Raw genomic sequence first — 144179 nt, 5'->3', positions numbered from 1 at the left:
ATTAATTTAATCTATACTGAGAAATGGATTATATGACGAAAAACCAACAATCAGGAAAGCAGCAGTGGTCTAGACAACATAAACGGGACCCTCCACAACTTAATTAAAATGGACTTTGATGAGCTTAACCTTATTATGATGGTGTTCCCTCATCATTAATGTGATTCATGCATGCTTGAGTAATCCTGTATTGTCTTGCAGGCTTGAGCGCTCATAAAATTTTCGTTTTCATCTTTCCCCGATCTCTGTCCTCTTCCAATTATCCAAAACCCTCAGACTCAACAACAATCAGAAATTAAAGCGGCACTATGTAACTTTTCTGATAGGGTTGTCAGACAAATGCTTATCTACATAGAGATGTTATTGCTTTGCCTGGAATGTTCCACAGTATGGTATTAAACATATCTTTCTCCATGAAGAAAAGCAGCTGGTGCCATCAGGTCATGTAACAGGTGAGGTTTGTGGAGAGGTGACCCAACTAGCAGTAAGAAATCATGTTTTTCAAAGATTTTTTTTAGAGAAAGACAACACTAGATACTGTAGAATATTCTGGGTAAAGCCTGTAGCGGACCCTCTGCCAGAAAAGTTACATAGTGTCCCTTTAAAACACACATGTTATAGTGAAATGCCACAAAGAGATGGGTCCATTCAGCAGTTTTAAACAGGAATCATAGATCAATATTGTGGTTTACATGAACAAAAAGTATGTATGTTACATTTGATTTAATACATTAGATGTTTAAGAATTCCCTTTATAGCATAACACATTTGTCATGTCCATTTTCTGCTCAAAGCCTGTAGAGAAAAGTGCATAATATGAGTTCAAAGGTGATATCACACACTGTATGTACAAATGAAGCCAGCGCAATGATTAAATATTGCACAATGACACACTGTATGTAGCGCTTGTCAACAACCTGGCATCTGTATTTTATTATGACAATTATGTTATGTTATGTTATTGTTATGTCAGAAGTACACGCTGGCAGTATGAATTCACAAACCTATTATTGCCGGCGTGAAAAGAAGTGTCAAAACTTGAGGAAGACTTGGCGCCACATATAACAAAAGGCCTGGCGCACAATTCTTCACACCCACAATGTTTCCTTGTTTATTTACAGCATGGGCTATAATTACATTTGGTCCAAAATTAGAATTATTTTTTTAAAATAACCTGCCAAAATTAAAATTAATTTAGCCAAGATGCCTCCTTCTCACTTTAACTGAGGTGGCAGTGTGATTTATTCAGGGCTATTTGTAGTAGGAGCACAGGAAATATACTCAAATTGGCTTAAAATAAAATCAATGAATCACTTTGGCAATTGATTATCATTAATTCAATTATGTATATGACTTGACATAAGGTGATACAAGAATATAGCTCCCATTAACTGAAGCATGAGTCATTTTCTTATGCATAGTGGTACGCTAAAAATGCAGTAAGTGTAAATCTATAAGTCCATTTTAGTTTGTATATTATCTTGCTTTTTGATATCTGGACTATTCTGGGTTGTTTTAGACTGTGGCCTTGTTTGAGTTCAGATTCAAGCTACATTTAAACCTGGTTTAGTCTGGATATATTTTGTTCAACCCTGGGTGTATCTGGGAAGCCAACTTAACAAGAAAAAGTAACTTGGTGTGAAATGAACCATTGTATGTGCAAAGACAAGTACAAGTACATCCACAAGTACTGTTAGGTCTGTCAAAGTAAAAAATGTCCATGTACTATTACTGCTGCTATAACATTATTACTTCTACTAATACCTACATATACCAATACAGCTATGGCTATGTTTACAACTATAAGTACTACTACTACTATACTTTTTGATAACTACAACTTTATTAGTCTTAATTAGTTTAATTCACAATGAACAAATACATTTATTAAGAATGATTCAGGCTTAGTAGTTTCATAGTGATGGAGTTAGGGTTAGGAGTTCTGGTTAGGGTTACTAAGTCTGAATCATTCCTAATAATTTAATTCATAATGAACAAATTAAAGCAGATCTTTTGTGCTTGTGTCTGTTATAATCTATAACACCTGTGGATCATTCAGTTATAATTTGCACATTTTAAATTGCAATATTCATCGAAAATGACTTAATGAAGGAAACAACTTTACTGACTTTGTGTTAACTGTGGTACCCAATGGTAGATGACATCGCCGTAAACACCATAACAACAAAGAGCTATGGAGCTGTCGGCCCTTCCTATGGATAACTGCACATCACTCTAGCGAGTAATGGATTTTTAAAAAATTGTACCAAAATGACACGACGCTGCCAAATCCTATGCGTATCATTGATTAAGAAAATAAAATTGAAGAACAAAGTACATCACAGTGGGCTTATGCCGATGGCAGTGAAAGTGGGGAATGATCGGCAAAGTGGCTTCTTGAAAATAAGCGACTAAAGATTGCTGGGACATGCACAAATCACTTCAAAAACAACTTTGAGAGGCTAAATGAGAAGCGGAAACAAATATAACATGGTTAAAAGCTCTGAAAAAGTGATTTTGCATGATAGGTTTGCTTTAAGGCTATTAAAAAGGCTTAGTAACTACTTAATTAAGGAGTTGGGGTTATAGAGAAAAAACAGTACAGAGAAACTTTGTTGGTGTTAGTTTTAGATCCATGTGTAGACCTGGGAGTCACAGCAATATTATACATAAACCAGGTGTAAGCAATTACATTTTAACAGTTAAAGATACATTTCAGTGTAGAATACTGTCCTGCCCTAAAGCTCAATGTAAGAAATGCAGCAGTTCAGAAAGAAATACTTAGAATTGTTACAGAATACACAGTAATACAGCCAACACAATGTTCTGTAAGTTTAATACAGTTGAACCACAAACGTACTGCGAGCGGAAACAGATCTTTGATGCTTCTGTTGAGCTCAGTTTGGGTCATTTGGTGAATATCTCATGTGTCATATATTATCAAAGTCAAGGGAGTATTCTGGCAAACCGTGAACCTGCTCACCTGGCAATGACGCAATCTTTTCTTCACAAGTCTGAGATCTCCGTCACACTCCCACATGCACAGGGCTGAGTGGATGACTAAACCAGCCTTTGACAATGTAAAGACTGCAGTTAAAGATGACTAACGTGCTAAAGACGAGCTAGAGTCTGTGAGAGCTGTGCTGGTATGAGGAGATTAGTGTTACAGTCTAGTCTTATAGTTTTAAAAGTTCCTGTACACTCAAATATAACCATGAGTGCAGTAGTACTAAACATATATAGTCAGTTATATCCCATGTTTCCAGATAAGTTAAATAAGTTACATTGATTACAGAATTATAAAAAGGAGAATCAATGTGGAAAGACTACGCAAAACATGAAACAATACATTAGAGACATTACAAATAGTTCAAATGGAAATAAATCACTGCTACTTTACAGCTAAGTACTGACACAGCCAACTCCCAATACAATTGAATGTTATAGATACATGTCATTTCTGAACCTTTTTTGTTGTATTTGGTTGAAAAGGAAGGACAGGCCAGATCAGACAGATTCTAGATACACAGGGGCCAGAGGTGAGTAACAACAGAGGAAACAACCAACACTTTGATTTAACATGAAGAATAGTTTGTATTGAACTTATATTAGTATATTATATTATATTATTAATAATTTTCTGACAGGGGTGGGATTTAATACGTTTTCTTCTTCCCACTCCTTTTTTAACTTAAAAGAGAAAAAAAGTGAAATGTACATTAAGTTTACGCAATATATGTAGGCGCATTTCTTGTGTTCATTAATCTGCTTGAAATAAATACATTTAATGCAGTATGCAGTAATGGTAAGATGATCCTTTCTCCTGTACATGTCTGCAGTTCTCACCTCCGAGATATGGCGGCTCATATGCTTATACTTCAGTGCAATATTGAACCTTAGAAGTTAAACCTGATGTATAATACCTAATAATGATGAGACCGTCTCCTCATCCAATGAAAACTATGAATATAGGAGCAGGCTGTACACTTCATGCAGTGTCAGTGTGTCACATATGATCACTAGTCTGAACTTTCACACCTTGAGAAGGGGCAGGGACAGATGGAAGGCTGCAAAAACTTACTCACCACCATTAGCAGCAGATTGACCAAGATGGAGACGTGAAAGAGAGAGTGGGAGAAAAACTACTCAGATGAGAATAACATATGAAATTTTGGTCAACTTATTTGGAGATATTAGATAGAACTACGTGTACCAGTGCACCTGTTTAAAATACATGTTTCCCAAATGGTGGGTCAGAGTTGGAGATGTAAAAAACTGCAGAAGGCATTATTGTTCCAAAAGACATAGACATGGAGTAGCAAAGGGTTAGTAGATAACAGTAACAGTAATAATAGTAAACTAGTAGTAATTGTAGTAGCTGTCACTAGGCCTTACGTGATAATTATTGTATCGACTTATCGTTCAATGCAAGATAGAAGGAACAATCATTTTTCGGGGTCAGTATCTGTAGAACTTTTCTTTGTATTAGTGAGAACATTTTGGTATTTTTTCTGTATAACAATGAGCTTTGTGCTGTAGAAGGTTGAACTTCTATGACTCATTACAGACACACTTCTTAAGTGTTTCATTTTGTGATTTATTTCTTGCAGTTCATTTTTAATTTATAATACTTTTTGGGGATAATTCTACTTTATAGTTTGTTTTCAAAATTATTGTTCATCGTCTATATAAGTTGCTGGTTGCAGATGGAGCGTAACACCTATTGTTTTGTTGTTTGGATTATTTTGTCAGATGATAGAAAGTTAAACACAACTGTATCACAACTCTTTTGACCTACTACATCTTGTGCTAATCCTTCACGTATGAAGTTATGTTCAAGTTACTATTTTAAAACAGAAATGAACAGTGCTAACCCGCTGTCTCTCATTTTTTATCAAGGTATTGTGAATTGGCCTCTTTTGTGGAAGTACCATGGGAAACCACTGGCTCCACCGGAAACCTTTCAGTGAATAGTCTGAGTAACTGTGTTCATTCATAATTCACAAGTGGATGCTGTGAATTAATTTTCATTTCAGGATGTAAGAAATGTAAAAGACAAGCTTAATAGAAGCCAAAGGAAAATGTTTCACTGTTAAAATAAGCTCAGTTAAAGATTGTCCTGGTTTTGGAAAATGTTACAAAAGAAAACCAGAAATAACAATGTAGATAATAAAAATGTGCCCATAACCAGTTCAGATGATGGACAGGCCGAATGTAAGAATACAATAGTGTCATAAAAAAACAACACAAAAGTGGTAAATAGTGGGTGACAGCAGGGGTGGAAGAAGTACTCAATTTTGTTACTTAAATAAAAGTACAGATACCAGAGCAAAAATATACTAAGTAAAAGTGTCACATGAAAAAATCTGCTTAAGTAAAAGTATTAAAGTATCTGTTTAAAAATGTACTTAAAATCTTGTGCTGATTTTGAGGTAATGATTGATTTTCATAAAGATTTATGCTGATTTTTCTCAACAAAAACAGCTGAATCAATAGTTGTTGTTTTTTTCTAGCTGTTTTTATTTGTATATTTTTGTTTGCTCAAACAAAAAATAAACCCCTCAGTCTTAGCAGCACATTTCAGACAATAATAACAAATACTTTTACTTTTCAGTCCAGTTAAAAAATGTAATGGAGTAAAAAGTACAGATACCTGCTCTCAAATGTAATGAAGTAAAACTAAAAAGTATCTACTTAAAAATGTGAAGTACAGATGCCTAAAATTTGTACTTAAGTATAGTACTTAAATTCTGCTTTGTTATATTCCACCAGTGAGTAACAGTGAAAGTTACATCAACCTCAGAAAGTGTAAAATAGCTGCACATACTTTAACAAAATAACATTGAGCAATAGGTTGTGTTCACAAGATTCATCCCTACAGTTTAAGACTGAGCTAGAGGATAGGTTAGAACTGTATGCTGGATTTGATGTTTAACTGTCAGATCACAGATTTGTTGACCTGGTTTATGGGTAATGGGCACATCCACATAAAACAATAACTGGCATAAATAAACAAAAGTGATATTTTGTTTTCACAATAGCGTCAAAATGTGGTGCCATTATTCAGCCCAAATGATTTGGGTTGGTTGGTGACAAGTTTGTGGAGCCAGTGTCAAACAAATAATGATAAGGTTCAACATGTGTGGATCATAAGTTGGGTATTTCTTTCAAAAACACTGAATCTCCCATAAAATTTGGTCGCAGATGTCCATCTGAAATGTTGACACCATCAGACTCTAGAACATGAACACAACCTAGATTTGATTTAGTCAGTCAATACTTACTTAAACTTGGAAGTTTTCTGAGGCAGATACTTGCATTATCATCAATGGACAATGTTTCTTACTGATTCTCCAAAGCCTCTAATGCAAATTAATGAACCCCTAATCCCACCGATGCTACCCTGAGGTCGATTTAGATTATGCTTTAGTAAGAGTCATTCAATGCAAATCCTCTGTATTATAAACTAATACAACTATTTCCTTTTCGTATTGTTTATTTCCAAAACACGAGACTGCTGAAGTTGCCTTTCAGCTGTGCTAAAATGCTAAATCACTGTTTTGTAGTCGTTTCCAGATGGGTTTTAGAGTAGCTAATCCTTATAAACTCTGAGAGACACACTCTGCCAACAGGACAAACAGTCTGCAGCTTGTCTCTGTCTGAAGCCTGTGAAGTTTGAAGTTTGTGTTGATTTGACCCATAGTACCCTCAGCACAACAACGGCACCAGAATATAGGGCAAAATCTGCTCAAAACATTGATTGTTGCGTAGGTAATGGTGAATTAGCACACAATGTTTAAGATATAACATACATAGATCATTAATTTACATATTGTACATCGTAAACCACAGAGAAAATTGGACTATGTGGCTTTTTTAACGTACATATAAGTCAGATTTTTAAAAAGTATCTCAAGAAAGTGCAGAGAAGTGTGTAGAGAGGGGTATCAACAGTCCATTACAGCTCCTACTACGACTGCTACTAACATGCTACAACCATACGACTATACTTTTGTTTTGTGCCACCTACACCACACCAGAATACACATATACGCATACATACTTTTCATACAAAACATCCTTCTCACGTAATTGCTTTGAACAAATTTCTAGCTTTACATTTTTCTTTCAAATTGCAGTTTCCCATTGACGTAAACACATTTTCGCACTATCGTAACATACATTCAGGTTTTTCTCATGTTATTTCAGTATCCATGACAATGCGATACACCGGCATGATCCCTACTCAGAAACCAATGCATATTTATGAGGCTCTATAATCCCATTAACTGTAGCGGCAGCTGTGCTTAGCCAAACATTGCAGTAAAGCAGCTTTCACACACATAATCAGGCCTTGCGTTGAGAGCTGGATTACAGGTTGAGGTAAACACGGCACGCTCACTGTAATGGACAGATATTATCTAATGAAGTGAATGGTTACGAGAAATCATTTTGTTAATGTCACAGCAACCCATTAAACTCCAGAGCAATTCTCATCATTTATACTCCTCTGAACTTAAAGGTGTGCTATGTAATATTTTTGGTCCCCAAGGATATGTTATTGTTTTGCCTGGAATTAAATGTATCTATCACCATGGAAACAAGCAGGCGACACTGCTAGACTAGTTAGAGGTCAGTTCTGTGGAAACGTGCTCTGATAACAATATTGTTTTTCTATATTTTAAAACCAACCAAACTAATAAAATTCCAGGCAATGAATTGAAATAAATGAAATATTACTAACTCTTTAGTAACTGTACAGAAATAAAGAAGCAAGAGCACGTTTCTATGGCTGAGGTAAGGCTCCATGTGCTATATTGTCATAATGCATTCATCCAGGGAGAGTGTATGGGGTTTGGTGGGTTCAGTGCACTCATTTTAAGTGAAGAATGGGTAAAAGTAAATTTATAATTTAATTAATATAATTTAATTTATAATTTAAGTATTTATGTATGTATGTATGTATGTATGTATGTATGTATGTATGTATGTATGCAGTCCGATCTCTAAGAGAGGGTTTTGAGGATAATGTGTCAGTATTTGCAGCTTTTTATCATCTAAAAAACATTGTGAAAATCAAAGGTCTACTCTCACAACCAGACTCTGACTTATCCATGTATTTGTCTCCTGTAGATTAGACTACTGTGACGCCCTGCTCACTGGCTTTTCCAAATGAGCATTAAGACAACTGCAGAACATCCAGTACGCTGCTACTCGGATCCTGAGTAGAACCAGGAAGTACGAGCACATAAGTCCTGTGCTCAGGCCTCTGTACTGGCTCCTGTGGCTTAGAGAATAGACTTTAAACTAGCTCTGGTTGTGTACAAGTCTCTCTATGGCCTAGCACCAAAGTACATCTTCAAAATGTTAGTGTCATATGAACCATCTCACACTCTGAAGACTTCAGGGACCGGCCTCCTGCTAGTGCCAGAGTCAGGACTAAACATGGAGAATCAGCATTTCAATTTGATGCAGCTAAAACATGGAACAGTCTTCCTGAAGATGTGAGACAGGCCTCTACTTTGACAGTGTTTAAATCCAGGCACAAAACGGTTCTGTTTAGCTGTGCATATGACTGAAAGATTTTTATTATGACTGAAAGATTTTTATTCTGCACTCTCCTCTATTAATGTTAATTTTATTATGATTATTTATGTTTTAATTTGTTGTATTGTAATTTTACTGTCAATGTAAACCACTTTTAATTACTTTGTGTACGATGTATTGTGCTATATAAATAAACCTGCCTTGCCAGTATCAGTCTGGGCCAAAAGTGAATATGTGTAAGAAATTAATAGATTTTTAGCTTTATAAAATTTGGCAGTTCATGTGCTGGATCAAAATCAAATGAATGAAACAATATCCCAGGGAAGATAGTTTAAAAGATTATGATTTCGTCTCTAGGGATAAATGTATCAGCAGACAGAATATTTTGTTTGAGTGGTTGGCAAAGTGGTTATCTCCCTCAGTGCATCCTCACTCTTTGTAGGACAAATAGTTGTTAGCTAAAAGCTTGCCAGTGTCGCTTTGTGACGCAGAGACGCGGTGGGGGGCTGAAGCTTCCTCGACTGGAAATGGTAGGATGGGTTTTAATTTTGACACAAGCTATTTCCAGATTCCCAACCAGACATTGTGCGTATGTGCGAAGATCAAAATAAGATGGATGATGCAAAAATGTGGGCAAAGATATGCTGTGTTCTTGGCTATGGCATACATATCCTTTTGGCTGCTATTGGAAAGCACAGCGATTATGAGAAATGCTTCAAAATATCTTTTTAATGGTTGTTTACAAATCATAACACTAACCTATAATCTTCTGACAAGTTGGGGGACATTAGGAATAAAAAGATGACATAAAAGTCATGACGGTGGCATAATGGCATTCAATATTATCATTTATATTTTCTTAGACGCTCCTAGGGCAAGTTACAAGTCAGATCTGTGAAGAGGTACCCCACTCTCAGAAAAGCTAAGAGTGTATAATTTTCTGGCTGATAGATTTTAGATTGCACAACAAGTTTCAAGTCGGGTCAAATTTCCAATTTCTCCCATGCATCTATGTCTTGCAGAATAAAGGGGGTTACAAAGTGCACAAAACAAACACACAATTGCCCACTGCTGATCGTGCAGTTACAAGGATTTCTGACGTGTTTGACTTCTGTGAGTCACTGGGTCATAGCGCTGCTGAAGCCAGGTGAAAGCGGGGTGTCAGTGGAAAAATACAGCTGCAACAGACAGCACAAAGACCTAGACCCTGAGAATTGGCGAGGATGAATAAACTGTATGCAACACAGTTTATGTACTCAACTGTGCACACAAAGTCACTAAAAAGCTGCCAATATTGGCTGATAGTCCAGATTTGGTAAATTGTGTGATATAAAATTAAGCTTTTTATCTTCTCCCCAAGATTTTTCACAACAGATATAGATTTAACAGTAGATTTGATTTTTTTTTTTTTTTTATCAGTGGATGGCAGATGTGAAACAACAGCGGCGGGTTGGCCAATCTAATTACAACTGGTAGCTTTAAAAATAGTATATTATTTAATATACACTCGACAATAGCTCAGTTGATAGAGCGTTTGTCCACTGATTCCAGCTCCCACAGATGAATGCTGTTGTTATGTCCTTTGGCAAGACACTTAACCCACCTCACCCTCGGTATCTGCATATAAATGGATGTGTGAATGGGTGAGTGGTTCCTTGATGTAAAGCGCTTTGAGTACCTTGAAGATGGCCTATGAGTTTCAGATTCCTGTTTATAAGTGACATTTTGAGGACTGTTTAAAATATATAATATTTCATTTTGGAATGTTAATTGCCATGACAACTATGCTCATGGTTTATCATTCTGAAACCCATACATTTTCTGGGTCCCTGCAGCAAACTCCAGTGATTAAGATGCACAGGATTTTGGAAATGTCACATAGAAACCCCCAGCTTTATTAAACTCACCAACATTACATAAACCAGCTAATACAGTGTGTCCCAGGTGCTTGGTGACATTTCGCTCTAATTCTCTAAAACAAATAAATGCCACGCACTCAGAAGGCACCCATCCAGTCCGTAATTCTAGTAAACATTGACTTGCGAAAACAAAACAAAGATGACCAATAACCTGACGTCACGGTTCAAGCACTTCCTGTCACTTCCTGTACGAGAGTTGGTGATTACAAACCGCAGATACAGCCTTCTGGTTGGTTGTTCAGCCTCTCGCTTTGAACTTGTATTGTCTTTGGCTCTTACAGTTCTGGTACTCCCTCCCTCTCTCTCCTCCGCACTGCACCCACATGGAGAGCTCCCTGTGTCTGACTCACTGTTTGGGCCTGATGAGTTTGCATTTGATGAGTGGCAGAGAGCACATGGCTGACCACTCCAGATCCCACTCACTAATTGGATCCACTATAAGAGTCTTTGATGCAATAAAACTACGCAGCACATGGTTGATGGAGATATTTGGATGGGGATGACAATAGGCCTCACTGACCTATTATCATGAGTAAAAAAAAAGTTCAAAAGGTTATTATTGTTGATATTTTGTTGCCATATTGATTTTTCAAGACAATATATTGCGACTATATTAACAACTATGTGCATATTTGGAATGTTAATTGCTATGATAACAATGCTCATGGTTCATCATCCTGAAACCCATGCATTTTCTGGGATCTGCGTGGAAATGTTATGGCACAATAATGTATCGAAACCATGAACTATGAATCTAATCTACAATTGACTCGTCCGGCAACCTCACGGCAACCTCACTGTTAGCATCACTTACTTACTTACTGTCCAACCTATTATTACCGTGACACTGCAAAAACCTCATAATAGGTTTTTGCAGTGTTATGCTAAAATTTATAAATATTTAAAGATCAGACAGTTGACAGGGAGCTGCTACAGTATGGCTTAATATTTTCTTCATTGCATCTATTCAATTGGCAATTACAGGAGACTTCATTGCTTAAAAATTACCTTGAAAAATATGCATCCTCACTGTGAGCGGGGTAGTCTCTCCACAGATCTCTTTACTTGGCCTTACAGTGCAAATTCACATACATAAACAAAGTTGGGGAGTGTTATGGCATTGCTTAGTTGTTGCCTAAAAGTTTGGCCTGTCTCAAATTTTAATTAAAGTATTAATAAAAGTATTAAATTCTGCTCATATGAGATGGGTGACCTTTACCAGAACAGACTGTATGATCCTTTGAGCTACATCTTAAATGAAGCCTCCTCATGGGAATTGATAGGAAGCACAGGGCAGTGAAGGTGTTAGTCACAGTGCCCTTATTACTAAACATAATGAATATAAATGACAGTGGAATACATTAGAGCAGCCTATCCACCCCACACACTGCATTAACCACACATACAACGGACAGAGATGTAGTGGTCTAGTGCCAAAGGACGAGAGGGGCGTGGGAGTGTTGCGATCATAGGCTTTTATCCATTTGAGAGGACAGTGCTGTTGCAAACTCATTTCAATAACAGCTAATGTGCCCAACTCCTGAGACCCAAAGCTTTGAGTCCAGAAATTTGCATATGTTTTTACTTCTAGGATGATTTTATGTGTTAAACTGAGACAACTGAAGAAAACTCATGCAGTGTAGCTCTTGTTGGGATATGGAAAATATTTGCAATTTTGTGCTATATTGCGTTGTAGGATGCATTTATTTCTCATTATAGAATTTAAATATGTAATGTAACTTTACTACTGGGTGGCAGGAAGCTTCAGGAACCTTCAAAGCTTCACCTTCCAAAGATGTTTATGTCGAGAGGGGGATCTGAACCACCAACCTTTGGATTAGCCTCAAATAGCATTTTGTTCCCTGGCACACTGGTTGAAAATCAAGGCAGTAGGCAACACCTGAAAAGGGGAGATAAATGTCTGAGTATGAAAATGGGCATTTCCCAAACACCTGAGCTCAGATTGCAGTGGTTTCTAGGGCTGCTAAATTCATTTTCTCTAATTGCAATAAGCTGAATTTGAATGGTTAAAAAAAAAAAAAAAAAAAAAAAAAAAAGCACATTTATTCAGTTATAATTCCCCCTGCAAATAAATCTTAGCCCTTTGAAATAGTATACTTTAGTCCTTGGCTATGGTTACAAGCTTGGTTGAATGGCAGAAGGAGAACAGAAAGTGACATAACATGGTTTCCGGGACAGGTAACATGTGTCCTTAAAGTGGGGCAGAGGAGGCTGGGGCTTACAACAGTGCAGTGCACACTTTATTATTGGGGCTGCAGTAGAGTGGAAAGTCACCGAAATCAAAGAAATGTTTCGAGCTATTTGTGACCTTTACAGTAACTTCAATGTCTTGTTAGAATCTAGGTCAAGATGACAGCACTCAAAAAGGAAAAGGTTTGTTTCTCCATGGTTTTGTCACAGTTACTGAAACATTTTGCACTAGAATTAAACTAAATAATAACAATAATTAAATAGGTCAAACATTAATTTGACATAGTAATTTATTAGACTTGCTAAAGGTTGATATGGCGACCTTTTACTGACCCATTGTCATGAAAATTGCCTTTCTTTCTCGTTTGCCCTACTTTTCTACTTCTTTGAAAGTAAACAACCATTATCACACATATCAGTCATTAATTCTTAGTGGGACACTTCTTCTCGTGTGAGCAAATTGTAGGAACAATTTGAGATACAATGTCTTAATGCATGAATTTGACAAATAAATAATACACATTTTAACTTGGTCAGGCCACATACTGAAGTCATACGCACTATATTCAAAAGTAGTAGCAGCAGCAGTAGTTCATAACTTTGTCCTAAACACTTTGTATTTCATAATCTGCTTTCATTGTCCCTCTCTTTACCCTTTCAAAATGATGAGTATAGGCTTGTGCTATAGAAAATGCTTTCAGAACGTGCAAACTGCAGATACATATGTTGTAACAAATAGAATTTAATCTGAGGTTAATTGAGGGCCTGGAGCTTCCTCAAGAAGATTAAAAGAAAAGTTTTTAGTCTTGGTTAAATTTATGTTACAAAACTAGGCCACTATGTAACTTCCTGGCAGAGGCTCCTCCACCTGATTTTTTTTCCATGATACACTATTGCTTTACTTAGAATATTCCACATTACTAAAGCATATTTTTTTATGAAGTATAATTATATTAGCATATAAGCAGGTGACACCACCAGATCAAGATACAGGCCTGATCAGTGGAAAGGTGACCCCAAGAATGCAGGATGTTTTTTTAAATACTGTACATGAAGATAGTTTAATGCCATTCTGTGAAGCAATCCAGGCAAAGCAATAACATCTCCATGGAGACAAGCAGGTGGCAGATGAACACTTACCAGAAAAGTTGCATTTTTAAAGTGGTTGAATGCAACCCTTATGTCGTAACAGCTAGTGCAGGTGCGGACCAAGGAGTGCAGACTCTGGGCAAGTTTACAGTGTTTATTTACAATTTGTGCAAAAGACAGTTCAGACAGTTCATTTATCACACACAGGACGTAGGTAGCGGGAGGCAGACCAGACGGGCGTAGGGCAGGAGCAGGAGAACCAGGACCGGAGTGGGAGCGGAGACTGCCAGGACCGGAGCACGACGAGACCAGGGACAGGACCAGGGAAGACTGAGCAGAGGTAATCCAGAGGGCGGGAGCCAGAGCAGGAGACGAGAAGCAAGCTGGAGACCAAGACAGGACAGGAGACAAGCAGAGGGTCGACTGTACCAGAGCTGGGGCACAGAGGCAGGAGTGGGAACACACAAGAGCAGGAATGCTGACACGCGGACAGTCTGGCCCCGAGGATCTTCTGCCGAGCCCTCATATACTCGGCAACAGGTGCAGGTAATTGCACTGATGCGCTCCAGGTGCGCGCGGGAGGAGTCAGGGACTCCGCCCATCTCCAGGCAGACAGGTAGGGGAGGGGGAGAGAACACAGGAGGACAGGAAAAACAGGCATCATGACACCTTAATTGTTATCTCTTTTTGTTCATTGGCACTAAACATCCTCTAGTGCTATGGCAGATACTTACTGTACCATTAGTTTGCATGTTGATGTTTACCACTTTATCCATTGTACACGCAGAGAAACTCCATGCCATCTGCAGGTCTGCTAGTGCCACATTTCACAAAAAACCCTGGCAATCTGAGCCATTTCTTTCTCATTTCCTTTCATTTATCTCTGTTTGTACAGGGAGAGCCCAATGAGAGTACCAGGCTCTCTTTTTCATGATTGCCCTATTAAAATACAGTACCAAAAAAAGCTAAAACAAAAAACAAATAACTGCACAGGTCAATTTAAAACATTAAAAACAGATGCAGATGTGATTATGATTTTATATCACCAGATTATAAAAGTGCATTAGTGACATCAATGTATCCAGTTTTGTTTTGACATGTTTTCCATTTTTGGAAAGCAAAATAACTGAAAGCTTTTTTCCCCAATTCAGTTCTAGTGCGGCCAGTTTGTAGACGTAAACAACCATGAGATCTTGTGTTAAAAGGCGTATCAAAGTTCAACAAACAAGTGAGATATTCAGGCGGTCTATCAAGTAGTTCTTTATAAATACATTGTATACAGTGTTGTTCTCGTCTGACAGATTTTGATGGCCAACTGTCTGTTTCATAGAGTGAACAGTGATGTTTTTTTTAATTCATCACCTGTCATGAAACGAAGGGCTGAGTGAAAGTGTATCTAAAGATTTCAAAGTAGAGGCTGAAGTCTGCTTGTGTATTATATCTCCATAACCTAGTACAGAAAGAAAGGTTGCTTGAACAATTTCTTGCTCAAGCAACCTGATCTCTTCCCTGAACTGTTACATAATTCTTAGATATGTGTTTTAACAATAAAGTTTTCGTCAAGCCCGAACCTAAAATATTTATAGGCGGTGACTCTTTGAATCAATCAATGTGTGTTTAGTCTATAAAGAGTTGTAGCATGCACATAACTTAAATTAAATCTTTTTAGGAAATCAGGTATGTTTTATTTGCATTCAGTGATAATTTAAGATTTTTGAGAGGATCTTGCTGCAGTTTTAAAATTGCCTGATCAGTAGAGGCAGTACTTGCATACAAAACAGCATCTTCTTCATATAAATGTATGAGGCTTTCTCGTAAATTGCCATAAATTTGAATTAATAAATACAGTAAAAAGTAGCAGTCCCAAAATTTCCTTGGGGCACTCCTTTGCTTAAAGTTAAAAAATGTGATTCAAACCCATCAACTACTACTGTCTGGGTTCTGTTTGAAAGATCATTTTGAAACCAATTACATGTAATTGTCAAATCCAACATGTTTTAAGAGGATTTTATGATCTACAGAATCAAAAGTTTTAGTTAAATCAATAAACAGTGCTACACAATTTTGTTTGTCATCAAGGGCTGTAAAAATATAATTTAAAACTTATGCGGTTGCAGTAAAATGTAATTTTCTGAAAGAATTAAAAATGGAGCATTCATTTAAATAAATTGTAACTTCATCTGCAACTAACTTTTTCTAAAACTTTTGCAAGACAAGGTAATTTAGATATTGGCCAGAAATGATTTACATTTTTAGTTGTAAAATCTATAACTTCTTTTTGAATTGACAAATTAAAAATATGTAATATAGGTTGAATTAAATATGGCCCAGCATAGAAGTTTTTGATCAAGGTCATCAGCTCCTGTGGACTTCTTTGGGTCTATGGAGCGGAGAGCATTTAAGACCTCCATGTAAGTGAAGGGTCTTAACGACAAAATCTAACTGCTATCTAACAGAGGTTAAGATTCAGCATAATCAAGGTCAGAAGGATCTCTTTTATTATCCAAAACTTCACATGCAGAGATAAAGCATCACATATTTCCTCTTTAGAATTTACATTATCGATTGGTAATGTATGAATATTAGGCTCTAGGATTTTATTGTCCTCCAGAACTTTGCTGGATTTCTGTGACTCTGTCAGTGCAGACGTAAAGAAAGAAGTTTTTTGCCTTTCTTACTGCTGACAAAGATTTTATTTATTTTTTTAAACGAAAAAACGCCCAATCCAAATAATATTTTAAGTACACCCAGTTGGACAGTGGTTGCTAAAATCAAGTGGAAAAAGACCATTTGCCTCATAATTACAGGATTTGTTTGTTAAGATTATATCAGCGAGTGTGCCTGTATTTAAATTTCTAGGGTCAGGTCTGGTCGAAATAGAAATTAGTCGTGAGATTCTTGTATAGGTTTCCCCACCCAGTGAATATTGATATTGTCATTATTAGGACATCATAATTTTCCAGTTCAGAAAGCACAGATCATTAAGTGCGTTTTTCGGTGCACGATAATAATAATGGCTTACACTTGTAATGCGCTTTACAGGCTTGTCAAAGCGCTACACTATAGTCATTATTCATTCATTTCCACACTTGGTGATGGTAAGCTACTATTGTAGCCACAGCTGCCCTGGGGCAGACCGACGGAAGTGAGGATGCCAACCTGCGCCATCGGCCCCTCTGACCTATTGACAATCATTTGGTTCCTGTATATGAGATATTCTAGATATTGTAAAGGAAGTTAAAAGTAAAAAGATCAGATTTAAAGAACTGTTTTATGAACTTTAAACGGCTGTAATCACACCAGTTTTAAAACTTCAAAACAAACACACAGGGGCCCTGAAAAGGAGCCCACTGTGTTGAGATGACCTGAGACAGATCAACACACTCCACACTCCACCAGGAGGCATGTATTCGTTATTATATTAAATCCTCATTTAATATTGCAGTAGCATCATAGTATAAGAATATTTACACCAGCTCTATATTTCTTAAGTTTGTAACTTTGATTTACACTCTGATTGGAGTATTCTGAGTACTGGATTTTTAGGTAAAATGCATTATAGTGTAAAGAGATTTTCATCACTGTACACCATGCAGAGAACACAGAAGCTGAAGGTTTCCCTAAGATTCTGAAGATTACGTTAGGTTTTGAAGCCAGTAAGTGTTATTTAACCAAAAGCACATCTAGTGGGAAAGGTTTGAATATAAAAATTGCAACGTAACCTTTAACATGCCATTTCCAGAGAGGTACTAATGGCTTTCTGGAGAGTTCTGAATGGGAGGGGTGCACCGGGTCTGGTTGTGGGTCAGTGAATGTTTTGGTAGATGGGAAGGTCTTTATATTACTGTGAAAATTTCAGGACAGACCCAGATGCTACATGACAGTTGGGACATGTGTGGCATTTGAAAAGTTGTTAACTCGTAGGCAAGCCATGTGAAGAGCCTTCTCAAATACATTTCTTTTGCACTTGGTGGTTCCAGACAGAGGATCTGCATTACACCAGTAACATAATAGCCTGTATTAGTTTTTGTTCCATTATTGTATGCTATATTGGTCAATTCAATGAGTTATTGTAGGCTACATGTCTGGCACATATGCATACATATCTAAGAAAATCAGTTAGACAATAGTTCTTGATTAGCAAAAGGAAGACATCTATTGGTGACAATTAGAAACATTATAGTCACATTGTAAAGGTACAAGAGAGTTTTTCTTTGGCCACTGACGTAAGCTACTTTAAGTATCTTAATAGGGCTGTTGTAATCAGCCAGTATAAAGTTAATTCGACTGTTTTATTTTAGTTCATGTTACAGACAGGATGCATTAAATTCATCGTATAACATTATTATGGCAGCACATTATTATATCATCGGGATCTGCTGCAACAAAATGGCAATGTTTAATAGTAAAAAGTCAAAGGTACAACAGCAAATTGTAGCAAATTTTGATTAAAAATATACAAAGAAGCAGAAGAAGAACAAGAACAAGAACAGAGCAACTGTGACAGATTTTTGTAATGTGCACGTACTTTTCTGCAGCTATTTAAAAATCACCACTACATTTTACATTGTTGGGTGCCACATTGGAAAAGTTCTCAATAAATTACAAATTTTAGTACAAACTTCTGTCTGAGGAGCCATGAGTCATGTCTCAATGCAATGGCTGCAGACTTTGTCAGCTGCATTTGAAAGGCACTTATGTCAACAAATATGGCCGACGAATGTGCCCTGGGTTTCCATGGAAACCATGGAAACCCAGGGCAAAGGGTACATCCGAGCAGACGTCGTGCCCTTCTATATCCTGTGATGCAGTGCGCGTTACTTCTTCTACAGGAGAAAATGGAGTCAGCAGCCATCACAGTTGCTAGGTGACATAACGTAAGCGACGTAACATAAGCACACAGACAACGGTTGACATACGCTCCATGGCATATGCCTGTCCCATTTCGGCATGGCCTTTGCAGTCTACGGTAGACTACAGAGAAGAGCACCCTTCATCGGCAGGGCCCTTCAAAGGGGTCTCCAAAGTGTGCATCCGTTGAATTGGGATTAGTTTAACACCAGCTACAGCCTGTCAGAACTCACCTGTGGTTTGTCATCAATTAACATATACCTCGCTCTACCACCACTCTCTGCCAGTTTGACCATATACCTTGAGGGGTAAGTACTCTTCATGGCACTTTTGAACTTACACTTTTTGAAACCTCTTCACCTTTGGACTTTTCACTGTTCCCAGTTTCCTGTTCAGCCATCTCCAGCACCTACCTGCACCAGTGAACCCCACTCCTCCAGCGCCTAACAGCCCTGCTGTTAAACCATTTCAAACTGTTTTGTGTTTGGGTTCTGCTGTTGGATCCCACAATCTGCTCCTAAAACAACTTTACCAACTTATTAATTTGATATGTAACAACAGCACAGCTAAAATATTTAAATATGCACAATTTATGCACATTTAATCGGTTAAAGCATAATGCCAAAGTATCACATCCCATTCCTTACAATTTGCATCTTACCTAATTTTTCTACATAACAATAAGGCTTCATGAGTGTACAATTAACAGTCTCTGGAGGTGGTTATTACTCACCACGTTTTTGTGCAAGGATCAAATAAGAAAAGATCTTACAGCTGTATCTTAGAGCAAGTAGAGTTCACTGTTGTCTGTTTGTATGAATCTAATTAAGATATAAATGACTAAAGCATCCAAGGCTATTGAAAAGACTGTTGTCCACCTGTACGCTGCAATTGTCCAAAGCACAACTCATTTCATTTTGTGATTACATTTTGTTATTAAAGCAAGACCCTGCAGAGACAGTGAGAGTGGAGAAGAGACTGTTTGATCTGGGCTTAAGGGCCCATTTGCACTGAGGTACTAAATGTTAAAAGACTAGAGTAAGAGCGAAGCAGGGCAAACATGATGGATGATGATTTATAACTGATGGTCAAAGTACAGAAAAGACACAACCGCACATTATATATGATGCAATGTGTTTTGCCAAAGTTTGCTGCATGCATAAAAAGTTATCCCATGAGGCTTAGATTCATGCTGACTCCATTACAATTCCCTCATTCAGTTTGTGCAGTTGGCCTGTTTTTCCTGTTGCTGTTCCTGATAAGAATAATATTTAAGTTTTTCTATTGTTTTTGACACATAAATCATGAATGCAGGCAATGAACACATTCAACGAAACACATTACTGAAATAGTAAAAACGTGCCATGCGTGTTTTTTTTTTCTAGTGAAGGGTCAGCCAAAGCAATGTCATTTTTATGGGGACAAGTTGGTAACAGTCAGTTAATCAGTTTTGTCAAGAGGCAATCCCATTCACAGTAAGAATGCATGTTTTTTTGTTTTTTGTTTTTTTTAACAGCGTAATAAACACCCATAATGAAAGTAAATACCAGATAAAAGAGTTTAAATTTTATACTGTAGCACATTTCAAGCAATTACATCTACATAGACAGAAGCAGAGGGCAGAAAAGTTACATAGTACATCTTTAACAACAACAACTCTTTTGTAAGAACCTATTTAATCTGTCTTCTATCAGCTGCCAACACTATCCTTTATTTACTCCAGAGAAGATTTCACCATAAAGTACAGAATGTGTCCAGACCTGACAGTAGTGTGAAAACATTACAATACTATATCCTCTTCCTATATAAGTGTCCATAGAAAGCCCCAGTTACAGTGTCTCGGGGCGCTCGATGTGTCACATCCTGTTGTGGACACAGAGCTCATGCAGCTCTCCAGGCCAAGGTGAGCTAACTTTTCATTTTCAGAAGTGGAATACGTTTTTTCCTCTTTATTTTTTATTGCACTGCGGCTCAGGGACGGGACTGACGCCATGACGACGCAGGTGCTTTACGTTACCATGACGACAAAAAGGTGGGATTTTCTTGCAAAGTTTTTTTTTTTCTTTTCTTTTCTCTCTCTCTCTTTTGACACAGCATAGCACATTATGTGTGAACATGGAGTGATTGGCAGAACTGCAGGTGATCCCCAGAAAAGCCTGTTCTATAGAGAAAGCACTTTGCACCGTGACAGTTGCCATAGAGCTAAAACATGACTTCCTCCTTCTGCAGACTGAGTAAAAGCTATTAATTAAATCTGGTGTCATCAATGCTGAAGTGACTCTCCTGTACTCTTTAGTGCATCAAGGTGGGATGCACAGGAAACCCTTTCAATTTAGTAAAGTAATAAAAAAAGCATTATGAATAATAGATTGAGTAAAAGGGTAGAAATTCTGAAGGTGGAAGTCGCTTTCTACAGTTACTTTAAGTAGTGTTATATAGACCTGTTATGATTAATACAATATCAACTTATCCTTCAATACATGACAGACAGAATTATTATGTTTAGGGTCAATATTTATCTTTTCTTTGTACTAGTAGTAAACTTTTTGTTATTTTTTTAGTACTACAGTAAAGTTTGAGCTGCACAGGGTTGAATAAATAACTTCTATGGCTCATTAAGTGTTTCATTTTTTTATTGCAGCTCATGTTCTTTGACAAAACTGTACTTATAGATTCATTTTTTGATGATAATTCTGCTTTAGGGTTTTTGTGTCATTCCAAAATGTGTTATTGTGACAGGCCTAATGTTACATTGATTAGGGCATGCAAAATCGGGAAATTATGCATAAAGGAATTTCAAATAATGCTTGCAATTGTATAACTTTTATAATTTAACAATAGATCATTGTTTTAATACAAATTCAGAAATTATACAGGAACATTTTAGAGGTGCACTGCGCAAGTTAAAATGCTCAAAATTACAATATTTCACTCCTATACTTGCTTAAGCACCTGCCTGATGCCTGTTTCCTCTGTGGCTGACTCTATAAGCTCACACAGTCAAACACATGAGAGCAATTCAGGTTTGAAAAACCTGCACTATCTCAGCAGAAGTGATGTAGCGGGGTCTTTCGTTCACTGGATGATCACTGGACTTTCTAATACGCCGCCATAACTAAATAGAGCAGGGGTTTTTGATGAGCATAACAGAGTTGGAGGATGAATTGTGTATTGTCAAAAAAGAGACCGGCCTCCAGCGGTTCCAAAACACCATCAGAAACTCCATGTAAAATCAAGAAAAGAAAGGTTTTATCTAGTGCGACCAAAGGGCAAAATTATAGTCTGAGCAGCACCGGAGTCGGACAAGAGTCAACTTTGGAGCAGCATTTGAGAAATAGAGAGCTCAGATCTATGCTGGGTATAAGAAGGGGCCACAATTGCCTAACCTTTTTCTTCTGATGATCAGATGAGAAGGAAGGATATTAGTTATGAAATGAGGAAAACTGTGTCTGACTTATATTTATCATGCTAATCTAGATGGAGCCAGTCATTGAATGATTTGTGTAGCTACATATGGTCTTTTGGTTTGGTTTGGTTTGGTTTGGGGGATGCATTGCACATTATGCATTTAGATTATTTGCACCACCTGAATACCAAGCTCGTTGTGAATTGGTCACTCCTGTGTCTTTGCAACATCACCACAAATATAGTTATGATTATGAAGCAATGTCTGACTCATTCACAAGTTGCATTTACGTGAGCCATGATGCCATAGGAAAGCTAATGATTATTAGCAATTCATAAGTTTATCAGCATAATGTAATCAAAATAGAATCAAAGTTAATCAAGTTGCTTCTGGAGAGGAGGACCGAAGATGCGTCTTTGAGAGTGATTTGGTTCATGTTCATAAAAGCCTGCACACAGTGAACGCACACAACACTGCAGTTGCAGTTGCACTTCACACTAGATGTGGCAAACTAGTCCAAAAACTGTGCAATGCTCCTTTAAGGTTGGGTAAAATGTCTTTCCCAACAACAATAATTTCTTTTGTCAGTAGTGAGAAGGTTGTTGTATGAACAATGTTTTTTAGTACATGTGCTATATTTCATATGTAGTGGGCATTAGTATTTATATGAATAAGTGTTCAAATATGTTTGGAATAAGGTTAAGGTACATTGCTTGTGTAATCCCTCAGTTGGCCAGGTTCTATAACAAAATGAAATTGAATTTGAACCTTCTTTTGCTAGGTCAAGATAGACTTTGCAGTATTGTAGCTGTTTGGTCAAGACAAGAACATTTTCCTATTGTGAATGTTTCAGTTAGAAAATACACTATACACAATACAATGGTTATATTGTGTATCAGCAACCACACAGGTTGGTCCCTGTGTCGGTGCTGATTGCTCGGTGCTGGGATTTTTGGTAATTACCTACACACTTTTGCTAATTTCCTTGTCTTTGTTGAGATGACCAATATTGCATAACTCCTGCTGTCAGTAGTTAAGCCAATTCAACATGGCGGCATATTTCAAATTCCCAAAAGACACTACTCCACAGGTTACTGTTGTATAAATGTTACAAAACAGAGAATTTTAAAATGTTTCTCTGCACTCAGGCACTAAACTCCTTTTATTGCACTCATGCAGGGTTTCCTGTCTTCTTCACAGGTTATGTAGCCTATGACTTACTTTCTTCACTCCCTTTGTAGAACATAGGATTCATTTACGCAATCAGCCAGACCTCATTATTATAAAACTCGTCAACATTCAAGTTCTTTATTCAAATCCATCTGTGCTGGACGTTTGACATTTGGTCTTGTTTAAAAGTCCTGGAAATGCAGTCTAAAATCTGTTTCATTATGGCCTTGTGAATATGGCAACACTTTCTATAACATTACGTAAATGCCTGGTCCTCTGTCTGTTTGGCTGGAAACTAAACCAGGACTAAACCAGGACTAAACCAGGCCTAAACCAGCACTAAACCAGCACTAAACCAGGACTAAACCAGGCCTAAACCAGCACTAAACCAGCACTAAACCAGGACTAAACCAGGCCTAAACCAGCACTAAACCAGCACTAAACCAGCACTAAACCAGCACTAAACCAGCACTAAACCAGGACTAAACCAGCACTAAACCAGCACTAAACCAGGACTAAACCAGGACTAAACCAGGACTAAACCAGCACTAAACCAGCACTAAACCAGGACTAAACAAGGATTAAACAAGGACTAAACCAGCACTAAACCAGCACTAAACCAGGACTAAACCAGCACTAAACCAGCACTAAACCAGGACTAAACCAGGACTAAACCAGCACTAAACCAGCACTAAACCAGCACTAAACCAGGACTAAACCAGGACTAAACCAGGACTAAACCAGGACTAAACCAGGAAACCAGGACTAAACAAGCACTAAACCAGCACTAAACCAGCAGTAAATCAGGACTAAATCAGGACTAAACCAGAATGTCTTATCCGGATTGACACAAACTGTAAATTCCACATTGAACCATAAATAATTTGCCCTGAGTAGTTGGCTCGTTAAAAAGTGCTTTTGGCACCTTTTAATCTTGGAATATTCAAGTTCTTTATTCATTTCACAATTCAAAATGGAACTCAAAAGTACCGCCCACTTCAATGACTGCTCTGGTTCCAGAAGTTAAATTTCCATAGATTTTTCCCATAGACTTCTCGAAAATTTAAAATATAAAGCGTTTAAAGGATAACCGGCTATGTGGTAAGTAATTTCCATAATGTGGTTGTTTTAAGCCCAAAAAACATAAATAAAATCTGCAAAGTTTTTTGTAAATGCCTCGAGTGCTCTAATGACCATGGGGAGCACTAATGCCTTCATCTTCCAGGCATTACCCAGCTCTTCTTTGATTCTCTCTCTATATATATATATATATCTAGTTTCTCTTGTTCCATTCTTCTTCCCATCACTTGGTACTGCAGTGTCCACCACGACAGCTCTGCTCCAGCTCCATGATGTCCAGTTAGTTCATCACCATTCTGTCTGTCTGTATCTGGAAATCCCACAGGATCTTCGCTTGGTCATTCTCCACCACCTTTGGAGGGGTTTCCCATCTTGACCTTGGGGTCTCCAGTCTATACTCTGCACTATGCCTGCCACTTGTTTATGCTGCTCCATGTATGCTCTCCCTGGAAAATTTACTTCTGGAGCCATCGAGTGGGCAGTCACTGTGGAGCTCCATAGATAAAGTGACATAAAGTCTAGCTGAACACAGGCGTTAAAAGCTTGCAGAACGACAAGGCTTGTAACAGCAGAGAGTAGTAGACAATTTGGTACAAGGTTAAAAAGCTGTGAAAAAGTTCTGATGATTAAACTGAAACGCTCATCCCATGTCAAAAATTAAAGACTTTTTACTTTAATCTTTTGACTCTTTTGACTCCTTGTGTGTCTACATTACAAGCATAGCATAGTCATTTTCACAGTTTGCAATATTTAGCACATGGACACAGTTTAAAGGCAGGGAGCATGTTCAGAATCAGGGCATTATGAGGGTCTTTATGTGACTGCGAAGGAATGACGACGGGCCCAGACGCTGCATGACAGTTGAGACATGTGTGGCATTTGAAAAGTTGTTAACTCGTAGGCAGAATTTACAGTTACATGCATGAAACTTTGGTCACATGTTTTAGCTATAGTTTTCAGTGGAATAACTTAACACATTTATGTATGGGTGGGTTTTTAGACAAATATTCTCAATTAACAACTGGAGGTTGGAAAGGCAAAATCCTATAGCCTTTAGCGCAAAAATGAAATGTTGAAATATATATCATGTTACCTTCATGCAACAATCTAAAATAGATCATCTAAATTTTAATCAAATTTTAATAATTTGCTTTAGATCAACCATAATTAATTGCATAGAAACAGTCAAAGTAACATGGCAGCCTGTTTCCAATTGGTGGTCTTCATATTCTAGGATGCGATGATGTCATTGTCCTGGATGAGGGGCAAGCGGCAAGGCGAGTTTACTTATATAGCAGAATTCATATACAAAGTAATTCAAAGCGTTTTGAAAAAAAAAAATCTCAATACAAACAAATCAAAACATAAATAATCATTATAAAATTAGCAATAAAAGAGAAGAGTGCAGAATAAAAGCCTTTCAGTCATATGCACAGCTAAAGAGAACCATTTAGAGCCTGGATTTAAACATTGTCAAAGTAGAGGCCTGTCTCACATCTTCAGGAAGACTGTTCCAAGTTTTAGCTGCATAAAACTGAAACACTGATTCTCCATGTTTAGTCCTAACTCTGGGCACCAGCAGGAGGCCAGTCCCTGAGGTCCTCAGAGTGTGAAATGGTTCATATGGCACCAACATGTTGGCGATGTGCTTTGGTGCCAGGCCATGGAGAGACTTGTAGAGCCAGATTTCCCTATTGATCACCTTGTTACACATTGTGCTATGAAATATCCAAAATGTAAATTCATAAATGCTTACCCTGATGATTCCTATTAATGACTAGACCCTAGAACTCACTGTATTACAACAAAAATCAGCATTTTTAATTATATTCAATTTAGCTGCCCCCGTCTCTGTTAAATATTATTGTCCTATGGAATGTTATGTTGTCATCTGATACACAGCAAACTTCAGAATCACTGCATTAAAGTCAACTCTCAAACTAAAGCTACTCAAAGTACTTAATACCATAACATAACAATTACCCAGCAGTCAGACATTTTCACGTAAAGTTATTACAAAGAAGTTTATGTGCAAAGTCAGTCCCAGTTGTGCAGTGTTCAAACTTAAAGCCCGAGGCATCACAGTAGTTAGACAAAGCTGAGGAGTAGCAGTGGTAGCAGTGGCAGAGTGTGTCTCTTCATTGTTCAGGGTCATTATTTCAGACGTGTTTGTAGTTGGTCTGTGCCGGTGGGAGGTGAGTTCACACAAGTCTGCAGGCGCCGCTCTGATCTCTCAAAGTCTCTGAGTCGAAAGGCAAAGATCAACAACAAACCTCCCCCAGCACAGACACACAGCCGTTTACACTGTGGAACTGCTGGAGATGCAATTTGTGCAAGGATAGGCTGTCCCTCTATCATATTCTGACATCTCTTTCTCAGCTGTTTTTCCCCTACATTGATAATTTTAATTTAATTTAAAGGTGCATTATGTAACTTTTCTTGTGAAGGTCCGCCACTTGCTTGTTGCCATAGAGATGTTATCAGTTTGCCTCAAATTTTGCACAATATGGCATTCAACTTACCTTTACCTTGCCTTTGTTCAATTACAGGTTTTTATTACTCAACCTTGAAAAACATGCATCCTTGTTATCTCTTATTCACCTTTAAGAGATATCCAAAAAGAAACCCCCCAAATATAATTATATAATAAATAGTTAGCGAAACATTTATTTTGTCTAACCCCATCACTTAAGTTACCAAAATATCTCGTCTCATCTCTATAAGTGCCTAGATTGTTATGTCATCTCCAATGCCTGCAATTCAATTTAAGCTTACAGGGTTTTTAAACATACTTTTCATCTTCTCTCCACTGATGTGTACAAATTGTGTTCTACAAATAAACATGTTTTGTCATAATAATAACATGTAATTTTATGTTTTCTATAAAGGAAGGCTGTGTATGTGCAGTCAGCGCAGTGGTGTAGATGTTACTGCCCCCATGAGCCCAAAGTCGGATTATTGGGAGGAACAAACAGAAGCACTGGAACAGGAACAACACACGTGGAGACTGGAGCCATGCCTGTCACACTGGAAAACAAAACTGTTAAGTCAGGAATTAGCATAATAGGCGAGGTTTGGTGACGGCTAAAGTTAGAAATCTAAAAGTGGTGTCTGGCTGGTTTATGAAAAGGTGCAGGCAAAAATAGAAAATTTAGATTGTTTTGAAAAACATTACGACAGATGCCTCATATTACAGGCCTGACATGATCCAGCGCTGATCCATTGAAAAATATTGTCTAAAAAGATTGCCAATTTTTGACTAAGTGGGACTAACAAATGTACTTACAAAGGTGTTACATTCACAATTTAACGTGGCCTGTGCCTTAAGCTGCACATGGGGGCACATACACGTTTTTCCTGTATATGAACAGGCCATGATTACGTGAAAGCTGAAAACCTCCAGAATTCACTCAATGAGCCACAGAAGCTGCACTAATGATTGGCTGCAGGTGCTGGGCTGTAGATAGTGAGGATTCAGACCAGAGAGAGTCCGTTTAGGTGTAAAAAAATAATGAATTTCAGAATTGAACCTGAGAGACTCATGTGAGCGCACAAAATTCTAACATAAACAACTTGGTCATCATGTCCAATGTTTTTATTTATTTGGTCTTTATTAAGGATACAACTGCAAACACATGAAGTGGTAGTTTTCAAGTTAACAGCTACCTTTTAACTTGTAGTTAGTGTAGATTGGAAATTCCAGGGCTAAAACAAGAGAGTTTTCAGGTTGAGAGAAGAACACAGTCTAAATATGCAGGGTTTTGGTGTTAAACATGTGTGAAAGAAACAAACAAAATTCCAGATATGTTTTGATGAGGAAACAACATTATAACATAGATCAGAAAATAAATATGCACCCTTTAAGAATAAATCAGCACTGCAATTGTCATCAGTAAAATATGTATTTGATTTGGACATGTCTACCCTGTATAAGATTTTGTTAGGATGTTTATGAAATTTAAATCAAATATATACGGCCCCATTAAAAACATGACTTAGAATCCATTGAAATTTATTATGTGTGTCATGGCATATATAGATTTTGAATATAAATTAGGTCCCCGTGAAGCTCATTATTATACCATTGCAAATAGGAGCTTGCATTTAGCTTGAGGTAACTTTCTGGAAACTGTCATTGAGTAGGTTTTTGCCTCCAATCAAAGCCATGAATCACACACTAGCTAGAGAGCACTCAAGGGAAAACATCAAAACAACTGTTTACTAGAGCAAAGCCCAGTGCCACTGTTATCAATAAGACTACTCTACTACTGTTTTATGCTCCCTAAGCTTGCATAGTAAAAAATAAAAGTCTCTCTCCATAGAGTTGGACGTAAAAGCCAGTGGAGAAATACAGTTTATCTTCAGTTCAAAACTAAATTAATTTTTCATTAATTCAACAAAAAATCTGCCTTGTGTAACTTTTCTGGTGGTGGCTCTGATATTTAATATGTTTATCCTCCGCTTGCAATTCTCCACAAGGGCATTAAATGTCTATATCTCCATGGAGACAATCAAGTGAGACCGCTAAGTCACATTTTAATGGCATACTCTGGAACACCTCAAAATAAAATCTATTTAGTGAATTGTCAACAGAGCAAATGGTTGTCCCACTGGTTCTGTGTTATTCTCAGAGGGAAGGGAACAGGAAGGCGCCCTGTTTTTGTGAATCGACAGACTGCACAGCGTCCGTGGGTGGGACAGTGCTGGAGTCCCCAAATGATGTCATAAAAAATTTGGGCTTTCACGACAGGATGAGGGCCTCCTGTTGAGTCATTCACAAAAACAACCTCTCTCTGCCCTTTCACTGCTGTCATTAACTCTACATCTTGTCAGAAGTAGAGGAAGTAAAGGAACTATTTTAATATCGACATGGTGATTTCTGAGATTTTATGTAAGGCCGATTTAGCGGTCAGAGCTGGATGAATAATGTGTGTCCGGTTTGAGGTGGCTGTGGGCGAGAATTCTGCAGAAGGATTCCTGAAATATGCGCCAGTCTCATGAAGTATTTAGGACGGGCTGCTCTCTGAATCACTGTGGAACTGGTTGTATCAGTAAAAAGAATCATACTAAATATTTGTGGGACTTGTTAGGTTATTGTTTTAGCAAAATACTCTCACAACAAGATCTGAAAGAAACAATGGTGAGAAAGATTGGTTTGTATAAAAATTTAAGAGGACTGTGAATCATGATGGTGCTTTAGGGGGCTCAGTTGGTAAAGCATTTGTCCACCGATCTGAAGGTTGGCGGTTCAAATCCCGCTCTTTTCATAAATGTCATTGGGAGAGCGGTCACATCTACTGACCCACAAGTTGGAGGTACGATTCCAGCTCCCACAGATGAATGTTGTTGTTGTGTCCTTGGGCACAAAAGATGTATTTGAATCAATAATATGTGGAAACTATGTCAAATCTCTATAAACTTATCAATATATATTTAAAAGAAAATCCCCTACCAACTAAATTTTCTCTTTTTTCAAATGATTTTCAAGTTGAAGATTTTAATTTATAATAAATCTAAAATACTGGAGAAAAATGATAAATGAATACTTTTTTTTTTAAAAAGGTATGAATTTGAAACTCAAAACTTGAAACTGGGAGTATTAGTAATAGAATTAGGTTAAGCCTTACCATGTTTAACTGGAATAACAAACCTTGAATTTAATTTTAGTAATTTTTAAAGCTCTGGGTTTCATTTTTGGTACAATGGCAACAAGGTACTCACCATCGCTTATCTAATGGGTTTTGCCAAAAGTGGTGTATGTATTTTTTCTGTGCAAACTAAAAAAAAATATTTAAATGGGTTATTTGCGCAAACCAATACTTAAGTAAAAATAAAATGCTGTGTTTCATTAAGATGGTATTTTTCTATTACAAGAAAAGTAGGTTTGGCAGCCTCATTGACCAAAGACAGATCGAACTGAAGCTCTTGAGTTCTCATCTGGTTCACCGATGATTCGACTGGGCTTTTTATAAACCGCTCACTAGGCAACATGATAATACCATAGGAGTAAAAAATAACAACAAGGGTGTTTTTTTCATAATCCAGTTGCTACGCACATAGAGACAAAATGATAAAAAATAAAATATCAGGTGAATCAGCGAGGCTGTTTCTGGGAAAAAGTTAACTTCATCAAACTCCACTGCACGATGAAGCTATGAATAGAGCAAGACACGATGATCTGATTTAACATTATGGACAAATCAGTTTAAAAGAAGTCCACGCTCAGTATGCAAAAATGGGTCAGTCGTATTCAGAATCCCAATGTCGTAAGGCCTTGCGTAATCAACAGTGAATCATAACGTTGGGAAAAAGTAAAAGTGCACTTTTAGTTTATACTTATGGGACACCTCCTTGTCTCCATGGAGATGTTATTGCTTTGTCTGGAATGTTCCGCAGTATGGCATTATACCTAGTTTTTGTCATCTGGACAGCTTTATAATGTCTATAATAATAATTAATAACCATATCGCATTTTCATTAATTCAATTACACAAAGAAGCAGTGAAGAAGCAGTGTGTTTCAGGTGTGTCTTCAAATACATTCACAGGTGTGTCTCTAACTCAAATGTTGCCAATAAACTGATCAGAAGCTTCCAAAGACATGACATCATCATATGGGTTTTCCAAAAAATAATTTTCTCATTATTCTGGCATTTAGCAAATAGAAATCATTTTGGTAATCCTAACTGATCTAAAACAGGAAATGTTTAGTCTGTTTTAATGTCAGACAAATAAGCTTAATGGCCATGAAGACGTGCCAAACCATCTCCTCATAAAGTTACATATAGCATCTTTAAGTTAATAAGGCTATTTCCTGTTTTTGTTGATTTCTGACCTTATCTTTTCTTGGCTGCCTACGCTGCATAGTAAATATCCCACAGAGCGCTCCCACTCAGAGGCCAGGGACATACTGTAGGAATGCGATGACGAATTCCAGTGTTAACTCAGCCACCTCATGTTCAAATGCATGAGGAGGAGTGCACTGCAGAAACAGTTGTATTAGCCGGATATTTCTTTGTTTGGTTCAGGCTCCTACTCACAGTCTGCTGCCCGAGCTGGGATGAGTGTGAGTGTGTGCGGGAGGGATTCCTATCAAATGTCTAATATTAGCTGCTAAAAATTCACATGCATCACGTTTTATTCATGTATTATATAAAAGATCTTATTGCTATAGGTTTCAGATCACATAGCAACATGGGCTTCAGAATATTATATAGTATCTCTTGAATGGTGAAAAGTCCTCAAAATGTCACCTAACAGGAGGCTGAAACCCATGGATAGTAAGTATGATTATATGAATAATGTTTACCGGGCATGAGGGAGCCAGGCTTATTATTGTTTATATGCACATGTTTGTCTTATAATAGCAAGTTCAAGGGTCTAGTCAAATTTTGATTTGAATTGTTAATTGCTATGGCGACTGTCCCAATTTTTCATGTCTCCCAATTGAAACCCTAGGGTAAACAAGCTCTTGCTCCCCATCTGTGTGTATGAGATCATTAAAGTCTAGTATCTGAAAACCACCAACTACTTCTACACTGGACTCTGCTCCCCCGGAATGATGACATGCAGGTGACACGAAAACAAACTAAAATAGTGTCTATCTGGGGGATTTGCACCGTAAAATTATAGTGCCTTTAATATAGCCATTTTAAAGCTATTTTAAAAATCAAATCTGTCATGTTTCTAAATTTAACTTTATAAAACAAAACACTACTTGGGAAATCATTTAACAGCTCAAATTGTTATTGCTGTTGTAGAGGTCTAATTTAGGAGACAGGATAGACTTTAGTGACAATTAAGTTGTTACAGTGAAAATTGCGTGTTTTTGTATTCTTTTCCTGGCTTTTTCCTCCTTAAGTCCACAAAACAAAACAAATTATCTGTATCTTTGATTGCTCTTATTTAGCATTTTTTTCTTCACAATTTAATTATCATAGAGGTACTAAAAGCTAAAAGTTAAATCTGTCAACCGGACATACAGTTTTTAATGTTTAGCTTTTACTATGGAACAGACCTGGAACGGCTGAGGGATTACACAGATATCACAGAGGTATCACATAGGAAAAAATCCTTATATTCAATGTTGTTGTATGTAGTTTTTAGATGTAGCAAATGAATAAAGCTAAAAAAAAAAACAAACCTCAGCAATATATACGGATTTCAGACGATGAATGCAAATGAACACCATTACCATAGCGATTCACAGTACAAAACAAAATGAGCGACAGTAGCTCAGTGTTTGTCTACTGATCCGAAGGTTGGCAATTTGAATCCCACTCTCAACATAAACATCATTGGTTGAATGGTCAGATCCACTGACCCACAGGTTGGTGGTGTGATTCCAGCTCCTTCAGATGAATGCTGTCATTGTGTCCTTGGGCAAGGCAGTTCTCTCACCCTGTGTACACTGGTGTATGAGTACCTTGAAGGTGGAAAAGCTTCATGTAAAAATGTGATCATTATGGTATTTTTTGAATGGTGAAAATACTTAAAATGGCAGATATGAGATAGAGATAACTAAAGCCATTATGGCTAATATAGTTTTGTAACTTACAATGGCAGAATAAGTTAACTTTTACCTTACATCATGTTTTAAAACTCACATTGTTAATTATATAACCTTGTGCTTTATTTTACATAATGCCTTCAGTTAATTACACTGCGCTCACTTCACATCTTCACAGCTCCATCAGTTTCAATTCTAGTCCCTCACTCACTGACCTCCACAGTGTAAGGTGTTAATTCTAAATAGTCACTGTGGTCAAATGCTCATTTGTCTGCAGTGGATCCTAATTAAAAACATGACACATGGTGCATCATAATGCCAGAGTATAGGCTGTACTGATGCTTAAAGACAGTGAATATTGTTAGCATTTAGCTTTAGCACTATGTTCCGTGAGCACACCCACTCAGACACTAGCATTATGTAAAGCTTAGCAAAACCACAAAGGACCAGCGGTGATATAATAGTGAGTAAGAGGTGTATCAGTTACACTTTGTGGTCATTTTGACACTGTATTTTTAATTAAAAGAATTTGTTGCACAGACATGAGATCATAGGTCTGTGTACTCTTTTGTTCTGTTCCAAACCTGGGCATATAAACCAACTGGTTAGATACATTTTCCCAATTTTCTAGATAGATAACCAATACAATATGTTACTAGGTCCCTCTCATAGAAAGACCCCCACCTGGTCTGAGAATTGAGTAGTTCTGGTAGTGTGGTACAAGCACTGGCCACTATGCCACCTGTCCACCAGATATCTGTAAGATTTCTTTTACTACGTCACAACACACAATATTAAACAGTAGATTTGTGTTTTTCAAATAGATACATGGTTTTTATATATTGCTTCAACTGGAGATAATACTTTTTTTGGCATACTTTGGCTTAATTAGCAATAGACCAACAGCAAAACCTCATCAAATCACCTTTTCTTTTTTTTTTGCACAATCATAGACTGCATAAAGAAGTGGGCTAAGTGAGTGTGACATCACCCACAGAGTTCGGCTCCAGTCAAATGAAGCTCATCGAGGCTAGCGCTTATAGGGGCCAATTTGGAGCCAAGTTCCATATTATCACAGCAAAGAGTCAATCTGGAGCGAGACTGTTGAAGGTAACACCCCTTCCCTCCTGCACCGTTGGATTAGCAGGGAGTGGGCACTCAGCAACACTGTCAATCAAACCTGTTGCTAACACTAGTGGGAGCGACTTCGGGGAAAGAAGGCGTCTGATTTGTCTATGATTAATGCTCATATCTCGACACTTTCAGACCAAAATGACGAGTCTGACAGCAGCAGTTACAGAGAAAGGGTACAACAGTTTTTCAATAGAAAGTCAATTGGAGCCAGAGTCGATGGAGCCCGAAGCGCGCCCATGCTCATTTCCTATTTGGGAACGAAGCTGGCAGGTTAGCTATGTCCATTTATATATACAGTCTATGGGTTATATTGCTTATGTTAATATTGAAAAGGTGCTAGAGCGTAGAAGCATGACATTATTAAACCCATAATGAAGTCACTGTTTGGGACGATGTTTATTCAGCTTCCAAAGATTGTGTCAAGTTCCTATTTACTTTAGTACGAAGAGCACGTCAAAGTCAAATGCAGCATATTGGGCAGACAAAGGATATGGGTGACTCAGGACCCGCATTATCATTTTAGCCACCACTGCATTCGCTTTGGTCATTAGCGGAGACAGGACAGCCTTGTTTTGTCCCGATCAATGACACTCGCGGACGTCATACACAGAGATTTTGGCAGACGCTTAGAGGCACTGAACAGCGGGTCGGACCGGATGGGTGCACAGCAGTGGAGCCACAAGGCCTCAGCTCCCCATGAGAGCATCCACCAGTTCAGTCGTCATGGGTGAATGTATATAAATGTGTATAAATAGATTTACATGAAATATGTTGTTAAAGTTTTACAAAATGAACATATGTTTCTGTGGGTTTCATTTTGACCTTGACGTACGGTTTACTGCCACTGTGTCTTTAGGCAACACATCTACTTTGCCTGTTGGAGTAACAGCAACATAATCGAACGTACATCAAACATAGATACTAATACATGCATTATATAACTTGTCTGGTGAAGGGTAAGCCGCTTAAAAGCCTCTATGGAGATGTTACTGCTTTCTCTGCGATGTTCCAGGGTATGGCATTAAACTTGCATTTATTCTTTTACAGATTTTCTTTATTGCTATAACACATGCATTCTGTGAGCAGTGTTGTCTCCCCACAGTCTTCATGGAGATAGATAAGATGAATTAATAACATACTGTGGAACATTCCAGGCAAAGCAATAACATCTTCATGGAGATACGCAGGTGGCTGACCCTCCAATTACAAGATATTTAAACCCAAATATGGGCTTTACATTCCAACCACTGCAGGATAGGACTACTTTGGACAAGTCTTACATGCATTTAAGGCAGTTTTGTGTGTTACTGTCCAATGATGCAGCTTTCTTGTCAAATCATTAATGTCTTTTGTACAGTACTGTGTTTTGCTTAGAGAAAAACAAGGTGGATACACGGGTAAACACATTACTAGATTCCATTTTGGAAGAATTCCCAGAAAGATTGCTTTGTGATTCTACCTCAGATATAAACACCTCGATTACACAAAAAAGTGTGGGTGCCACCATGAAAAGACAGAAGTCACGAGTCCTGGGCTGGAGCTCGGACTTGTTAAAGCCATTATAGGTTTCAATTTGTGAACCACAACCTGTAATTGGACAACACAAAGGTGGCAGCATTAAGTGTAATTTGAGCTAAATTAAATAAATGACCCAAAGATGTTTGGTGCATATTTCACAAAAAGCCATCAGTTTACATAGCCTTATTACCTAAACCCAGTAGGCCTGTAGCCTTTTAGTCATTTAGTTAATTAATTGGTCAATGGAGTCAACAAATTTTTTTTTTTTTAGATTCTAAGGATTTATATGGGACAACAGCAGAAATGAGAAGTTAGTGGGTTAGCTGAGGATTTTGTATTTTTTTGGTATTTATATGCAGACAGATAAAACTCATGCCTTGCAAGTTTAAATACATTGTTTCCTAGTACTTTACAGTATAAATTATTTTTTTGCATGAACTCCTGTGTAGTTGTAGTTTTGTGAGTGCAGCCTTACTCTTTTTTAGTCAATTATTCAATCAGCGGGACATGTCTCCAGCCAAGGATTTTTTTGTCAACTACAACTCTAAAACCCAGTCAGTTCTCTTTACTTGCTTGTAAAATTGCATACAATTCTGGCTACATGGAAAGTGTCTGTTTATTTGTTTATACTGTGTTAATATTTAGTGAGCCAAGCTGCACAAAAGGGTAGCAAGGAAACATAAGACCAAACAAGGACAGCTTGTTGTGAAGAAGCCGATAGCATTAAAGTGATTAGGCGGCTGAGCACTGCCCAACTGCTGCCTCCTGCTGCAAAAACAAATGAATAAAGTCTAAATCTCTCCCAGGGAAGCCTCCGGATCACACTGCACTGTTGCTTTGACTTTGGATGTTGTGGTAAGTTACACAAGGAGAGTGTGAGAACCATGCCACGAGCCTGTTTAGAGGCCTTATCCAGAGAGTTAATTGAATATAAGTTGATTTTAAAAATGCAGCTGTAAGGTGTACTGTGTGGATTTTCTGATCACATGCTTGTCTCTATGTGATTGCTTAGCCTGCCATGTTCCACATTGCTATATGCATTTGCTATAAAAAACAAAAAAAATGCATTCCTACTGTGAGGGGGCTTGCCTCTTCACAGATCTCTGAATTTGCCTGGTAGTTAGAGATTGTTTTTGGAACTGTACTTTTGAACTTTACAGGCAAACCAATAACATCTCTATATGGGGCAAGGAAGTGGCAGACCCTCCACCAGTGAAGTTACATAATGCACTAATTATCTCGTTTTTTGTTTTTTTTACGTGATAATTAGCAGCATTATTCATTCAGGAGGTATTTTACCCAAGGACACAGCAGCGTAGTGCAGGTGGCAGTGATTTAAGTGATCTCCTATTCTGAAATAAATGTATAAGGACATATATGGCATGTACACATTTGAATTGTTAGAGGGATTGTATCAGGATTATGTATGTATGTATGTATGTATGTATGTATGTATGTATGTATGTATGTATGTATGTATGTATGTATGTATGTATGTATGTATGTATGTATGTATGTATGTATGTATGTATGTATGTATGTATGTATGTATGTATGTATGTATGTATGTAAAAACACTTGTGTTTCATTTAACATTTCTCTGCCTCTGTTGTAAGTAGTGACTTAAGGCTTGACAAACTGAATCATCACAATGGTCCCAAACCAGAGCATTGCGTCTCATCTCCCTTGGCAGTCATCACTTGTCTTTTTTATGTCATATACAAAACGTGCGCCACAAACCCAGTGGGAAAGGAAGGTCTTTAGTGACGTTCGTTCCATGTCAAATTTTGCCAGTGTGTGGGAGGGACCATTGGTAACAAAACTCACTCAAATGATTGACTCATCATGGTTCTCAGCATGGACCATATTTGTATCCAAATCTCTTAACAGAGGGCAGCTGTAGTAATAAAAGCATTAGCAGTAGGGTTAAAAGTAATGTAAAATCAGTCACATTCGGCATCATGACCTTTATGGAACCAAATAATAGTCTATTTTGCTGTTGTTGTTTTTTTACTTTATTAAAGCATTAAATATGTTTTAGGTTTGTTTTGGCACATTTTGAGAAAAGTGTTGTCTGTCTAGAAGTACTACAGATAAAATATATCTTGTATCTTAAAATTTACAACACAACTTATACAACAACTTCTAAATGTGTTCTGCTTGATAAAAGATTCACATGTTTTGTTTGTTTGTGAACAAGAATCATGTTGCAAATATAATGTGCATGTAAACTATGAATATGATTTTTGCAGTTTATCCAGGCTAACATTAAAAGTCCTTTTGTTGTGTGTGACCAAACTGCTTGACACAGACTGAATCATAATTATGCAACATTGTTTTTGTTAGCCCCAAAACAGTGAATTGTGTCATAACAGTACTAGTTTTATGTCACTGTCCAAAAATGAAACTTGAATAAGTGGGAGTAAATGTGTAGTCGGTAGATTCTCAGTGACGTCTTCTCTAGAACTGTTCATATTTAAGGCTCTTGACATTGTAATACAACTCGTATGATTCATTCATTGGGATTAGAGCATCCCCACAAACATGTAGACAGTAGTAGAGTGGGAGGGGTGATGTAGATAGTAAAAAGTAAAGTAATGGAATAGAAAAAAATTGTTGTAGTAGTGCTTAGGTAATAGTGGCAGCAGTGTTGCAAGGGTCTGTACTAGCACTAGCATTAGCAGTAGTAATAGTAGCACTCGTTGTAGTAGTAGTAGTAGCAGTACTAGTAGTAGAGGTAGAAGACTATAAGTACTAGTAGTAATAGTAATAGTAGTAGTAGCAGTAGTAATAGAAGTTATCTATTTATAGTTGTAGTAGGACTTGTAGTTTTAGCCATTAGCAAAAGTATTATTAGAAGGTGTTAGTTGTTTGAACACATATTGTAATGACAACAGAACACACCCATAACAAAGAAGACCATTGACGCTGTAACTAAACTCCCAAAAGGTTCAGTCCTCATGGCTCTCAACATGGCAGACCAAGTTGGTGCTGAGTGTCCCCTCTCCATCTTCTGTGTGGTTGTTTTTCTTCTGGGCATTATGCTGAGGTTCAGTCATAAACACGTTATGGAAGAGGTGCAGCTGGGTGCTACGTGACGTGGCGCACATGTAGCCCTTAACTGTGGCTAACACTAGCGCTCAGACACTTGGACAGTGTGGGCTGAGGTGTAAACAAATTTGTCATTAGCTCCCTGCTGAGACGTTCCAACAGCACACATGGTCTACTGAAGGGCAGCCTCGTTCGTCACTGAAAAACACCTCCCAGTATGGACATAGAGTTATTTTCAGACTCATTCACAAAGTGCAGTAAGCAAAACAAATATGGTAAAGAAAAGGCAGAATCGTGTGATGTCAAAAGGACCGCATGGAGACGCCAATGGAGTCCTCCAATTAAATCCAAGGATGATCATTGTGTGGGGCAGAGAACAGTGAGGACCGCAGCAGTTTTTTGTCAAGATGACTCCTGTAAAGATAGTGTCAAAGTGATTTCCCAATGAAGCTAATTGTCTAAGTCAAATCAGATTGTCATTGATGATTAAAAGAAAGTTATAAAAGTTTTGTAAAAATGGGTAAAGACACACACTTGAAAATGTATGAAAATGGAGCATAATAGTAACTGCAACAGGTCCATTTGTTTCAATCTGTCTGAAATGTCTTTTATTTGTTCTACTCTAACTCTAAACACCAGAGGTGGAAGACAATGAAGTACAAGTAGTAAAGTGCTGTACTTAAGTAAATTTTACAGTGGATACTTTTTTCCTTTTTTGCTTTACTACATTTGAGAGCAGGTATCTGTACTTTCTACTCCACTACATTTTTTAACTTATTTGAAAAGTAAAAAGTACTTTTCATATGTACTGAAGAAGCGGCTTGGGTGAGCAGTGAAACGTCTTTACTCCTACAACTTTTTGTCCACTTGACAGATTTCAATTTTTCTTTTACTGTAGATCATACCTGAGTGGCTGGGGCATTACACAGATATCTTTACATGATGAGGAGTTATTTTTACCATGTTCATGGTAAAAACTTTAATCAAGTGAAAGTTTTTGAGTTCAAGTTCTAGCAAACAAAAATAAATACAAAAAAGTCATAAGAACAATTAAGAAATTGATTTGTATTGTTACTGTTGACCAAAATATGTATCTTTTTTACATTTTATCATTATTACTACATTTAACACTTAATTAACAAATTTACAACACTTGTGCTAAAATTTTTACTTTGTACTCTTAAAGTACATTTTTAAACAGATAGTTAAATACCTTTACTTTCATGTCATACTTTTACTTTTGAGTAACTTGTTACCACTGTATCTGTACTTTTACGTAAGAAACAAAATTGAGTACTTCATCCAACACTGTTAAAAACTAGCAAAAGGCTGATGCTACACACTCAACACACTTAAATTGACACAACTGGTAAGTGACCTGGGCAGTACACTGCAATAGCCCAATGCTCCTGATAAACTGCTTTAGGAAAGAAGGGTCTGACGTAGATGATAAAGTTTGTAATAAGAAAAATACCATAACCTTAAATCCACCCACAATGAACAATGAAAGTGGAGCCTTGTACGTCATTACCTCCCAGTATGGACATGCAGTTATTTTCAGAGCAAGTGGTGATTCCCATGCATGAACCATAGCAAACAAATATGGTAAAGAAAGTAGGCGGAACTCGTGATACAAACAGGATAAAATGTAGACGATAGAGGAGGCCCCAGACGGGCAGTGGGACAGAGCACTGGGGACCCTGACGATACCTGATCTGCATAAGCGTCAGTGTGTGGTAGTGTGAATAAGACATCATATATCTATCTGATTGCTTATTGGACAAACATCTTGTTTATATGGTCATTTCCTTTACTGTTGATTATGAGAAGCAGAGGTTCACAGTCAGTCTTCTACTGGGGAATCCCTTTGAATTTGCAGTTGTATCACATTCACATTTGGATGAGCCATAACATTATTACTATAACATTGGTGATTTATTTATTTATTCTTTTTTTCCTTTTGATGAGTGAATATTTTACTTCTACTACTACTTTCTTCAAGTTATGATGACAGTTTTGCTTTGAGTATAATTGCAAAGCTCCTATAAATGGTTAGTTGATTTATTTATTTTTTTGTTAAAAGCTGCACACGTGTTCTCTCTGCTTTCAAGAACAATCATGTGAATGAAAGTTTGAAGTCTGTTCTCAACCATTTGGTATCACCACTCGCTTGCATAGTTAATGTGTCACTTTAATCTGGAATATTCCCAAGATCTTTGAAAACTGGGGTTATCAATCCTCTCCTACAGAAGAGCAGTCTTGAGGCCATAGTACTGAACAGTTACCACCCCATCTCTAATATGCATTTTTCTCTTTGATGTCAATTTTATGATGATTATTTATGATATTATGTGTTTGTATGGGGATGCCTTTCTTAATCTGTAAAGTACTTTGACTTACTTTGTGTACGAATTGTGCTAAACAAATTTGCCTTGCCTGCGTGCATACAGTGTTCCAGTATTCTCTGAGCATAGGCAAGAATAACACGAAGTACATGCAGTCTCAGTCATCACTAAAACAACACCTCTCTGTATGGGCATGTTTTACACTCTACTAGAAGACATCCCCATTCACAAACTGTAGCAAACAGATATGGTAAAGAAAGTAGGCAGACCTCATGATGCAAACAGGACAAAATGTAGACGATATAGGAAATCCCAGATGAACAGTGGGACAGAGCGCAGGTGACTCTGATGATACCTGATCTACATAATAGTCATATGTGTATCTCTCTGTGATTGGACACACAAAATGATTCAACACGCACATTCATAGATATGGTCATTTCCTTTACTGTAACAAACCATTGATGATGTGATTATGAGCAACAGAGGTCAGTTCACAGGTTCATAACCGTCTACTGGAGAATCCCTCTGAGTTGTATTAGATTCACATTTGGATAAACCAAAACATTATTAATCTAACATTAAAAGAGTACATGATGATTTCGTTATTACATTTCTTTTCCCTTTTCATGACTAAGTATTTTAGGTCATTTCTGTTGCACCCAAGAAGTGTTTTTATCAGGTTATGTAAAAAAGGTCATCTGGACAAAATATCTTCATTTCAAAAACAGATGACTACCTCTGAAACCTTTTAAAAATTAGACCCCTACTGGATGAACGGGATTACTCCACCTCATTATGTTGACATTTTTGCATTATTTATGAAGTATGTATTTATTTAAACAAGTTCTTATACTGCATGATTTATTTATTTATTTATTTATTGTCTTTCTCCTTTTTCATGTTTAACTATTTTAGTGAGAAGCTCTCTAACCATGTGTTCTCTCTGGTTTCAAGGACAACAGGAATACTCAAGAAGAACACTAAGTTCTGAATAAAACATGTTCATATATAGCCTCCACCTCCGTCATCGCTGAAACAACACCTCTATGTTTGGGCATGTCACTTTTTTTTTTACTCGGCTATAGATTCCCATTTGCAAACTGTTTCAACATATATGGTAAAGAAAGTAAGCAGGACATACTATTTAATCCAAAAAGGACAAAATACAGACAACATGGGTTCCGGGAAGAGTCGTAGTGACCCTGAAGATACCTGATCCGCAGAAGCGTTATAAGTGTCAGTGTGAATGATAAAGAAGTATCTCTGTCTGCTCATTGGACAGGCATACTAACCCGGCTGTCTCATTCACACATATGGTCTTTTCCTTTAGCAAACCACTGATGACGTGATTACGAGAAGCGGACACCGATTCACAGGTCCACGGTTTTCTGCTGGGGAATCCCTCTGAATTTGGAGTTGCATCATGTTCACATTTAGATAAGCCAAAACATTATTACTGTTATTACACTGACCAATAGGCTTGAGAACATGGTCATTTAATTATTAGATTTTTATTTCCTTTTCATGAATGAATATTTTGGTTGCATTTGTTAATTTTACTGTAACTTCCATTGCGCCCAAGAAGTGTTATTTTTATGTTATTTAAGTTATGTAAAAAAGGTTTCAGAGGTAGTAATCTAGAAACTGTTTTTGCACTCAAGACATCTGGATTTACAAAGTCTCTGAAAACTCTACATTGGATGTCTCCTGGACAAATGAGGGAGTACACAACCTTGTTTTGAAGTTAAGTTGTGAAATGTCTTGAAGTGATTTATTTGATCTTTTTTTTAATCTTTTTATCGTTGCGAGAAGCACTTTGCACTATTTTTAAGAACAGTCAGGTGAATAAAAGTCTAAAATCTGTGCATACAGTGTATTCATGTGACCTATGGCCCATGCCTGCTATAGTCACTGAGCAGGACAAAGCTTTAAAGCCTTTCATTTCTAAAACAACAGCTCTTTCTATGTGTATGTAGCTTTTTTTTTTTTTTTTTTGCTTTTTTTTTCTACAGTTGAAAGGAAAATCTCCTCCTCCAAATATGGTAAAGAAAGTAGGACAAAATGTACACGATATAGGAGGCCCAAGATGGCCAGTTGGGAGAGAGTGCTACTGATCTAAAGACAGCTGATCTGCATAAGTGCTTTATTGGACATACATTAAAACTCAGCAGCCACATTCACAAATATGATCATATCCTGAGAAAACTACTGATGATGCTATTAGCAATCCAAGCGATTCAAAAGTCAATTTCCAACTGGGAAATACCTCTGAATCACATTAGCATTTCGTAATAAACCAGATAACATGATCAACAGATAGCGTTTATCACTATAGAAACTGTATCATTCATTTTTTGTCACAAATAAATACTTTTGCTAGAAGTATTGTGAAGTTTACTTCAATCAATATGACTTTCTTCAAGTTGTGTACACAGTGTCCTTCTTTGAATGAATTGTTAGGCTATGCGTGTTCGCTCTTACTTCAATGCCACATATTCAATGAGTTACTAAAACTGGAAATGAATGTGAAAAAGGATTTCAACCATCAGTCTCCATTCTGACTAAGTAGCCATTGTTCAAAATGTACATGACCTCTAGATGCTATACTTACCAAGCAGAAAGTAAGCGAATAATACTGGGTACGTACTGTTGATGCATTGTCGATCGCAACTAAAGAACATGTCCCTGTATATTTTTACTCTGCAAGAGGAGATACCCATTCATAAACTGCAGAAAACAAATATGGTAAAGAAAGTAGGTGGAAATCGTGATGCAAAATGGACGAAATGTAGACGCTAGAGGAGCCCCCTGACGAAAAACTGAGGGCAGGTCTATGTGGGACTGAAGAAACACAGTTTTCCTCCTGATTGTATTGGCAACGAATAAATCAGTAGTCACATTCACACATTCCATTTACTGTGGGCAGCTAGCAGTGTTCTGATGACGTGGTTTAGAGGCTAAGGGTCAATAATCCATCTGTTACTGGGAAATCCATTTAAATTTGCACTTAAAAGTCTCCTTTGAGCAATCAGCCACAACAATATAACAAGTAAAAGCTCAGTTAAAGCACTACACTTAAAAGAATATTAATACAAAAAGGTTTTGACACAATCCGTTGATGGGCATGAACGTAGAACACGTTTATGGCAAAATTAAATACCGACATCATGACAAAAAAAAATCTTAGATATACTTTTTATAAATGTAATATGTAAATTACATAGATCTAAGCTGCATAGTAGCTTGTATTCAAACACACACACAAATAACGCAAAAAATCCAACCTAACCAATTTTTTAAAAAAGAAAAGAAAAAGAAACAAACATAGACAATACTCAAAATCCTCCAGCTAAGGTAGTCTGGACTTTAAGTTGATAGATCTGAAGATGGGTCCCATTAATCCTGAGTCCTGACAGGCCGCCCCAGCGACGTTGAAGGATGGGTCAAATGCAAAACACCAATTTCACCACAGGGACAAACTACTTTTATATTAATGATAATAATTAATAAGATAGTGCAAGAATAAGAACTTAACACTTTATAATAATAATAAGAAGAAGAACAACAACAACTATACATTAATTAGCCTTAGTGAATTCAAATCTTTTCTTATGCTTTATTAAGACTAATTAAGGTGTAGTCATTATAAAGGGATACCCAACAATACTCAGTTTTTACATCTGATTAATGACTTGTCATATAGACATACAGTAACAATATTAATTGTGTAAGCAAAATAATTCGTCCTTGTTATTTAACAACTGTGTCTCCAGCCGCTCCCTTAAGTCACTTTTTTAAACAGTAAAAGACAATTATCGTCCTCACCGCCCCCACTACAGCTCACAGCCAGATTTGATGAGTTTCTATCACAATCGCCTTGAGATTAATTTATAATAAATTGGCTGAGAATATATTAACAGATCTGTTTTATAAGAGCCTAAAATTATCTCTACTTTAAGAAGCCCATCTATTACCTTTAATTAGTTTTTTTGGATAAAGTAATAGCGACAAATAAGCAGCGGGCAACTACATTATAAAGACCACACCACAGAAAGGAGCATTGACTTTAGCTCAAATTACTTGATTTACTGTTTTGTTTAGTTTTTTTGGTTTGACTAGTTTGGGTGCATATACTGATTACACCATGATCACAATCAGAGGTGGAAGGCTACGAAGTACAAGTATTTTTAAACTACTGTTCTTCAGAAGAATTTTTTGGCATCAGTTTTGAGTTTTTACAGTGCATAGAGCAGGATGAGCCTTATGTGCATATGCATTGGCAGCACATAAAAGAAACACACATCAGAGCTATCATGTGGGATTTGGCTCATTTTAACAACAATACGTCTCCTCGTGAGATAACAGACCATGACAATACATTTAAAAGGCGATGATATTTACTTGTTTATCTAGCGCAGCAGGGTAAACACTTGAAACCATATGTCTCTTGAATGCTACGTCTCCCTCTCCATAGGGCAGGGCAATATGGCCTAAAATCACAATGCAAAAGAGACTTTGCAATAATGATACAGGCTGCTCAACCCTGGCCTTTAAATGTTTGTCCTTACTTGTTGGACTAGTTAAAATGAAGTGCATATCTACTGTCTCACTCATTTCACTAACACACACTTAACATCAATATATTTAAGATTTTACTACAAAGTCTTAGGTGTGTTAGTTTCAGTGTAGCTTTTCCCTTCACATAGATATAAGGCAATGTCCGCCAGAAATCTGACCAGAACTGAAGAAGCAGCTTGGATGAGCAGCAAAATGTCTTCACTCAGTTGACAGATTTGAATTTTTCTTTTACAACAATATAATTAGACTAATAAAAATAGAAATAGAAGTACTCTATTTTAGAACTCACTGCTACTTCCTGTACTTTATTTTTTATTTTTTTCCACAAACTGCCACTAGACTGATGTCAAACTAAATATTCATCACAGGTTCTTACAAAAACATGAAAACCTATCATATACACTTAAATTAAAGCTATCTATATATAGTTTTTAGCCTCTGCAGAGTCTCCACAGTCAGTGTTTAAGTCTCTCTAGGCTTAAGGGTTGTCTATCTGCCTCATTTTGCCACTGAGAGGACATAATCTGTAGTGCACCCACAGTTATATCACAATATTACAAATGTCATATGTCCCCATATACATTATATCACAATACATCATCACTGATAGGATACGGCTCATTTCTACTCTCCAGAGGCCCATGTCATTTTTTAATCACTTGTTACTCATAATCAAAATAATGATATAATGTGCTGGGAGCAGTTCCTGACTCATGTCACTGTGTACCTCGGGAGAGAAAAAGCTGATACCAAAAATACCTGCCCCCTGACTGCGCTGGGGCGAGTTACTCCTTATAGAGCGATGATGGAAGGGAGCAGGTTCCACTGATTGTAAATTGATTGAGCTCAAAAAGACACAGGAAACAGCTGCTGTCCAAATCCCATAAATGGTCAGCAGTGTTGGGAAGTAACTAAATACATGCACTGTATTCTGTACAGTTACTCTTTCATTCAGGATTAATTACTTTCCTAAAATTAACGCAATTGATGGTTACGTTATGTCATGTCACACTCCCACATTGAGGCAAGGGCCAGTTTTTCCTAATGATAACATCTTATTTTCCCATGCAATATCTAAAAGGTAAATTCACAAATGTTGAACTTGGTCATGTATATTAGTGATTAGACCTAAAATCTCAAATAACAGAATTAAAACAAGTGTCATTTGACCCATATTCATTTTATCTGTATCAAATATTATCGGCACGTGGAATGTTGTGATGATACTTCCAACTGCACGGCATTAGGCTCTGAGCACGCACCGGCCCTCACCTGGCTCTTTTAGCTCTTTTAACCCAAACATTCCTATCAATCATTAACACAAGATAAGACAATGATCACAAAATTAAAAACCTTCACTGACACAATCAAACTTTCAGCACTGAGGTACGCATTTAGATTTAAGCACACCTGGTTACATGCACTTGAAAGGTTAATGAAATAAACTGTAAAGCAATTATTTGGCACTTTTATGATGATAATTGTTCTAAAAAGTATCTATTAACATAATTTTGTATGCCAATTACTGAATTATATTGCGTAACTCGACTAAACATAGACTCACTTAACATGGCACCGGTGATACACATAAAATTGGTTGTCAGCACCAAAACTATATTATTTGGGGATAAGTGCAAAGTGTAGAGTTATAGAAAATGTATTATGGTCTTAAATCATTCTTGTTTCTTCACACATCTAACACAAGAGCCATTGCCTTGAGTTGAAGTCTTATTATTATTTGTATTTCTTTCTTGTTGCAAAAGTTCAGAAGGTGCACTGTATCGACCATCAATCTCGTGGCCTTTTAGCGTTAAGAATCCTAGAGTAGTTTTTGTTGATCATATGTTTGGAGCTTTTCAAGTGTCTCAGCAAGAATCAAATGTTGACTGCAGCGATACAAATTGTTTCGTTCTGAAGGTCAACTGGGGAAATGTAAAGGCCAAGTACTGGCTTTAAGCTGCATATTGTGGAGTTGAAAACATATATACATTTATTTCAGTTTGGCTTCGTAAGAATGGCAATATATTGATGCTGATGCCACCAACATTCCCTGGGAGTGGGATGCTAACTGTAGACACTGCTCTATCTGAAGTTTTGTTAGACTCTTATCTGAGCTCTAACACAGTCTACCACGAAGTTTTCAAATGTAAACTCTTTGGCTGTATTTGCAAACGTGGGGATTGTGTAACCATATATACATATATGCAGAATACCCCCAGTGTGATGTATCGATTATTTCATTATTTCCTTTTCAGTACCATTAAAAGTGTGAATTGAGGTTAAAAGTGGGGTCCCCAATGTCCCACAATATGGCTGCAAGATTAATTAACATGGAAGCTATTAGCAAATCACAAAGACTGCAAATTAAAAAGTACCTTAGTTTCCTCCACATAATATCTGGTCTTATTCTGCATAAAAACTGCTAACCCTGTAGTTTAGTTCTGGTAAAACATGTTCGAAACTCCTATTATTAAAAGTCCTATTATTAATTAACTACTTCCAAACAGAGGGAGCAAGACCAAATTTGCAGTGAATTGGGTCCGAGCGGTTCTAATGCCCTCGCACTCGCCAGGTTCCAAGGTCTGGTTTATTACATCTTGTTCTGAGTGGCTCTTCTTCCGCACACTTGGTTAATCCTGGGGGAAGCACTCCTCAGGCCTCCCTGCTCAAATTCATCTGAGCCCGGCCTGAACCAGAACTCCTCTCCGCTGGTTCAGGTGAGGCCATCATATTTGGTTTTGATGTGGAAGATGAATTAATAAGTAGCTCAAATAAAATGTTTATAAATGATTAAATAACAAATGTAGGATATTTTTGGGGTTTGTTTTCTGTAATATCACACATTTTCTGGATTTTACAATGAGCCAAAACAACATATTTCTTCTTTTTTACGTAGGTTGACAAATACCACGTGCCCTCTGCCATGTGCTAAAATATACTCCAAAATAAATACCCTTTTCATCGCAATGTTAGTAAATGAGGGCTATTATCTCCACAAACAGTTTGGTTTTAAAGCTGTGTTTATGCTTTAAGAGAATGATTAAGTCAATACAAACTCCACTCTACACTCCACTGCTTCTGTGTGTTTCCTAGATGCCTCTAAGGCTTTTGACCATGTGAATCATGGAAAATGATTTCACAACCTGTGTCAAGCCAGTGGCCCTCATTTTCTAACACTGCAGTGATTATGGTGTATATTCTGATGTATATTTTCACATTATTTCAGTCAGTGGTATAATTTAATTTAATTTATTAGGTTCAAAAATGAGCATTTAACCTGGCTCACTTTAGATATGATATGTGTGTCACTCTGAATTGAGTCCTACACATTATCACTCTGTGATGGCTCTCACTAAAAGTGATTGGGAAAATGCAGAACGTCATGGCAATTATTTGAATATGACTGGTCACAAATAAAATAATCAATCAATCAATCAATAAATCAATCAACATTTATTTATAGAGCACTTTACAACACTCAAGGTGACCAAAGTGCTTTCCAGTAAAATCAAATTAAAACAAGTTAAAATCATACTAAATAAATAGTAAAAATAGAATAAAATACATTAATACAACAAATTATAAATAATGATAATGTGTCACAACATTACTAAGTGTTGAAAGCCAGTCTGAATAAACATGTTTTAAGCCTGGATTTAAAAAGACCGAAGTCAGTAATGGTGCGCACATCATAATCTGCTAAAATAGGTTGAAGTACGTCTGTCGGCGTCGTCATATTTGTTATGGCACATTTGGGTTTTTGCCTTCTGCACAAACCTCAATGTGCAGAAGGGAAAAAACTATGATTGGTCACCAACCACCTACCAGGCCCTATCGCACCAGAGAGGACACGCCAAGATGGATTCTCATGAGTTTTTGAACTCACAAATATTGCAAGAATCCATTTTACTGTGCAAGGTAGCATTTAGCTTCAACAAACAAAGACGCACCTTTGTAAAAGCGCAAGTGTCCTGAGGAGTGTTAATCACATTGTCAGTGACACACACAGCTCCCTGTCCACTGCCTGATTTGTCAGGATTTATTGATTTTAGTCAAACTATGTAAAAACCTCATAGACATTACATTATGCCAGAAATGGTCAAGCCAAACTAGATGGCTACCTTTGTGCACAGACCCAATAAGATATTTTTCCCATATCGTTCATCCCATTAAATGGAAATCAGTATTATGTGCACTAAATTGCAAATATAAATATATTGTAAAAAGAGAAACTGTATATTTTTACATTTTTACCTTTTTATACATGTTTATCGCTTTTTGTCAGGCAGAAGGATGTTAGGGTCAGCCTATTCACTGGTTGAGGTAAAAAAAATAAAATAAAAATAAAGAAAACCATTGTACTGGAATTTAAATTAAATACAGCACTTTCTGACTGCATTTCCATGTGTGTCTAAGGCTTTTTATTCTACATATACCCAACATTTTGGAAATCCATTAGTGGATTAATGGCATTTGTGTATTTGAAATAGTCAAAAGCCAAAATGCTCTTTTGGGATTGTGATGCCTTGTCTCGTAGAATTTTCAGTGAGCCTTATGTAAAACCAATGGAGATTCCAACAATGCTAAATACTAAAGTTATTATTCATTCTAGCGTTTTTGACACTGTAGAGATAATTGTAGTGACCCATCAGTTACGGGTTACTCCACCACACTTTCATTTATTTGTTTTAACATTGTTTTGACTAATATCTCTGTGAGAGTTTTGCAGTACCACCACAAATAAGGCTGATTTCCATGGCAATGGACATTTTTGATGTTCTTTCCCAAACTCTATATTTCTGATTTCCCACAATTTCCACTGTTTCATAAGAGAATAAAGCACTATTTCCAACAACTTCAGTTACACAACACATTAGCCATAGTGTTGACATACACCACGGAGAAGACCCATATTTCAGTGCATGTGAAGCCCTCTCCTAAAGCCTGCCTTTGGCCAAGCCCAAGTCTAAGTGGCCTATTCAAAAGCTCTCATCCCTCCATCAATAGGTTAGCCCATTGCAGGTGCAGAAAACAGGATTTGATGATGTGATGGGGTTTCTGACGCACATTTACGAGAATCTCTGATCTTTTAAACTCAGAGAAAAAAAGAGTTTTAGAGATTCAAAGAGCAACATGTAAAGCCCTGTGCTGGAGACAGTTACCTGTTATCGCTGTGGGATCAAAGGGTTTAATTGTTATAGCAACTGCCATTAGTCATACTCAAGCAGTATGGTGTCAGGAGTGAAGCGATGACATCAGAGCTGACATTATAGGCTACTTGAGGAAAATAGAGATCAGGATCCAGTGGCAAAAAACAAATGTAATTGGTCAAATCCATCATCTTTGTGGTAAGTGTGCAAACTTGCATTAGCAAAATCGCTATTAAAAGTTAAACAAAAGTGCCACGAAACAACCCTGTAACTGAATGACTGCTAAGTTAAGTATTTAGCATTTTAAAATCTCTATAGGATTATTATTGGGTTTACTGAGATGTCTATTTTGGTAACATGACACAATTTGTAGTGATTAACAAGCCAAGCATAGCCATACAATATAAATGCATTACCAACCTAACTACCTTCCTAACCATGACGAAGAAAATGCATTACAGGACAAAGTAAAGAGCTGAGAGCTGGGGTGGAGTGAATAAAGTACCCAACCACTGCAAATCAGAGACCAAAATGACTAAACTATATCTTAACATGGAAGAGGCCATAGCACCCTGTCAGTACTCAAGGTCACCAGTGTCATCGAGCAAGACATGTCGATGTAGAAATTGCAGAAATAATTGAATTAATTCAGTGGTAATATAACTATTTAGCAATTCACTGCTTGTATAGTGATGTTGTACTTTTGTCCATCCTCCATCATAAAATGTTTTTGTCCCGTTCTGTTGATATTTCCACAATCTAATTTAGATGATTGACATTTAAGGACAACAAATGTAATCTAATTTGCATGTCTGAAGTACTTTTTTGAATTAGAGAGTGAGAGAGAGTGAAGTCACAACTGTAGTTTCATTAGCAGAAGGAGGGCATTTTAACACAAATTAGATCCACTGCAATTATTAGATTTTCAAATTATTCATAAATTAAACTAAAGTGAGGCTGTTTCCTCTGCAAAAAATTGTTGATAACCACTGGTCTATAGTATCTAAAAGTACATTGTTGCCAACCTGTTGTTAAGTGCATTGTAATTCTACACAAAGGAGTTTTCAAAGCACCTGGCCTTGCATACAAGTAAACATTAGTGAAACTGAGAGAAAAGTAAAGTTTTGAATAAAGAAAATGAACACATCAACTGCACAAGAAAAACAGCTGCATTCCTATAATCATAAAAGTGGGTTTAGAATCTTCTAGAATACAGGATTGTATATGTATATATATATGTATATATATATATGTATATATATATATATATATATATATATATATATATATATATATATATATATATATATATATATATATATATATATATATATATATATATATATATATATATATATATATATATATATATATATATATATATATATATATATATATATATATATATATATATATATATATATATATAATGCATTGTGTGGTTTTGAAGTTGTATTTCTTAATATCCAGTTATGAGGTAGCTCATGGGTGTTCAATCAAATATGAAGTGATTTGTGAGACTTGTTAGGATTTCTGGGCTGGTAAGTCAAAATATTACAAACCGGTACAAAAATATTACCTTTTTCATACAACTTATTTTATTCTATAATCCAGTAGCTACATCACTTTTTTTATATATAGTGCTTTCTACCTTCTAGGCACTCAAAGCTCTTTACATCAAGGAACCACTCACCCATTCACACACCAGTGTACACAGACACTAGGGGTAAGGACACAACGACAGCATTCATCTGTGAGACCTAAACAGGACTAAACATGGGGAATCAGCGTTTAAGTTTTATGCAGCTAAAACTTGGAACAGTCTTCCTGAAAATGTGAGACAGGCCTCTACTTTGACAATATTTAAATCCAGGCTCAAAACAGTTCTGTTTAGCTGTGCATATGACTGAAAGGTTTTTATTCTGCACTCTTCTCTTTTAATGTTAATTTTATGATGATTATTTGTGATTATTTATGTTTTGATGTGTCTGATTTTAATGTCTTTCTTATTCTGTAAAGCACTTTGAATTACCTTGTGTACGAATTATGCTATAGAAATAAACTTGCCTTGCCTTGCCTTGGGACCTAGAATTACACAGCCAACAGATCAGTGGATACTTTACCAACTGAGCTACTGTCGCACCTAAAATGCCTTTTTATATGAAAACATTGACAGAAAAAAAAAAAAAAAAAAAAAACGCATTACATTTTTTTCTTACATTGAAGTAACAGAGAAGTATCACATTTAAATCTCTAAATTTAAGATTTTCCGTGTTCACCTGCAGATTTTTTTTGTTTTTGTTTTGATGAAATAAAAGTGCCACTTTAGTTGTTTTGAAGTGAAATGTATGAGATTGTGACAGAATAAATGGTGCCACTTTGAGCTTGTTTGTAGCGCCTCTAAATAGCCTCACTTAAGCGACAGGAACATTAAGGTGTGTTGACAAGTTTGTTGTGACTGGAGTGACCTTAGTCAAATGCAACCAAAACAAATAAGAGCAACCTTACATCTCCATCAACACCAAATAGGATTTCAAATACAACATAAAACATGCTTTTAAGGAGAAAAAGTTGATTTTCAGTTATCACATCAGCAAAGAGGAGTTGCGAAGAATACTTGAGACTGAGCAATGGGACACTGTTTTTAAGTCCAAGTTTTGTCCTTTACATATTTGTTTTTAAACCTCGATGCTTTGTTCTATATTGTAAATTGTATGTTTCTTATGTTTTAAAAGATTTTCATAAATATTACTATTTTTAAAAAGTCTCAATAAGCCTCTTGCATCTTGTCCGTTCTCTCATTTCATATAATTAGTTTAATACACAAAATTTGTGTCATTTATATAATCACACACACAATTATCTCCTATTTATTTTTTATCAACCAAACTTTAACCATGACCATGGGAACAGACTATATTAAATCAATATGATTGTGGCCCATTTGAAGCACACATGTTGTGGTACGGGTGTTGCACAGGCGGAGTGGAGATTAGAGAAAACATTCAATTACAACACACCCCAAAGTCAAAAACAATCATCAGCGAGGCAACGACACACAGGAAAAACAACACTGGAGTAAACAGAGGAGCAGTGACATCCATATAATGCTTTTGGGTACACCTGCTTATCTCCAGGTCAATTCAAAGTTTAATTTGATACATTCCAGGCAAAGCAATAAGATTTCTCTCTAGAAAAGTTGCATAGTGCATCTTTAACTTGTGTATTAGTAAATCTTAACTTGCAGTTGTATTCTCCATAAACATAATGAATATCAAATACAAAAAAACCAAACCAAAACAAAAAAAAAACACTTTGAACCAGTTTTTGCTTAACTCTGCTTCATGGCCCACACTACACATTGGATCCTTTATTGTATATGTGTTAGCATAGAAATTTGGGGGAGCAAGAAGTTATCCTTACCTGAGAGAGCAGAAGACAAAGGCATTTGAGGGTTCAGACATTCAACGGGACAGGAGGAAATTATTGAGGAAAGTATCAAACTAGAGTAATTTTAGCATTTTTGACAACCAGTGTCGACGGATAACACATTCTGGCCTCTCTGTCAAAACTGTGAAAAACCCTGCAGTTGTCCTGTCACAGCCCCGAAAGTGGAGTAGACAGCCAAAGAACAGTGTCAAGTGAAAGCAGCTTCATCCAGTCCAACTGCGTCAGCAACAATATGATCTTTGCAGGAGTGCAATGTCACTTAAGCCAAGACACAGCAGGTAAACAGGAAATAGAACTATATTTAGAGATTTACTGCATAGAAAATAATGTACTGGCAAGAAATACAAAAAATTGCATTAGCTATTACAAAAAAAAAAAAAAAAAAAAAAAAAAAAACACAAAAAAAAAACTTGTAGAATTATTCAGTTCTGTGTTCCTTTAAAGCCCTCCACACTACAGGATTTTTCGGTCTTAAATGATTATTAAACATGTGACAAAAAGAGCAGACCAGAGACACAGGGAGAATTGGATGAGATTTTAAACATCCAAGGAGAAAGGCAGCAGTGGGATATAGCAGCGAAGAGACCACACACCACATGCTAAAAGTTGTGAGTGCACCTAACGTCAGCTGTTTCCTGTCTGGAGTAAAACGAGTTTGTCAGAGGAAACATTCTAGTGGATAATATGCACTTTAACTTTACAACTACAACAAGAGATTAGTAATAAAGTCGTCTTTATATTATTCTTGCTATTTTCTGAGTTTGTATATTGTGTGCCCTCTGCCCCTGACGCTCTGTTGTATTGGCTGTTATCGCTAATGTTTTGTGGTTACGATATGACAGAGCAGCTCAGAATCGCACATACACCACACATGAGGAGCATGACGGATTCAAAATCATATACGAAGATCCAACATCGGGTCAGAAGCAGATCAAGGTCTAAATCAGGCAAATTGTCGTGTATTGTGTGGTGGGCTTTAGGTACCTCTTGCCTTTCCACAAATCTGACCTGTACATTTCACTGATGGTGTTTATTTGTTTATATGGATCCCCATTAGTTTCTACCACTGCAGCAAATAGTCTTCCTGGGGTCCATTACTTAAAAATACAATCAAATATATAAATAAATAAATATAATATATAAATATATATACCAGTAGACAGCAAAAGAGCACTTTAAAAGACATGAAATATCTCTTCCTAACGAGACAAAGTTTTACTGAGCTCCTTTTTAAGACAAATTTTAAAACATACGATATTGTTAGCTTTAATAGCAGAGGGCAACATATTCCAATGAGTAGCAGCCCTGTAAAACACTGTTCTCTGCATTGCACAAAAACTAATTACAGAAAAAATGACATCACTCTGTCTGCTGTCTAGTGGAGCGATGATGTCTATCACTGACGTAAACAATTTTGAATACAACATTTTAGGCTTCTTGTCATTACAAATATGTTTTTTTAAAAAGACAAGCACATTGTTCAAAAGCCTTCTATCCACCAGTAGCCATGATAGAGTTCGATGCATACTATTAATGTTAGTATGCAGTGAACAGTGCAGAGCTACACGTGGAGCTTTGTTCTGCAACATTTGAAGTTTATGAATATGAATATCATCTGCTTGTCTCCAAGGAGATACATAACTTTAATGCCATACTGTGGTAAATTCTAGATAAAGCAATAATACCTCCATGACAAATCCTCTACTAGAAAAGTTAGTTAGTAGCATACCTAAAAAGTTGTGTCTGCAGAGTGTGAAGAAAATGAGATGGACCAAATCCACTAAATAAACTAAGGAAACACGCCAAATTTTTTCTGCTTGTTTATTTTCTGAACACAAGGGCTACCGTTGGCCGTAACCCATGTCAAAACAACAGCAGCTTCAACTCCTACAGCCAGTCTCCAAAACAGACCAGTAACTGACAAATTGAACTTGTCGGCACTCGGCATAGCAACCAGGTGCCACAATACAAAAGCAGTTACATTAACAACAACAACAACACATAAACAGTTGCAAGAACAACAAAAGGTGTCAGCTCTGAACTAAACACAAAATATCACATAATTACAATGCTATTTGTTGTACTTATATCTATACTATCAGTGTGTACTTTCCAAAACTCAAAAGTCTGGAGGAGCTCTGGACACTAGTTACGGAAGTGGAGTGTCGTCAGGGAGGATTTCTATTGCTCTCACGCTCTGCAGCAGACTCCCAGTGGACATTCATTGCAGAGGACTGATGACGCAGACAGTGGTGAGAGGGAAAACAAAAGCAGGGATGACCTTTGGCGATGTTTAAGAAACGACGATAGAAACCCCCCTTTACTTAGAGAGTTACAAAATAAGATCAATTACACAAGCTATCTGCTATCAATTTTTGCTATAAATTAATAACAACAATATACATATGCACAAACTATATTATTGAAGGCAATGCTATGATTAGATTGTGTTTGAATGCATGGCTAAGCAGAAGAGCAGAAAACACATGGCAATGCTACAGGAGGATAAGAGGATTGACGATAGCTCCTGTCCATGTCGGGGCATGAATATGGCCTTATGCATTGGTCAACATGTAGTTAAGCTTTTCTTAGATCTTCATCTGTACTTTTTGTCCAGCATGAACCTCTACATTCTTCCACCCATATTTTCATTATTCAATATTTTTTAAGCAATATTTTCCAGTGTACCCCAAACTCACAACAGCATTCACTGTTTATACCTTAACTTTAATCTTTATTTACTCAGTGAAACTTTATAGTAAGTTTTCATTATTCTATCAAAAGCTGTGCAATCTGAACGACATTGAACAAGAGAGAAAGTTTGTTGACAAACATAATAGTTATAAATAGGCAACGGAGTGCTACTTATAGATAAAATGTTGTTATGAAACCTATAGGTCACTGACCTGTCTGCCATTGTCACCTTTCTCTTCTCACAACAACCATAATGCACTTTGATCATATGAGACACTGTAAGTGTTTTCACACACACACAAACACACACCAAATGCAATCCCAGCACTGGCTTAGAAAGGGTATTTTATTACTTTTTCGAAACCATCAATGCTATATAAAATTAAGTTTCATTTTTAAGATAGAAAACATTCCTCTCTTGGTCTTTCCCTGGCTCTGAGCTTTTGTATTGCACAAAGCAGAGGACTGAGTGGACTCTCTTGACATTTTGATTACAGTATTGCGTGTTTGTAAACAAAAATGATTTAGCACAAAGCCTTCGATCAAGGTGACCTTAGATTCTAGCTTCTTTAGCACTCTCATGCAGTGCAGCTCATAATTGTTCCCCTAGTGTTATGCAAAATTAACTTGAACAATGACCTGGAGGTACTATGAGACCGAGACTTTTCACCAACTCTCAACAGTTACACTTTAGTTGGGTTTCAGAGTCATGAATAAATCATTGCCGTAGTTGTCTTTCAGGAGTGCCCACTGCTGCTGACAGGTTGCCCCAGTGATGTTAAGGGATGGGTCAAATACAGAGGACAAATTTCCCTACAGGAACAATACAGTGTACCTTACCTGCAATTTAAAGCAATATAGTTTGTAATTTGAATGGAAAGTCTTCAAAATGCTGCATGTAAGAGAAATATGAAACCTGTGACTAGCAAACTTCAGTATCATAAAGATTAGGTCACATTTGTCTTATTGCAACATAGTTTCTACAAGTCTCACATGGACCTGCAAAGTTTTTCATCCAAACAGAAAAGTCGACTTTGCAGATAAACACAGTCGCGTTTCTGTTTCCATGGAGACAAATGGATATGTTAAAAAGCAAACCGGGTGCTCTCCCTTACAATGCATGCTCATTATTGATGACGTACTTTCCAGAACATGCTAAAATCATCTTCCAACGCATTTGTTCAGAGGCCACTTGTTTGGTTGGTTAAGTATAAATTATAAGGAGCTTTTATCACAAGATTTAAAAAGCCAACTTGAAGGGTCGTCTTGTGATGCAAAACTTGTGCAGATTATAAAGATTGTTTTCCTTCCAACAAAACTGATTATTTGAACAATTAAATGCTAAATTTCACACATGCAAACTGTCTTTACAACAATAAGACAATGTAACGTCTCAAGTATAGATTAATTTGAATTTGTAGTAGTGATAAGACTCAACAAATATTTGTATTTTTCGTAGTAAGCATTTTATTTTGAAGCCTCAAATTATTTACTGTGAGTACAATGAAGCCAAGGTCACGTTCACTGAAATATGCGCTGACAGGAAACTTGGTTCAACCCTGCAGTGGAATGAAGTATCGGGAAATTTGAACACAAGAGGAGTAAATGAGCAATCCATTCTGTAAGAGGCACAATTTTATTCAAAGCGTTTAATTTTGAAAAGACATCTGATCATATTTTAGACATAAAAAGTGCCACACTGACCCATTGTTATATGAACATTCAAAAGAAAATGAAAGGAAAAACTAGAGGAACTATAAAGTACTCATTCTAAGTAGTGATGTGGCCAACCCATGAATAAGAAAAAAAGGGACTGCCCCAAAAACTGAGAAAATAAAGTAGTAAGTAAGTGTAAGTTGTTCATGCTTTAATACGGCTAATTAAGCTGTAGTTTTTATAAAGTAAACTCAGATGTGACCAGTACCTAGATCACCGTTTTGCTTTGCCTGAGTTGATATAAAAAATGTGAATTGTTAGAAATAGACTATGATAACTTCACTTCAAAAATGCCAATTCATTCTGGATACTTTAGGAGAGGAGAGCTACATATACTCATTATTATTATTTTTAGTGCATTACAGACATTTGAATTTTCATAACTCTATGATTCTGATAACATTGAAGTAAAGTGATCCTGCACTTCTTTGGTCTTTATGAAACTGTTTACTGTGCACATGTTCAGCTCAGAGGCATTGCATTCTCCAGCCTTTTCAGAGGGAATTGCTCAAATCACACAGAAGCTGTCCTCATGATGCAACGTTGAAAGCTCTGCAGGCAGAACACTGAATAGCTTTTTGCAACTTCACTTTGACACTGTGAGATGACCAAGCACTTCTCGTATTTGAGTACACTGTCTGCACAAGGCATAACAACAGCACATGCAAAGTATTACATTGATGCATTGAAAAATATTGCTTGTGATGCATTTCAGAACTACAGCAGACCAAGTTTAATTACCTATTTTGATTGCATCTGTTATCATTTTGCAGGACTGTAAATTGCATGTTACAATAAAGGATTTGGTTAAGCCTTTTCTTTCTCAGAATCTGTTGTATGTGCACAAAAATTCCTAAGCAAGACAATTTGGCCTTGCAGTAATGAAAAACACATTGAAAAGAGAATAAAGTAGCAAAACCATCACCGGCCAATCTCTCTATCTCTCTCTCTTTCTCTGCAGATGGAGTGCTACAGGAACATGGATTTCCGGGAGTGCCCAAATATGGTCATACCAACAATGAGGTGTGCAACAGATGAGTCATCCCAACACCCACTCCGGCGCGGCCTTGTGCATGTGTGCAAGACGAAGAGAAGAGCGAGCTAGTGAGACAGCAAAGCCCATAAAGGACTACAAAGGGAAGGCGTACAAAAACACACACCATGAAGCAAAACAGCCTTCACTATCCAAACTGATAATGTGGCTGTTATGACATTTGCATTTCCACTGCAATGAAAGTGAGACAAGGATCCCTGTGTAGACTAGCCCTGTGCATCCTCTGCTCTGATCAAAACAACACACATGCATATTCATTTACAAAAGCAGCCTTTCAAGAACAAAGAACGGTGTGGTCATGTTGGAAAGCATTTTTGCAGCTTCAACCTGTGCAAAGGCAGTAGCCCTGTGTCACAATCAGGGGTGTGTTTAGGGGATACCCTCACTCACAGTGGCTGGGGCAAGATATATGGGGTTAAGTATAATTTAATTAGATTTTTTCCTTGGGCTGGTAGAAGTGGTGCCTTCTTGGGTCACATGGGGGGAAAAGCCTGGACTTGGCCCTCCTCACACTTGCAGAAATATGTGCTGTATTTGTGCAATTGCAAGACTAAATCATTCTCAAAATCATGAGTAAATACACCTTCTTACTTTGCAAAAACAATTATTGCTCCTGTTATTGCAGAGGGAACCTGTCAATAGTGGGCACAACAGTACTAGGCAAGGCAAGGCAAGGCAAGTTTATTTGTATAGCACAATTCGTACACAAGGTAATTCAAAGTGCTTTACAGAATAAGAAAGACATTAAAATCACACAAATCAAAACATAAATAATCACAAATAATCATCATAAAATTAACATTAAAAGAGAAGAGTGCAGAATAAAAACCTTTCAGTCGTATGCACAGCTAAACAGAACCGTTTTGAGCCTGGATTTAAACATTGTCAAAGTAGAGGCCTGTCTCACATCTTCAGGAAGACTGTTCCAAGTTTTAGCTGCATAAAACTTAAACGCTGATTCCCCATGTTTAGTCCTGACTCTGGGCACCAGCAGGAGGCCGGTCCCTGAAGTCCTCAAATTGCGAGATGGTTCATATGGCACTAACATGTCGGAGATATACTTTGGACCTAGGCCATGGAGAGACTTATACACAAGCAGAGCTGCTTTAAAGTCTATTCTTTGAGCTACAGGAAGCCAGTGCAGAGACCTGAGCACAGGACTTATGTGCTCATACTTCCTGGTTCTAGTCAGGACCCGAGCAGCAGCGTTCTGGATGTACTGCAGGTGTGTTAGGGCTCGTTTGGAGAGACCAGTGAGCAGGCCGTTACAGTAGTCTAACCTACTGAAGACAAATGCATGGATAAGTCTCTCTAAGTCTGGCTTTGACAGTATACCTTTGATTTTTGCAATGTTTTTTAGGTGGTAAAAAGCTGCAGATGTTATTGATTTGATGTGGCTGTTAAAGTTCAAGTCTGAGTCCATTATTACCCCTAGATTTCTAGCCTGATTTGAAGGTTTTAGAGAGAGAGACTGGAGGTGACTGCTGACACTTTCTCTATGTTTCTGTGGGCCAAAGATGATGACTTCAGTCTTGTCTGAGTTTAGCTGGAGAAAGTTGTTTTGCATCCACACACTGATCTGTTGGATGCAGTGGCAGAGTGAATCCACTGGTCCATATTCACCTGCTGCTAGTGAGACATAGATCTGAGTGTCATCTGCATAGTTGTGGTAAGACACATTATTGCTGCGTATTAACTGGCCTAACGATGCCTGAGGACTCATCTGTGGAGCCTGGCTGGGCCTAAGACTCCCACTACTGCACCTCAAAATCATACCTTCGAAAAGCCAAAAAAGGTTTAAGCATCTTATTTATACTTGGCCTATTATTGACCTTTTCAGGAAATGATGTAACACTTTGGGTTTTTTAGGCAAACTCACTTAACTTTGTTCTCATCTCACTGCTTTTTCTCACTACACACAATTATATGTGTAATAGCCTATGCTGTCCCATTTTAAATAATTGCCATTTTACATCTTATAAATGGGTTGGTTTATAAAGTGCAAAGTGAAAATTGCCATCAAAATTGCCCAGACTAATTGTGCATGGACAGGACAGTGATTTAAAGTCTATACAGTTTGTACTGTTAATCTCTACATAATACAGTGTCTGCCCCTTTTATTATTTTGCTAAATGTAAAAGAAAATGACAAATTTTCAAGAAGCACTTAATGAGCAAAGCAATGACAAATGTTTGAATTTATTTTGCAGTGAAAAGTTATTGTTTGAATTATTTGGGAGAAATCTAAAGTTGTTCTCTTTTGGAATGAACACAGCCTGTCATGTTAGACTTAGGTCTGTATCATTAAAAGTCAAACATTCATCACAGCCACATTTCTGATTTTACAATTAGTACAGTTTTATACACAATCATATTTTTCCACATCTGAAGGTATGAAATTTAAACTCTATGTGGATAAATACTTGACAATACTAATACTGCTAAAGTGCTATTCCAAATGCATAACTGATTGTCTTGTTGGCAGTGATGGGCTACCTATTCACCCATCACCAATCACACAGCACTCTCAAGATGTGCGATTAATCAATTCAAAAAAGGGCTATCCGAAAAGCAATAATTAAATTCTCTTTTGAATGATTGTCTGGTCTACAGTGGCTTTTAAAACATCATAACACATTACAAAAATATGCTTATTCCTTGCATAATAATTATGCAAGGAATAGGCATTATGACTCAAATAATCAAGGGTATTATTGTTTTTATTATTAAGTAAATCAGTCTTTTACACAGGCCAGGTAACTGAAGTTTCTTGCCCGAGGACACAACAGTATTCGATGATGCTGGGATTGGAATACCAGCATTTGAGTTTGTGAACAAATGTTATAATCCATGAGCCACTGCCCTCGAGTCATCCTGCTCTTTGTATCTATAGTCACACACTACATTTAGTAGCCTATGCAATACATGTTCTGGTTACCAGCTAAGTGGCAGTCTGTATATAGTCTGTCTTTTACTATACCCAGAAAGCCTTCCAAATAACATATGAGCCCTCAAAACATCCTGTTTTCACCCTGAGCCTAGTCTTTTATGAACATATAAATACATCTATATTTCCTGTTCACTTCATATATCTATATCCAACTTATAAATCACTTCTTTTTCTGACATCCACCTCGCATGAGTCAGAACATTAGCACCTGTAGCTTTCATCGCTCCTCTCCCTCCTCTCAGGAATCACCACAGCTCTTGTAGGTAAATCCTTTTATGTCTTTCCTGCAGCGGTTTCAGGGCCCTCTGCACGGCAAACCAGTTAATGGACAACACCGGCTTTCCTTTGGCAATTGCTCCATGCAAAACTGCTCTGACTAATACAAGCCCACAGCTCTACAGTTTGTTCAAATGGCACCACCTGTCTCTCTTAGAAGAACATTAATAAAGCCCAATGACTAAGGACAGTACAGAAGCATGTCCTGTTAGCTTGTTTTTGTTTCTTGATGGTTGGTGTAATGCAATAAACAGCAGGGCAGCTTCAGCGGGATTACAAAGGACCGCTTATAGTGTTCTTGGCAGGACTACATAAACCACACAGTAATTGCCTTGTCTTTTCTCCATCTGTAAAAGAAGGTAGGACTTCAAAGGTGTAAAATTATATATCTTTATGACCACAGACAGGTTTAATGAATTCAAATTCGTTTCATTATGGTAACAGTTAGTTTGATATACAATGTAGTTAAACGTACAGTGTGTAACTTTGTAGGGTGGATTTTCATGAAGAGTTTTATGTCATATTGTGAAATATTATAACCAAAAGCAGCTGTAGGCTCTCTTCCAGCTTAAATAAGAGTCAGGTCTGTGGAGATGCATGCCTGCTCAATTTTGTTTTGTTTTGTTGCCTTAAAGGTCACATGTACTTATGGTTTTGATGAAGTTGATGTGTTTGAAGAATTATGGTCAAGTTTTAGAATAAAATGTGAAAATTTCAGATGGAGGGATGGCCTAATATAACAGTGAGGAGGAGAAAAATATCTAAAATGAAAATACATAAATGTTGATCCTTGCTATTTTTACAAACGAAAATGTTATTAGCATAGGTAAATACTCTAATATAGTTTCATTCTGTAACTATGGCACAATCACATGCATGGGTTAATATGTGCTGACAGGGAATATCTTGAGCTTTGTGCCAGTTTTCCTTTCAAGTGAATTGACTCAGTAATTAAATGCGCGCTATGTAACTTTTCAGCTGAGGGGTACCCTATCTGCTTGTTTCCATGGAGATGTTTAACCTGTATATCTTGCATTTATTCAATTACCTGTGTTTTTATTGCAAAACATTACTTTGAAAAACATGCATTACTAACTTGGCTTGGTGGCATCACCTGCTTGTCCCTATGGAGATATGTACTTTTAATGCCATACTGTGGAATATTTCAGGCAATAAATAACACCCCCGTCTAGACAAGCAGGTGGTGGTTCCCAGAAAACTTCCATAGTGCACCTTTAAGATATACTGCTGAACCAAGTAAAGACAATTTGAAAGATTAAAAGTGGATTTAATAGGCAGGTGGTCGAAATATATATTTACACCAAATCAATGCCTTGTTTTTACACCACTGGAAATATTTAAGTATTTTCTCTGCTACCACTTTATTGATCTACAAACTATTATGCTGCAGTCACCCGTGCTAATGGTAGGAGCAAAGACCAAGAGAGCCATCAAATAGAAATGTACAGCAGCCCAATACCACTGTTTCAGTGCAGCCAATGAGGCTGCTCAAATATTGATTTAAAAAAGTAACACCTCACACCACATTGTCCATCCTGCGGCAATCAAACAAGCTCTTTAAATGATGTTGGATTACATCAAGATAGAGAGCAGAGTGACTTACATGCTCCAGTGTTCTTGAATAATCGCTGGAGTGACACAGTTGTCTCTACTGTGCAAAAGCCAGGTATCAGAATGGATAATGCATATTAACAGTTTCTTCCCCTCTGCTGTTTGTCTTATGAACACTTTATAATATCTGCACTATACTGGACACTTTATAACACCGGTCACTTTAATAAGCCACTTTGCACTGTTGTTCTGATGCTGCTGTTGTATATATTTTCTCCCTTTAAGTATTTCATTTGATTTTTTAAGCATATCTTTTTAACTTTGTGCATGCCCTTATTTGTATTTGTATTTATTCAGTGTGTTTATGTTGCACTTTTTCACCGAAGCAAGTTCCTAGTTTGTGAACTGTGTTCACAGACTATGGCAATAAAAGTCTTCTGATTCTGATTCTGATATTAACTTAATACAAACTTAAAATGAAAGAGCATTCAGGCCAGACAGCCTCAACCTTATGTTTGGATTGTGTATAAAAATGGTACTCTTAACCTGTAGCCTCAGACAGTATATTCTAAGTAGTGGTTCAAATATATACTTGTATTATATACAAGTCTTAATTATATTAAGAATAATGATATATGAATAATATATATTTTATTTAAATAAAAAATGACATGTCAGTGCACTCACACTGCATTATGAGATAGGAACAATACCAAAAATGTGACCATAGAATCATGAAATTTGATACAGAAGTGGATAATGAAAAGACAAGTAAAAAATATTATGACAATGCTCAACCAGATGTCCGTCATATTGGATTAAAATTTGGTAAGGCTCAAAAAGTGCTCATCAAAGGGTTTTCAAAAGTGTTCCACATTTTTGCCGCAAGTCTTATGGTCTTGCAAAAAATATTTGAAATTTGAAGTTGTTACACTCCCTGCACGTAAGCTACTTAATGTGATAAAATAAACTTTAGCAAAATAAAACTTAATATGGAGAGAAAAAAAAAATGTTTTTCATAAATGTCTGAAATTTTGCAAAAAATTCCATTTTGTCATTCCCATAAAAAAATTAAAAATAAAAAAAAATTACACCCTTGACATATTTTTTAGGGCATAGCCGTAGCGATGACAGAAACCCTCCATATTATTGTAATGGTTAAATCAACATATCTCACAATTGTCACGTTTTAACAAATGATACTTGATGAACTCTTCCTTGGACATTTGTTGGAATAGTCTCAAATTTAGTGAAAATAATCCAAAGGAGTGGGGAATCAAAAGTTTGCTGGGTGCTACTGCAGAATGATGACATTTCCAATTCACAAAATTTGCTCCCATTTGTGCATACAAAGACATTTTTTCATCAAATTTGAATCAGTTTTTAGACTCCATGCCCTGAAACTACTCAAGGTGCAAAAGGATGGAATTGGGTGCGTCATTTCCCCCTAGAGAGTATGGTCATCAAAATCAGTTCATAAAAATGCCCCCATTTGTGTAGCAAAGATGAAGAGGCACAATAGTGTCTCACATTAGTAATATAAAGAGGTAAGTTGAGGGCGCTATAATACAGGGGGTATTATAGCGCCCTTGCAGGGCAGGGTGCGGCGCGGGTGAGGGACGATCATTAACGCTTGCGGGGCCAGGATTGACATATGCTGCTTCTCACATAGAAAAAGAAGCTACATGACATAAAATCAATTTCACAGTTTACAGCAATAATAACGCCACAATATCCACGAGAACAATCAATACAAGCAGAAAAGTTTGATGCGGTTTGTTACATGTGCTGTGTGTGTATCAACTGCACTTCAGGTGAATCTATTTGGTGAAAGGGGAAGCTGAGGCTCAAGCTGAGGTCCAAACCCAAACTGAGGCCCAAACTGAGGCCCAAGCTGAGGACAAAGCTGAGGACAAAGCTGAGGACAAAGCTGAGGCCCAAGCTGAGGACAAAGCTGAGGACAAAGCTGAGGACAAAGCTGAGGACAAAGCTGAGGACAAAGCTGAAGACAAAGCTGAGCTCAAGCTGACCTGTGACTGTGAGAGAGCAGAGCCAAATGTGGCAGCCAGAGGACACACTATATTACAGGTCAAAGACAATTGTGTTTATAATGGGGTATTTTTCTTTTATCTTAACATTTAAGAAGGTGTAAGGTGCATTAAATAACTTTTCTTTTGGGGGTTCTTTCACTTGTTTGTTTCCATGGAGATGTGATTGCTTTGCCTTTAATGCTCTACAGTATGGCATTAAATTTATATATCTAGCATGTATTTGATTATGGGTGTTTTTATAACTCCAAAAAACAGGCATTCTTGACGTCATGTAAGGCTTTGCCTGTATGCCACTTGGTTGTTTACAAGGACAAGGACGGATTTAATGTCATATTGAGGAACAAACCAATCTCCAAAGAAAGAAGGTGACTCTCCACCAAAAAGTTGCCTATTGCACATTTAAGATTATTTAGTTTAGAAATTGTGTTCAATTTTGAAATGACATGATAAACAATAGTTTAAAAACTAATATTTTTACTTTTTTTTTTTACAGACTGCTACATTAAAACAAACTTCTACATACATTAAAAAGCCAATGAACCCATTCTAATATCTATCCTCTGCACAGCATCAGAGCAGCTGTTTGCAGTCGACAGCGTGTTGTGGAAATTTGTGAAGCATTTTGTTTTAATTAAGGGGAAAAAAGATTGAGTCCATCTGAGCCGAAACACCAGACTCTTCTCATTGCTTCTCATCACTCTTCTCATTAAGAGCCCCTTATGGTTTTTATCTGTTAATAAGCATAATAAGTGAACATAAATGATTACTGGAACTCACAATCATTTTTTTCATAAGAACTGCAAAATAGAGTGTATCTTCTCATATGTATAGTGTAACATTTTGTGTTGCATCTGTACATGACAATCATATAATGTCATTTGTTGTACAGTCACCTGCATATGTACTATTCCATTTCCATTAAAAGCAGAAAATATGTAGGATAAACTATATAACAGGAAATGCTATAAATATCTGATTAAAAAACAGCCCTGATGTCACCAATACTGATATTGGCACCAATATAAGGCCTGTCTCTGACACATATGTAAGCCCAGGGTGATGCCACCTTAAACTCAGGTTTAGGTAGTTTTTAAAAAGTAAATAGATTTCATTAGACTTTATAATATAAATAATTAATCATGAAACCAGCAACCAATTTTCTGTTGTTGATTTGGCAGGTTTTAGCTGGATTTTGACAGATTGAAAAGCAAATAACAAAATTACATCTGTTGTTTATTGATTTATGAGGGGGGAGGTTGTCTTTTTCATGTAAGATACTGTTCTGTAGTGTGTATTTGATAAGTGTGTATTTGAGAGGCCTGTGTAATCCCTCAGTCATTCATCCAGTGAGCCATAGTAAAAGCCAAAGATAAATCCGTCAACTGGACAAAAAGTTGCAGGAGTGAAGATGTTTCGCTGTTCATCCAAGCTGCTTCTTCAGTTCTTGTCAGATTGCTGGTGGACACTGCCTTATATCTGTCTGAAGGGAGGAGCTAGTGGAAACAGCTATTGTTTACAGTTTCTGTATGTAGGCTTGGTCTATTGAGATACACTAAGTGTGCACTGTGCCTGAGGTACAGACCTTAGTCAGAGAAAAGAAATTGAAAGGGGAGTTAAAAAGCTATATTTGTTAGGAAAGACAATTTGACCAGAACTGAAGAAGCGGCTGGGAACGTCTTCACTTCTACAACTTTTTATCCAGTTGATAGATTTAACTTTGGCTATTACTATGTATTTGATGAGACTACACAGTGAAGAAAAAAATGTGGAAAGAGTAGATAGAACTGGAAACTTGTATGAGTTTTTATTCACATTAAACCATAACGCAACTACTCTTTATTTATTGATTTAACTTCTGAGCTGACTTCTCCCTGGAATGCCTTGTTAAATAGTACACAGAATGATTTCCAGAGTCTAAATAATACTTTTCAAATGTATTCGCTTCACAATAGAATCCAAATCAAATCAATCTTACCATATGTTACTATTTTAGTTTAACATAACAAACGACTTACTAGTTTCTAAGAGTGTCTTCGGAGGCTGGTGTTAAAACTAGATGTCACAGCAGCTTGTTCCCGGCTGTCAATCACCCGACACAAAGAGCCCTGAGACAAGAGCTAAAAAAACCACGCGGAGGTGCCGTATTATTTCGGAGAGCCATTTTTCACCTGCTCATTAAACAATCCTTCCTTCCTTCCTTCTTCACCTCTGAAACCGTTTATCATCAACGTGCAAAAACTGGACCTAGTCGGTGTAATGTCTCGTACAGCCATTATAATTTGTTTGGAAAATGAAAATAATTGGTCGACCTGTTTTCAATTTTTGCCCCCTTTTCTTGACTTCAGAATTGCTCTTATGCAGTCGCACCTCAGTAATGCTTCCACTCCTGTTTTCTAGCACAGTCAGACGGAGTCAGGGAGGTCGAACCTGCTAAGACCTAATCAGTCTTTAAAACGTTAAAGTCAAGGCCTGCACATACAGAGAGATGCCGGACTTCTGCAGGTTCCCAGACTCCTATGTAAGTCTTAGTTTCTTGCATTGTCCTAAACAGTTGCCAAGATATCGCACGGGGAGAAAAAATACATATAAACTCGTTAAGAAAAACCTAAATAAATACATTGTATGGTTTTAACAGCACATTTCTGAGAATTTTATGCAAGTTTGTGCAGTGATCCATGCCAGCTATATAGTTATGATGAGTAATAATGATTTTAGATTTCACAAAATGATTGCAGATTAAAAATGAAATCTAACCATTATCACACATTCACACAAGTTATGTGGGTGAAATATCTTGCCCAGTGACACAACAACAGTGTGCATTGATAGCAGAAGTGGAACAAAGCCTGATATTTGTAATCTAGTAGTCAAGTAATCTACTTTTTATCTTGCGTTTTAGTGTAGTATTGAGAAGAATTTGAGTATAAATGTAATAAATATCTTTACCCATGGATAACTACGGCAAAATGAGTAACAAGAACTGTGAGGAGGCAGCTGGTATACACTGGATAATATGTATGCTAAGTGTTTTCCGCTCTTCTTTTTATTGGTTATGTCATCATGCCTGCCATATGAATGAGTACAAAAAGCGTAAAGAGTAAAATGTGTCCTGGCAACTTTTCTTGTACGAGATCCTCCTGCTTGTCGCCATGGAAACGCTATTGTTTTGGCATATGGATCTTTTTTTATGCTGATTTTTACCTGGAACATTCAACTGTATGGCATTAAACAGATGCATCTATTATGCTGTTTTCTGATCTAAAGTTATAATGCTGCTTCCTCATCACAAACATACCTGAAGTTGTGTTTTGTTTTATTCACACATCTTTAACACACAATCCCTGCATATTTAGGCTGTGTTCTTCTCTCAAACAGAAAACACTCTGTTCCACCTTGTGATGTCATGTAGTAAAACAGGAAGTGCTTCACTGTGTTTTTAAACTCCACACACCTTCACTAGAATCATTTGGATAATTTCAGCCTTGAAATTACCAATCTCTACTGAACTAAAGGTAAAAGGAACTGTTAACTTGAAAACTAGCACTTCATGATATTTTGATCTTTGGAGATGTAGACAAAAAAAATAAAAGATTTCTCAAACATGTATGAATGAAACAAAACACAACTCCAGATATGCTTTTGAGGAGGTAACAACATTATGAGATGACTTCAAGCTCACAAGAGTCAATTTTGCATAATATAGAACATTTAAATTATAGGCGTTTTCATTGCCAAAAATAATACTTTGAAAAATGTATTGTGGAACTTTTCAGGCAAAGTAATATAATCTCCATGGGCACACGCAGATGGCAGGTCCTCCACCAAGTTACATAGTGCATCCTTAAGTTATCTCATATAGTGACAGCACACTTTAAGCAGTCATTAGAAACTTCAACTATACTTTTCCAATCATTTGTCTCCCTATAATGTGTCTGTTACTTCATTCCACGTGTCTGCTGTGTTTTTCACACTAGACAAAACCACAGCTGTTATTATGTATTTTGCTCCTCACTGCACGGGGATCAGAGACAGTCATTCAAACATAGGTTAATACAAAGCCTTTTCTCTCTATGTGTTTTATCTGACCTAGTTTTATACCTTACTTTGAAGAGCGCTACAACAGCACTCGGAGGGAGCCTTTGAGGAAAAGCTTATGCAAATCAAAGCACATGCGCCAATCAAGTCATTAGTCTTAGCTAATTAAACATACTTTGGATTTTTTTTAATTAAAAGAACTAATACATCATACGGCTTCTTTGGTCTTCCTTCCAGATTTCGACTTTGCCTTCAATTAGTGTGGCATTTGTTTTATACCATATGCCCTCTTAGATGTGTTTTTATCCACTGGGACTGGTACAAAAACAATACCTCCTTATGACACTTGAGTTGTATTTTGCTTAGTGAAAGTGACTAGTTCTGTAGAGACTTAAGAATCACTATTTTAACAAACATATTGCACGACACAACAGATTTTTGCCATTTAGTATCTGGAATAAGAATAGCATCAATCTTGCTTTTAAACACAAAATGCATATAATCAGTATTTGGAGCATACAGCTGTGTTTTGATAGTGCTAGACTTTCATGCAAGAGCTCCCAGGTGCCCTCGTCTCTTCCGGTAAATTCTAGCTTGATTTTAATTCTTAATAAAGATTATAAGCACCATCACTTTGTTGTCATTTATTTTCTCCCTTAGTGAGTGAGAGCTGCACTTCAAAATGTCCTTCTAATATAAACAAAACGAAACAGACAGGAAGCAGCAAATGCATTCACCTTCACAACGTCAAAGAGGAATATAATATTATAATTTACATCATCTCTGAGAACAAAACAAAGCTGGGTTACCCTGAGAATCTAACCCTCAACCCCTACGACTTGCTTCCCTTATGAAATGCATTAAAGCCACAATACAAAGGCGTCATCATGGAATTAACAAAAGAGCGCAGAATAACAACACAGGTAAACAACTGTTTTGAGTCTGGATTTAAACACTGTCAGAGTAGAGGCCTGTCTCACATCTTTTACCTGCATGAAACCCTATAATAAGAAAAATGCATAATCCATTGCGTCAAAGAAAATGACAAAACTGTAGTGTATTGTAATGACGTATATTAAAAATAATAAAAACTGTCATGACTGCAGCTCGATCCTCCCCTGCCCACTTCAGCAGAATCTGTGGAAAGGACAGACGTGAGAGCACTTTACCACGTGACGCTGCTGTGAACCAAAACTGTTACTCAATTTGGGACTCCTCGTTGCCGTGGAAATGGCTGGAACAAACCACCTATAACTTGACATTTTACAAGTTGTTTACAGTTCGAAAACACATACTTAAGTAGCTGCCATAGGGTTGCTGACAGAGTACAAACATAAAGTCTTGTTTGTAGTTGCAAAATAATTTCTTTTACAGTTTATCTTTAAAAACAGAGGTGGAGAGTCAATACATATTTTTCAAATCCATGAAGTTAATAATTTTGTGAAGCTCTGTAATGTAACTGTGTTTGTGATTTGGGAAATACAAAAATAAAGTGAAGTCTGTGTGAGTTGATATTTGGGATTCACCTTTTTGAGTCAAATTCAAAATGTAGGTATTTTTGATACTGGTTGCAAAGAAGATAATAGTACTAACAGTGGTAACATCAATTAGTTGTAGTAAAAGCTATAGCAACAAAAGTATTAGTCACTATTGAAGTAACCACCTCCTCTCCTCATAATACTCTGACTTACCCACACTAAAGAAATGTTTGTTTTTTATATTATTTTATTATTGTAATACCTGTAGTAAAGAGATTAGAGGTGATTGTCATAGGGGTGGTAGTAGTAGTCATAGTAGTCGTAGCAGTAGAAGTAATAGTAGTAATAGTAGTAATGATATAGCATTCATACTAAGTACCCCTTGTCTAGAGCAGACTTGCAGCCTTTGTTTCAACTCCAGTGTGATCACTCAAAACAGCACCCTCTAGAGTCAACCTCAGCTAATAGCATCTTTGTATGAGCAGTATCATTTATCACTTTTAATCACAAATGACATGATTTGATTAGACATCAGTAAATTGTCTTAAAATTGTGACAAAATGCTATTAAAATGGTGGCTGTCTCACAGTGAAATGGACTTCCTGTGGTTTCGATGCTTCCTAAAGGCTCTATAAAGTAAAGTTATTTCTGCAGGTAAGTGGTCTTTCACACCAACCTCTGAGTTTCTGTTTGAAGAGGGGGCTGTCCTGACTCCTGGTGTAACTGTATGTGCGGAGGTGAGCAAATGCAGAGGAGTTAAGCGTGAATCCTATCCAACTTATGATTCGTGTTTTTGGAGAATCGCTTACATATATGGTCAATGTTTATGTAACCGAGTCTGCCCACGCCACCTCTGCCTCATCCAAAAGGCATTTGTAGTTCAAGGGATAGGGTTTCTATGGTGAAATGAGCAAAAGAGTTTGTTTTTTTTTCCCCACAATGGCAATGACAAAGCACAACCAAGCATTAAAGGTGCACTATGTAACTTTTCTGGAGGAGGGTCCGTCACCTACTTGTCTCCATGGAGATGTTATTGCTTTGCCCAGAATACACCACAGTATGGCATTAAACTTGTCTGTCTCCATGGTGATGTCAACAGGCCACATTATTGGTCGGCACGACTCGGCAGTAATGAAAACATACACAATTAAATAAATACTAGATAAGTTTTAATGCTATTCTGTGTAACATTCCAGGCAAAGCAATAACTTCTTAATGTGATAAAAGTAAAAGAAACAGATTAATCTTGATTGCACTGGTATAAGAGACAAGCATATGAATTTGAATTAATTATGGGTCATTTTATATGGTTTAATGATGGAGAACACAGCATATCTTCAATTTTTGTAGGAATCAAAAATGTTCGAATAACAGTAGAGCAACAGAACTCAGAATTCAGATTAGATTTAAAGAAGGATTCCCGGAGAAGACAGAGGAGTCCCAGAGAAGACAGAGGAGTCCCATGGAAGATCCAAGACCGAGAACACACTGGAGGCACAATGTCTCTTGGCTGGCCTGTGAATGCCTTGGAGTCCCACTGGAGGAGCTGGAGGACGTGTCTGGGATGGGAGAAGTCTGGAAGTCCCTGCTTAGACTGCTCCCCATGTGACCCGGCCCCAGATAACCAGAAGAAAATGAATGGATGGACGAAAGACCAATACAGAAATCACATGCTTTTCAGAACATGTTTGTAGAGATTTTAAGTACAGTTAGAAGATTTTTCTATAAAATAAATGACATTTTGTTATTTGCAGTGAACATTCTAATATCTAAATAATTGCAGCTATGCCAACTCAGACAGTGAATTTTATTGTGACATATTGTACAAAGCTACACTGCATACATGTAAAAAATGGTAGAAAGTGAATACATGGATCTGCCAAAAGCTTATTGTCTTAGCAGATGAAGCCAAAACAACGCTTGAGGGCCAGTTTATTAAGCTATAACATTGGCAGTCACACAGTCACTATAATGTATTTGTTGGCTGGGACAGGATTTCACATTTGGCTCAGAGCCAGAGAGAGGGGCTTGGTTCCTCCAGAGGATTTTGGTGTCTGTCCAGAGTTACCTAATCAACACTTTGTAATTACCTCATTATTTCTGATGGAGCTGGAGACAGTCACACATTACACAGACTAATTCAAATCAGAGGTCGGGGTCAGAGCCGGCACATTCTCAATCAACGCTGCTTAATTTCACTCTAATACATGCAGCGAATCTTAAAACATGTTGTGTAAAAAGCATGCAGGGAAATCAAGATTGTACATCCTTCAGTTTGAGTACAGACACTTCCTAAAAGATGAGTGCAAAACAGTTAAAACATCACAATTACATATTAGTATTGTTGTAAAGTTATATACTAAGGAAAAAGCTTAATATTCCATTTCTACCAGTGTTAACTAAAAAAAAAAAAAAAAAAAAAGAAGATAATAGACTGTATATTTCAACATATAATAGTACCGGTAGTTTCTTCTTGTAATATATTAAAAGAACTGTTTAATTTTTCCAGTATCAATACTACACTTTGTATCTATTTTCGATGCTAGTTTTAGGGTGTGTTCACTATTGTCTTATAATTGCATTGCATCCCTTTAGTAGTTTGACTAATGATTGATGACTGATGATTTTAATTTGTAATTCTGATTTATTAAGCCTAATGGCTAATGGCTATGGCTAATTAAGTTGTTGTGTTAATGTCATGTTTGTTGTGATAAAGACCCTTCATATTGTTTATATTAAGTGTGTTTATAAAGTCTGACTTATTCCTGATTTGCATTTGACTCCATAGTTGTAGTGAGTAAACTTTGTCCCCAGGTCTCTCTAATGTACAATGAGCAAAAGCACTTGACAAAGAGCCAGAGCATGTTGTTATTGATGACTAATATTAAAGTGACAATGAGAGACAGTGCATCCGAGGTTCAGTGCCCTGGAAAATGATTCATAACTGAAGGCAATTAGTTTAAATAAATCCTATTGCTTGTAAATGCTTGGTAAGATTGTGGTTATCTTTAATATCTCTGTAATTATTAGGCCCAGCCACTTGAAAAAAAGAACTGTCATAGTATATCTTCTCTTCAGCACAAACCCTTCTCAAAACGTAGTGGCATTATTCAGTCACAAAGATGTAACTGATGTCAGCTGGAATGTTAAAAGCCATACATTTAGTTCAGCTTATGGGCCTAACAAATGCTGATCAGATTTAAAGCAGACCTATTATGCAAAATCGACTTTTCAGAGCTTTTAACCATGTTATAGTTGTTTCCAATTCTTACTTAAGCCTCTCAAAGTTGTATTTGGAGTGATTTGTGCATGTTTGATGAATCTTTAATCGCTTATTTTCAAGTCACCATATTGCTGATCAACCCCCGTTTTTACTGCCATTGGCATATGCCCACTGCTCTACTTGCTTCATTATTCAATTTTATTTTCTTAATTTGTTATATACACAGGATTCAGCAGTGTTGTGAAGACCTGTCACAATAGCACATCTTGAAGTTGGATATATTGCTGAAATGGACGATAAACAATAATATTGAAACTAATTTATGACACTGACACAATAACTCAAGAGCAGATTTAATCCACAAAAACAATTCTAAATCTACAATATTGTTACAAATGAAACACTTTAGCTTTTATTTTGCATCTGTAATGATTCATAGAAGTTATTAATTCAACCTTTTATGGCTTAAATCTTTAAAAAAAAGTTTTAGAAAAATAACCAAAAATGTCCCAGTAGCACAAAGAAAATGTACACATGATAAAAAGGTCATTTTGGTATAAATGAAAAAAATCTGCTACTCGCTAGGGTGATCTGCCGCTATCCATAGGAGGTGACAGCTACACTGCTCTTTGTTGTGATGATGTATATGGCAATGTCAGCTCCGTTTGGCACCACAGTTTTCTACTGTGGAAGTCAGCAGAGTTGTTTCTTTTATCAAGTCATTTTAGATGAATATTGTGATTTAAAATGTGCAAATTATAACATAATGATCCACAGGTGTCATAGATTATAACAATATAGCAGACACAAGCACAACAGGGTGTCTTTAACATTTGTAGATTTTCATTTTGGTATGGAATCTTCCTATTGCTAATCTAACAAGAAACCCTGTGATAATTGCTCATTCACTGGTTTATAAACTGCCCCCCACTATTAAATGCTCTTTTTGAACTGGGCTTGAAGCGCGCATCATCTCTCACACATACACTCCTCCTGCAGAGTCAGTGCGTCACAGAATATATACAACAACAATTCACTGTCCTCACCAGCACACACAATAACATCTATAAATACAGCATCTATGGTATGGTGGTATTTTCAGACACCTAATTGCACACTTATTTTTGATTTGTATCATTATAACATGGCAAAGAGAAAAAATTCCAGTAGAATCATTAAAGTACCCTCATTAAGTTTTTGTTCTCTGACCGTCCACTGGTTGACACTTGGGCTTCTGTAGTTTTCCAATTTTACATAAGAAGGCCATTCTTTATGTATTTATTATTTAGGCTATTACATTATCTTAATAAATCAACAACAACCATGCAAGCATAATCCAAACTAAAAAAAAGACTAATTAAGTTTGAAATTTTAAATAACTCTTAGGGTCAAACTTTGATTAAACTGCCTTTATCAAATCAAAAACAAAAAATAAACTAAGGAGTGATCAGACTTGTTTGGTCCTGATTTGAGGCTGGTTTATTCTTACAGTAGACTTACTTTGGTCCTGTTCTGGTCCTGGTTTAGTTCCGGATTTAGCCCCATTTTAGTCCTAGTTTTGATGTGGTTCCATGTTTTATAACTTAACCCATGACAATTTCCCAACTTAAGTGTTTGATATTGCTTTATGTTTTCAGACATTGCACTGAAGTACCATTTAATGAATCAACAAAAGTCATACGAGCAAAATCTAAACTAAAAATCATCGTAGCCTGTTATAAGTTGAAATAACTTTTCTGATCCTGGTTTACTTATGGACTGGACTTGCACCTGTTTCCATTCTATATCTTAAAACACTTTCCCCCAAACAAATGGTAAACAATGGTAAAGTTTACATGACGAGAACAGCTTGAGTAAAGTGTAGATTAGCATGTTGTTATGAATAGCTGTATATTTAACATGGTATTGAATAAGTTCCCAAGTTTCCTGTGTGTCAGTGTCACTACAACCAATGTCGAGGTCGAGCTGCGCCTTAGACATGCCTGGAATAGCTTTTATAGATCTTCAGCTGTCCCAAAGCAATTAAGAAAAAGGAAACATGCATGTTACGTTAGACCAAATCCGACCCCCCTACTACAAACCGTGGGATCTAAAAATTGAGTTGAAAAGCAGCCCAGTGCGCACGCCACGACTCCCAAACTCCCACTGCGCAGCGTTGTACGGCCATTAACCACTACAATCAAACGAAATGAAACAAATTCTTCGCACTGACTAATGCCTTTTGCTTATTTATTACTCAGATATTTTCTCCTCCCTGCCTTCTGTGACAGGGTCTGTGCAGGCAGGGTGCAGAGAAATCAAAGCCAAGAGAGCGCAACAGGCGGCAGCCACAGACACCCACGTCAGGTTATCCCAATCGCACTTCGAGAAGCACCCAGAGCCTCCCACTACATCATCGCTACAGCAGCACCCAGAAGCGGAGAAGGGGAGGGCGATTCCTGTGTGCACGGTGTATTGGTGTCTATTGGAATGTGTGTGTAAGTGTGTAAAGTGTGAGTGTTTACGCCTCTTGGTCTAAGGCGCACCTCCACTTCTCATTGGTTGGAAGGTGCGGCCGTCGCGTGCGTATGGCAGGGGCCGGAAAAGACCAACTCGGTGCACACAGACGGGTTTGCACAACATTAAACGTGAAAATCCACAGTCCACCACCTACTGTTCAGCTGCCCGCGTGTGTCATTTTCATTTGAGCCTGCATATTTAATGAGAACTGTTGCATTTGGCTGTGGTGCATGCCAAAACTGCCTTCCAATGTTATTTGAAGAATGATATTTTAAACATCCTCCTCTGTTAATATGCATTGAATAATTAATATATACATTAAGCCCACGTGAGGTAAAAATATATTAAATGGCAATATTCCTCTATGACATCAGCACATATATTTGCATACTTTGTGTATTAAAAATATACAGAAACAATGCCTTATTTCTAAACTTTTTGGATGTATAGTTTAACATATTCAGGACTGACTTTTTTTTCCTTATAATACATATAAAGACGAAATCATATATCAGAATTGAAAAGGTCTTCATGTGTCTCCCATTATGAATCAGTATGTGACATTACAACTGTGACCAAACCCTTTAAAACTATATTGCTATTGAAAGTCAATTGTCTAAACTTGCTTTTGTAACTTTTGGATCTTAAATGGTGAAAAATCAATGTTACTAAACCCCTTTTAAACATCAGCATGACAGTGAAATACTACTGTAGCATTATGTCATCGATGTCCCCTCGACCTGCCTCAAGCTCCCTGTTAAATCGTATACAGTTTTTCTAGCTCCCCCGGGAACAATAGAGCTTTTCATTGCGTCCAGCCGCCGGTGCAGCGTACACACAGTGATGCCGCTCGCATCCTCTTTCCGGTGCCTTTAGCTCTGGCGTTGATATCTGCGTGGTTTGCTGTTCACAATGCTCCAGCAGCCTCAGTGGTCCCTCCCTGTATACAGCCCTCCCCGCCTCGACTGTCTCCCTCCTCCCTGCGTTTTCTGACACAACCGAATCTCACACTTTCGCCTCCTCCACAGCGCACACACTCCCGGCGCCCCTCCCGTCCCCGCGCCTCTCTTGCTGTCTCATTCACTCGCTACGCCATCCACGCACCGACTTGGGAGGGGCGGGGTTGGATATATACTTCCACGAGCAGGCCACGAGCTTCACTGAGACTGGACCCACTTGCAGTGCAAAGACCACAAGCGAGAAGACTCCGAAGCCGGGAGTAGAAGTACCAACACTTTTGGAGCTTAGAAAGACAGGCGTTATCACTGATTTTTATTCACTTTCACGGACTGTCTGCTAGTTTGGAGCTCCGAAACAAGCCAATTCGCAACGCTACGCTATATTCCTCTGGATATAGCATCTAAACCTTGTTGGTAGTAAACTCTTTGGAGTTTGGTAAGAGTCATTTATAATTTCTTTGCTTGTGAGAGTGGACTGCACTGAAACTTGGGACACTCGACCCTGAAACTTTAAGTTTTGGGTCGTTGGGGCTTGGACCTGCCTGGCGCAGAGCAAGACTTTTCCGCCGCGAAAAGTTCTTCTTTTTGGCCAGACTTCCTCCACTGCCCGCTGAAGAAAGATCTGAAGACTTCGAGTCAAGAGTTTTTGAGTTTTTCTCAGTCGCTGCTACCCAAAAGAGGGATAGAGAGCAACTGACGACGAGATTTCAAAAATACGTGGCAAGGTAAGAGAAAGTTACTATTGCAATGTACTGTGTGCTTTTGTAATTCTCCTGTGTGCTGCTTTTACGCACTGGGATCCGTTTTGTCTGATGTTTGATGCAGTCTGACTTGTCGCTGTCCACGGTGCTGAAACTTTTTGAAACTGTGCTCTACTTGTTTGCGCGCTGTTTCCTTCATGGTTTCTTTACCTAGCTCTTGTACTTATTGTGTATCACTGCTGTTTGAGTCTCCGATGTGAACTATACGGCTTCAACAAAGGAATTTGAAGAACGAAACTTACAACAACGCAACAGGTTACAACTGAGGGAGAGCGGCTTGCACCTGCAGAGCTATGACATACCTTTCAAACACATATGTTATATGAAACACAATTATTTTATTCACACATACAAACAAGGACTCAAAAAAGTTAGCTTGTTACACAGGACCAAATTCCTTAGAAGTTATTCAGACCAATTTATTTTACATTATACTGTATATATGATTTGTCTTATAACATGCACACAAAGCCATATGTCTATAGTCAGCTTCATATATCCTATAATATTTTACGCAAATGCAAAGTCAGTTATTTAAATACAAAACCAAGTTCACTACATTTTTGACTTAAAATATTGACAAAAGTCCATACAGGACACACAATTATGATTCATACTTATAGTACTTACTAGACTCTATTTGTCTAGGTCTTAACACCTGCATGCAATCTTCAGCATATTTGAATGTTTGCTGTGTCCACTATAAATGCTGTTTTGTGCTGTTGCATGCATTTAAGAACAACAAAGCTGCAAACAGAGTGGTCTGTTTTTTGCTGCACGTGTGCTATTGTCAGCCTTTGGGGAACAGAAAATGGTCAGCAATTGTACGATGAGAAATGAGCTGCAACAATTTTACCCAAGTTTGCAAAAGAAGAGACAGCTGCGAGGAGTTGGAGAAATCAAAGGTCCATTTTCTGTGGGCAGTACAAACCCACTTCAACCTCCAACTGCGGCTTATATCGTCTTGTGACTGATAATCATACCTTTCATTACTTATAATAGAATAGGTAGTGGTCAGTGCTTCATTTGTACTAGGGCACATTGGGCTTGCATATACTCGCACAAGCAGGGAGCATGACGCCAGTAGTTATTTTGCAGATACAAACGTTTTTTTCTCACAGACTCCAAAGCTCCATAACAACAAACCTGCTGGTCTTTGGAGCTGAGGACAAATTCAATAGATGACGGTGTGAACAAATAAGAGAGAACGAGGAGGTGAAGGTGAGGGAGAAGAGTGGAGAGGGAAAAGTAGACTTAACAACAGCTGAACTCAGTTCACTGTGTGCCTCATCAAATGCCCATTCATGGAGCTTCCGGTCAGAGAAGGGAGGGGGAGTGAGGGTCTGGAGCAGTGGCTCTCAGGATGGGAGGGGCAGAGAGACAGACAACAGGGCAGGGAGGGGGCATGTGAAAGAGATGTGGTAATTATGAATTCTCTGCCTGAAAAGTGCAGGTGCTTCACCAACTGTGAGTCTCTCTATAGGCACTGGTACAGCTCAGCAGAGCCTCACTGCCTGTCTCTTCTGCTCCTTCCGGTAAACACTGCTCCAGTGTCTTTGGTTTATTTGATGCAGATGAAGCAAATGTGTGACAAAACCTTAAACGTGAGCAAAAGTTGTTGCTGAGCAACACTGTGCACAGTCTTAGGACTGCACCAAATAGCAGCTTTAAAAAAAACTTCATATTCCTGTGGACTTGTGCACGTTTGCATGGTAGAGCTTGTTAGGTGGTGAATTAAGGAGAGTTTTGAACAATGCACCACAGCGGGATGTGCAATAACACTTACAGTTTATTTGGGAGTGACTGCTTTTTACAAATAACAGAAATAACAGGCGTCCGTGGTTGCCCATAGCGATGGTGGCACGGACGTCAGATTGACGCACATGAACGTGTTTCAGTGCTGCGTGTGGGAGGAAAGAGCAGAGTGCCGAGATACCAACCTACTGTGAAGGACTGTAATTGCAGAGCGAGTGCAATTATGTCCGTAAGATTGGGCATTTTAGATCAGTGAGTCCGCCCGGAACGCGCTGATACTGATCACATGCAAATCCCTTATGCATAATACTTTCGCACAAAAGAGCCAATTAAAATGCACCAGATGAATAACGCAGAGATATATGTGGAGCTTTGTAACTGCACATTTGTCTCACATGAATCATCTTCTCTTCTGTTTGTTCCTCTTTCTCTGCAGCTCAAAGATGACAGTGTGTCTGATTTAAACAATTGGCATCTGAAAAGAGAGCTTGAGAAGAGTCAAAAGATCTCAAAGGAGTGCAGTAACTTGCAACAAAGAAGTTAAACCTGCTTTTACAAAGTTTTAAAGCATCTGTCAAAGCCGACCCAATGGAGCGGTCAGCTGTCTTCGGCCTGTCCTTGGCCCTTATCCTGGTTCTTTTCCATTTGACCTCTTGCACTCCCTCCGGCCCTGCCTCTCCTACCTGTGCCACACTGGAGCAGAGCAGATTCTTTGGCGTTTTCTCCTCCACCACGACTCTCTCTTCGGCTCCCTGCTCCTGGACCCTGCAGAACCCAGACCCTCGCCGCTACAGCGTTTACATGAAGATCACCAAACCAACCGTCACCTGCGTCCCCCGCCAAATCCGCACCTTTCAGTTCGACTCCTTCATCGAGACCTCTCGTACCTACCTGGGCATGGAGAGCTTTGATGAGGTTGTCAGGCTGTGTGATGCTTCTACTACTGTTACCTATCTTGAAGCCAGCAAGCAGTTCCTCCAAATGCGCAAAGTGGCACCAACCAACGCCTTGGAAGTTGTAGAGGATGTCAGCGAATTCAAAGCCGAATTCCTGGTGGTTGGAAAGAGGAACCCAAGCATGCCCGCGTGCCAAATGCTCTGCCAGTGGTTGGAGAAGTGTCTTAACAGCAGCACTCATGACTACCCCTGTGGCATCATGAACACCCCTTGCCAGTGCTGGGAGACCCCCAAAAGGAAGCCAGGAAGCTGCTACAGAGGAGGTGTCCTGGTCGAGAAGTGCCTACCTGCTCCCAAAGACAACGGGCGTGATGTTGAGATTATCAGTAAGTAACTTTTTTAATGTCTGGTAAGCAACATGCAAGTTCTTAATTGTTTGCATTGCTCTTTTGTATAAAAACTGCTAGACTAGGCATACAGAAAGGGTCCTGTTTAGCTAAAGGCAACCTAAATATCTGCCTGCACATGTCTTGGGGGTTAAAAATCCATGCTTACAAAACCTAAAATCCCATCAGGATAGACTGTGCATGCTGTTCACAAAAACTAATAAATAAATTTAAGGTGTTAAGGGAATCTTGCAGTGCACCTTGAGGATTAAGTGGTAAAACTTCCCACAGGCACATTCTCATTTGCCAGACGTCCATTTTGTCAAGTTGGTGCTGGGAAAAGAGTGTCTGCTCACTCAGTTTAAGGGGAGAGAGACAGACAAGGCATGTGTGTGTGCCGGCTAAAGAGCACAAAGACTTCACAGTCAGCTGTCAATAGAAATCGAAGCACGGTGCATGAGGTAACCATGGAAACGCACCTGTCACCTCTTATATGATGCAGTGAAAACTAACCTGCAGCGAAGTGAAAGTATTATACATTCTATATAGGTCAACTATGTGTGCTTTTATGTGGATTGACTTGTAGGCATGTCTAACCTTTTTATTCTCTTGTGTCTTGCAGAGGGTTGGGCCAATTGGGGGCGCTGGTCCGTGTGCAGCCAGGAGTGTGGTGGTGGAGTGCAAGTGCGTAGCCGTTCCTGTCAGCCCAACGAGGCTGCCTGTGAGGGGACTGTGGAGGAGGGACGGTCCTGCAACCCCCAGCCCTGCATTGGTAAGAACATCTGTCATTTTAGCTTAATTGAGGCACTTCTAACCCATGACAATAAACTTATTATGTTTTGGGTTTTTTTTCTCCCCAGGCAAAGAGCGAAGCAAGAGCTCAGGATTGAGGGCTATTGTTGGTGCAAGAAGAGATGATGTTCAGGGACTTGTTGCCAACCCAATAGGTAAAGACAAAATCAGGAGAATAAACTTATTCCATAATGAACAAATAGTTCATTAAGAAAAATTCAGGCTTAGTAATTACTATACTAATTAAGATGTAGTTATTAAAGTGTTATCAAGTTATAGCTACTCCTCACACTTTGGTTGTGATTTAGAGATTTTAACATGTTTTTTTTGTTTTTGTTTTTTTTTTTGTTAATAGATTCTCAAGCTGATGCCTGGACTCCTTGGAGTGCCTGCTCACAGACATGTGGAGAGGGCTGGCAGAGTCGTACCCGTGTCTGTGCCACTTCCGCTTTCTCTACTCAGTGTATTGGACCCCTCAAGGAGACCCGCCCATGCAACAACACTGCTATCTGCCCCGGTGAGATTACAGAACAGTACAGTACAGTACAGAACTGTAAATCTATACAAAACTAATGAAAATGTATCAAAAGTATGTGCAAAAGATAGCATTTTGCAAATAATTATGGCTACCTTTTAGATGCAGTACTCTTAGTTATTGTTCTCATAGTATAATTCTGAAATCATTTGAGCACGGTAAAGTTTGATAAATATTATATAGCTACTACTCCATCCAGTGGACACTTTCTGAACTGCATTTTCCCTTGTCTTTCTAGTGGATGGTGCCTGGGATGAATGGGCCCCATGGAGCTTGTGCTCTTCTACCTGCGGCCGTGGTTACCGTGACCGTGTGCGTACATGCAAACAGCCCGAGAACGGAGGAGAGCCATGCAGGGGCCCAACCAGACAGACCAAATTCTGCAACATCGCCGTGTGCCCAGGTACATACAGTGCTAAGGGGGCTGAATCATTTTGTTGTCCCTGGCGTTCAGAGCAGCAATTATGATCTAGTTCAATACCATTATAGTGATGAGAGACCGGAAGTAACAGCTGTAGAATCTGACTCACTCAGAGCATAAAGAGCGTTAGTCAGTGGCTTTATTATCCCTGTTGGTGACTCAGAGTGTTCATGGTCATTCCATATATCAGTGTTTCGCCTCCTACCTTTGTGCTAAAAGGATTTTTCAAACTTCAATTTCACAGTTACATTTCATCACTAGAAAGAAGATTATTTGGTGGCTTGTTATAACTTTTATATTCAGCATATCTTACTTTCTTATAAAAGTCCTGAGGTGAAAATTGGCAAGAAAATGGTCTTTAATTGAGAGCACAAAAGGTCAAAAAGCAGAATTACAAGTATAACCATCAACCTCCTAAGTATTTAAATCTTAATAAATTGAGTTCAAATTCAAGAGGGAAAAAGTAGGGCATGTTAAGTATTTCTCACTGTAAGCCTGCCTTTTGAAGTCTGCATCTTGAGGCTATAGCTTATCTTAACTCATTTTGGCGTTGCTTTGGCTCTCCCTAGTGGATGGACACTGGAATGAGTGGACTGCCTGGAGTACCTGCTCTGCCTCTTGCTCAAATGGGACCAGACAAAGGACAAGAGAGTGCAACGGGCCGTCCTATGGAGGCTCCGAGTGCCATGGCAGCTGGAAAGAAACTGACAACTGCTTCCTTAAAGAATGCCCTGGTAAAGACACTATCCCAAATCCAAAACATATTTATATAGTACAAACGGTGTTTAAGTTAATCTATTTTATGTGGTTTTAGTTGATGGACGCTGGCATGCATGGACCACCTGGGGCAGTTGCAGTAAGACTTGTGGTGGAGGCGTACAGCAAAGACAGCGAGTTTGTGAGGGTCCCTTCTTTGGTGGGGAGCCTTGCGATGGAGACAACCGTGAACAGAAAAAGTGCAATGAGAAGAGATGCCCTGGTTAGTGTGAACCCCATTAATACAGTGCACAACATCTGATTATAATACACAGTTCATGTACTAATTTGTGTACTTGTTGTTATAGAACCCCATGAGATCTGCCCTGAGCAAAACACAGGCGATATTGTGTGGAAGAAGACCCCTGCTGGCGAAATGGCTGCTATTCCTTGCCCCTCTGATGCTTCTGGTAAATACATGCAAAACAACCTCCAAATTTGACTTGTAAATTGGTAGACTATAGCTCATTATATCAATGTTTTGTTGTTTTTTTCAGGTCTAATTCTGCGCCGCTGCACCCTGGACGCTGTCGGTCTTGCCTTCTGGGAGAATCCAACTCACATCAAATGCGTTTCCAAGAACTATGAGAACATTCAGACCCTGGTAAGCAGCACAAACATGAAAGATGATTTGTATACTTATGGGTGATTATTTGAGGACTCTACCAAAAGCACACAATGTGAAAACACTAACATTAACTATCCAATTGTCTTGTTACAGTCCAGGGACTACAATGCCAAAGCGCATATGGGCCAGAGTGTAGATGGGATAGCTGAGGTGATTTCACGCCTTAGATTTTCCTCGGATGAAGGTGCTAAGTACAGCGGGGACCTGATGGCTGTTATGGATATCCTTAAAAATACCACAGACGTGTACAAAGCAACCCGTTTAAGGCTAAGCAACGCTGACGTAGAGGTACAAACAAGCTTAAAACTGTCAGACGAAAATAGTCTGTATAATTATCATTAGTCTTGTTTACTTACAAATGTATTTTTAATGATTTGCAGAACTTTGTCCAGACCATCAGCAACTTACTCAAGGAGGAGCACCGTGACAAATGGGAAGAGTCACAACTGGTACGTGATAAGAGAGTGTCTGTGTGAAAGTGAAAGTCAGGGAAAAAATATCATGTACTTGAGAGGTGAGTGAGAGGTGACAACCACAGGAGGCGTGCAAAGGTGTGAAAGATTGGGAACTTTGAGGGAACATTACATTTAAAATTGTGTTAACACTAGAAAGGGATTATTACTTTTTTATTAAGATGAATAGCTCTAATAACAAAATCATCACCCAAGTTAAATTACAAACAAACCACCAAATAATAAGAATGCAATGTGTTGTATGGAATAGGATATGGCAAATAATATTTTACTGCTGCAAGCTTTTTGTGAATTTCTATTGAATGATTCTTAAGCAAGATATTTGGAGATTAAGCCATAATGAATACACAAAATACAATGAAAGAAACAAGTACTAGCCACCTGTTGCATAACCAAAGAGATGCATTTCCGGGTTAAAACAGTATTTACATGTTTAGTAATCGAGCACAAAACAAACTAAAGCACACGTCAGTAGAGATAGAGTATACCCACATTTGTACGCAATTGGAAAATAGTTCAACTACTACATCCATTGCAATAAAGGGAAAAAAAGCACTTCAAGGTGACACATGGAGTGATTGAATCAGACCCAAATCAGTCCACCCACTCTGTAATCTGTGAGTTTAGGCACCATCCTACATGTCAGGGGCACTAGAGAAAGGGTCCGGAGACAGCACATGGCGTCCGAGTACACACCTTCACGCCCACATCGCTGCAGCTCTGCGTCAGAACACACGCAAGCGAGACAGCCCTCCCTTTCACCGTGTACGAGCGAGAGGAACAAATACAAAAAAGAAAAAGCCAGTATGAATCAGCTTGTCCATTTATGGTCTTAAGGAAGTTGTGCAGTTGCATAGCAGCAAAAGAAGTAGTTTTCTTCAAGCAAGGTTTCACAGCTTGTTGCAATGAATGTAGGACAGATTGTACAAAAAACAACCCAGCTAACTCATTTGTTGAGATGATAAAACATTGATGAATTTTGTATGTCATTTGTTACACAGATGGGCGCTAGCATCAAAGATTTCCTCCGCCTGGTTGAAGACTTTGTGAACATGATTGGTATGCAAATGAGCGGCTTCCAGGACATTTACGAAGTCACAGAAAATTTAGGTGAGTCCTCCGGCTGCCCCCCCTGCTCCCTCATCCAAGCGAGGAGAGAGCATCAATCTCTTTTACTTGCGAATGGGTGTCCTTACGAGCACAGCATAGTCCATCAGTTATACAGCAATGACAGGACAAGTTCCCTCTGCCCTGCTTCAAATGATGGGCAGCTGGTTCGAGCGTGTTTGGCATAGCACATAGATGCCCTTTGCACAGACTTATCAAGCTGTCACATACTGTAGAAACTGTAATTTTGACACCCTGACTCACTCGTGGTGCTATTCTCACTGATTTAGTTGCAAGAAAAAAAACTATTCTGGTCAGTTGTATGACGCAGGTGGCAACATTTTTCAAAAAACTTGTCAAAAAGTCCACTTGCTCACTCAACCTCCTCCATACAAGCTAAGTATTCATGACATTTTTCCACATTTTTTTTATTTTTTATCTTGCAGTGATGAGTATCCACAAGCGCCCCACCAGCACAAACTCCAATTTCACTTTTCCAGTAAAAGGGTGGAGGGGCATGTTGGACTGGGTCAGGAGCTCTGAGGAGAAAATCACAGTGAGCCGTGATGCACTGTCCCTTGAGCAAGCTGGTAAGAATAATGTACATTAATACGCAAATAGATGGTACAAGTATTCAAACACAGCTTGTAAGAACTAATGCAATTCTTCTTTCTAGATGGAAATGATGCGTTTGTGACTGGCATCGTCCTCTACAAAAACCTTGCATCCATCCTGTCCTTTCAGAGGTAATGCAATATTTTTCCCATTTGCACAAAGCTGCTGTTCCTTCATTCTAACACCAGATGGCGCACTTGCGTTACTACTTCTCATTTCATCTCACATTTTGCTTGACACCAGCAAATACCGCAGCTATGCAACAAATCCATGAGCATATCTGTTGTCTAGTTTTTTGCATTAACAGTATAATTCTTCTTTTTTTGCAGCAATGCCACCTTGTTTAACTCTAAAGTTGTGACAGTTATCGTGAGCCCGACTCCCAATCTGCTCTCATCTCCTGTAGAAATCGAGTTCCCACATCTCCACAATGTAAGTGCAACAATGAATTTTAATACAACGTTTTAATATTAATATCCAAATCATACAAGCCCCTTTCCTCCCTCCTCTTCTTGTTTACTCTGCACTGCCTGAGCTTGCTTGACATTTCCCTGACATTTAACAGTGACTTTAAATTTGTGTGAGGGGGGAAAAAAACTGCTAAGATCACACAGCAAACCAGATAGCATTAATTAGCTCCCAGCAAAATCATTTTTAGCATGTGTTATGGGGGAGTTAGGTGCAGAACGTGTTGAGCATTTGGATCATGGGTGACAGCTGATGCGTCTTGCACTTATAATACATTTATATAGGCTTCAAAATGTGCCAACCTACACATTTCCACACTTAACCTTTTGCTCTGATGTTATTTTTCCTGTAGGATACTATGAATGAGACTTGCCTGTCCTGGGATGAAAGTGAGAGGTAAGCACTGTTTAAGGTCATTTTACCACCACTCAATGTTTTATATCTTTGCAAGGCCTGCACAATATTCCAGTTTAAACATTTTCATTATAAGATCAGTGCAACTGAGCTACAAGTCTGTACTGGTTAATCAAAATATATGCCAGGAAATAATTATTGCTAAACCACTGAATTACAAGATTTCAATTGTGACCCAAATCTGCCATCATATGCAATGATAATCTAAATGAGCAGATTTTAAAGCTTTGCAATACTAAGATAAATCTAAAATACATACATGTTGTGCAGCCTGTTTTCTCATTGTTATGTTACTGATGTCTTCTTTCATTCATATCCAGACATGTGCTCATAAGTAACCCATTTATTCACCAGTAGTTCTTCAGTTTGCAGCGTGTCACTCATTCGGACATCTAGGACAGAAATGCCAAAACACGTTGACCCAGAAGCTTCAATCAACTGTCCAACGTGTTTTAGACGTGACATATAGATTAAAAATATGGCCATTTTAATCTTCTTCAAAACAAAGTTGAATGACACCTCCTTCCAGCTTAAAAAATACATTTAACTTTAGTATGGATCACACTACTGACAATACGGCGTTATTGTACATATCTTAATGCCATGATGATTAATGGAACTGGTATAAAGTAGATTTTACATTGATTTGGAGTAACTATATAAAGGTACAGTAGCAATTGATGGTCTGCCCTAGTACATAAGGTCTGAACAATTTGCATTTAGATAGATCTGCGTAAGAAGAGATACAAAATGGATAACAACCACCTTTTTTTGAACCTCAAAACAAACGTGAATAGAAAAGTCAACTGAAAGAGCAGTGACTAAACATAATTAACCATTTCAGATGGAGGCAAATTAGATCATTTTCGGGCAGCAGATTAGATTAATGACCGGATATAGACCACGGTGAAGCAATAGAGGTCATTTGGCTCCAGTATAATTTCTCAAGTTTCAAAGACAAAGTTGATTAGAAGAAAATTAGCCAATTAACTTGTTCTAATCAACTTAGATGATGACCCAAAGATGACAAATCCAGTGGCATATGGTTGTAGAGAGGGAGTATGACCGATCAGCTTTAGTTATTTCGTCCTTATTTTAGCCACACTGCTCTTTGGCACTTGGACATCTGCTGGTACTGCTGCTTGCACACATTGCCAAATCACTTGTTTCAATCACACTCAAAGTCATTACTTGTCATCATGAGTCTCTTGTGTTGTTTTGTAATGTCAAAAGTCATCCAGAAAGATTTGGGTATTTTTGGCATACAAGATGGAACAATTTGCCCCTTTATGAGCGTGCTACTCTGGTCTTCTGCTGCTAGTGATTACTTGTGGTAGAAGTAGGCTATTGATGACTGATTCCTGGATGCAAGAATAGAAAACAGCAAATAACCACTGATGGCACACACTGATTTCCTATTAAAGTCATGAGAATTTATTGTAATTTAACTCATTTCAGGTGGTTTAGTGTTATGTAAGCAGGTGTGGGGGGGCAAACAGGTGACCATCTTGTCCAGCCATGTTTTTCATCCCTAAAATGAAAGGAAATCAATATTCACCGTTCACACTCCAGCACTGTGTGAGATGTGAACACGCGCTCGCTTATCTCTCGCGCTCTAACCCGCTGTCTGTCTCCCTTCCTCTCCTCCTCTCCTCCTCTCCTGCTCTCCTTTTCCCTGTGCAGTTCCTCTCTGCTCGGGTCTTGGTCTGCTCGGAGCTGCAGAGCGGTGCCCGTCCATTCATTCAGAACCAAATGCGTGTGTGACAGCCTCTCCACCTTCGCCATTTTAGCTCGCGTCAACTTCGATTCGGTAAGATTTCCGCACCTTTCTTAAGCTTTCTGCCCACGTACGTCTGTGATAGCGCCTTGTGTGATGCACCGTGAGTGTGAATGCAGTAGATACATGCTGCTGCTGTTGTTTTTTTGTTTGTTTGTTTTTTTCGTCCTATTGCTTTGTCTTGTCCAGGTGTCGCTCATTTGACACATCGCGCTTTTATCGATCAGCGTGTAATGCAATTGTAATCGATAATTACGCACAAAAAAACACATTAAGCACGATCTTTCACCGCAATCCTTAATGCAAAACACATGAATGCATTTTAATTACTGACACGCGTATTGATACGCATTTGCATAACTGAAAACTTGACAATTGTTTGTTCAAATTACGCATGCACCATTACGCATGTCTTATACTACTGTTATTGCGGCAAATAGTTTATATTCAAATCATTTTTATGCAATGCGGACAAGACAATGTAATTTCCCCCAGTAGACTGTTTCTCTCGATAAGATGCTGCTGGCTCTCCTGTTGCCTTGGTAACGGCTTCTGCAGCGCGAGCTCGGCCTGTGCCACTTTGATAAGTGAGCTGCTCGCGGGCAACAATCAGGGGCAGTATGCGGACCATAGGCTGCGTATCTGTGTCCAAATAGCCTCTGGGATAAAAGAAAATAGCGTGTTTTTCTTTTTTGTTTTTTGCTTTTTTTTCAGCTATATAATCAACAGATGTTTAATACCAACCAAATGCAGTTATCTATCCACTGCAGACACTGTAATCTTATTTACATAGCTATTATTCCTGTCCCTTTTTTCCTATTCAATGCACGCTCCAATAGTACAAAAAACATCTGCGCACATCATGCTGCCTGTGTGTGCCAATATCTGTTTGAATTCTATATTAGATCAGCTATGCTCCCCCTCCTCTTCTCCTCCTTTCCTTGTTTCCTCTCTCCTATGTCCTATCTCCATGTTTGCTCACAAGTCTGGAGATGGACCAATGAAACTCAATTGTCTGGTCATGCTCTGATAGTTACCCCCCTCCATTTTCCAGTCATTTTGATGTGGACATTTTGAAAAACGTATTTATAACACATGGTATACATTATAGCTGCCTGTGTTGGACAATACAGAAAGCGTTTAATAGCTTTGATTTATAGTGATTTCAAGGCCCACTGGGAACCAACCCGCTTGTCAGTACAGCAGATGCCCTTGACCGCCAATTACTCTCACTCACATTTAGTTTAGCTCTGAAAAATTATCACAACTGACTTCTTTTCACTCCAGTCAAGCAGCTTAGCCTGATTTTCGATTTAAAAATAACAAATTTGAGGTCAAGGACATCAAGATGGAAGAAGACAAGAGCTATGTATTTGGGTCACAAACTGGATGTCTAGTCCCCTCTCACTGTCCCCAACGGTACATCATGATCAACCCAGATAAAGAGTGAAAGGGAACATAGTGTATTCTCTGGAGTGTTTTGGTAAAGTCAGAAGCGAGGAAACATCTTGCGCCTTCTTTTGCCATCTGCTTTAGGGGCACACGTGATAAAACCAAGAGAGAGGTATCTTTTTTCCTTTCCAACAAATTTGCCACACTAAATTAGGTTTTGGCTGCCATGGGCTTGCCTACACAGCTGTGCTATCATATCAGAAAATCCTGTGTGGAGGGAGCTCATTTTGAGGAATCCGTAATAAGCCACAATATTAAAATTCTTAGACATTATCAACAACGGTGAGCGCATTAGACAAAATTACTCTCATGCAGTTGCAATATAACAATTTATGGTCTTCATAAATCAAACCAAGGCCAAGGCTCGTCTATTCTTTCCCCTCTAACAGTGATAATTTGATACCTCCAGATTTATTACAGCTGAGGACATTTTGCACCTTTTCCTCCCTTTTTTCCCCTTTTAACACCTCAAAATCCCTAATTTTAAACACAGTCACACCATTTGTCAGTGCATATTTCAGCTCATAGCCATGCACTGCGATGACAGCCTTAATCAAAGGTGTTATATTACCTTCAAATCTTATAGAAGCCATTACTGAACATGCAGAGATGAAAATCACATTGAAGCTATAGTTAAAGTAAACTGGGATTTCTGGAACCAGGATTGTGTGGTCATGATAGGATAAGAAAGATTCAAAGCTACTGTTTAAAATCATGAAGACGGGTAGTGTACTACATAGGTAATAATTGTCCTCCTGTTCCTGCTGTGAAGTATAAGGAAAATATATAGCACATTTGGCCACACAATTAGAGAAGTCTAGTCTTGATAAGTCTGAATTTTGCAACATTAAATAAAAAATATATAATAATTACTATTAGTATATATACGAACTACACTCATTACTATACTATGCTCATTTATAATCTCAATACAAATTTCTCTTAAAATGATTGAAGTTTGCAACATTATTAATTTATACGCACCATAAACCATCCCTGTTAATCATTACACAACATCGTAATTTCTTAGCTTTATTGCCCAGCTCTTAACACCCAATTGAGCCAAGTGCCTGAATGCCACTGGGAAATACTAGATCAAGATGTCTGACAATGATTAGAAGCCTGGTGTATAGGTCAATTTAACCCCACACGGTTGCACCTTGGGGAATTAAATGACCACCCATCCCCACTCACTCCACATGCTACTATGGCTGCTTATATGAGATAGATATATATGGCTAGATTTTCTCGTCTACTACGCCTCATTTGCTGACTCAAAGGCTCCACTGGACAAACGCAGTGACCCTAGCAATTTGTTTAGTTTGCCTTTCCATCTTTTTTTGACATGTTCACCTTGGGGTAACCTTGCCCCGTTGTTGGCCTGGTTGTGCCATTCAAACATTGGCCTAAAGGAGACAAACTGTAGAGTAGGGATATGTGTGCGTGCGTGAATGCCTAGAAGTACATGTCAGGATTTCAATGCTTCTTCTTTGTCTATAAACTAGCTATAACCAGGCATTTGCCCCTATTTTTTTCTTGTATGCAGATCATGGACAAGTCGCTACTACCCTCCGTGACGCTCATTGTTGGCTGTGGGGTCTCCTCTCTCACCCTGTTACTTCTCATCATCATCTATGTGTCCGTATGGAAGTAAGTACAACTCTAAACTCTTCGCAGCAAGCTGTTTTTCCAACAATTTATTAAACTCTTTTCCATTTTTTCCCAGGTATATTCGTTCTGAGAGATCTGTTATCCTTATCAACTTCTGCCTCTCCATCATCTGCTCAAACGCCCTCATTCTTGTTGGACAAACTCAGGCTCGTAACAAGGTAACGCGTCCTATCTCAAAGAACTTGCAGTAACTTCTCCCTTTAGTTAACTTCATCACTTAACACTTATCTCTCCTATTTCCTATCTCCTTCCCTTGTGTCCTACAGGTGGTGTGCACTCTGGTGGCTGCCTTCCTCCATTTCTTCTTCCTCTCTTCTTTCTGTTGGGTGCTGACAGAAGCTTGGCAGTCCTACATGGCTGTCACTGGTCGTCTGCGCAACCGTATTATCCGCAAGCGCTTCTTGTGCCTTGGCTGGGGTAAGACACATCCCTGCAGCTTGCTTATGTTTACTTTTCATTTTTTGTTTAAAATATCTCACCAATTGATTCAATGTACTTGTTAAACTAATCTCTTTTGCTTATTTTGTATCTTATAGGGCTGCCTGCATTGGTCGTGGCTGTGTCTGTTGGCTTCACAAAGGCAAAGGGATACGGCACTGTCAACTAGTAAGTTTTCAATTAATTATTCAGCACAACTTCATAATAATTACACCTTTGTTAGTCTTAATTAAGCATAAATAGTTTAATAATGATTCAGGCTTATTAGCGACTATATTAAGGGGTTAGAATTTATGTTACTAACTAACTAAGGCTTTTAATACTTCTAGTTTAAGCTTCTATTTTAAGCTCAAAATATCTTTTCTTTTTCCAGTTGCTGGCTATCTCTTGAAGGCGGACTCCTGTACTCTTTTGTTGGCCCCGCTGCCGCTGTTGTCTTGGTATGTATAAAGCCCAAAGCACTGTGAAATACATTTCTCTATAGCTTATAAATGCATTATCAGTTATTACCTCACCTAATCCTTATCGCTTCTTCTTGCACACAGGTGAATATGGTCATTGGTATTCTGGTCTTCAACAAGCTGGTGTCCAAGGACGGCATCACCGATGTTAAGCTGAAGGAGAGAGCAGGGTAGGTCCTATTGATCTGCTTAGAACCCTTGTCACAACTATTACTGGTTTATTGATAATGCAGTTTGATTATCACATAAAAGAATCAGTTGTAATGAAAGTAGTTAATCATTCTGCTTATGTTTTTTTTCTGCAGGGCCTCTCTATGGAGCTCTTGTGTAGTTCTGCCCCTTCTGGCCCTAACTTGGATGTCTGCAGTCCTAGCTATCACCGACCGCCGCTCTGCCCTCTTCCAGATCTTGTTTGCCGTTTTCGACTCCCTGGAGGGCTTTATCATTGTCATGGTGCACTGCATTCTCCGCCGTGAGGTAAGTAATAAGATAGATTAGCCAGAAAATGAGACAGGATAGTTTGTTTTTGCCATTTCTTTTATGGAGGTTACAAGGCCTGTGATTAAAAAGCTATCTCCACTGTCTATTAGGTCCAAGAGGCTGTAAAGTGCAGAGTAGTGGACCGCAAGGACGATGGTAACGGAGACTCTGGCAGCTCCCATCACAACAGCCACTCACAGCATATGGTAAATATCTTGGCTTTCTGCCTTTTTAATGTCTTGAGTGCTTTTTTTTTTTTTTTGCATTTTTACCTCTAAATTAATATATGCACATAGTACTCTTGGGCTAATCAGAGTTATTTTTCATTCTTTTATCAGCAGTCTGACAATGAAAAGGATGGCGATTCAAGCAGACAAGGTAAGACTACTCTCTCATTTGCCTTAACCATTTTTCCATTTACATTAACATAAGAGTCACATTTGAGAAGTTGGATAGATTTGTCAAACCTAAATGGCTTTTACTTTCTGACTCTGAAGGCATGAAGAGCTCCTCTGAGGAGAAGATGGGCCCTCCCCAGATGCCCCTTCCCATGGGGTCCAACTTCCACACCCTGCCTTCCAAACCAAGCAAGAGCCACATGCAGGCTGTCCCAGAATACTCCAGCCACACCCTAACTCTCAAACGGGATAAGGGGCTTGTCGCTGGAGGCATGGACCCAACATGCGGCAAACCAGTCTACGTTTGCGAAGGCGAGCTTTTCCAACAACTAGATGCTGATTTAGCTCGTGTCCAAGCGGAGGGGAGCATGTCTGACGGAAGTGGGTACATCCTTATGCCTAATACAACATCAACTCTACGCAAAGCAAAAGACGATCCAACCAAGTACAACATCGCCGTAGAGCAGATGCCCCAAGCTAGACTTATGCATCTCGGAGGGCCATTCGCAGAGCCACAAGCCGCTTTTGGGATCCAGGGTATTCCCCCGGATCAAGTCAGCATGTCCTATTCGGAACGGGACTCCCCAATCCAAAACATCCACAACATGTCCAGCGAATCACACATCACCCACAGCAGCCTGGAGAACACTTTCGAATCTATGAACTCCATGATGTCCAAGAGTGAGACCATCTCAACGCTATCAATGAGCTCTCTGGAGGTAGCTATCATTTCAAATTATTTAAATAATAAAGTTTGGTGCCGTTTTTACGAAATTAAACCTAAACGCAGTGTGCTTTCTTTATGCATTGCAGAGGCAGAAATCCCGTTATGCTGAGTTGGATTTTGAGGTAAAATATTACTTAATCAATTCACTCTCAACACTTAAATGTTTGGGCTTTTTCTAATCATTCGCAACTTGTTTTTGTAGAAAATAATGCACACCAAGAAGCGCCACCAAAACATGTTTCAGGACCTCAACAGGAAGCTACATCATGCTGAGAAAGACCGTGAGTCGCCAGCTTCAGATAGCAAGGTAAATATCCAGCAATGTTCAAGATTAGCATCCATTGTCCATTATTCATAAGAATCTACAACTGGAACAAAATCATGCAAGAGGCAAATCTAGTGAGAAGATATGAATAATGGGTTAAAATGACCTGTAAACAACCATAATGTATTGTATTGTGTGGTTGTGGATACATGGAGGTCATTTGAATAAGGCTGTGTATTTTCTTCCTTCTTACAGTCTGTGAGATGGAGTGTCTCTTCTGGAGGAAGTGACAAAACCAACCACAGCGTGAGTGTTATATTACAACCTCACACTCATAAGAATACTGCTTATAGGCACACAGCAATGGGAAGACATAGGAGACCGCTGCTAAATGAGTTACATTTGTATTCCCAATGCAAAAAAACAGCCCATAGAGTTTCAAATTAATTCAGGTTTTGAGTTGGTGCAACATTTTGAAGCGAACACTTTTCCCATCCTATTTTTAAGACTTTTCTATAAATAAGTAAATATTTAATAGACATAAGACAATAGAATTTACTTTATGTATTTGAAATCAGTACTTAACTTAAGGTTAAGTTCCCAACATAACAAAGATATTAAACTGTTGAAAGTTCTACCATAGAATTTTTACTCAGTTTTAAACTATGGAAAATTTTCAACCCAACACAACCTATATTTTAAACCAACGAATGTTTGCTTTTTACTTACAAAAAAGATAATTGTATAATAAAGTGGTTCATTATTTTCAGAGCTATATAATATGGACCCAACACAAATGCCTCAAGCTAGAATAATTTTCCAAAATCACTTTCATAATCACACTTACCACTGATATAATGAACCCCATTTCATATTTGATTAAAAAACCTAGACTAACTTTGATGAGAAACACCAGAAATACTCAAGTGTCTTTTGTCTCTCTCTTTAGGACAAACAGCAAGCTTCAATGGAGAGGCCATGGGAAGGAGTCCGTGGTATTCCGCAGTCACCTCCCGCTTGGGTACGGAAAGACATGGAGCCTCTCGCCGCCTCGCCTCTGGAGCTGCACTCGGTCGACTGGGAGAAAACCAGCACCACTATCCCTATGGTGGGACAGGACATTATCGACCTGCAAACCGAAGTCTGAGGGGAACAATGGAGGCGTAATGCAAGCTTCCTCATGTCACCTCGGCTACCTTTTACCATTATGGGATCCTATCTTAAGGATTCCAAAGGGTGGAAAGAAAAAGTAGGTCCCAGAATCTGTGTCTTCAAAGCTCTCCACCTGAGCAGAATGGGGGTAAGGATGGAGAGAGGGATGGTGGATGCTGGCGAAGTTTTTGTGCTGGGATGTTAAATGTAGCTTCACTGTTGTGGACTTAAAGCATCTCCTGTCAGAGTGCTGTCAGAAGTGCGGAGATGAGTGGTGTCCACTGACCAGGACTGGGCTGTGGCGTCATCTCACTCTTCGCCCGGAGTTTCCCTGAACCCATCGTGGTCAGAAGATGTGGTTGACATATCTGTGCTTCTTTTTTCCTTCAACTCAGCTTTGGAAAAAAAAAATACTTAACAATATCAAAATGGTGGTGCGTCCTCCCTGCTTCTTGAGGGGGGTGGCCACCACACAAACAATGGCTGCTTTTATCTCTCAGCCTCAGAGTTACCTTCCATTAAACTACAAGGCAAGAGAGCAAAAAGGACTACTTCTCATCAACTTGGGAGGCCGACTGCATTTGGGACGAAGGGCACACATGTTTAGTTTTATTTAGTCTGTCTTGCTTCTCACTTGGACTGATCTAAACAGAGACTCTCTGAGAGACTGTAGAGCCAAAACTCCAATAGTTATTATTACAATGATTATTGTCAGTGTTAAAATTATATATTCTGATTACCTGTTGTAATCTTTCTTTCATCCACGACTGTCCACCACAAATTAAATTATTTTTTGTTTGGACCTGTGTGATGTGTTGTGGGCCCATATGGACTGCATTGGGACAAACGACTGCGTGGTGATGGTTCGGTGAATGACCCGAATGTCCTGGTTTTGTTTTTGCTTTTACCAAAATACCAGCACCAGGATGAACATAGACTCTCACACTAGAAGAGCAGTGCACTCTGGGATACGCTGGCTGGCTTGTGAGGCCTAGCCTCCATTTAAGTGGCACAAGATGCAGGCTCTTCCATGTGGTATTTGAGGATTTGGGTTCGATTTGGACATCGCCCCTTTGTTTCTCAGCCTTGCAGGACTCTGGACTGAGACTTCTGCTGTAGCTTCCACGGCAGCAGGTCTTCTCGACTTCAACACATTTGTGTTTTAGCCATCAGTGTGAATAGTGCAATATGATGGATGCTTGATGCTCAAGCAAGACCAATATTATGAGATATATTAGGCAGTTTTTCTTACCAATGTTTCAAACTTTTATACCATCTCCCTCATATAGATGCTTTATGATAATATTGTATAACAAATCTGTTTTAGTAATTCAAAGAATTCATTCACTAGAGATTTGTTAGCACATGGCTCCTTGTACAGAGCCTCTGTGACAATAGATAATTGTTCTTCAATAACTTCATTTGAATGAATGAACTTGACTGTGCTCCAGGATGAATCAGACCTCATGTCTCTGTCCAGTGTTTTTTAAACCTGTCAGTAACTCAGTATGTAACCAGCCGACCCTCAGCCCATACCTCGAGTTACTTGTCTGAAGCCATTTGTATTTCCTGTCCCTTTGTTTTGTATGTTACCTCTGTAATGTACAGTTTTCACAGCACAAAGTGAATGTTGATCATTTTTAATAAAACAAAACTATATTAAATTAAAGATTTCTCTTTGCTTATTATTCTATAGATGTTTCTACTGAGAGTGGTATGACTTAAGGGCATATGGTTTGATGGAGACAGACGCTCTTAAAAATAAAACTAAATCAAAGCTAAATGTCAGAGAGGAGGAAAAAGAGACAGAACACGGAGAAGTGGGGCTGTGATGTTTCTCATAACTCCGGCGAAATTTAACGCCTAAGGCAGCTCTGTGCTCCCTAAATATAGACATGATTTGCAGGTACAAAAAGCAGCCTTCTCTTAAGATGATAAAAGTGCAATTCTGCTCTGTTCTATTTCCATTCCTCGTCCTGATCATTATAGCGAGTCCCGCTCTGAAATTGAGTAATGAGCAAACAAACAGATTTGACAGAGCCAGTGATATGACTGCGACCTTTGTAAAAATAGGAAATGTTCTCATCTGCTTAAATTTAGTTTTACCTGCTTCATCCACACTTTTCGACACTTAATTCTGCTCCTCATAATCAGGCCGTGTTGCTAGTTTTTAATTGAACCCACTGTGATTTGGCTGCGAGGCAAAAGCTCCTCTATTCCTCATGTACTTGTGGAAATGTGCACATTTTGTCGGGTCATCTGTGGAGCATATGTGCACTCAGAGAATGAAGCTTTGGGGGCCATTTTCTCTGCTTTATGTTTGTCGCATTAGACGCAGCCGTCCCCCATAAATCCTCAGTTATACAAGTGAAGAAACTGTGGCTGGTGGGCTTTATAAGAACAGACATATCTTAACATGCAGTTGGACTATAGGGGTGTTAATGGATGATTGATCATTTAATCCTCATTAACAGCATGCTAATTTATTATAAAGCTGTACAGTAGTCTAGAGTAAATGCAGAAAACCATCTGAGAACCTGTGAACATAAATTTAAGAAACAGACTAAAACACACACACTCATAGCAGGCTTCACAGAAATAATTAAAGAAAATGTATGTCTAACCTGAAGAAAGATTGGATGACATTTTAAAAGACTGCATCACCTCAAATATAGGTGTATTGTTTTCTTTCTCATTAAAGATTAGTTTCTCCTATAACTACTTAGGGTCTGATGCAGTTAAAGAAAGATAAAACATTACAGATAATAGTTAGTTACCAAAACACTTCCATTTTGAAATTAAACACAAATAAAGCTGCAAGCGGCAATGATCAGCCCTCTCCCGCCACCACCCAGAGCACTTGAAGAGGACACTAACGTGCCCCATTTCATCCCTTTTTTTCTAGGCTGGCTAAATTGGTAAAAGTACAGTGGGAACAGTTTATCCTGTGGTGTGCTGTTGTGCACACTCTATTCCTGTCGGGTTGCATTTGGCATGGATGTCATTGACTTTTTTGATCGGGATGCCAAAATGTAATTTTGTTCAAAATTGGAAACTGCTAGAAATTTAATTTTGAGTGTGTTTTCGGCATTGTTCACTGGGTGAAAAATGGGGGGGATGGTCCCGAGAAACATAAGAAGATTAAAGCCACAAGTGGCATCGAATGGCCCTTGCAACCTACCACTTCCTCAGGGTGGTGCTAATGTGCCCCCAGTCTGTGTATTAGAGGGGCTTTGCGGTGTACTCATCACTAAACAAATACACATTGGCAAGTCAATACGCATTGGCCATGGCACCATCATCATTCATCTGCATGGCAACATCGTGCAAAATACAACTTTGATCCCATCACTTTAAAAAAACAAAAACAAAAAAAAACATTTTCAGCCCTGCATACAAATGCATTTCTTATTTTGGAGGAGTCACTATCTCACCAGTTTAGTTTTTTTTTCCACAAAGAGTAGGTTTTTCCAAGAAGGTTTCACAACTGGTTCATATTTGAGTCCAACTTTGTATGCGCAAACAGGAACAAATTTTGAAAGTGGAAAATTTCCAAAAATCCGTACTGATAATTTGGAAATAAATAAATAATTTGGATAACTTTTGATGCCCCACTTTCCTTGATGTACAATGATTTCCAGCCCTGTCAGTGAAACACCCTAGGAGGAGGTAGTTAAAATGCAACGTTAGTGAAAATGCTGACTCAGTATTTCAGAATTTTCAGTCCATGATGGGCAACTTCCGGTTTGTCAGGGGGCATGGCCTTAATAATATTTTTTGTTTGTCTTCATGTGATGAAAGTGTGTACCCAATTCCATGGCTCTACAACAAAGTATATGTTGGGATGACGCACATTGGTGTAATGTATCTTCACTTTTTCTGTACTGTACAAGAAGTAGAATTCCTAAAACAATTGGCTATAATTAAATTGCCCAAACTGTTAAACATTTTAGACAAAGCAAATCTTTATCTTTTTCATCTATTCCAATTCAGTAATTTCAAGTCAACTTCAACTTGACTCCCAATGCAATGTCTATCTACACAATCAAGTTTGGCATGTTAAAATGCTAAACTTAGACCGATGTTAACAATTCATAAGGGAAATTACAGTAATTCATATATTACAATACAATTAATAATATTTTTTGTTTTTTCTGTTTATTCAAATTGCCACATTTTCTAATACTGTTTCTATGCAATGTAAGGTGCATTCACACAAAACTGTGACACACCTAGAACTTAACCTGGACAATAAAGCGACTAAACCAGGGCTTGTTCGAGACCAATTATGCCTTCATTAGGACTAAAGTGGGCTCACACTAGGACCAAATCAAGACAAGTCTGACGGTACCGTAAAGTCTCACTTTATTCACACAGGATTATATTAACAGATTTTGAAAACTGGCCTTAATTTGACTATCATAAATCAGCTTTCTTTCATCTTAAACTTCAGCCTCTTTTTCTTGGCCACTCCATGTAATTCCCAGCCCCACCCTAAAATCTCAGTAACGAGTTATGATCTGAAAGTGTTGCAGTCTACATGTGAGAGTCCCCACGCTAATAACACTAAATCTGTCGCCTTCCTGTTCATGCAGTCACACACTCATATAGGGTTTTCATGCTTCTTGGGGACATTACATTGACTTACATTCATTTCCTGGAGACTGATCCTAATCTTAACCATACTCGCCACTTGCCTAACCTTAACCAAAACCCTAAATGTAACATATTTTAACCCATATCTGAACTTTAAACCATGTTGTTATCGCACATGTTCAGTTTTCATCTTTTTGAGGACATTACATTTCCTGAAGACTGATCCTAACCTTAAACATAATCACCACCTTTACCAAAGTTAACCCATATCTGATCTTTAAACCATATTGTTGCTCTGATAATAAAGGATTTATGCGATGGAGACTTGTTTTTGTCCCCATAAGAAAGGTAGACGCCCATGATGCCCAGATTTTAGTCCCCCCAATGTCATAAACACCCGTCTGCACCTGATCTGAACACAGGCAAAGAAGGAGTCTTGATCGTCTTCTCAGCCCCCTGCTCTCCCCACATGAAACCCAGTATCAATTAGCACCTCTGCACTCTAACGAGGTGGTGCAGACTGCGACTAATTGAACACTGTTGCCATGGAAGCACCAGATGCCAAAGGGAAGAAAAAACTTACTTGCAAAATGAAGGTTGTAAAATTTGAAGATGATTTTGGAAATTATTTTAGTATTTGTACGTATATAAGAAATAAGGCTGACAATATGATCATTTTTATTCTCTTATTGATCAAACTATTTTAAAAAGGGCTTCAGTGTTTCCTGACCCAAGCATATCACTGTATAGAAATGGCTGAAATGACTCTCAATCTCCATTCAGATTTGATACATTTGAAATGCATCAAATTTGAATTGAGACTATTGTTTAAATTAATAATATTGTGCTTAAGGTCTAAACCTGTTCATTTCTGATTTATTGTTTACAAATACAGTTGCAGATGTTTTTAGTAATGCTGTTTCTTTTGTTCCCTGTAGTGAACCAGATAAAGGCTTTCTTTTAAAATGTTCATATTATATAGTTGGTATGTTGGTCTCTAATGGAAAACTTTAGTCTGGTATAGACAAGTGCTTTACAGAATGAGAAAGACAGTAAAATCACAATACAAACAAATCAAAACATAAATAATCATCATAAAATTACCATTTAAAGGGAAGAGTGCAGAATAAAAACCTTTCAGTCATATGCACAGCTAAACAGAACTGTTTTGAGCCTGGATTTAAACATCGTCAAAGTAGAGGCCTGTCTCACATCTTCAGGAAGACTGTTACAGGTTTTAGCTGCATAAAATTGAAATGCCGATTCTTGTTTAGTCCTGACTCTGGGCACCAGCAGGAGGCAAGTCCCTGAAGTCCTCAGAGTGTGAGATGGTTCATATGGCACTAACATGTGGGAGATGTACTTTAGTGCTAGGCCATGGAGAGACTTGTTCACAAGCAGAGCTGCTTTAAAGTCTATTCTCTGAGCTACAGAAGCCAGTGCAGAGACCTGAGCACAGGACTTATGTGTGCAGTGTTCTGGATGCACTGTAGGTGTTTTAACACACGTTTGGAGAGGTCAGTGAGCAGGCTCACACAGTAGTCTAATCTACTGGAGACAAATTCCTAGTAAAAGTATATCCAACAATACATTTTCAAATTCACTTTGAGTACAATAGGTTAGCATGTTCCTAGTACTTTTTCTTTGGTGAAGCTTCATTCTGTCTTCAACATTTAAACTGTAGTCAGACATAGACAGCACAGCGGCTGCACATTTTGGGACATGAGCTAACTCAGACATGAGCAAACTACGGCCCGGGGTCGTAGTTTCTTTGTAGTCTTATTAATCCGGCCCGCCGACCAAATTATATTAAAATAGGTAAGGGTGAACCTTGTTCAATTTACCCTTTCAAGTTGTTGATCTTTTGGCACTTGATAAAACTGAATGTGTTTTTCTATAGGATCTTGTATATCCTGGCCTGGCCCCTCTGCTAAATTTTATAACCCATTGTGGCCCGTGTGTCAAAAAGTTTACCCACCTCTGAGCTAACTGCTATTACTTTTCTGTTGTGTCATTCTTTAGTTTTGTCTTAAGTCTGCCCCCTCCATTTTGTCCTAAATATCAAATACATGTTTAAAGCAATCACAGTCCACTTATAGCCTTAGCATTACTGAGGTGACTGTACCCTGCTCAATGGCCTGAAATAAGCACTTGAACATTGATGTCCATATATAATTCCTTTCTTTTCTGCATTTCCTGATTTGGCAGGGAAAGGATATCGGGACAGTGGGGGGTAAAAAGGTCCTTTCTATTTGGCTTTGAATGGTCCCAAGTCCAGATGCGTTGGGCTACAGCTGAGCATGTGCGTCATCGCTAAATGCTAGTAGTCATTTGTGAGGCGGTCTCCTGGGGGGCACAGCACTGGTCTCTCTATCACAGCGTATGCTAACACCAGGGGGGGTTAATGACTAGCTTTGCCAATGGGGGAATAGCGTTTGGATGTTTTGTATAGGAAAAATCAGGCCTAAAGAGTCTTGACAGAGGAGAGAGAACACAGTGCACTCAAGTGATTGAGCCAAGTGGGTATTCATCATCATTGCAACATGAGCCAAAAATCATTATAAGATCCTTTCACTAATGTTTATGCCAGAGAAAGATAGGTTTGTCAGCTGAAGAAAATGAACGACTTGGTAAACAAATATTTTGGTTCATTTTAGTGAGTACACTCTCAGCTCAGGTAACTTGGAGGACCTTTTCATTCAAAACCTACTATAATATGATTTCAGATGGAGGGTAGCGGTCTACACACTATAGGTGCTTCACGGTTACTGAATTAACACAAAAGATGATCCAACTAATTATTTTTAACTTGATCATTTTAGATTTGAAAGTAGGTTCACAAATCGTTATTACAGTGATATTAACCATGCATATATCAGGACAAAATATCTGAATTTTGACAGTAAAATAAATCTATCATGGACTCAATCTTGAAGTATAGGCAGTTTACAGTGTATGATTTTGAATGCACCCTTTTTATTTAATTAATTTGTTATGCAGAGAGTAAGGGGGAGTTTTACAAGGCATATGAAAACTAAATTTATAAGCTACTGCAATTAGGGAAGGGTCTATATTGGATTAAATGTTTTTCCAAAAGTTTCAAAAGTAGTCTTCTGGACAATGATTTTGAAACCAACACTTTTGGACTTCAATCTCGATGCCATTATCACGTCCAAAGTTGCTTCCTGGAAAACAGAATTGGACCATCGAGGGTTTACATGCTCTGCTAGTATAGGGCTAATAATGTCTTTTTTTTTTTTTTTTTTATGTTTTTCTCTCCGAATCCTACATTTGAGTGCAGAACTAGTCTGGCATAATGATAAGTGTGGTAAATAGATAAAGGTACTTCACTGAAAAGCTGAAACCAGAAGCATAATTTTGTCTATTAGTCACAGTGTTCAAAAAGGACATTTCACCAGAGCGGTTCTTGTAATGCTCCAGCCGTGCCTGTAATTGTCCTTCAAGAAAAATTTATTTAAAAAGTGCAAGTACGTCATCCAAGATTTAAACAACAGAATGTGAATGAGAGAGAAAAAGAGCCAGTGTCAGAAGGGATGTGTCTTCAAATGGCTGTATTTTAACATAGCTATTATCCAAAACATTCTTTTGTAGGAGTTTGCATAAAGTTATTTTAACAGTGACACAGGAAGGAAGTTGATACGTTTCTAAATAGCAGGGTATAGCTTAAATATCTTTCATGGCAGCTTCCCGTTGACTGCCTTTTTTTCCTTTTGAAAAGATATAACAATTAGTTTTAAATTATTAATTGATTTACTGAAATCCACAAACTGAAAATTCACAGACGCTTGAACCTTTTCATTATTAGGGATTGGCTCTACAAGCTTCTTATCATTAATCTTAGGGCTCAAAGTCCTTTCAACAGACACAGAAATCACATCTCTGGTGTTGAATAATAGGACCACTTTCTGAAGGTGTGTGGAAAAAATAATAATTTCACAAGACATTCTACTTTGTACCAGCTTTTGCCTTATGAGGACAGGCCCCGCAATTAGAGACAATAACCTTAACCAGGTCAACAAATCTACAATCTGACAGTTAAAAGGCAAAATCTACCAATATCCTCATTTTACACTATAAGTATTTCTTTATTCTAGCACACATGAAAACCACCTATGTACTTAATAAGAAACATAGTTGTTGTAGATGTTAGAATAGGCTCCGACATGCTGCTAGTAACACCTGAAAGAAATAACTAAATCAACTCTAACCAAATCTGTTTTAGCACAATTAACTTACACATGACTTAATTCCCTCCCTTACTGACCACCACTCCGCTTGTGAATGGGGTAAATATCAATAAGAAGTTTTTCTTGTGTCCTGAAGGACCTTGTGTACTGAACACGGAGCTCTTGAACTTGACTTTGTATCGGCCCCAAGACTGTTACTATAGCAACAGAGGCAGAACAGCATATTACAAGGAGAGGACCTGAACAAAGGAGTTACAGAGGAGTTTGAGCTGAATTACTCGACTTTTTCTCTCATAAATAATAAGTGATTGTAACAGCAGTACTTTGTGACAAAAAGCAGACCACACGCTGTCTTCATATTATTATTAAACATTTTACAGACCAGAAAGAGACATGACACTATTTGACAGCTGATTGGCTGTCCTTTGGTGGTCCACCCTGTTTCACCTCTCCATCAGAAAAAGCTGCTCTAAATCTGTGCTAATGTCCAAAATGTATGTGTCATGTGAACACTAGTGAGGTGAACTAGTGTTAAAGATTTATAGATTTATATTGCTTTCTCCCGTCATGCAATGAAAATCAGGTACCCCACCCCAACTTTTAAAAGCCAATCTAGTGGCAACAGTGGCTCAGTTAGAGTGTTGGTCCCCCAACCCGAAGGTCGGAAGATCGAGTCCCACTCGGACCAAGTTCTGTCGTTGTGTCCTTAGGCAAGACACTTCACCCACATTGCCTAGTATGAAAGTGGTGTGTGCACGAATGATAGGTGGTGGTCGGAGGGGCTGATGGCGCAGATTGGCAGCCTCGCTTCCGTCAGTCTGCCCCAGGGAAGCTGTGGCTACAATAGCTTACCATCACCAAGTGTGGAAATGAATGAATAATGACTATAGTGTAGCGCTTTGAGAGGCTTTGAAAAAGAGCATTACAAGTGTAAGCCAATATTATTATTATTATTAAGAAGAAACATTTCGGGAGACATTTTTGCTTGCAGTTTTGAATGCAAAAGGTACATTTACAAACACCTGATAATTTCTATTAGTGAGAAGACCCTAGAACTAACAATACTACAACATTACATAAGAGGGAGTGCATACAGTTGTTTGTTTTTTGTTTTAATAAAAAAAAAAAAATGCAATTCAGAAATATACTCATAATAGAACTTCAGACTCAGATGTAATCATATAACTAATGAAAAAAGCACGTTTCAAACTTTTCACACCAAATACACTTGCAGTACCACCTCATAAAATATTTGGCTTTTCAAGTACCATCAGGAATAGATGAATACTCAACCGGATGCAAAATATGACTCAACTTGAGCTTAATCATGACTGGGTGTAAAATTGCAAGAGGGCATAACTTTACTGAAGCATATGCAAAACTTTTAGCTTTTAAGAAATACATACAAGAACTACAGATCAATGGCAAATATGTGCTCATTTTGTAGTACTGTTTTGCATGAATTCCTTGCCATGCATAAACTGCTCCATGTTTGGGCAATGTATATGTAACCTTACATTAAGGTAAACTCATTAATCATGTAAATTGAGTGAAATCACTGGGTCTGATGAAAAGGTAAAGGGTCCAGTGTGGCACATCTTGTATCTACATGTCTTTTCCGGAGGTGAACTCAAAATGCAGCTGTTGCCTGGATACTATTTCCAATGGCAACACTTGAGCCTGCGAGGTGAGGTGAGCAGCTCTTTTCAAAGGATTCAAGTAATATAACCAACACGGCCTGCTGCGGCGCTGTCTGTGTATCTGTGTGTGCGTGTGGGGGTGTGTGTGTGTGTGTGTGTGTGTGTGTGGAGATGGACCGGAAGTGCGATAACAACAGTCGCGCACACACTCGCACACATAAAGCAAAGCAAAACGTGTAAAGTTCTCCTGTCTCACACAATGCCGGCCCTAAAAGGGCTTACCGTAATCTTTTTCCCAGACTTTGACAAAAGGCCAATATGTCATGAAAAACAAAATTGTGCTTACTCACATTATCATCATTAGTTTGCCTGTATGCATAAGTCTACATAACAGTTGTCTTTATATACACTATATACCAGTGCATCTTGCTCTCCAATATAATTATACTATTTGCACAACATACTGGATTGAAAATCACCCTGCATCCAGTAAGAATCCCACTTTCCATTGCCCATCACATGAGATATGGTTTCATAAGAATGTTTTTCCATACTTTTAGAGCTCAGCTTATACAAGAGGGATGCTTATGCTTGGTGAGAGCACACTGCCACCATTTGTTGCTCTGTTGTAACTGCTGGCTTCAGTGGCTGGTGAAATAGAAAAGTAATTTCAACTGTAATGAACTGACCCTGCCTTATTCTTTATAGCTTATTGTACAGTGGTTTTATGTGAGTCTTATGAGGTCATGTGGATTTCACTTATTATCTCAACCATTAATCGCAATTAGTGATTGCATCCCTAATTAAATCAAGGTATTGTTACTCCAAAATTAGGCGTAAATACATTTAAAGGTGCTGTATATAAGTTTTCTGGTTAAGGCTACCAGCTTGTCTCCATGGAGATGCAATTTTTTTTGCCCAGAATTTTCCACAGCATGGCATTAAATATATCTGTCTCCAAAGAGATAGGCAGGTGATGCCTCCAGGCCAAGTCAGATCTGCAAAGAGGTGGGTCCACTCACTACAATAAGTATGCATGTTTTACAAGGGATTTTTAACAGTAAAAAATCTGTAATTAAAAAAAGGCAAGCTGGAGGAGTATAATGCCTTAATATGGAACACTGCAGACAAAGCAATAACAATGGAGACAAGTATACATTCTATCAGAAAAGTTACATGAAGAACCTTTAAGATGCTTCCCTGGAAAGGTGTTCCAGGCACGTCCCACCGGGAAGAGGCCCCGGGGAAGACCCAGGACACGCCGAAGGGACTAAGTCTCTTGGCTGGCCTGGGAATGCCTCGGGATCCTCCTGGATAAGCTGCTGGAAGTGTGTGTGGAGCGGGAAGTCTGGCCTCTCTGCTGAAACTGCTGCCTCCACAACCTGGCCTCAAATAAAGTGGAAGACAATGGATGGATGAACCTTTAAGAAAAAAACATTATGAAAACTGCTCTTATTCATAACCCATCACTGAACACTATTGTTTGCATTTGCTCTCCTCTTTTCACTGTGATCCATCAATAAGGTCCTAAGTTCCTAACCTAAAGAGCTTAACAGGAACCAAGTCATACGTCATTGCATACACTTGAACTCTATGTGTAAACAGGAAGGTACTCTCCATCAGAGGACTCCGTAATATGATTCATCTGTACAACACCTACAGCCTATTGAAAATCAGAGTGTCTCATCCACCACATCAGAAATGAACACAAGCCCAGATTCTATTCAACAGCAAAGACCCACACAGGCGAGTCATTTCAGCATAAAAAATAACAAAATACACAAGAGGAGATTCTTATTTGGAGGACTGTGAAAGAGAAGGGAAACACTTTTTGCCTTGTGGATTGTCTGACTAACTATATATTTGGAGAGAGGTTTTTTTTTTTGGTAATCTTTACTTCCACAGAAATAGTATAGCTTTTAAACAGTTGCCTTTATTATATAGTTGATATGTGCTGTCACAAGAGTAGAAAATAAACAATCCAGACCTTTCTAGTGAGGGAAAGCTGTCTAATCAAATGTATTGATTGTACTTAGAAATACATGTTCAACTAGAGGTCCACATTGTTTTGCTTGATTTTGGGTACATATTGTGTACCTATTAGCCTACTTGTAAAAATGTGATTAGATGGTTTGCCAAAACTGCAACTCTTACTTTTACTTTTGTTAGGCCTAGTATACAATGGTCTATATACAATGGCGTTCTAAACATTATTAAAAGTGTTGCTATTGTCAAGTTCAAAGTAGTCAAGGCAATACTGTGTATAATGATTATATCAATGTTTGATTGGGTACTAGATTGATAAGTGTGTTATACTTTCCTTTAGTGGTGAGGTTATAGGACTGGGCCACCAAAAGAACTGAATAAAGTGGTAATTATTACATTACTGGGAACCAGGGTTACTGCTTGTCCATATAAACACATACGTATTATATAAAAAGTGATATTAAAAAAGAAAACAGGATAACATAAATATTATTTGCAAATAATCAACACATTTGGAAATTCTGACTTTAAGGTAATATATTGTGAGCGCGGCCTATTGCCATTACATAATTCGTTTGTGTGTTATAGTTGATAATTTAAACAAAAAAATATAAAAAAGGGTGTTATAGCACTTATTATCAATCAATTTAAATATATCATTTGCGTCTGCCCCACAATGTCCTACCAGATTACACAAACTGGCCCACTTTATCTTGAGGTGGTCACAGCAGGGAGCTCTACATTAGGGGGCAGTCCAAAGTCCATTGTAATGACAAATATTATGCACTTGTTACCTTTATCCAGCCGGTGGCAGTAGTGAGCTCTGTTGGTCCTGGCGAAAAGTGACCAGAGATGCTTCAGTTGGAGGGAGATTACAATACATACAGAAAGGTCTGCAAAATAAACAGAAATAAACGCAAATTAGGATTTATTACACAACATTATAAAGCAATGCCAAGATACGTGTGACTGTTCTAAGACCACTTAACGTTTTTCAACTATATAAATCCATGTATTTTCTTTATTTTCATGTTAAATGGCGTCAGTTGAAGCCGTAAGACTCTCGTTAAAGTCAGGTTATCTCAACGTTCACTCCACGCCCCGGAGCGATTACTCACTTTAAATTTCCGCATTGACCTATTACTGTTTGCGCTGGTACGTGATCTGTTGCTAGCAGAGACAACAGCTAGCAGCCTGGGAACAATGTCAAGGTTTCTTTTGAAGGCAAACTTGAGGGCTTGTATAGCCTCTCAGATCAGGATGGCGTCTGACCAGGTAAGCCCAAGTGTTGTCCGAAAATCACTGATGTGGTTTAGCTTTAGCTGCTCCTGGGACCAATGTGGGCTAGCGTGGCTAACGTAGCAAGTAACTTCATTGAAAGGTCATCTTTCTGTTGTCAGTTTGTCAACATTATGAAGAAAATGATCACATCAAATTGTTACATACGGACGAGGCAACCGCTATAGTTCTAATTATAGTTTGGTCCGAGATGGGTCCAAACTAGGACTTTTGGCTAGTTTAAAAAAGTTGCGTCACTTTTCATAACGTTATATATAGTAGTATTTTGCAACATTACTGTGCTCCAACAGCGCCAAGCAGCTGTTTACAGTGCACATAAGTTAATCTTGCAAAATAAAGAAATTTCACTTTTAACTGCATTAAAAGTATTTGCATTTTCTAACCGGTCATTCATTGCTTCTGCTCTCAGCTCGGTGAGTTGGGCAAAGGTGCAGGAAAAGGTGGTGGTGGAGGAGGCTCCGTGAGGGAGGCAGGGGGTGCCTTTGGGAGGAGACAAGCCGCAGAAGAGGAGAGATACTTCAAGTGAGACCCGTATGTTAAAGGTTTACACAAACACTGTTGGATTTACCTTTGTTCCATGTTGTCTGTGCAGGCAGAAGGAGAAGGAGCAGATGGAGGCTCTGAGGAAGCATCATAGTGAGGAAATCGACCACCATAAAAAGGAAATTGAGCGCCTACGGAAAGAAATTTGTCGCCACGAGGGAAAGATCAGAAGGCTGAAGCATGACGACTAGAGAATCTAACCATAATTTACTCCAAGCATTTTATCACAGATGCTGCCGCCTGCTGGGCTAAATCATTTGATCATACATTTATTCCAATAAAGTCTTAATTTTTCACTTGTGACTTAAGCTTTTTTAATGAATGTTTATTTATGCATACTATTAAGACTGCACTGATATAGGCCTACATGTGTCTTGTGTAGTGTAAGTTTACAGTAGTAAAGGTTTACTACCATTGAAATGTGGCTTAATTTTACCTCTGCATTGGCCTTTCTCTTGATTTTGATTTTTGAGGGTAAAGCATTGGGTAAATTAGTTCTGGGAACTATCAGAGGGAACTATCAGGATCCATCCCATCAATGGGATGGATCCTGAAACGGTTCCCCCAATTCTTGAAACCTGTTTAAAAAAAAACTGCGATCCTGTAAGTACTGATACACTTAAGACCTGAAACATTCAAGGAAAAATGTTGGATATGAGGGATGTTGATAGTCTTGGTAGGCAAGTACCTTAACTTAAACGAATAACATAAAACACTGGAGCATATATTTCTATGTTATAGTAAAAGTTGTAGGAGTGAAGACGTTTCGCTGCTATTCCAAGCCACTTCTTCAGTTCTGGTCAGATTGCTGGTGAACACTGCCTTATATCTATCTGCAGGAAGGAGCTAACTACACTGAAACTGGAAACAGCTGTTTACACTTCCGGCCTAAATAAGCCTACATTCAGTTACAGTGTTGGCAGGTACTTTTTTATTTGAAAATATCCACCTTCACGTTCATCTTCCTTATTTTGTGTCTAATACTAGCTAGACAAACATGTTTTTATATCTTAAAAAGCATTGATCAAACTTCCCGTGGCATTTTTGTCAGCCCCAAAAATGTGGTTGGTTAATTTTGCGGTACCAAGGGTTACATCTTGCAGAATTAAAAAGGTGATGTTTTCTTTTGCCCTGGTTAAAAAAAAAACCAACAATGCACTCGCTCACCTCTGCAGCGCGCGCCTCCTGTGTGGCTGCTCTCGTCGCTTCACGCGAGATTTGCTGGCGTTGTTTGGGCGAGAGCCGACGACGATACCGTTGTCTGGAAAATTGTCTCGTGTCTGAAGCACATATTTGATATTAACTATTTCTGCTTTCCTTGCCGTATAGTAGAGATACAGTTGTGAAATCGCCACTGCAGCGCTTCTGAAATTGGCCGGTGAGTTTTGCTAACTGTTTCCATTGTGTGATTTACGGTGCAAATGTGTTTGGTTTGCAAAAGGTGTCTCGGCACGGCAAGGCCTTGCACCTATCAGCCCGATGGCTAGCCACATATGTGTAATATTTCACTTCATTGTAACTTGGAAACTGTTTTCATAGCCCCAAATGCATTCGTGTCTAATGCTTTTGTGCGAATCTGTTGCATGTGTATTTCGCCTTGGTCATCATTGTATATAAATAAAATAAGTCTTGCGCGGCTGCTAACAATCCATGTGAAGGGGGCGGGACTGGCTGTTTATTCAAATCCTTATTATTAACACATATATTACCAAATGCATCGGTGTATTTGTGTACTCCAAATTATGATGAAATCGCCATTATACCAAACTGTAAACTGCACAGAACAACCTGTAACGTTTTTCATTATGTTTTTAGTACAGGATATGGCGGAGTTGAACGGTAGCTCTGTCCTATTAAAGGAAGAAGAAGAGCCCATGGAAACCTCTGCTCCACACACCGAGAACTACCAGACCCTAATCGATGCTGGGCTGCCCCAGAAAGTGGCTGAGAGTTTAGACAATATCTTCCAAACAGGTGGGGGATATGATTAGTTAAACTAAGTAAAGTGAATTAAAATCACAAAGTGACTACCTTTTTCTGTTGTAGGTTTGGTGGCCTATGAGGATCTGGATGAGAGGGCCATTGATGCTTTGAGGGAGTTCAATGAAGAAGGTGCCCTGACTGTACTTCAGCAGTTCAGAGAGAGTGACCTCTCACACGTGCAGGTAACACTTCAGTTATTCTTTCATATTTGTATAATATTTACTCTATTAAATTCATGTCTTTGATTAGAACAAAAGTGCTTTCCTTTGTGGAGTTATGAAGACGTACAGACAAAGGGAAAAACAGGGGAGCAAAGTACAAGAATCCACTAAGGGCCCAGACGAAACCAAAATAAAGGTAATCAAAATATATTATACCCATTTGCACAATACCTACCAAAATTCTAACAGTTTTATTTGTTTTTCTCAGGCCCTTTTGGACAGGACTGGTTACACATTGGATGTAACCACAGGACAGAGAAAATATGGAGGGCCTCCTCCCGAGGAAGTGTTCACGGGCTCACAACCTGGGATTGGGACTGAGGTAATAATCAATTTCATGGTCTATTCTGGGTCATCTGAATGGCACTATAATCTGAATTGCTTTTCTGTTTGTCTCGTGTTACTCAATATATTCTCAGAGTTACTAAATCATTTTCCTTTTGTATTTAAAGTGTATTTATAGTGTTAAATTGTTGTTGTAATTCTACCTCTTTTTTAGGTTTTTGTCGGTAAAATCCCACGGGACCTGTATGAGGATGAGCTGGTGCCCCTTTTTGAGTCAGCTGGTCCAATCTGGGACCTTAGGTTAATGATGGACCCTTTATCTGGACAGAATAGAGGTTATGCCTTTATCACTTATTGCAACAAGGATGATGCCCAAAAGGCTGTGAAGCTTGTAAGTATGATGATAATGTTTTAATTTTCATCAGTAAAAAAAAAAAGTACTAACTTTTTTTCCCCCCCCCCAGTGTGATAATCATGAAATCCGTCCAGGTAAATACTTGGGAGTGTGTATATCTGTTGCGAACAATCGTCTGTTTGTAGGATCAATCCCAAAGAACAAGACCAGAGAAAGTATTTTAGAGGACTTTGGCAAAGTGACAGGTAAGCTCCTGAACACAAGATGGCAGCAATGAAGTTGTTTGTGTATTAACCTTGTGCTTTTACCACAGAGGGTCTCCAAGAAGTGATATTGTATCACCAACCGGATGACAAAAAGAAGAATCGTGGTTTTTGCTTCCTTGAGTATGAAGACCACAAGTCCGCAGCGCAGGCCCGCCGTCGGCTAATGAGTGGAAAAGTGAAAGTTTGGGGAAACCCAGTGACCGTGGAGTGGGCTGATCCTGTCGCTGAGCCCGATCCTGAGGTTATGGCAAAAGTAAGAAGCTTCTTGGTCATTTTCCACAGCTATTGTTTGTTAATGTGACTAATTTTGATGTGTCTTGTCTTTCTTTAAAGGTAAAGGTGCTCTTTGTGAGGAAGCTGGCATCAGCTGTGACTGAGGAGCTTCTAGAAAAGACCTTTTCCCAATTTGGGAAGTTGGAGCGAGTGAAGAAACTGAAGGATTATGCTTTTGTTCATTTTGAAGAGAGGGATGCGGCTGTAAAGGTGTGTGTGTTTGGGTTTCTTTTTTCACATCCACAGCTTTGCCAGTCCCAGTATTCATATTTTTATGCAAAATCTTTTCAATCAGGCCATGGATGAGATGAACGGGCAGGAGCTGGGGGGAGAAGAAATCGAGATTGTCCTGGCAAAGCCCCCAGACAAGAAGAGGAAAGAACGCCAAGCAGCTCGTCAGACGAGGAATGCAGGGTAAGACTTCAGCGTGTTCTTAATATGAGTGCAGTATATTGTATTCACATTTTTGTTTTGTTGTGTGTAGGTATGATGACTACTATTACTACCCACCCCCACGTATGCCCCCTCCAGGCCGAGGAAGGGGCCGTGGGGCTCGGGGCGGCTATGCCTATCCCCCTGATTACTACGGATATGACGACTACTATGATGATTACTATGGCTACGACTATCATGACTACCGCGGGGGGTATGAAGACCCTTACTACGGCTACGATGACATGTACAGCATGAGGGGCCGTGGTACCCGTCCCGCTCGAGGAGGCCCTCCCCCTCCCCGAGCTCGCGGTGCTCCTCCTGCCAGAGGCCGTGGGGGCTATGCCCAGAGAGGACCACCCCTGGCTGGTCCGCGTGGTGCCCGAGGGGGGCGTGGGGCTCCTTTCCAGCCACAGCGTGGCCGTGGTCCTCGCGGAGCCCGGGGCAATCGCGGTGGCAACGTGGGCGGAAAGAGGAAGGCCGATGTGTTTAACCAGCCTGACTCCAAGCGCCGCCAGACCAACAACCAACAGAACTGGGGGTCCCAGCCCATCGCGCAGCAGCCCCTGCAGCAGGGGGCCGACTATTCCGGTAACTATGGGTATAGTAATGACACCATGGAGTTTTCACAGGATTCTTATGGGCAGCAGTGGAAGTAGATCACCAAAAGGTATTTGTGAAAAGAGAAAATAACACAACATAACAGAAAAAAACAGGAGATTGGCCACAATTTTTTGATTGACTTTTTTATCCTTCATCCCTCATGAAACGATCTGTACATATATTTCTCAGAAAAAACGGACAGACCCCAGAATTGGCTCCAGATGATTGGCTGCAAAGCCTTTTGGCTGAAGAATGAACGTAACCGTTGTGGTGAAAGAATTCTTACTCGGTTACATTGGGACATGTGTCTTTAAAAATACATACTAAACACTTTTATTGTTACTTGATGTTTCTGATTCTTTTAAAGCCAACCATGAACATTCATAAAAATGGACATCATTCTCAAAAGTCTGAGAGGACATTAAATAAATATTACTGCCTTGCAGAAAGTCTTTTCCAAGCCCTCCCCCTCCCTTTCTTGTAATCCCTTATTTGTGGTTTTTCATAGTTGCTTAGGGCTTTGCTTGTAAATAAATGCCTATCGTTAGAGCTTCATAACTTCATTTTTTGCAAAGGTGGAGAAAAGAATCCACAGGAAGGACAAAATCAAGTTTTGTAATGTTCAAAGTGTATGCCTAGCATTTATAGAGGTAGTCAAATTGTGTTTTTTTTAAAAATGATATCATAACTTCCTATGTTTTCTTTCAACATACCCAATAGAATTTGGTTTGGCTTACCTTAAGAGCCATAGCAGTTTGTTCTCTGATGGTCTTTGTATTTATAACTTTTACGTTTGTTCCGTTTCAATAAAACTCAGCTGAGCATCAGTCAATTGTCAAAAACTCAAATTCAGTGTTGTCATTCAATATTTAATTTAAGCCAAATTTTAACATTTAAGATTCATCCTTTCATTTCTAAATCCAAAAACTTCCACAAACTCATCAGTCAATTTAGGCAATGGGATAAGAGAGCCAAAGACCAGAATTTTAACCCTTTTCAGTGAATGTTACACACTTCACATAGAAATCAAATATAACATCCACCAACCAAAAGGCAAACAATACAACCATCTTCTCATATTGGCCAGATACCACTAAATGTGTATATTTCTAGAATATTCCATTCAGTGTGGTGGCCAAACAAACTGGGACTGGGATGTCTCATTGTTTACATCTCTATAAGATGAGAGGCAATTATAGAATGCAAATTATTTTCCAAAATATGCAGCAAAAGCAAAGTGAATTCTCAGCTGTCACAAGTGTTATCCACAATTTACATCAACACCTTCATGAAGAAACTACAGAGCTAAACTCAAAGGGTTAAAATTCATAGATCGTCGTCTTCATTTATTTTTTGTTTTGTTTAGCAGCATTGCCTTCATTGTATTTTGTTTCATGTGTCTGTCCTCTTATTCCAACCTGCCTAGGTGGAGAAGCATTGAGAGCCACTGCGCTAGAGTGAGGAACTCAGCTGACAGTACTCCAGGGTGAGCTCGCCTTGCACAGAGTACTGTCCTCTCCTGTAACTGCAGCTGTCAACACTAGCATTACTCACAAACCAACTTCATCTAAAGAGAAGCATTTAGTGTTACACGGGGTTCAAATTCCCCAAATCATTAAGTTTGGATTTAAAATGAAAATCAAAATGGGTAGTTTGGTCTACATATTTCAATAGGCAAACTGCCCATCATTTAACACTGCATAAACCACAATCACCTGTTGGCCTTGGCCTGGCACATCCCATTCTCCACATCTTTAGTGAGGTGGGCGGTGTTCAGTTCCGTCTTTTAGCACTAGGGGCAGCAGTTCCACCGCAGCATCTGGGTCTTTGTTTGAATTTCTGCCACTTGTGGTGGCAGAGGGTCTGCAGTTAAAAATATGGTGAAAATTATGGCAGATAAAACAATGTTGCAGGATTATTCTAGATCTATTGCGATCTAATAGGTAAAAATGGGCCAGTTAATATTGAAATTGGCTCTTAATAGAACAATGGGATGTGCAACATTTAATGCATTAATGCATTGACGCCACCAGATGGCAGTAAAGTCTTCCTCATTCATAATGTTGTTCAGGTAAGATTTTCATGTAGGAGAGTTTTGCTGTCCATTTTATTTGCCCTGATTTGATCACATTGTCTCACAGGTTTTAGGAAATGTGCTTAAGTAGCATCTCATCTTGGTCTTACTGTGTGTTACCATTTCAGCAGGAACTAGAAGAGCTGCTCAGTCCCAGTGTCAGAGTCCATACATGAGGACCAACCAGTGGGTAAGAATGTTCACCTTTTTGTTCTGCAGTTTGTGTTTATGATGTGCACATTTAGGAGCCACAGAGTTGTCAGCTTTACATATTTAATTTAAATTTTCACAAAATAACATTTTACTGATAATGATTGTATTTTTGCCTCTTTTTGTAGATTCAAGGCAGAACAATGGTTCGAGGAGCAAACTTTCATCCATGAAAAACAGGCCAACTGAGGACTGTTCAAACCAGTTTAGTTTGGTAACTGTAGTAATCCGGAATAGTTTTATTATTAAATGTATAACATTAATGATATTTTTGTTGTCAGTTGCAGAAACCTGTGCTCTGTTTCTCCATGCTGAAAGCGGATCTGCTGAAGTGAAGACCACGAGACGTTTCTGTGCAATGTATAAATGTTTTTACATTTTTGTATATTTATCCTTAACTATTTATAAACTTTTTATAATGTCATCTTAATACAGATTTTGTTCATGTGCGTCTCTTATTGAGGTTTTATACAATTGTATATCTTTTGTTTTTGTTTTTTATTGGGGACCAATTTTACTGCAGGGTCATACTTAATGTCCCCAAAACGATTACCAAACTACATTTGTTATTAAGACCTGGTGTTGAATTTGTGCACTGGAATCAGATCAGTTTTTGATGATTTTCAGTAGAACTGTATCCCAACTGAAAACCTAATACAACAGGCAGCGCGTGACTCCTACAAGTGACACGGACTAAGCAAACATTGTTTTGTTTTTTTATTAATCAAAAGGAGCGCTGTGAATCTTTTTGGCCGTTTCTTAAAGATTACGCACAGTGAAGTCACGTGGTTTTGTACGACAGACGTAAACCGCGGGGAAGATGGCGGCCGCCGGAGGAGAGTCTTCAGCGAAACCAGATTCAGATGAATTATTTCAGACTTTTTACACTGAGGTATGGCCATTCACGAAATAAGGTGCTGCATATGAGAACTGTGATTATTGTTTACAACACGACATGAGCAAACACAACTGCATAACAGGATTTTAAGATTATTATTCGTGAGGCCTTGTATATGGGATTAGCCTAGCTGTCATGTTTACAGTCTGATTTAAACCACGACCTATCAAATATTTTAAACCATTTACAACACACATTGAAGCTCATCCAATTGAAAACATTTGCTCAATTCCAATAGTGTTAATTTTGTGAAGCTAGACTGATGATGGCCTTCACATTAAACATGGCGCTGTTTATAAAGCGAGGTCCCATTCATAAAACATTCATTTATTACAGGTGAAGCAGATCGAGAAGAGAGACTCTGTGTTGACATCTAAGCAGCAAATAGACAGACTGCTCAGGCCAGGCGCTTCCTACTTCAACCTCAACCCTTTCGAGGTATGGAACTTTACTCATGTATTGAATTAAAACTCACGCAACCATGTTTCTAGTCTATTTAGATTATTATTTTTACATTTTACAGGTTCTGCAAATAGATCCCGATGCAACTGATGATGCATTAAAGAAACGCTTCAGAGCGGTAAGATGTTTTGTTTTATTTTGTATTATATTGTGGTAAAAAGCCTAAAAGAGGTGGAGCTTATGTCAAAGTCGTGCCCTCACCATGCCGTTAGAGCGCGCGAGGGCTTTCTTAAAATGTATAGTTTATAAAAATAAAAAAGGAACATTGTTTTCGCATTGGAATATTACTCTTTCTAAAACTGTACCGAAACACCGAAAATCGAAAAAATAAATAAATAAATCGTGTTGTAAACAGGTCCTAACATGCCAAACTCGAGAATGTCAATACTTTTGGCATCGCCTCGCACAGTTTTCATCCAAATCACTTCAAATTTGGCCAAAAAACCCAAAACTCATGTGTGAATAAAGATGTACTACAAATAGACAAATATATATCGTGACCACGCCCCCTTTACAGATCTGAAGTCCGACATCTTGGATTAATCAGTGATATGTCATAATGTAATCCTATGGGGACATCAATTCCTACTACATTTTCATTTATTAAACACAACCTAAAATGTGGGCAAATTTTCAAAAAGGCCCGTTAGTGCCCCCAACTGGGTGAAAGATGTAACACACATAAAAATGATAGGCATTATAAGAAGACCAATCAAAGGAATAGAGTGATCACCAGAGCGCACCATATGATAAACTGTTCTTACTAAACTTTTATCAGTCTAGTCAGCCTAGGAAAAAAGTGACGAGATGGGGTGCTAACTGCAAGTGCTGTGGGTGGTGGTGGGTGAAGGCTGAGTATGCCAAGATGGCGCCACGTACGGTCGCCCTGGTGATTTGGTGCGCTGTGTGTTTTTCCCTGTACACCAACTGCTGCACCTCCAGCCAAGTTTGCGGATGACACCACCCTCATTGGACTCATCTCGGACGGCGATGAGTCTGCCTACAGGAGGGAGGTGGACCGGCTGGTGCCCTGGTGCAGCAGCAACAACCTGGAGCTTAACGCCCAGAAGACAGTGGAGATGACTGTGGACTTCAGGAAAGTCACAGCCCCCCTGCCTCCCCTCACCCTGACGGACTCCCCCATCACCACTACTTTCTGCTTCCTGGGCACCTGCATCACCCAGGATCTCAAGTGGGAGTCAACCATCAGCTCCCTCATCAAGAAAGCCCAGCACAGGATGTTCCACCTGCGGCAGCTGAGGAAACGCAAGCTGCCGGTCCAGATGATGGTGCAGTTTTACACGGCCATCATGGAGTCCATCCTCACCTCCTCCATCACTGTGTGGTTCGCTGGGGCCACTGCCAGGGACAGACAGAGACTGCAGCACATTGTGTGCTCTGCTGAGAAGGTGATTGGCTGCAGCCTTCCATCTCTACAGGACCTGTACGTCTCCAGGACTCGGGGGCGAGCAGGCCGTATAGCAGCTGATGCTTCTCACCCTGGACATGGACTATTCGAGCCACTTCCCTCTGGCAGGAGGCTACGGTCCATTGGGACCAGAACCTCTCGTCATAAGAACAGTTTCTTCCCCTCTGCTGTTTGTCTCATGAACACTTTATAATATTTGCACAAAACTGGACACTTTATAACACCGGCCACTTTAATAAGTCATGTTTGCACTGTTGTTCTGACGCTGCTGTTGTATATATTTTCTACCTTTAAGTATTTTATTTTATTTTTAAGCATATCTTTTTTTTTACTTCGTGCATGCCCTTATTTGTATTTGTATTTATTCAGTGTGGTTTATGTTTTATGTTGCACTTTATCGCCAAAATAAGTTCCCAGTTTGTGAACTGTGTTCACAAACGATGGCAATAAAAGGATTCTGATTCTGATCATCGCGTGCAGCTATATTTGTTAATATTAAAAAATATTATTGATAATATTATATGTACATTATAATAAAACTTAATTATTATTTATATTTGTGCCCTATCTATTTTTTTTTCACAGCTATCAATTTTAGTCCATCCTGACAAAAACCAAGATGACCCAGACAGAGCTCAGCAGGCTTTTGAAGGTAAATTCAAGATTTTAAGATTTCTGCAGTTTTGCATAATTTTGGTACAATTATTAGCAGTGTTATCTTCATTAAGAAGCGCTCACCTGGTCATTTCAGAAATTATTTGCATTTCTTCAATACTGTGGAAGTTTCCCCATATTATTGAGTTAATTCTTGTTCTGCAATCTTACACTTTTTTGAGAAATGGCTCATTATGATGTTCCTGTAACCATGTATATGCAGTTCTAATGACTCATTCTTCCTGTTTCACTGGAACAAGTGGGTAATTTTACTAAGCCACCCAAAGAATGCTAATAATATTTTTTAAACAGATTTACCTAGCTTGATACTCTATGATATCGTAACTGTTGTTTGGTTCTAGCTGTGGACAAGGCCTACAAACAACTGCTAGATCCTGAGCAGAAGAAGAGGGCTGTCGATGTTATCCAAGCTGGAAGGGAATACATCGAACATATGGTCAGTAGTAATAACTATGTGTAATGTGCTATATATCTTCAGGTCATTAATGAAGGTTTCCTGTTTTTCTTCAAAGGTGAGTGAGAAAAAGAAAAAACTGAAGAAGGAAGGGAAGGACCAGACGGTGGAAGAGGATGACCCTGAAGTGGTGAGCCTGCTCTAGTATTGATTCATTACAGTATATGATCTAGCTAATCCTGTGCATTTGAAAACAGTTTAGACAAGCTGTGTACAAGCAGACCATGAAGTTGTTTGCAGAGCTGGAAATCAAAAGGAAGGAAAGGGAAGCCAAGGATATGCATGAAAGGTAATACAACGAATTTGTAGGTAACTTTAATGATAGATTGGTTTTTAGAGAGTTTTTTTTAATATTCACTTGAAAAAATATTTAACATTTATTTGAGTGCTTGCTTCAATAAAATTGAGGAAATATTACAGTGTTTATTTATGTATTTTTTAAAGATTTGATATATTAATTGGCAAAATTTGAATCTGTTTTTACTTGTTTGACAGAAAAAGGGCAAGAGAGGAAGAAATCGAAGCAGCAGAGAAAGCCAAACGAGAGAGAGAGTGGCAGAAGAATTTTGAGGTGTGTAATGGTACTTGATATAAAAAGCATTTTTGACATCATTCTATAATGATGAATCTTTCCTTTTTTTAATACTTTCTAAGGAAACACGAGACGGGCGAGTGGACAGTTGGAGGAACTTCCAGGCAAAAGGCAAGAGTAAGAGCAAGAGCAAAGGAGAGAAAAGGTCATTCCTAAAACCTCCCAAAGTGAAGATGGAACAGAGGGAATGATACTGTACAATAGGACTTCATAGAAAAGTAATTTCCTGTTTCTGAGTCTGTCCCTCGTCCATCATCTGCTGTGGACTCAATATCACGACGTCAGGGACACAGCAGAGCCTAGACACTCAGATGTAGTTTTGTACTGTTTTTGTACATAATGTGACCCTCTGATCAGGCCTGTGCTACCAGGCAGCCCAACTTCTGTTTTCATGACATATTTTTACAAAATAAAGCTCAGATCTTAAGCATTTTTTCTGTGGTGTATAAAGTTGAAGCTTCAGTTTGTTTAGAGAAGAATTTTCAAGAGTAAAAAAAAAAAAAATCAAAGGTATTGGTTCACATTTAGTGTTTCTGGACTGTCCTGGACTGTTCACACCGATGCAAATCCACTGTGTTTCACAGTGAATGCATTTATTGTTTTATTTTATATTGGATTTGCATGTGTTATTGTATCAATGACCCCTGTCAATAAAAGACTACTACACAACAGACCTGGTATATTATATATTTTAAGTAGAAATAAATGACCAGGAAATAGAGAATACAAATGTGCAATATTTACAATAATAGCAAACACTGAAATGGTCTCATCCGTACAGCATGCTGCAAGGCCTAGCTAAAACAAAAAATGGACTCTTGTGTCAAGGTTTAAATGTGCTGCTCCATTATCTGAAATCTGAAATGAAGTGTCTGTTTAGGAAAAGTCCACTCTCATGAGAGTTACATGACTTTACATGGATCCACATTGGCTCCAGTCGTTACTGGAGCTGTGGATCCTCCCATCAGTCCGTCCAAACTCAGGCCCTGAAATGCCCCAAAAAATGACTCGTCTTTGGCTGCAGCCACAGGTTTTCTAGGAGTGGTCGTCTGCTACAAGATAAACATAAAATATATGTACCGGTATTAGAAATCTGATTACATATTTGTTGAGAATTTACTTACCCTGGGAAGACAGTGCTGCCTCCTGAAGTGTGTTTTTCTGACCACTCTCTCTGCATTTTTCTTGGCCAAAATTGCTTGTTGTCTTTTCCTTCAGAGAAACAACAACAAAGCAAGGTGAGTCATTCCACCTACCAAGCAGCTTAGTCTCACGAGGCCCGTCATTAACCTGGTAATAGGTCTGTCTGGCCCTGGACTGCAGCTCAGGCTTTGGTGTGACTTACAGAGTTACAGAGTTCAGCACAAGGTGTGTGCGAACACAGCACTTATTTGGCTCTATTCTAGTTTATTCAGTTGGTATAAATTATGTACAGGTGAACACATCAGCGGGGGGAAGGTCTGCCGTCTGCTTGTCTCCATTGAGTTGTCATTAATTGCCTGGAATGTCCCACAATAGACTTACCTAGACGGCCCCACACACAAGATAGTATATGATGGTATTTTTATAGCTGTAAAAACACCTTGAATAAATGCAAGATGGATGGATAAGTTTATGCCATACTGTGGAACATTCCAGGCAAAGTAGTAGTAACCCAGTAACATAGTAGTAACATCTCCAAAGAGAGAAGCAGGTGGCACTCTCTTTACCTGAAAAGTTACATAGCGCCCCTTTAAAACTTTTGCCTCACCGTTCTCTCTTGAGTTCGTCCTGGTAGACTCTGAGCCAGGAGTCTGGGACCTTCTGACTGGTGCAGGGCAAACTCCTCCTCCTTCCAACACTCATCCTACGGCTATGGGAAAAACTGGTCCTCCTCACGGACTGGGAACGTTTAGATCCTCCTCTTTTAGCAGATGAGGCTCTTCCAGACATGAACTGCTTGAGAGGAGAGCCCAGGGACATCAGGGAATCCATGACTGGGTTTGGCTACGATCTGGCTCCTCTTGAAACTAAATGGGAGGTTCAATGAGATGAATCAGTTAAAATGTATCTGGTATTATCTAGCCTATTAGAAATATACTCTTTAGGTTTAATGAAAGGTATACAAGAAAGGTGTTGTTGAAAGCTGTTATATGCAACATTTCGAGGATTTGTTCCCATTCAAAAGGTTTTATTTTTGATTGTTAATCACCATGCCAATGGTCCTAATTACTCATCATTCTGAAACTCAAGGATTCACAATCATCATCACATATTTCTTAATGGTTCACTACAAAAAGTATACATAGTTTACATAATCTTTTATAATAATCTATTAGGGCATAATCTATTTCGTCATATTTTTTATAAAGTGCAAAGGCTACATACCTGTTTGACTGAGAAACCATATAAAACTATAGCTAAGAGAAGGTATTCCTGTGCATTGCAGACGTCCTTACAGCCTGTGTGCCTCTCCTGTCTGCTTTTATGAGGGATTGACTGATGACCTGTTGGGATTAGGCAAAGACGTAAACCCCTTTTATCCCATTAGCCACCTGAAAGCACTCACAAACAAAACTGTCCATAATAAGTTGTTTGTTTACATTTTTGAACTAAAACGACGAGAGATTGAAAAGTTTCAGTTCAGTTTTGTAACTATTTTGAAGGCAGTCATCTTTAAATTATGAATTATTTCTGCCTGAGGTGAAGAAGGCAGACAGCTGGAGTGTGGACAGACTTGAGGTGGATGGTGACGTGTTTATGACGCAGAAAAGCTCCCAACGATTCACCAATGGGCAGAGTTCATTGATTTGTATCGCCAACTGGAGAAGATGAATGAGTCATTCACAACAAATCCTGACCTGGACTGACCTGGTGCATCTTGTATCAATATGATTTAACTTTCGTAAAATAATGTGTGACTTCTGAGAGAGGCCGTAAGAGAAAAATACTAAAAAGTAGTAAGTCAAATGACTTTACAACTGTAAAAATAATGAAATATGGAACATTAAAGCTATTTATGTTAATTTGATCTATTTCATTAACAAGAGCTTGTTTTAGATCATAAAATAATTACATAGAAAATATTACATTAGTTCTTTACTTAAAGTCAACATTTGGTTTTGTTGACTAACTTTTGAAAATATTTAAATTGAGAATTAGGCTGTACACTCAAGTAGAAATAGTATGGTGCAATAAGTTCTTTCTACTATGTTAATTTAATTGAGCATATAAATTGTTGTTTGATAGTTGCTTTGGGTCAACATAAAGGAATGAAACTAGGTAAAGATGTTGTAGTTAAAGTAAACATTGATTTATTTGTCTTTCTTTCCTTTTTTGTGTATGAGTGCATGTTTAACATTCAAACTAAACACCTGGGCATTTTGACATAGATTAGAAGACAGGAGGAAGTAAGGAGTTTTGTGAATGGGAATGACAGATGGCGGGTTGCAGGTTACATATGTTTAAGCACATGTTACACCTCTCCTTATGTCATGGTGCCAACAGGTTCTCAAGTAGAATAGAAATTACTATTATCTTTTTATTAAAGAAGAGAACATAATTAGATAATTTAGCATTTAGTTCATTTTAAACTGCAATATTGATCTAAAGCCCTTAATAATAGGAAGGGGTCCATTCATTTTCTACTAAAAACTGCACAACTAACAGTATTTCACCATATGTAGCAGATTGGCATGTACCCCTCAGTCTTTTTTCAAATAATCACAAACTATGTACAGGGCAAGGATAGGATATAGATGAAAAAAGGAAATGTAGGTAATTATTACTCAATCCTCAAATGTAGTGCAATACAAGATCAGTCAACGAAATACAATTCATAAGATAACGATATTGGAAGTGTTATAACGTTAAAAAAAAAGCTCATTAAAGTTGATTTTGCTCGTCTCCATTATATGAAAATTAATGACACCCATAATTACCCACTGTCACCTTCCATTAGGGAGGTGGTCATAATGTTTTAAGTACCGATACGTTAGACTCAAAAGAAATGACCAGCAACAGAAGCCTCATTGGTAAAGACTTAACTTTAATTCTACACAATTATACATATCTACAGTTTTATACGCTTTAATTTCATACAAAAACAAGTCATGTACATGTCAGTCTGTGGGGACTTGAACTCAGAAATAAATATAGGAGGTTGAAAGAGGAGCTTCAAATGGTTACAACCAGGAGCAGTGTGCTTCATCTGTTCTATTGAGAAACCAGACCATATCACAAAGGAAAAGGCAGTTTAGGTTGTGTGTCTTAAAAGTTGAACTATTAGGAAAATCACATCATAAAACATGTCACCCACACACCCATTCAATAAGTTTAACATAACACATCTATTAACAGGCTATGGAGGCCTGGAGTGTCAATAATCATTGGGTAACCAGCCTGTAGTGATCGGATATTTTGAGAACTCCATAGAAAGAATACTTGTAAATAAAAAAAACTCACAACATAAAAATAATACGCAAGTGCTCACTGAATTTAAACTGTAAACAAAATGAGACGATTTTCCGCTCCAGATGCTATGGAAACCTCTCTGCGCCTCTTAATCTCATTCTCCTGGTTGCAGAAAACAGAAGCATTGATGTTTCTCATAATGTGTATTTTCTTAATGACAGATATTTCCTAAGTTTTCTGTAATAACATGTGCTGGCTTCAGACCTTTCCCACACAATTTTTCTGCAATATAACGGTAATTCTTTCTGTTTGAGCCAGTTGGCAGACAATCATTCTGATTTTCATGCTTCTGTGCAAGATGGTGGACGGAAAAGGTAAAAGATTGTATTTTAAGTAAAATAGGAAGACAGGAGCTGCATATAGGGCTACAAACAATCACCTAAGGACACCAGTCCGCCACTGCAAGCACCAAAACTGTTTATTTATTCGTCTTTCCACTTTGGACCATTGGGGGGCAGGCTCGATCCAGGGTTGTCCATGCTTTTCCGACCAAACCCTCCAAGAAAGCGTTTTTGCTCCTTGTTATAAAAAAGATTCATGGTTTAGTCTGTGATATTTAGGGTCACCGACTGATGTCGCGGTTGCCCTCCCAGGTCTTGCTGCCACCCGCCTCCCCGAGTACAAGGTTTTCAAAGAATGGGTGCTTTAGTGAATCGGCCAACGTCAGTCTCTTTGACGGCTCATACTCCAGCATGCTCTCGATCAGGTCAAACAACTGATGGTGCTCCTCCGCCTCGGACAGAAGGTACCGCTGTGGAGCAACACCAGAGGAAAATGGAGGTCAACAGGACAAAAAGCATCTGGTTTATTATTGGCATTATCAGAACTATAAAGGATACTAAGTTTTTACTTTGATATAGATTTACTTGGAAGCACTTTTACTCCACATGTTTTTGATGCATGGAGTTTGTTCTTATGCTATCTGAAATTTGTAACTTTTTTTCTCAGTGTTGAAAAGAACTGTGAGCATTTTTTATTGCTTATATCCTTATAAAGTGGATATTGTAAAGGTTATTGTAATAAAAAAAAATAAATAAATAAAAAACTAAAAACGATAACTTATTACTAGTTCGTTCATGACTATTAACTGTTTTAATCTAATTTTCTTTGCTGTTCTTACCCTCAGGGGTTTGCAGTTTTCTCTGACATATTTTCCAGCTGATGAACTGTCATCCCAGTCCAGGCGTCCACGATAGAAGTACTTTTGTTTCCTGAAAAAGCAGACACATTAATATACAAACAGAACAGAATTGGTAAATATGAACTTCAGAATTTTTACCTTGTTTTGCGAATCATCCTTGATGGGACGGGGCCGAGGATCCTCTCCATCATGGCCAAATGTTCCCTGTTGTCGTGAGTCTGAAACAGAGTGTCAGTTGGTAAAAACTAGGTCCTGTACTACTGCATGCATGTACAGTATCAAGCTGGCAGTGGTCACTTACCTGAAACAGAGTGAATCCAAGGTAATATTCAAACAGGATGCAGCCAATACTCCAGACATCACAGGGATAACTCCAGCCCAGCTCTGAGAACCAAACAATCACAAAACAAAACTGTTACACAAGGTAAATTATATTTATTTTAAACTAAAGCTAACATGTTTGCTAAACACAGACATGAAGAGAGATTCCACTCAGTGTCCTATGCCAGAGCCAGACTAAAGTTTGACCCATTTTGTCTCACCTAAGATGACCTCTGGTGCCCTGTAATGCCGTGTCGACACAATAGTACTGTGGTGTTCGTGGTCAAACGTGGCGCTCCCAAAGTCCACAACCCGAACTGCCGTGTTCTTCACCGTCCGCTCCTCTCGCTTCTATAACATTTTCCATTTAGAGATATGCTAAAGCAGACATTTGTGAGTGAGTTAAAAGTAGGTGCTTTACCTTCTCTACATTGTAGGACATGGTGAAGTCTGAGTTGACAAACAAAATGTTCTCTGGTTTAAGGTCTGTGTGCGTCAGCTTATTGTCATGAAGAACTGAAACACAAAACATTCACACATCTACATTTCTGAACAGTTAACTCCAGAGATATCCTCACAAATGCATGTGTATGTACAGCAGCCAGTGACTCTCTGAAGAGAGATTAGTTTCCCTCTGGCCTTTAATGCCCCCAAGTGGACAAAACTGTTTACTGTAAGTCAGTGAAATTAGTTGCTTAAAGAGAAGCTCATTATATATGCGTACACTGTGCTGTTGCTTTTAGTGACTGACAGCACAAACAAATATATAAAAGGTGAAGACATGTTTCTTACACTTGACAGCGAGGCAGACTTGGTAGGCCATGTGCCGGACTTGGCTGATTGAATATGGCAGATAGTTGTTTTCTTTGAGAAAGTCAAAGGTGCTGAGTGCGAGCAACTCAAAGGAGAGGCACATGTGTCCATGGTAGTCGAACCAGTCGTACATCTGAACACAGAGACTGGTCACATGACAGAGGAGGGGAAATGTTAGGCATTTTAGGAATGAGGCAAACTATGGTACTAAGGGGCTATGTACCCAAGCACTTTACCAGGTTACATTTTGACCAAACTTACTATTTGTTGTCTGGGTCCTTTTCATTAATCTTTTCGAGGACGTTAATCTCAAGGCGAGCTGCTTCTTTGTACTTTTCTACATTCTTTATTATTTTGAGTGCAACATGAGCTCCTCCCCTGAAAACAAAAGACGTTTTACACAGTGAGAACCCTTAGTGAGTCCTGTAACATGATTTAAGGATCATCTGTGACTAAATCAAGATAGTTTTATTAACAACTGAAGAAACTATATCAAAACAAATCCACCAGTGAAAAAGCATAGTGAACTGTATTTCTTACATGGTCAGAACAAATATTTGAAAGAGCTAGGAAAAACAGCTTTTGACCAATTTTATGTAAACTAGGATTTTCTTGCTCAAAGCTCATAAACCGGTCTATCTCTGCACCCCAGAGACTACTGCTGTTTACAAACATCGTGACTCACCTGCGATGGTCTATGCACCTCATCACCCTCCCGAAGGTGCCTTCTCCCAAAGTGCTGACAATCTCATCTGAAACACAGCACAAGACAGGGGGGCAGGAGAGAGAGAGAGAGAGAGCGGGGACAAGAAAGGTAAAAAGGAATTAGCCACATGGACTGGAGCAGCGGCGCATAACACAACAGCGCAGACAGGCGTATCAATGCTAGCACCCAGCCCCTTTTCAAATGGCTGCCTATTCAATGAGCCAGTAAATCTACGACAATTAGACTCTACTATAACAGGTGAAGAAAGGGGGCCGAAGTAAAGTGCTCCCTCTCTGTTGCTAGGGACCAATTTGCAGCCATTGAAAATAAGGGTACAATTTTCCCTATCACGAAAACAAAAGAACAGTGCATTTTCCCTGACTAGAAATAGCCTGTGTGTGCATGTATGTGATGTGTGCTGGATTATCTATAGCAGTTAAGTTAATTGGTGAACCCTGGATCCCTGTGGCTAAAAATATCTAGCTGAACACGTGCGAAGCGAGAGCTGCGGTTGGGATACTAAGAGCTTTAGAGAAAAGTTGTGCAACATCTGAAAAATGCTCCACAACAAAAGGAAAATGGGATATATCTTAATTACACAAAAATCCACCCTGCCAATTTGAGCTAGAGCGGAGACCCTGCAGCTAGCAAGGTTTCCTCATCAACATCATCATGATCTGCAGGCACTCCCATGTCATGTAAATGCTATACTCAGATATGGTTACGATAGAGTAGTGGCAGTGAGTACATCTCTCTTGTAGGACGTCCCCACTCCGACAGATCAGGTGCCCTTCTTCGTCGTCCCTCACACTCAGTGCCCTGGTCCGGCTGGCGCTCCTCTGTTTTCGCACCATCACAGGCCGAACACAGCGAGATTTGGAGGAAGAGGAGGAGATGTGGTTGTAGTAGTTGTTGTTGATGTAGGTGGGTTTGGTTGGTCATTAGGCGATTCACGCATGACACCACGTGAAGGGAATATATAACGATAGGGATATAGTGCAAGGGAACAGGTCAAAGATCACATGATGGCCTCTGCTCCAATCCCCCCTCAACACTTTAAAAAAATCCAACAGCTGCTAATAAACAAGGAAGCAACTGGCATATCCATATTCATCAACGCAAACACCAATTAAGACAGATAAATAAACAGGATGGAAAACATTACAGTGAGAGGCCAATACTTTTAATATCCCCAATAACCTAGCCCTTTTCCCACTATTATCAATATTATTACTGATGTGGTCATATACTGTACAGGCAAACATCATGCCTAATATTGTCTTGATTTATATAAATTTAGCATTTGGCAGGTCATTTTCACTTTTTTATTTTAAGGCAAAGCATTTGTGAGCTTCGTTTTAGCCTTTTGTGTAATAGCCATAGCCTTGCAAAGGACCCGGCCTACAGGAAAAAGTAGAAATATTCATGCCAGGTCATATTAAGAATGCATACTGGGACATTAAAAATGTTCTGTTTTTCTTTAACCTGTAAAATATACTTTGACCACAAAAATCTATTCATAATAATAAAATTGCATCTAGTTATTGCATTTGATATTTCAGTATCACGTAAGGTTTGCAGTCATAAAAATGCTCTGCCAAACTAGAAAGCCAATCAGCATAAATCCCACTGAACATAAAACAAATCAAGATTGTCCTACTCACCGAGTCCTGCGGCTATGGAGAGAAAGGGTTAGAGGAAAGACAGAGCCAAGTAAAAGAAGCAGAGAGAGGAGAGTTAGGGCACAGAGTCACGTGCCAATACTCACCGAGGACGATGGGCTATAGGACCTGGTTCTACGCCGCCTTCGTTTGTGCTTACGCCTGCTGCCCTTCCGCCTGTACGAGTCATCGCACCGGTACGAGTCATCGCGTCTGTAGGACTCTTCTCTTCGGTAGGAGCCTTCTCGTTCACGCTCTCTGCCTCGTCTGTAGTCATACACATTTGTGCTGAAGTCTGGAGGGTAGTAACTTTCAGCTGCTGTGTGTGGCTCCCTCTGTCTGTCGCGGTCTCGCTCTCGACTCTGGTCCAAGCGCCGGTATTCGCAGAATTTCCTCTCAAACGGCCGATGCTCTGCTGTCCGATTGCCAAAACTGCGACTGAAATGAAAGACAATGTTGTTTTTAATTAGGATTTATTTGCATTGACAAAATATATAATAAAAGAGAAACACCCAAAGTCAGATTTTTTTTTTCTGTCAGGCTTATGGATACGATAAGAAAAAACATACAAAATCACTAGCACTCCACTCTTTTCTTTGTCAACTAGTCATAATTGCTGGGTTTCGGATGAGATCACAGCAATCTATAATGACTGATGGGGGGCAGAGCAGCAAACGTAAATAATGTTCAAATGCAGTTCTAGGATGTAGTTACTGAGAAACATGATTAGGTTCATTATTTTTCTATATTATTTATAATATTATATGTATTATATAACATTATATCTATCATATTTGTTACTTTATCTTTTAGGCATTTGTTATCAATAAGGAAAAAGTGGCTGTTGCCAAGTATGACCCACCAATAGCACAGATTCTTTAATGTGAATCATCACCTGCATAATACTGAAGACACTTTAGCTGCTGTTTATCTTGTTCATATGCTGCATTGTACTTAATAATAGTTAGTTGTATATAATAGTGTTGTAGTCTTATATTTTATGATACTTTCGGTGTTTAAGTCCATCTCCTAACAGATATTTATTTTAATTTTTAAGTGCCTATTTCTATTCTATTCTCTTGCTATTCTTGAACTGTGCATTGCAACACTGGAATCTTTCCACTGTGGGACCAAAATCTTATCAGACAGAACCAACCTCCTTGAGCGCACATAGTTGCCCTCCTGTCTGTGTCCTCGTTGTCTTCTGTCTCGTTCGCTGCTAGAGGAGTAGGTGGGCGACCTCCTGCGCCGCCTTCCTCTGTCTCGGTCTCTGTCCCTGTAACGGTCCTGGTAACTCGTTCTGCTGTCTCTGTCTGAAGACGAATACCGTCTGTTGTGAGGCATCTGGTCAAAAGGCAGACAGGCATTCAAAAGGCATACAAGGCATTCAACAAATCTGTTTTCAAAATGCTTTCATACAAACAGTCTCTTACTCTGTAACTTATGCTAAATTACTTGGTAAGAGATGAATTTCAGCTTTTTACCTGTACACAGTATGTTGCAAAGAATTTGACAAGCTTTAAATCAGTCTTTCAAACCAAATCACCTTTCCTCTTCAGGCGTATACTTGTTCATCTAGTAGATTAAAAATAAAACCGGAAGTTATAAAAAGTAACGCAAATTGTGGACAGGGAAATGAATTGGCAGCGACAGCTTGGTAAGTGTAAAACACACCCTGGTTGAAAATACAGACTTATTTTAAACCTGTATTTACCCAGAATAATGTAGAAAATTGTGTTAAGTTAGCTAGATCACCTGTTTACTAACGTTAAAAGTTAAGTTTTTTCAGAACTTGCACACATATAACATAATACAGTTTTAATGCAGGCGTTCATTGAAGTTGTTATCATTTGAACGACTGGAGAGTCCATTAAAAGTTGTCAACACTAGGACTATTCCTGGCTCCAGTTACGCATGAGCTTAATCGAAAGCTTAACAAGAAAAGCTGCGCATTGACGTTGTAAATAATAGTAGAAAGTGGCGCCTCTGTTGCCATTTGACAGTGCAAAAACGCAAGTAAAAGCAGTGAGGTTTCAGGGTCACATTTTGCGGAGGGTAGCCGTTGGTTCGTTCGATTAGCATTAGCCCTGCGAATGTAAATAACTTGACCGCCATCTTATTCGAGCTAAACGGCTACAAGAACTAGCTCTGGTCTAGTCGATGGATCGCATTAGTCTGAACACAAATAGCTCCCCTAGTTGAACATTTACGTTACCGTTTTAGCAGCGAGGCCTGTGTGTTTGTCCCACAAGAAATCCGTGATTGCGTTTCAGTGATATTTTCTTTCAATCTTGTGTTTCGTACTGGCTATGGCGCTAGCAAGCAGCTAGCTTTTCCGTCTGTTAGTCCGTGATCGACAGCGAGCAGTGGTTCAGCCGCGGTGACGCCCCCTACCCCGAAACACATTTACAATTTTAGAGGGCAACAACTTTTACTTTTATTATTCTAAACAGAATCAACACTTGTATATAAAATGTGCGCATCCTAATAATCCGATTCCATCTGATTTTACCATGAAATTATGTATTTGTTTTTAAAATAGTTAATTGCTATGGCAACGGTCTTGGTTTTCATCTTGGTGAAACTCATGTATAAAGCTGATACGTTACGTTAATGTTCTATTGTCTATTTGCCCATGGGTTTCATAATAATGAAAAATTAAAAAAAGAAACTATATGTCCCATATAAACCAGAAGCTGAAACAATGAATACAACATTATTATAAATCAATGAATATACATCATTATAAAATGAATCTTGAATCTTAGGGATTTTTATATTCCTGCCACTGTTCAAAACAATCATTTCAAATTCTAAGTACAAAATCAACACTTTTTAAAAATGAATAATTTATTTACAATATCTAAAAATAAGTGCTTTATATATGCAAACATTAACATACACACGTCTACATATTCCATAACAAATTAAATTTTATTGAAATAAAGCTGAGATGTTGCAAAGTTATAGTTATACAGGTTGTGCTGAATTTAGAAATAGAAACACAAAGACAAATAAGGTGGAGACAGAGAATAAAAACAGTTATTCGTTTGAATTGTCTTTTGCATTTATAATATGTTCCAATCTTATAGAGCCTCGATATATCCACTCCTTATGGTCATCTTTCTGGAGACACAATATTCAACAGTCAGTAGTGGATTACTTTTAGAAATAGATATTAAGATTTAGACTTACCGTAAAAACAACCTCCATCAAGCTGCTGTCTGTCTGCAAAACAGTGCATGTTTCCATGACTCCATTGAGCTGCACTTTAATGGACTGACCCAATCTGAACTGTGTCTGTGGAGGGTACGGCATTCTCTGCAGGTATTCTTTCATGAAACTTTTATGTTCTTCATCTCGAATGTCATCCAGAGGGTTGGACACTGTCAAAAAGTAAACAGTATAATAACTTTTGCCTAGTAATCATTGCTATATTCCAATGAATGATATGAATTGATTGGGCAGTGAAAAAATATTATGATTTAATAGTTTTATATTGAGTGATAATACAACTGTACAATTTTAATGTTGCAGGTTGTGTTCTGTTCATAACATAATTTGATGTCAAATTTTCAAATGGAATACAGGAGCCTACATAACTCTAAAGACGATTTCTTTTTTTTAATAACCAATAAGAAAATACATGTTGAAAATCCTTAATTTTATATAATGGACTGGTTTCTGCACAAATAATGTAATTAAAATAGTTAATGAAATCAAAAATACTTACATGGTTTGCAGATTATACGAATAACAGGTAATGCAACATAGAGTGCACGGTGATCATCAAAAAATATTAGAAACCTATCATGAGGAAAAAAAGTTAATAACAATGTTCATATGTTTCAAAATCTATCAAAAAGAATTACCAACCTCATGTGATTTTTTCTTGATGGGAGTTCACCCAAGATGCCCGGGGAGAAGAAAGTGTGTTCAGATTTACATTTAGACAGCACTCGTGCGCCCACAGACAGGTGTGGCAGTTTTGGCACGGCAATGTAGGCAATATGATGTCCCGATACCAACACTTTCCCCTTGTCCTCAAAAGTAACCTTGTACTTTTTTGTACCATCCTCTGCCAAAAGAATGTAGCATAACATTAGTACTCAGCATATATTTTTGTTCATTAAAACAGAGGTTCTCAAAGTTGTCAGTCTGGCACCCCCAAAAATATCAGTGCAACCAGCTCGAGACCCCGACTGCAAAATAAAAGTGATGTCTGTGATGATTCCTGGTGCCAAACATGTTAAATCAGCTCTTATTGTTTTATTTCAGTAATTTAATGCATTATTTGATCCAATTTCACTGAAACAAAAAAATGAAAAAACTGTTTCAGGGTGTCCCGAACCCCACTTTGGAAACCACAGCATTAGAAAATAGCATGAGAGAACTTTTACAGACTAACCTTTTTCAACAATGTCAGCCACTGTACCACTCTCCCATCTCATTCGCTTCCTTCTCGCCAACACCTGCATTCCCACACAAACTTCTTGAAGCACAAGAGGAAGGGAACTGGTTGGTCTAATTGGCTCTAACGGGAAAAGATTTAATCAATCAAAAGCTTATCAATATTGTGCAAAATGAAAGTTAAAGCAACACAATGTATTGATTGGCCCTCCTCCAGAGGCCTATTTTGGACAATTACTACTAAAAAGGTAGCATCCATTATGTTTTTTTTGTGACAACATTGTGTTGCATTTAGAAGAATTAAGTATGTTGTTTTTTTCAATTACCGGTTACTACAAATGGCTTGGTTTCTTTTTTCACTTTTGCTATCCCACTTGACATATTCTTGAGTGCATCATTTGTGTTGGCTGACGGTTTATTGCCATTAGTTATATTAGTGCTCTTGATATTGGCTGGCTGAACAGTGGTAGTGGGTTTGACAGTAGTTGTTTGTTGTTGTAATGGTGTGGTTTGCTGCACTGGTGTTTCTTTGGCAATTTTTTCAGTTTTTCTGAATTTCTTCTTTTTGTGTTGATCACTTTTTTTACTTGATAATGAAAAGTCTGAATCACTGGAGTGTTGACTTGGGTGATAATCAGAGTCGCCATTTGAGAGCTCATCGTCACTGAGCGCTAGTTTGAGGAGTTTTGGGCAGGTGGGTCGTCGAGGTCTCAGGTCCATGGGAAGCCGTTCAAGTAGCACCCTCACTTCTTTAGTCAGCTCTGGCCATTTACGTTTGTGCTCAGTCCTAATTTCTTCCTGCTCTGTCTTTAAACAATTAGCAGTAAAACCACTTGAAGCAGAAGCACATCCCACATCAGTATTGTCCATTATAAATCCTAAAAAATAAAATAAGCATTAATCTTAAGTAGCATTATGATAAGATTATTTTCAAGACAATTTGGTGCATTATGCATTCATTGAACAAACTAGGCTTCATATTTTGTTTATGTAAGCCAGGGGTGTCCAAACTTTTTTTCACTAAGGGCTGCATATAAAAACATTTTTGAAGCAGAGGGCCACAGACAATGGTGGGCAATACAGTGGATCATTCAGGTGGGTGCAATTCACATAGTTTTTTTTTTTGACAGCAATGCCATACCTTTAATAAAGGCTTGGAAAATATACATTTTAGGTCGGTATCACAATGAAATGTTAATAATGTAATGTTATTGAGGTTATAGTGGTAGTATTACTTAAATGTTGCATTAAAAAAGAAATTCTATCAATGACCAACTGAGTGAGTTCAGCAGAAGGTCTGAGAAAAATTGGTCTGAAGGCTGCATTTCGCCCCTGGGCCATAATTTGGACACCCCTGATGTATAATAAGAAATAAAATCTTACCACAAAGTGAGGCACTATCACTGCAGTTTTCTGTGTTTAAGTCTTTATATTCCCATCCCAGCTTAGCATACAGCTGTCTTACAGTTACTTCACATTTTGAAACAGACCTGAAAAACAACAGCACAAGTTTACATTGTGCATCTCATTATAGCAAGCATTTTTGACTGCCTACTAGCAAAATACTCAAAATATAATAAAAAGTATAATACATCTAGATTTGACATAAAGAATAGCATATAAATAATACATGTGATTTGCAAGATTTTAAATGAGATGACAATTATGTAGTGGTAGTGAAAGATAGCAGGTAACTGAAGTTACTGTTAATCTATCGATTTTGTGGAATAGTTTGAAAAATATTCCAATCATTTAGATCAGGGGTGCCTAAAGTTTTTTCCTCAGCAGGCCAAAATGAATGTGCATTAGCAGGTCGAGGGCCAAACCTAATGACAGTCTGCACATCAAATTATTCTTCTGCAAAGACATATATAATTTAATTCACTTTAAATAATAACAAATAGACAGGACTGGCCTTTCTCTCATCTCCTGACAGTCTTTTCAACACAAAATTGAATCAAAATTGATTATTCTTAAAATCTCAGAGCCCCCTTGCGGGCCATATTAGACCTCCTGGAGGGTCAAGTTTGACGCATGGGCACCACTTTAAGCACCCCTGATTTATGTAATCCTTATGAAAACACCACATAAGCAATACAAGCTCCTACTAGCTCCTGCACCCTATCTGAGAATGTGGCATCATTATATTCTTAAAACCAACAAACTGTTTCAGCACACTAACTCAAAGAGCTTGTAAAGATCCGTGCAGAGTTTCTCCTTTCTATCCCACAGGTGGACGAGCTGGCTTTGTTTGTTCATCACTTCTGGAGTATGTAGCAGCCTGTGGTTCACACTGTCACAAATGAACTTCTGCAACTCCTCCCTGGTCAACTCCATCTCATCACTCTCCATAGTCCCTGAAGAAAGACACAAAATGTATCAACATAAGGGGTAAAGCTTACTGAAGGCACTGTTCTGTCTGAAGTTCCGTTACTCAATACTTTAATCTAAAGATGCACTGATACTGCTACTGCTATTGTATATTGGCACCAATACTGAAAAAATCTATTGGATTGGTTGGGCCTTTAACTGGATGTAATAAGCCGATTTTAGCCTAGAATGTCTCATAATGTTTGAACTTTTATTTATATGAAGCTCAGTAGTTATTTGAAGGACAAATAACAGATATATAACACAACTGTGTAATTAACTTGTGTTACAAGTTAATTGTGTTTAAGGAAATAAGTGCCATTTTCCTTCAATACACTGGTATTGGTTAATATGGAGTATCAGCAGATACTTAAAGCAAAAGTATTGATGTCTATAAAGGGACTGAAAAAGCTAGATTGGTGCATCCTTACTCTAACTGTTAAACACAATTATTTGAGAGAGACTGCACAAATCAGCTCACCTGTTGTAGTTTCAACTAACATCAGTCACAAAATAGTATTATCCAATTATTTTTCAGTAATTCACATTCCTTTTGTTGAAAATCAAAAATCCACTATACGAATGCTTGTATTGATCACAGTTTAAATCAGTTCGTATTTTGTTGGTGAGTTTTGAGACCATCTAAAAATTCTATCTGGTTGTGTTTCCTATGTAAAATTAGTAAAACGTTTATTAGCTAATCGTATAGACCGTTTAAAATGTGTAAACAAAAACATTGTAAACTCTGGAATGGAGGCAGCTGGAGGCAAAAGTAAAACGTAACATAATGTGATCTCAATGGAGAAATGGAGATTACCTACAGAATATCACAAATTATGAAAAACCAAGGAAAGTTTGGTAAATAAAAAACATTCAGATACATGCAAGTGAGATCAGAGCCCGGTTTAAAGACATTTGACAATAGTAAGACTATGATTAACAAAGCATTATTAACAAAAGAAAAATGCAGATTTTGAAGCTTTACTGCACAAATACTTGAAATGACGATTTAATTATATGAGCTGTTCAAAGAAATCGGCACTATTATGCGATAGAAATGTTACCTAGTCAAGAATGCTAACAATAAGATACAAGAGTTAAGGCGCTAACCGCAGACCCCGATAAAATACAGACATGTGGTCAGAGATGAAACTGCTTTACCAACACATACTCAGCTCTTAACACGCAATAAAATAGTAACTTTATCACACACTTTTTTTCAAATATCACTGCCAAAAGTTTTGTTAACGATGAATATGCTAAATGTAAGCTAACGTACGTTAACAGACTGTTAGCTTGGACCTGCCATGAAGCAAAGTCTACCTTATTTGTTAGACAGAAGTACCTTTTCTATATTATACTGTTCTATACAATTTTTCAGATACTTACCGGAATCTGTTGTGGGATCTGATTGAAAATCGTTTAAAATATTAAGCTATTACGCTTCCTCGACATCCATTCTTTTTTGGCGAACTATTAACCAACTCAACTATGTCGCCACCTACTGTGTCGTGTATGTAACAGCCTCTAGATCAGGGGTCTCCTTTTTCCTACGGTGAGCCACCTTTACAATCGTAAATGCCTGAGAGCTACTCATTTTAGTGGCCGCAAGAAATTGAGTATATATAAGAGCCATGGCAAGCCTTGGGTAAAGTTAGATGCCTATGAAACATAAACCATTACCCATTTATTAGTGCACAAAGTTAGGCATCAAAATGATACATTTACAATGGTGATATTCATTTTATTCACCAGTTAGTGAAAATAATAGTTTAGTTATTCAGCACAATAAGTATAATTCAGAAATCCCTTGGAGAGCTACAGGTTGGAGACACCTGCTTTAGATCAATGTTAACCTACCGGTATTAAGAAGCTACTGCATACGAAAGAATCATTACATCCCACCAAATTTCACTCTCTTCCTTGCCTGACATCCAGAATGCACACTTCTTCAGTATTAAATGTTAGTAATTGCTACATGAGACTTAAGCAAAGTTTTGGACTATATTAATTAAATGAATTGATTTGACTAACACCCAGCAAAAACAAACAACATTCAACAGATTGAGAAATTATATTTTTATACACATTTGAAATCTTCATACATATGCCAAAGCTTTTTTATGTTTATATGTTTGTTTTAATAAAAACAAGAGTTATGCAAGTTTGTGAGCCTAGAGACTGACTAGGGCTGATATCGCAATCAAATCAGGACAAAATCTGCCATTGGAAAAAAAAATTGTATTTAAATTGAGTATTGGGATAATACTACTCGAGAAACAACTAGCATAGTCCATACTGGCCTTTCAGCAATAGCAACTATACAACAAGGTGATAGAAAAAAAACAAATGTTATATCTTAATGCAATTTATGTGCATGACAAGTGCACAATAATAGTACTTGGGCATAAATGTATCATTGTACCGGTATATATCAATTGTGTATCAATTGTGATGACAATTTAAGACCATGTTTCTTCTTCTGTCAAAAAGTGGGTTTTCATTTACAAGGCAAACCTAAATCCATGTACTCTTCTAGCAGGCTTTTAATTCTAGAAATCTTGCCATATGTTCCAGACGTGTAGAGCCTCTGTGGATCCATTCCTTGAACTGGTTTTCCTGCAACAAAACCAAAATAGATAGTGTTACTATCTAGTACACACAGACACACACACACAATTTATTTTTTCCTCAATGGTAAAAAAGGATTTATTGTTTTGATAGTGGTGCCATCAAAAACGCACCTACATTATGTCAGAGGCACGTGAAGAATCAAAGAATCAAAAAACACTTACATGAAAAACAACCTGTATCAAGCTGCCATCCACCACTAGCACTTCACATCTCTTCTGTACTCCATTTAACTCCGCATTGAGGTTCTGTCCCACTCTGTACTGGGTCAAATGAGGGTAAGGCCAGTCGTTCAAGTACTGTTCCATAAAAATCCTGTGGGCACTTTCTGGGACATCTTCAAGAGGATTATCCACTATTAAAGTATCAATAGTTATGTTAGTGCATAAGAAACAAATAAACCAATGTTTTGTTTTAGTAGTAAGTCATCTTACATTGTCTGCACACCAGGTGAAGTAAAGGTAATCCAACATAAACCGGCGTGTGGTCATCAATAAAGACCAAAAACCTTTACATGAAATGCTATAGGTCATACTAGGGAAAAATCCATGATTGTCATGATTTAAGTACTTAAAATTCCTACCGTAGTCGATTACTTCTACTAGGGAGTTCTGCTAAAATCCCTGGCCAGAATCTGAATTTATTGACTTGACAGCGTACAACCACACGAGCGCCCACATACAGCTGGGCCAGTTTTGGAGGGGAGTCGAGGGCAACATGGTGCCCAGAAACAAGACTCTTTCCTTTCTCCTCAAAACTCACTTTGTACTTCACCCGACCGTCATCTGCAAAACATGGAGAACATGCACACATTTAGGGAGAGATTACTTGAATTAAGACCTTTGAAACTTTGGTTACATTTGTTCTGAATTAAACCCACACAACTGATTATTTAACTGAATCAAAGTGAAGAGTTATAAGTTTGTAAAAGATAACACACATTTTTTGAGAAGAATATACTCATTTTCATATAAAAATATGTGTAAATAAGCTTTACATATAAATATGTCGTTTTCCAGTGTAGTTAAGGTGGACAGTTGCTAGAAGTACTAATCATGCTGACAAATATTTTATTATTAAAACATTACTTGGTATGAATGTATGCATTTAGCAGATATATTCAAATCAAATCATTTTTGTATTCAATCAACTGAAGCCACAGTGAAAAGCTTTTATTGCTTCTATCTATTCAACTATTTTCAGCACAAGATACAACATAATTTTGGGAGTGCTATTAATTTCTCTAAAAAGGTGAACAGGAAAGAGGTAAAGGTTCGAGACATCCAGGCAGAAGTTGTTCTTACCTTTTGTCACAACCTCCAGGACTTTGCCTCGTTCCCACCGCAGAGGCTTCTTTCGGGCAATCACCATCATGTCCACTTTGACTTCTGGTTCAGGGAGTTTGGGCCGTGCTTTAGTGTTCTCCGCATTACATTGGCTGAGTTGCTGTGTTGATGTTATAATCACAGGATCCGCGGACAGGTTGTTGTTAGCGCTGCAAGATGCATGAGTGATCTTGACACGTTTCTTGATTTTCTCTTTTGTTTTCTTATTTGCTAGTGAAAGTTCCGAATCGCTGGAGTCTCGTCCTGGCTCCCATTGCATATCTGAATCCGAGCTGCTCAAGGATTCCTCTTCACTGTAAAACTGCTCTGGTGTTGGTGGCCGTAACGCATTAATCTTGTATTGAGGCAGTTTAGTTAACACCACCACAGCCTTTTTAGTAAGTCTAATAGGTGGCTCTTTTGTGGAGTCCAAAGTTGCACTTGACTCTGTAGATTTCTTTCCTGCAGATTTCTTTCCTGCAAATACACGACTCAAATAAGTGATAAAAGGACTTAAAATTATAATAACTAACAGCAATATATACATGCATTTTCATACCACGAATGTTAGCTCTTGACCGAGTTGTCCTTTTGGTTTTCTCCTCCTCCTCCTCCATTGTTACAAATCTGCAATAAAAATACCAAAATTTCAGATAAACTTATGTTGTGCATGCGGGCTCACCTCTCCACAGATCTGACCTGAAACTTCGCCAGGTGGCAGTGTCACCTTATTGTTCTCAGGGAGATAGGAAAGTTTAATGTTATACTGTGGAACATTTCTGACAAAATAATCTCTTTGTGGAAACAAACATGTGGATGACCATTCACTAACAGTTAAGCAATGCACTTTTAATACAAAACACCAGGTAACGTGCATGTTATCGCGGTCTAGTGACTTAAAAGCTTTGTTTAATAACCCTTAAGTTTGATGAAAAGTACAACTTATATTACAGGTGTGAGTTATACTTTAGGACCTATGGCGTTTCCTGTGTTAGCTTATGTTGTGTTATTAGCATGCACTGAGCAAAGCTTTAGCTTGGTGATTACATGTATAATTCTTACCTGATTTGCCCTAAATACGTGCACACGCTTGGAAATCCTTCATGGACCGGGACTTTAATGTTGTTTCAATAGTAATCCCAAGAAGCTATGTCGAGCATAACGTAATGTAAACAAAAGGGTTCTCCGCTGCAGCTTTTTAGTTCCCAGAGACCGTGAACACTCGCGCGGACTCGCGTGAGCTTCTTCTTCGTTTCCGGCGGACCAGACGCCTCGCGGCGCAGTGCTGCCCCCCTCCGTTCCCTCTCTGTTTCTCACGTAAGATGCGCTCCACTTCCTCTGTGCCTAAGCACAACACTGAAAAGCAAAGTAGTGCCCCAGCTGACCAAAACAGTAACTAGTTCAAAAATCACACAACATTATAACTCATAGAAATGCCAAGTCTTTTTACATTTTAACTTAGTAAAAGATAAGATGTTCAGAATGAAATTCTGAACATCTATTTGGGACAACAGGTTGACG

The 144179-nt window shown here is 38.3% G+C and overlaps 8 protein-coding genes across 15 annotated transcripts; 4 read left to right on the top strand and 4 right to left on the bottom strand.

The window, feature by feature from the left end:
* The first annotated feature begins 78805 nt into the window (after nt 1-78805).
* On the top strand, nt 78806-98953 carry LOC117378494 (adhesion G protein-coupled receptor B1-like). The gene is made up of 32 exons (XM_033975102.2): nt 78806-79241; nt 81469-82314; nt 82937-83086; nt 83175-83261; nt 83462-83623; nt 83880-84044; nt 84632-84796; nt 84877-85041; nt 85127-85228; nt 85316-85422; nt 85540-85734; nt 85827-85895; nt 86921-87029; nt 87473-87616; nt 87703-87772; nt 87971-88073; nt 88462-88505; nt 90207-90333; nt 93299-93402; nt 93479-93581; nt 93690-93840; nt 93960-94029; nt 94235-94301; nt 94407-94492; nt 94628-94799; nt 94913-95008; nt 95141-95180; nt 95300-95919; nt 96014-96049; nt 96130-96234; nt 96448-96498; nt 97142-98953. The coding sequence occupies exons 2-32, from the start codon at nt 81621-81623 to the stop codon at nt 97337-97339; spliced, it is 4557 nt and encodes a 1518-aa protein (XP_033830993.1). The 5' UTR covers nt 78806-79241; nt 81469-81620; the 3' UTR covers nt 97340-98953.
* Nucleotides 98954-110905: 11952 nt separating this feature from the next.
* On the top strand, nt 110906-111919 carry LOC117378496 (ATPase inhibitor B, mitochondrial-like). The gene is made up of 3 exons (XM_033975105.2): nt 110906-111049; nt 111483-111595; nt 111666-111919. The coding sequence occupies exons 1-3, from the start codon at nt 110978-110980 to the stop codon at nt 111805-111807; spliced, it is 327 nt and encodes a 108-aa protein (XP_033830996.1). The 5' UTR covers nt 110906-110977; the 3' UTR covers nt 111808-111919.
* Nucleotides 111920-112811: 892 nt separating this feature from the next.
* On the top strand, nt 112812-118752 carry LOC117378266 (heterogeneous nuclear ribonucleoprotein R-like). Of its 6 annotated transcripts, none has more exons than XM_055225282.1 (15): nt 112812-112994; nt 113432-113590; nt 113663-113781; nt 113849-113956; nt 114029-114142; nt 114320-114496; nt 114570-114705; nt 114774-114979; nt 115060-115209; nt 115295-115413; nt 115484-116022; nt 117461-117520; nt 118240-118298; nt 118447-118522; nt 118606-118752. In XM_055225282.1, exons 2-12 carry the CDS (start codon nt 113440-113442, stop codon nt 117493-117495), a joined length of 1854 nt encoding a protein of 617 aa, XP_055081257.1. In that variant the 5' UTR covers nt 112812-112994; nt 113432-113439; the 3' UTR covers nt 117496-117520; nt 118240-118298; nt 118447-118522; nt 118606-118752. The 6 variants fall into 6 exon arrangements, with proteins under 6 accessions (XP_055081257.1, XP_033830712.1, XP_055081256.1 ...); XM_033974821.2 differs by having other exon boundaries at nt 118447-118532; XM_055225281.1 differs by having other exon boundaries at nt 118237-118298.
* Nucleotides 118753-119066: 314 nt separating this feature from the next.
* Nucleotides 119067-123501, top strand: dnajc8 (DnaJ (Hsp40) homolog, subfamily C, member 8). The gene is made up of 9 exons (XM_033974828.2): nt 119067-119210; nt 119553-119654; nt 119740-119796; nt 121693-121759; nt 122124-122218; nt 122295-122366; nt 122434-122525; nt 122732-122807; nt 122891-123501. The coding sequence occupies exons 1-9, from the start codon at nt 119139-119141 to the stop codon at nt 123017-123019; spliced, it is 762 nt and encodes a 253-aa protein (XP_033830719.1). The 5' UTR covers nt 119067-119138; the 3' UTR covers nt 123020-123501.
* Nucleotides 123502-123711: 210 nt separating this feature from the next.
* si:ch211-81a5.8 (uncharacterized protein LOC560648 homolog) lies at nt 123712-125213 on the bottom strand. The gene is made up of 4 exons (XM_033974829.2): nt 125196-125213; nt 124579-124837; nt 123953-124040; nt 123712-123880 (listed from the first exon to the last, which is right to left on the bottom strand). Exons 2-4 carry the CDS (start codon nt 124800-124802, stop codon nt 123731-123733), a joined length of 462 nt encoding a protein of 153 aa, XP_033830720.1. The 5' UTR covers nt 124803-124837; nt 125196-125213; the 3' UTR covers nt 123712-123730.
* Nucleotides 125214-126835: 1622 nt separating this feature from the next.
* Nucleotides 126836-134301, bottom strand: clk2a (CDC-like kinase 2a). Of its 3 annotated transcripts, none has more exons than XM_033974822.2 (13): nt 134138-134301; nt 133079-133266; nt 132030-132360; nt 131010-131100; nt 130241-130307; nt 129817-129933; nt 129535-129701; nt 129164-129258; nt 128964-129093; nt 128723-128805; nt 128560-128639; nt 128401-128491; nt 126836-128031 (listed from the first exon to the last, which is right to left on the bottom strand). In XM_033974822.2, exons 2-13 carry the CDS (start codon nt 133264-133266, stop codon nt 127843-127845), a joined length of 1629 nt encoding a protein of 542 aa, XP_033830713.1. In that variant the 5' UTR covers nt 134138-134301; the 3' UTR covers nt 126836-127842. The 3 variants fall into 3 exon arrangements, with proteins under 3 accessions (XP_033830713.1, XP_055081258.1, XP_033830714.1); XM_055225283.1 differs by having other exon boundaries at nt 128964-129090; nt 134138-134276; XM_033974823.2 differs by lacking the exons at nt 131010-131100; nt 133079-133266; nt 134138-134301 and having other exon boundaries at nt 132030-132156.
* A 459-nt stretch (nt 134302-134760) lies between these two features.
* LOC117378268 (histone-lysine N-methyltransferase SETDB1-A-like) lies at nt 134761-140221 on the bottom strand. Its single transcript, XM_033974824.2, has 9 exons — nt 140092-140221; nt 138515-138689; nt 137716-137822; nt 136659-137210; nt 136331-136456; nt 135799-136000; nt 135656-135729; nt 135118-135308; nt 134761-135048 (listed from the first exon to the last, which is right to left on the bottom strand). Exons 2-9 carry the CDS (start codon nt 138682-138684, stop codon nt 134965-134967), a joined length of 1506 nt encoding a protein of 501 aa, XP_033830715.1. The 5' UTR covers nt 138685-138689; nt 140092-140221; the 3' UTR covers nt 134761-134964.
* Nucleotides 140222-140760: 539 nt separating this feature from the next.
* On the bottom strand, nt 140761-143892 carry LOC117378270 (histone-lysine N-methyltransferase SETDB1-B-like). Its single transcript, XM_033974827.2, has 7 exons — nt 143721-143892; nt 143218-143285; nt 142638-143135; nt 141917-142118; nt 141768-141841; nt 141498-141688; nt 140761-141321 (listed from the first exon to the last, which is right to left on the bottom strand). Exons 2-7 carry the CDS (start codon nt 143273-143275, stop codon nt 141238-141240), a joined length of 1107 nt encoding a protein of 368 aa, XP_033830718.1. The 5' UTR covers nt 143276-143285; nt 143721-143892; the 3' UTR covers nt 140761-141237.
* Nucleotides 143893-144179: the final 287 nt, after the last annotated feature.

This window comes from Periophthalmus magnuspinnatus, chromosome 11 (genome assembly GCF_009829125.3).
Source record: "Periophthalmus magnuspinnatus isolate fPerMag1 chromosome 11, fPerMag1.2.pri, whole genome shotgun sequence".
NCBI classification, from domain to species: Eukaryota; Metazoa; Chordata; class Actinopteri; order Gobiiformes; family Gobiidae; genus Periophthalmus; species Periophthalmus magnuspinnatus.
The sequence above is the reverse complement of the archived record's forward strand: the minus strand, read 5'-3'. Positions and strand labels throughout refer to the sequence as shown.

Bases quoted from the DNA above. Each gene is read 5' to 3' on its own strand.
- LOC117378494 (XM_033975102.2), top strand. From the start codon at position 81,621: ATGGAGCGGTCAGCTGTCTTCGGCCTGTCCTTGGCCCTTATCCTGGTT. The intron at 83,087-83,174 runs GTAAGAACATCT...TTTTCTCCCCAG, and splicing joins CAACCCCCAGCCCTGCATTG to GCAAAGAGCGAAGCAAGAGC. The intron at 94,800-94,912 runs GTAAGTAATAAG...ACTGTCTATTAG, and splicing joins ACTGCATTCTCCGCCGTGAG to GTCCAAGAGGCTGTAAAGTG.
- LOC117378496 (XM_033975105.2), top strand. From the start codon at position 110,978: ATGTCAAGGTTTCTTTTGAAGGCAAACTTGAGGGCTTGTATAGCCTCT. The intron at 111,050-111,482 runs GTAAGCCCAAGT...TTCTGCTCTCAG, and splicing joins TCAGGATGGCGTCTGACCAG to CTCGGTGAGTTGGGCAAAGG. The intron at 111,596-111,665 runs GTGAGACCCGTA...TTGTCTGTGCAG, and splicing joins GAAGAGGAGAGATACTTCAA to GCAGAAGGAGAAGGAGCAGA.
- LOC117378270 (XM_033974827.2), bottom strand. From the start codon at position 143,275: ATGGAGGAGGAGGAGGAGAAAACCAAAAGGACAACTCGGTCAAGAGCT. The intron at 142,119-142,637 runs GTAAGAACAACT...CATGTTTTGCAG, and splicing joins CCTGGAGGTTGTGACAAAAG to ATGACGGTCGGGTGAAGTAC. The intron at 141,322-141,497 runs GTAAGTGTTTTT...GTTTTGTTGCAG, and splicing joins TGATACAGGTTGTTTTTCAT to GAAAACCAGTTCAAGGAATG.
- si:ch211-81a5.8 (XM_033974829.2), bottom strand. From the start codon at position 124,802: ATGGATTCCCTGATGTCCCTGGGCTCTCCTCTCAAGCAGTTCATGTCT. The intron at 124,041-124,578 runs GTGAGGCAAAAG...GTTTCTCTGAAG, and splicing joins GACGAACTCAAGAGAGAACG to GAAAAGACAACAAGCAATTT. The intron at 123,881-123,952 runs GTAAGTAAATTC...TTTATCTTGTAG, and splicing joins GGCAGCACTGTCTTCCCAGG to CAGACGACCACTCCTAGAAA.
- clk2a (XM_033974822.2), bottom strand. From the start codon at position 133,266: ATGCCTCACAACAGACGGTATTCGTCTTCAGACAGAGACAGCAGAACG. The intron at 132,361-133,078 runs GTTGGTTCTGTC...CTTTCATTTCAG, and splicing joins AACTATGTGCGCTCAAGGAG to TCGCAGTTTTGGCAATCGGA. The intron at 130,308-131,009 runs GTACTCACTGCC...GCTGTGTTTCAG, and splicing joins GGACGTCCTACAAGAGAGAT to ATGAGATTGTCAGCACTTTG.
- LOC117378268 (XM_033974824.2), bottom strand. From the start codon at position 138,684: ATGGAGAGTGATGAGATGGAGTTGACCAGGGAGGAGTTGCAGAAGTTC. The intron at 136,001-136,330 runs GTTAGTCTGTAA...TTCTTTTGGCAG, and splicing joins GGCTGACATTGTTGAAAAAG to AGGATGGTACAAAAAAGTAC. The intron at 135,309-135,655 runs GTAAGTATTTTT...ACTTTTTGACAG, and splicing joins TCGTATAATCTGCAAACCAT to TGTCCAACCCTCTGGATGAC.
- dnajc8 (XM_033974828.2), top strand. From the start codon at position 119,139: ATGGCGGCCGCCGGAGGAGAGTCTTCAGCGAAACCAGATTCAGATGAA. The intron at 122,367-122,433 runs GTGAGCCTGCTC...ATTTGAAAACAG, and splicing joins AAGAGGATGACCCTGAAGTG to TTTAGACAAGCTGTGTACAA. The intron at 122,526-122,731 runs GTAATACAACGA...CTTGTTTGACAG, and splicing joins GCCAAGGATATGCATGAAAG to AAAAAGGGCAAGAGAGGAAG.
- LOC117378266 (XM_055225278.1), top strand. From the start codon at position 113,440: ATGGCGGAGTTGAACGGTAGCTCTGTCCTATTAAAGGAAGAAGAAGAG. The intron at 113,782-113,848 runs GTAACACTTCAG...GTCTTTGATTAG, and splicing joins GTGACCTCTCACACGTGCAG to AACAAAAGTGCTTTCCTTTG. The intron at 114,497-114,569 runs GTAAGTATGATG...CCCCCCCCCCAG, and splicing joins CCCAAAAGGCTGTGAAGCTT to TGTGATAATCATGAAATCCG.